Source organism: Vitis vinifera, chromosome 5, assembly GCF_030704535.1.
Source record: "Vitis vinifera cultivar Pinot Noir 40024 chromosome 5, ASM3070453v1".
NCBI lineage: Eukaryota > Viridiplantae > Streptophyta > Magnoliopsida > Vitales > Vitaceae > Vitis > Vitis vinifera.
In genome coordinates, this window is record NC_081809.1 from 21,429,552 (window position 1) to 21,573,730 (window position 144,179).

The 144,179-nt window shown below is 34.4% G+C and overlaps 10 protein-coding genes across 20 annotated transcripts; 7 read left to right on the forward strand and 3 right to left on the reverse strand.

Moving 5' to 3' along the window:
* Nucleotides 1-14,588: 14,588 nt before the first annotated feature.
* On the forward strand, nucleotides 14,589-18,086 carry LOC100251509 (probably inactive leucine-rich repeat receptor-like protein kinase At3g28040). Its single transcript, XM_002265810.5, has 2 exons — nucleotides 14,589-16,322; nucleotides 16,418-18,086. The coding sequence occupies exons 1-2, from the start codon at nucleotides 14,764-14,766 to the stop codon at nucleotides 17,895-17,897; spliced, it is 3,039 nt and encodes a 1,012-aa protein (XP_002265846.1). The 5' UTR covers nucleotides 14,589-14,763; the 3' UTR covers nucleotides 17,898-18,086.
* Nucleotides 18,087-19,088: 1,002 nt separating this feature from the next.
* On the reverse strand, nucleotides 19,089-34,146 carry LOC100248036 (eukaryotic translation initiation factor 3 subunit H). Its single transcript, XM_002266873.4, has 12 exons — nucleotides 33,965-34,146; nucleotides 33,802-33,881; nucleotides 27,439-27,555; nucleotides 27,198-27,301; nucleotides 22,458-22,524; nucleotides 22,006-22,139; nucleotides 21,874-21,922; nucleotides 21,249-21,320; nucleotides 21,057-21,158; nucleotides 20,903-20,970; nucleotides 20,143-20,295; nucleotides 19,089-19,502 (listed from the first exon to the last, which is right to left on the reverse strand). The coding sequence occupies exons 1-12, from the start codon at nucleotides 33,972-33,974 to the stop codon at nucleotides 19,445-19,447; spliced, it is 1,014 nt and encodes a 337-aa protein (XP_002266909.1). The 5' UTR covers nucleotides 33,975-34,146; the 3' UTR covers nucleotides 19,089-19,444.
* A 5,717-nt stretch (nucleotides 34,147-39,863) lies between these two features.
* Nucleotides 39,864-43,575, reverse strand: LOC100242907 (CRIB domain-containing protein RIC4). Its single transcript, XM_002267065.4, has 4 exons — nucleotides 43,486-43,575; nucleotides 40,578-40,716; nucleotides 40,360-40,476; nucleotides 39,864-40,201 (listed from the first exon to the last, which is right to left on the reverse strand). Exons 2-4 carry the CDS (start codon nucleotides 40,705-40,707, stop codon nucleotides 39,969-39,971), a joined length of 480 nt encoding a protein of 159 aa, XP_002267101.1. The 5' UTR covers nucleotides 40,708-40,716; nucleotides 43,486-43,575; the 3' UTR covers nucleotides 39,864-39,968.
* LOC100246369 (leucine-rich repeat receptor protein kinase MSP1-like) lies at nucleotides 43,291-50,236 on the reverse strand. Of its 11 annotated transcripts, none has more exons than XM_059737032.1 (4): nucleotides 50,053-50,236; nucleotides 48,768-48,827; nucleotides 48,408-48,457; nucleotides 43,291-47,457 (listed from the first exon to the last, which is right to left on the reverse strand). In XM_059737032.1, the coding sequence occupies exon 4, from the start codon at nucleotides 47,363-47,365 to the stop codon at nucleotides 43,490-43,492; it is 3,876 nt and encodes a 1,291-aa protein (XP_059593015.1). In that variant the 5' UTR covers nucleotides 47,366-47,457; nucleotides 48,408-48,457; nucleotides 48,768-48,827; nucleotides 50,053-50,236; the 3' UTR covers nucleotides 43,291-43,489. The 11 variants fall into 11 exon arrangements, with proteins under 11 accessions (XP_059593015.1, XP_059593011.1, XP_059593012.1 ...); XM_059737028.1 differs by having other exon boundaries at nucleotides 43,291-47,494; XM_059737029.1 differs by lacking the exon at nucleotides 50,053-50,236 and adding an exon at nucleotides 49,777-50,027 and having other exon boundaries at nucleotides 43,291-47,494.
* Nucleotides 50,237-57,755: 7,519 nt separating this feature from the next.
* Nucleotides 57,756-60,095, forward strand: LOC132253846 (uncharacterized). The gene is made up of 4 exons (XM_059737101.1): nucleotides 57,756-57,915; nucleotides 58,413-58,825; nucleotides 59,285-59,521; nucleotides 59,622-60,095. Exons 1-4 carry the CDS (start codon nucleotides 57,756-57,758, stop codon nucleotides 60,093-60,095), a joined length of 1,284 nt encoding a protein of 427 aa, XP_059593084.1.
* A 7,798-nt stretch (nucleotides 60,096-67,893) lies between these two features.
* On the forward strand, nucleotides 67,894-72,368 carry LOC100258367 (15-cis-zeta-carotene isomerase, chloroplastic). The gene is given in 5 exon segments (XM_002267355.4): nucleotides 67,894-68,509; nucleotides 70,778-70,924; nucleotides 71,084-71,293; nucleotides 71,934-72,173; nucleotides 72,175-72,368. Coding segments are annotated over 5 exon segments (1,035 nt in total). The 5' UTR covers nucleotides 67,894-68,104; the 3' UTR covers nucleotides 72,208-72,368.
* Nucleotides 72,369-81,109: 8,741 nt separating this feature from the next.
* On the forward strand, nucleotides 81,110-83,402 carry LOC100253234 (auxin efflux carrier component 3). Its single transcript, XM_010652115.3, has 5 exons — nucleotides 81,110-82,035; nucleotides 82,137-82,365; nucleotides 82,444-82,529; nucleotides 82,618-82,852; nucleotides 82,952-83,402. Exons 1-5 carry the CDS (start codon nucleotides 81,261-81,263, stop codon nucleotides 83,016-83,018), a joined length of 1,392 nt encoding a protein of 463 aa, XP_010650417.1. The 5' UTR covers nucleotides 81,110-81,260; the 3' UTR covers nucleotides 83,019-83,402.
* Nucleotides 83,403-106,967: 23,565 nt separating this feature from the next.
* LOC100265282 (amino acid transporter ANT1) lies at nucleotides 106,968-111,688 on the forward strand. The gene is made up of 3 exons (XM_002266120.4): nucleotides 106,968-107,334; nucleotides 107,431-108,060; nucleotides 111,149-111,688. Exons 1-3 carry the CDS (start codon nucleotides 107,119-107,121, stop codon nucleotides 111,578-111,580), a joined length of 1,278 nt encoding a protein of 425 aa, XP_002266156.1. The 5' UTR covers nucleotides 106,968-107,118; the 3' UTR covers nucleotides 111,581-111,688.
* A 2,818-nt stretch (nucleotides 111,689-114,506) lies between these two features.
* On the forward strand, nucleotides 114,507-116,598 carry LOC100260071 (amino acid transporter AVT1H). Its single transcript, XM_002266168.4, has 3 exons — nucleotides 114,507-115,022; nucleotides 115,108-115,715; nucleotides 115,921-116,598. The coding sequence occupies exons 1-3, from the start codon at nucleotides 114,752-114,754 to the stop codon at nucleotides 116,452-116,454; spliced, it is 1,413 nt and encodes a 470-aa protein (XP_002266204.2). The 5' UTR covers nucleotides 114,507-114,751; the 3' UTR covers nucleotides 116,455-116,598.
* Nucleotides 116,599-135,396: 18,798 nt separating this feature from the next.
* On the forward strand, nucleotides 135,397-135,843 carry LOC100254977 (transcription factor IBH1). Its single transcript, XM_003632002.4, has one exon. It carries the CDS (start codon nucleotides 135,397-135,399, stop codon nucleotides 135,841-135,843), a length of 447 nt encoding a protein of 148 aa, XP_003632050.1.
* Nucleotides 135,844-144,179: the final 8,336 nt, after the last annotated feature.

A 144,179-nucleotide genomic window follows, 5' to 3' on the forward strand; every position in this document is an offset into this window, starting at 1 on the left:
GGAATGTGGGTGGTGGATGAGGGGATTGAATAATTCAGGACAGAGAGGAGGAGATTCATATGGAGGGGGTGAAGGGGACAGAAACAGCCCATTTCTCAAATCAATGATAGGCCAGAAAATAGAAGGAAGAAGAAGAATAGGTAGGAGGAGAATGGGGCCCCTTTCCCATCAGGGTAAGTAGGAGCCAAGATGCCCGTGAACTGGGGTGGTTTTGGATGTAGTGACTTGTGACCACCTCTGCCTTCATCTCCATGTTGCTTTGGCCCTCGGCAACCCCCATTTTTTTAAATATTCCCATCACCACATATCCTCTAAGGGGTCTCCCCAACTATGCCTTATTCTGAGCATCCTAGCATAAGTTTGAAATGGTCCCATTCTATACCTTACATAAAAATGAAAGTCAATAAAAAGAAGAGTCATATGTGGAACATGACTACATTTATGTATATTTTAGACTTGGTTCAATTTTTTATTTTCTTATACTAAAGTCATATATATTTGAAATTATAGACTTCTCCTTATTGTCAAGGATGGATAAATCAAGATTTTCCCTAGTAATACTTTTGGTTTAAGTAGGACCCAATGTCACTGCACATCCTAGCACATTGTTATTTTCCCCCAAGTACTTTTTTCAAAATCAAAATTGTCTCTTGCTCACAATATTCTTCACATGAAATTGTAATTTGAAAAAACTTTTAAGTCAATTTTGTCCGATGGTTTTCAACTTTTACATTAAGAAAATGCTAAAATACCGTAATGATACTAGCAAACCAAAGGATTTGAATGCTTGAATATTACATTAAAATTTAGGTCATCTAATAAGAATACAAATGAATAAAATTAAAATATAATGACACAAATAAATAGAATTATGGTACAAACAGAAACCTAAGTATATATTAGTGATACCACTTAATTGATGATGTCTTTTTAATATATATAAAAAAAAGTACAATTTTGTAACCGAATCTTTTACATTAAATAGTAGAAAAAATAAAATAGTACTTACTGATGTTATATGATAGGATTTATGTTTAGGAAAGATAATTTTACTAAAAGTAATGTTAATTTTGATAATTTTAATTAAATTAAAATTTTGTTTCATACATTGCATTTTAGTAAAAGTTTTAAAATTATTTTTAAATATAAGATATAGATTTTAAAATTATTTAAATAGAATGATAAAATATGAACTCAAATTTTCTAATGGCATTTATCTATATTTTTAAAATATAAATATTTTTTAAAATACATACCCATGTCCTAAATTATTATAAATTGCTCAAAGGATGAAAACGAAGTAGGAAAAAGGGAAGAGTTGCCATCAAGAATTGAAAATAAAAAAAATTGACTTGTCTTTGAAAATATCGGTGTACATATCAAGGAAGATAAGGTGTTTGGGATGGGCCATCATCCAAGAACTTGTAGCTATCATACAAATCATATCTCTTTGATTTTTACAATTTTATTTTCAAAACACAAACTTTATCCTTATCCTTGAAAAGGAAAATTCCGAGATTATATAGAATTTTTCTATTTTTGGAATTTTTAATTATTTTATTTTATTTTTCAAAAATAAAATTTATTAATTTTCCTGAGGTTTCACAATTATATGAACCCTCATTTTGGTTGGTATTATGTTGCCATCTTATCATCCACAGAGGGTGTCCAGTAACTTTGAGCCACATCATCATGCTGATGTGGCAGTGGTACAACCTTCCAATAATATTAGATAACATGCATGGAAAAATTTATCAAAATATATAATAAAGAATATTTGAAAATAATATTTGACAATTAACATGTCATTTAAAGAGTACAAATAGTTAATAGTTAAATTTATATATAAAAAAATGTAAATTATTGGGAAAAGATTTTTTTTAAAGATTTAATTAATAACAAATTATTAAAATAAGAAATAGAAAAATGTTATAAAATAAAGGAATTAAAAGAAAAGGTTGAAAGAGGAAGAAATGGAATGCCTATAAAGAAGCGTACTCTAATTTTGATAGTAGACCTTCCTTTTATAGAAGCCATGAGGAGATTTAATGCGATATTTGAATCAATTATCTACATTGGAAACTAAATATCATTTATGATAATCCATAAGTTCTCATATCTTAACCAATTCTCATAGCAAATCCCCTTAGATAATCATTAGAATATATTTAATTAAAACCTTATTAGAAACACCCAATAAAAACAACTCCTATGAAAGAAAAAATAGTATAATACTCCTTGAATGATTTAACTACGTGGATATTTTTATTAAAATCTTTGCTAGTAATTCCAATGGGACAAAACTTAGACAAAGGAAAAAGAAAATGGAAAAAAAGAAAAGAAAAAAAAAGCGAATCATATCCATATGAGTATTCTTCCTCTCATGTGGACGTGATTATACCTTCTTTCATGTTTCAACTTGTACATCTCTCAATTTCTACATCCCAATATTGTATCTTCACTTGCTCAATATAGTATATGAAAATGTTTTTATAAATAAATCCTTTAAATGATCATATGATTAAATTTGTTGAACATTAATTTTACTATTATCTTGGAACTCACGAGAATAGAAAATTTTGAAAGAGATATGCTTAGTTTGATCACATTTTATAAAATCATCCTTTAATTTGTGCAATATGAGCAGTATTATGTTCTTATAACTTGGTTAGATTACCTTTGATAGAGGATGACCTACATGATTCCTAAATATATTAGATCATTGACCTTAACTGTTAGTCCAAGGGTTCTCCTAATCAGGTTTTGATGATAACAAACCATGGTTAAGTGATTAATTGTTTTAAATTGTTAAGAATCTCATGCATAATCTCAAAAATTCATCAAGGACCAAACGAATACGGGATCGAGATCATTTGGAAGACTTGTGATCATAGGAAATGAATGTAAGATGATAGCATGAGTGCACTTAGGATGTTCATACCTTTTCATGCATCTTAGAAAATTCGGTTTATTATTTAAAACTTGATTTTATTTAAAAACTGAGTTTTATCAAATATATCTTAGGCAAATTGATTCAAAATTGGCATACTAACTCACCTAAAGACCTTGCCTAAGTATTGGAAAAGAAAGAAATAAAAAAGGATAGGTTTTTAGGGCCAAAAGGCTCATCCGGTCGAGGCTATGGCCAACCGGCTCAACCGGTTGGGAAACTGGTCGACCGGTTTCCCTTGTCTGGTCGAGGGAGGCACAAAAACCTTCTCTCTCTCCCAGTAGCTTTCTCTTCCCGGTCGAGCCTCACCCTTGTCTGGTCGAGGTCCAGTCGAGGCAACGGTAACCTAGCATGCATTAAATGCTCCAACGGCTAGTGATCCGATCGACCCTTTGCTCGTCTGGTCGAGGCTACTTTCTGCTATTTTTGTCTCCCGAGCTTAGAAACTTATAAATTGAGAGCTCCTCTTCATTTATGACTAAGAGAACAATTGCATTCAAAGCCTACCTACCTGTTCTTGATCTAAAAAACTCTCATTTTCTTCCTTAGTGCATTAAACCATCACTTGCATATTCTTAGTGCACTCTTGTAATTCATCCTAGTTTTCTCTTGTACTTGAGCCTTCCTTAAGCTAGGTTGAGAGTTTCATCCTTGTGTAAACTGAGTGTGAAAGCCTTTAAGTGGTTCAAATCTTGAAGAGATTGTGTAAGAGCCTATTAGAGCCGGAATCTAAGTGTAAGACGATTGAAAGCTTGATTGAAGCTTCAAGTTAGTGGAACCCTCACTCGGTTAGGAGATTGAGGAGAGTGGATGTAGGCAAGGGAGTGCCGAACCACTATAAACCCGAGTTTGAATTCTCTAACTTTATCTCTTTCCTTTATTTATTTTGTGCATATATTATTGTGTGGAAAAAGATTTTGAAAAACCCAATTCACCCCCCCTTTTGGGTATTTTCCTTAATTATTCATAGCCTTTGTTTTATCATTAACCATACACATTTAGGACTTGTTTAATGAATTGTGAGTATTTTTGAATGATTTCAAGAGATGATTATCATTATTTGCTTAATTGGTCTCCAAGATATTATTGTACTATCATAAGTAAATACACACCTTGTTTGAGATTAAGTTTTGTGGCGATCTAAAAGATGACTAGCATGTGTATATACAAGCAACTAAGATTCTCATAATTTCAAATAAAGTAAATTCATGTTGGCTATTTCAAAAGGATATAATAGTACATGTTTGACCATATTCTAAATCTTCAAGTTGGGACACAATTGCATCTTGCTTTCAAATTGATAGAAAATGCTATGTCTAGTCATGTATAATTTACAAGATGCATTAATGTATCAATCATATTGAAATATGATAATTCAGACCAAGTAATTATGCATTTTTTTAGGACAAAATAGATTTTTATTCACTTCAAGTCAACAAACATTCATGGGGAACTAAGTGGGTATAATTTATTCATATGAAAGCACTTCAAGACTTTCTATATATGCAAATTGATGAACTAACGTTCACTTGGAAAATACTTAATTTGTAGGTTGAAACAAAATTTTGATTTTCTTAGATATTTTATTTCAATTTCTTTCTTTAGATAATTAATCGTTCTTATGAACTCTTCAAGAGTTCACGATTGCAACAATTACAAACCCCCTACTTTAATTCATATAGTGACATAATTTTAATCAAGCATATTATCATTATAATTTGATTTAAAATGTGATGTAGGATTCTCAATTATTGCTTCATACATTTAATCCTTTAAGGAATTATTTGCTTTAGGCATTTATAATCTTATAGAAATTTTAGCATATATATGGATAAATATATTATATTTATATCATAAAATATATATCAAATCCTCAAGGAATTATCAATCATATGATTAAGTCATATCGGGAGTTAATATAAGGTACCTATACCTATAGGGAAACTTTAGGCTATTACTTTTGCTTTATTTTAATTACAATTCCATACCATGACCTATTTGTATCCAACAATTTTTGCATCTTCAAGTAGCAAACTTCAAGTTATTTATGTCCATTAAACTTTATATCTTCATATATTGAACTTCGACTACATGTGTATCCAATCAAACTTACGTTTTTAAGCATCAAACTTCGAGTCTTAATACTTTTATAGACAAGTTAGTTTTGTCTCAATCGTTTCTTTTTTAATTTGTTTAATTATTTCTACGTTAACATTCTTATATAATTCATAATTTGGAATCTTCATTATTTCTTATGATGTTAAGGTCACCTACAAAGAAGGAATATTGTCAATAACAACATTATTTGAGAGTATTTTTTTTTTTCTCAACATTTATATAACCAATGAGATACTTTTATTTTCAGGTATCTATGCTTCAAGGGTTATTGTTGAAGTTATTCTTTTTCTAAAGCTATTTGTCCATTTTGTACATTTTCAAGGGCATCTTGTGCCTTTTCATGGGTTATATATTTAATCAATTCTAGATTGATTGGTCATTCTTATCATTTTTTGAATGAATATGACTTCTTTGAGAGTGTTAATCTTTTTGTACGTGTGTATTCCTTTGTATCATATCCTTTACTAAGGAATATGTATTTTTAAGTCAAGATGTTTACAATCTTATCCTATTGAAAGATTAATTTATCACACTTATGGTATATATTAGATTTATTTGTAGTGTTAGTTAATTTTCCTTCAAGAATATTAACTTATATTTACTTGTAAAATAATAAAAATATTCAAGAAATTTCATTTTTTTTTCTAGAATCTAAAAAATTTCACATTGTTCTTTTGGATTTGAATTTTCTCCCTTAACAATAGAAAAATTGTCTCGTCAAAATGAAAATTTGTATACCATCTCATATTGCCTTTCAAGGGTATAGATAAACTAACTACTAGGTAAAAAAATTTAGTTTTATAATTTATGTCTACATAATTTTGCAATGAATTGATGCATCATTATTTACCCTAAGGGACCAAGTTGGTCATGCCAATTTCTTTAAGATCTGATAAGAATGAATGGTATTATAGAATCATGTTACTACTAACATAATGTTGGCTCTTTTGATGCCTTTAACGATGTTTTCATTATTTGACATGATATTAACATTAATTGTAACTCATGTAATACAATTGATGAATCAAGTTAAAAAAATTGGAGAAATCATGATCTTGGGTCCATATTAATGTAATGAGTAGTATCTATGTGGGGACATCACTCGATCCACAAACAAAGCCTTGATCAAATTTTAGGATCTAATCATTATGAATATGTCAATATTACCAATAAGATCCATTTAGTTTAAAAAGAACGCATTAACATACTTTACTATGAGTTATTTGTGGAAATCCATGAGGTCAAATATCTTGTAACCCCTCAAATAGGAATTGAGAGAATGTAGAGACTTAGAATATAATGAAAATCAAAGATCTCAAAATATTCCATAATCTAATTAATTACTCAAAATATTTATTGAAAGTTATCGTAATCTAAATATTCATACATATCATCTAAGATCATAATTATATATATATATATATCATGCTTGATAGCATACGATATCTTTCTAAAAAACAAAATACTAAAATAAATATATTGATCTTAAAATAATGTGTGATAATTATGCAACTATCTCATAAATATATAAAATATAATAATTATACAAATATGATTTCAAAAAAATGCTTTTATTAATGAGACGTATAAAAATCATATAGAGGAGTTAAAAATTGTTATATTTCACATTTTCCAATAACCTTACAAATCGTCGAGGGACATTCCAAGCTAGTTACTTAAGTTTTATGCTTTATTTGCTTATAATTAAAATTTAATGAGATGCTTTTATCAAGAAAAAAACTTATAATTTAGATTGCTAATTTCTATAACAAATAAAAATGTTTTATTTGGAGTCATTATAATGTAATGTTAGAACAAAAAAATTATCATCTTGAATAATAGAAGAAACATAACTCTACCTAAATTAAACGAAAACTAAGATATGTGTAACAATAAAATAATACATGTGAGAATAACAACAAAATATATCATATGAACAGAACTTTAATGACAAAACAAGATATCACTTCATTAAATTTCACAAGTTTAAATTAGCTTAAGATAAATATCATCTCAAGTTTATAACATCAATTTAATAATTCTTGTCATAAATATATCGTTGTAAGATGAAAATCATTGTGTTATGAAATAGCTAGGACTTGTGAAGTATTATTCTTTGATATTTGACATAAAAAAAAATTGAAATTGACAAGATGAGTTTCCTTGAATAATATTACTCTTAAAATCGATAAGATAATCATCTTTGATTTTTCCTATGTTATGAAACATTGACAAGATTATATTAGAAAATAATATTTCCTATTATTTATTATTCTTTCATTGTTGATGATAGAAGAATGTAGAAGAATCAAAATATTATTCAAACTCATAATTAATAAAAAAATATTATTATCTCATTTTATATTAATATTGATATTATTAGAGGAGACTCTTCCAGTCCTTATTGGTTTAGAAAGAATAAAAAAATCAATAAGTTTTTAAATATTTTTTTATTATATTTCATTCTCTTTCAATGAATTGTTTCCAAGTAACATACCTAGAAATCATATATCTTATGCTTAAGCAAAAGAAGTCGGACTATAATAGTTTCAACAGAGTTAAAATCCTTTTAGAAAATGGAAATATGATGAAGTTTAAAAACTAAATCTGAATCCCATTAAAGTTCTCTTTAATTTATAAAATAATTTATTCTCTCGTGATTTTATTCACATATAAGATCCATTTTTTCAAATGGAAAGAAGTAAATTAAATAGTAAATAATATAGATAATATGCAAAATTACAAAACAGTCTCGGATGGTACATAATAGTTAAGATAAAACAATATTTTTTTAGAATAATATATCATATTTTGTCCACAATTCAATGAAATTAAGATAAATCAACATTTTTTTTAGAATAGTGTATCATTTTTTTTTTCTTTTTTAATTTTTTCCCTCAAACAATCTTGTTTTCTAGGGTTCCAACTTACCAAACAACCACACTTAAATGTCAGTGTCTTTTTTATTCTCACATTTTGTCAATAACCAAGAAAAACACTATTAAAATCTAGTCATTGTTGATAAAGATCTGAGATAGAGAATCACAATTTGAGCAAATCTTCAATGAAAGATATATAAATTGTAAATTCTTTAAAATAAAGATATTTCACGATACAATTCAAAAACTTTAATGATCCGACTATAATAAAGTTTCTTGGCATTATGGAACTCCAATCCTTTAAGCTTCATGAATGGATACTCCCAAAGCAAACTAACAAAAGCTTTTGCCTTTTTTTTTTAATTAAAAAAAAAATTAAATCACAAACATCATATAATATGAATAATTTAACATTTTTTAACAAAAAAAATAAATTGACATAGTCTCTAACTGGTAACAAAAATATTAATATTATTATATTCACACCTTTTGGTTATAAATAATATTTACATTTTCATATCTTATTATTATTAATAATAATTACATTGTTTTTTACTATGAGTAATTTTAATTTATAACATAATATTTTTCACATGGTTTTTCACTATATAAGTTTTTAATATTAGTTTATTAATTTACTAGCCTTTTTTCTTTCTTTATTTATTTTTACATAACTTCAAACTATGAATAATTAAAAATTAAGTAATATTATGATAACATAAAAGAATAAACAATTATAATAAATCTAGGAAAATAAAGAAGACTATATCATGATGTACCTTATCATGAAATTTGATATAGGAGTCTTGATGTTTCAAACTCTTGTTTTAGCCTTGTGCTTCTTATGAAATTTGATGTTAAAATCTAAAACTTACAAAATATTGTTTTAGCCTCATACTAATAACATGTTACAAAATCAAGAAATTTTAAAAACAAAAGCTAAAAGAAGAAAAACTAGAATGCTTAATAGAATAATAGTCTTATTTCATTAATATGCCTTTCTTTTATAAAACGTTAGAAGGAGATTTACTTCGATGCTAGAATTAATTATTTACACAATAAGATATTTATAATCACTCACAAGTTCTCATGTCCCAAAAAAATTTCTTAATAAACTTATTATTTCATAACAAAAATTATAGTTTGAAAATTTTATTTTCAATTAAGTTTGAGTATTTTATGATCTTTAGCCATCCAACTAATTAAATATGTCTATGTGGCATAAGTCCATATGACATGATTTTAGTGATCAATGTATCATATTACCATATGGACATAAGATGCTATAATTGAGGCATTGGATACTTGCTCATTATCCCCTATGCATGTTCTTACTACTTGAGATCCTACTAATGCAAGTTGGACTCCATATCATAGGACTTAGGAATCCCTTGCTACCCTTGATATGTAGTTTGTGTCACTCCACTAATTGGAAGCAAACAAAGGAAGAGATATAGTATATCATGTAGCTATACCAATAGTGAGTACTCATGAAGTACAATCACGTCTCATCTGTGTATAACTACTACCAAACAATTTGCATTGAAAGGATAAATCAAATATTGATTAGTTTATCAAATTAAAAATGAAAACAATAACAATTTGACATAAAAATTAATTCAATCTTGTTTCACCTAATTCGAAATCAGTAGATCCAACTAATGCCCATATTAGAACAAGACATGAGTGGATGTTGATGAGGTGTAAAACTTATTTCTCTTATGGTTATGATAAAAGAATTATATTTAAATTGTCTTTTATTCATTGTAATTGTTAATGTGATTAATGTTGTAGGTGCCACATACAAATTTCATGATATGATAAACAAGTTGTAGTTATTAAATCACTTAATTATGATAAGTTTTCTAATGGACAATGTTTAAATAAGAAAACCACTTGTAAACATTCTATTGATACATTTTAGGGATTATGGTACTTTACTCAAATTGATTAACATATTTTCATTTGTAATTAAAGTACTTGAGATTATTGTGGAAGATGAGTCAAATTTTAAAATAAAGATATGAAACAACTAATTTGTTTGAGTCAATGCAATTATTTAATTTTGTGTTCAGTTTATATTTGATGAAAGCTATATTGAGAATCATAAATGAATTTTCACAAGTATTATAAAGGAAAAATTAGGATATTGTCAATGTCATAACCATAATTAAAGTATATAAGCAACAATTACAAATGATGAGAGAGTGATTGAGATTCTTTATTTGATGAGGAATGTTTTTAGGGAACTTCTTCTAATTGTTTTTAATTGTTTTTCTGAAAAGTGTTTTAAAGAATAATTATACAAACATATATATAAATTAAAAATAAAGCTATGGATATAAAAATTATTTTTAAAACATATTTAAAAATATTAAAAATAATTTTAGATTTCTAAACAGATATTTGTTTTACAAAACGTCATAAAACAGTTTTCCAAAACTGTTCTTAAAAACTATTTTTTCAGAATTGTTTTTAAAAACAATTGTCAAACAAATCCTAAATCACTTCTTGAAGTGGTTTGTGTAAATCTTAATCATTCAATTATTTCTTTTGGTAAGATTGTTTAATTTTATCTACAAGATTTTTTTACAATAGAGCTCATGATATATTTAATGATTAACTTGAAATTTATATTATTGATATGCACTCTAGCAAAAATGGTCTTGCACAAAAAAAGATAGAAATAAAGAAATACATTGTGCACACATTCATTAGTTTACTTGTGTGATTGGTTTAATCCTATCTTTATACCTGTTACCTTGGAAAGACCATTTTCCAACATGAATATTATGAAGAATTGACAATTGAATAAGAGAATAATGGATGAACGCTAACTTCCTTTTGTTTATAGAAAAAGATATATTTGAGTATTGATAATAGAACTACCATGGAATACTTTCAAAATATGAAAGTTTATTGAGGATAATTGTAAATGTATTGGATATAAATATTATCAATCAATATAAAAAAATTTAATATTATTATTTGTTGAATATTATTTTTATTTTCTATTAATGGTTACACCATCCTCTAAAGGTAAAATGTATTCAAAAGAAATATTATGAATCAATATAAAATTTCTTATATTTATAATTTATTATTTGTTGAATGTTAGTTTTATTTGCTATTAAAGTTTACCCCATCCTCCTAAACCAAAATATTGGCTTTGTCACTGGAGTAGGACGTTTGGCTAGCATGAAGGGGTCACTTGGATCCATCATAGTTGGAGACATATCATCGATGACAACAAAAAAGAGGAAACATTTTTCATGAGTGACACATTGACAACTTTATATACATGGGCATGCATTATTGCAGCTACAGTTAGTTGATGTATATTTTCTAATTATCAAATTTTGGGTGCTTTGTTGGTTGATGCACATTGATTTCTAGGTGATTATTGCTACTTTTGTTTGGTTTCTATTGAATGATTGTTGTAATTAAAAATATGTTGATTTTAATTATGTCACTTCTGTCACGGGGTTCATTCTCTCTCTTTCATCACTATATGATATAACATAGATTTTCTCCTATGTTTATAAGGCTCAATTTTATTGGCTCTTTTGTTTTGTTTTTTTTGTTTTTGTTTTTTTTAAACTTTTTTAATTTTTTATTGTAGCTGAAAATTAAAATTGAAGTGAAAATGAATTCTTGAGAGAGTAATATAAATATTTTAAAAAAATTATTAAATGTGACATTACTTTTAATATAAATTAAATAGAGTTTTAGTGACATTTTCGTTAATTTTGTATCGTGGATTTTTATTTAAGATAGTATTTATTTTTTCACTTAATTCTAAATAGAACTGAAAAAACTAAATAGTACTTAATACTATTAAAAGTATTAGATTGTTTTTTTTTTTTGTAATATTTTATTTTTATTAAATATGAAAAAGTAAAAAAAAAAAATCAACATGTTACTTTTTTTTATTTAGAAAAACCTAAATATTTTGATTTTTTCTATTGAGACAAAAAATTTTAATAAGTCATAAAAAATAAATAAATAATCTAAAGTTTGATCAGTAAAAAACTAAAAAAACAAACGTCCTCTAAGTTAGAAACTTTTTTAATATAGAAAAATTATACTAATATCGAATTTAGAAAGAGTTTTTAAGAGCATCAATTTAAAGTAGTTTATTCATATTTTTCTCTTTTAAGAAATAATTAATTGATTTTATCAAACTCCACTAATTACAATAAGCTAACTAACTCAATAATTTAAATGTCCAAGTAAAGGAAAAGATAAATTTTTGTCCCTAAATTTCATACCGAAACCTCCCACAAACCCTCTCATCCCTGTACCACTTGAATCAGGCCTCGAAATCATTCAAAAATCAATTATCAATTTTTAACTTTCACTTCTGTCCACATATTCTAGAAAGATGTTTCCTTATCAATTTATAGACTTATTGCCATCCGTATTTTAGATAAAATTAAAATATTTATATTGTATATTTGTTGAAAAAAAAGAAGTAATCTAATAAAAATGCTCAAATTACATAATAGTGATAGTAAAATAAATAAAATTTGATTTATTTGGTTACACTTTTTTTTTTTTTGGAAATAGAACAAAATAGTAACTTTTTTTTATATAAAATGTAAAAACTCTTTCAAACTCATGTTTTAAAAAATAATGATTTCTAAAAACTATTTTAAAAAATTAAGGTAGTCAAAATCTTTTACTATTCCATATTTTAAAATTTTAAAAATATTTTTCAATTTTTAAAAACATAAAATTACTCTAAATTTATAATGACTCGTAGTGTCTTATATAATGGTAAAGACTTCTTCTATTCTATTCAATGTGAAATGATATAATACTTTTTATACGAAGGGAAATATATGAAATGTCAATTATTTTTTAAAATATAAAATGCAATTGGCCTAGGAATTTGGAATTCGATTTTCAACAAGTTGGTCCTTTCACACCTTCACCTTACCCCCAAAAGTTCTTAGGAATTCTATACCTTAATCTATTTTTGTACAAATTTGAAAATTTTCATTCAAATTTTGTTTGTTGTGACCTTGGTTTTTTTAATAGTTTTAAGTATATTTGACTGACAAGTGCTTTCACATGACAATATTCTAATGCCATAAAAAATTTCACTCGGATTAAGAGAGAATTAAATATTGAGCAATATCTCTCTCCTATTTGACATTAAACATTTTCTTAAAATAGAGAATTTTAAAAAACATTAAAAAATTATTATTATTATTATTATTTTTTTAATCCTAATTATACTCTAACACATCAAATGGAATTAGAAATATTTTTACTTTTCAAAAATAGAACCAAAAAAAAAAAACTTCAATGACCCCTTTAGTAAATGTTTACATAAATAATTTCTGAAATTTCCCCCTATTTTTTCAAAAAAGAAAAAATTAAGAAGAAATTATTGCTTCTATCAACTGTTTTTATTCTTTAAAATTAAGAAAAAAATCATTTTCTTTCATGTAATATCATTTAAACATAAATACTCTTTATATTTTTTTAATTTGAATATTCCCTTTTTCCTTTTTGGACTATTCTCCATTTTGCTTTCATCATTTTATTAACATTATTCTATTCATAATAATATTCAAACTATTCCATTATTTTTTTTCCATTTATTTCCATGTCTCAAAATGAATTTGGATCTACAGTTTTCACGTGTGTCCCGGCTCAAACAATGAGACTCAAAAAATGTGGATCCATATAATCATATTTAATATTATTAAAAAATAAATTTTACCCTTCAAATTTAGAAATTATCTTATCTTGTCTAGTCTAATTAAGCATCCCTTCTTTCAAAATTAATCAACATGAAATGAAAACCTTTTAAAATCTTGAAACCTAGGTGGCATATAATTACATAAACAAGAGGTGTGAAAATGAATAAATATTCCAAAGGAAGAATCATTATTTTAAATTCAAAATCAAAAGACTGGAGACCCAAAGCTGAAAGTGAAGGAAGAATGGAAGAATAGGCCAAGAAGCCAAAGACAAAGACAAGAAAAAGCACGCATTGAAATGCGTCTGGAATATGCCAGTTGCCAGTTGTTGATTGTCTCATACACCATACATGACCCTTCCCAATAACTATTACTTCACATTCTCCTCCATTTTTCCTTTCTTCCAAACAGCCCCATCATTTCTCATCCCATCCAACCTCTCAAAACCAACCTACTTTTGCCTAGGTAGGTGCCCATGTAAATATATAAAAGATGATAGATTTCTACTTCATCTATGTTTTGCCCTAAGTTTTTAAATTAGGGGGATCCATATTTATTATTTTTATTATAATTATTTTTGTCTGATTCAGACTCTATTTGATAGTGATTTTAGAAAACATTTTTAATATCTTTAATCCTTAAAAAATTTTATTATCTAAGTGTTCAAAATATTAGAAATACTTTTTTAAATCACTTTTAAACGAGTGTTCAGTACCTAAAACGTGATTAATTTGATTATAATCTAAATACATATATGATAGTTATTGATTGTGTTTATCGATGTGTATTGAATGGTAAACCCTAATATAATAATTGCTCATAAATAATCTAAAAGCAACAATACAACTAGGGTTTTGTGAAGAAGAAAAAAAAAGACGAAAAGGTTTCAGACCAAATTTATGTAAAAGATAGGGCTATTTTTGTAAAGAATGCATCAACACTCTCCCGTGAGCACAGCAACGAACTTCATTTTTCTTCTGTCTTGTAGTACTCTACTATCTAGAGGTCCCCAGCAAAAGATTTCTTGACTTGCAGTTCTCTGGAGCTATGTTTGAGTGCATACAACACGGCGAGAAAGTGTGAGAGAGGGAAAACGAGGACGATGATGAAGATGAAGAAGATGGGGTTGATTCCGCTGCTTCTTTCCTTGATGATGTACACAGCTCTTTTTCATGGTTGCATGGCCAACGAGGACGTCCCAATTCAAATCAACGACGATGTTTTAGGCCTCATCGTCTTCAAGTCAGGCCTCCATGACCCCTCTTCACGCCTGGACTCATGGAGCGAAGACGATGACTCCCCGTGTTCCTGGGAATTTGTACAGTGCAATCCTAGCACAGGCAGGGTCTCAGAGGTGTCCGTTGATGGTTTGGGGTTGTCAGGGAAGATTGGAAGAGGGCTTGAGAAGTTGCAGAACTTGAAGGTACTGTCCTTGTCGTTTAACAATTTTTCTGGTAGTATAAGTCCAGAGTTGGCCCTCATCACTGGCCTTGAAAGGCTTAATCTTAGTCACAACAGCCTTTCAGGCCGCATACCTTCTTCTCTATCAAACATGACTTCTATAAGGTTTCTCGATCTCTCCCATAATTCACTTGCAGGACCTATCCCTGATGAAATGTTTGAAAACTATTCATCGCTAAGATCCCTTTCTCTATCAATGAATTTCCTGGAAGGGCCAATTCCTAGTGCACTGCTGAGGTGCACAACTTTGAGTAACCTCAACCTCTCCAGCAACCAGTTTTCGGGTAACTTGGATTTTTCTTCTGGGATTTGGACATTGAATAGGCTCCGAACGTTGGATCTTTCACACAACGTATTTTCTGGGTCTGTGCCGGATGGGGTTGCGGCGATACATAACTTGAAAGAGCTGCAATTACAGGGAAATCGCTTCTCTGGACCGCTACCTGTTGACATTGGACTGTGCCCCCACCTGAGGAGGTTGGATTTCTGCCATAATTTATTCACGGGATCGCTTCCAGACTCGCTCCAGAGGCTGAACTCTCTGGTTTTTTTTGGTGTATCAAACAACTTGTTAGCTGGGGACTTCCCTCAGTGGATTGGTAGTATGAGCAGTGTGGAGTACGTTGATTTCTCGGGGAATGGCTTCACGGGAAGCCTCCCAGCATCAATGGGTAACCTGAAATCACTGCAGTTTCTGAGCTTATCTGATAACAGACTAACTGGAAGTATTCCAGGGTCACTGTTTTACTGTCCCAAGCTATCAGTGATCCGGTTGAGAGGTAATGGCTTCAGTGGAAGCATACCTGAGGGCCTGTTTGATCTAGGTCTGGATGAAGTAGACTTGTCGGGGAACGAGCTAGAAGGCCCGATCCCACCAGGTTCAAGCAGGCTCTTTGAATCTCTTCACTCCTTGGACTTGTCGAGGAACAAGCTTACAGGAAGCATCCCTGCAGAAATCGGTCTTTTCTCAAGCTTAAGATACTTGAATTTATCATGGAACAGTCTCCGTTCCAGGATGCCACCAGAACTGGGGTACTTTCAGAACCTGACTGTGCTAGATCTTCGGAACACTTTTTTATTCGGGTCGATCCCGGGTGACATATGCGACTCAGGGAGTCTGGGCATTCTGCAGCTGGATGGAAATTCCTTGACTGGACCCATCCCGGATGAGTTTGGAAACTGTTCATCTCTATACTTGCTGTAAGTCCACTGTTTTTTACAGTAATCCATACACATTAATCCACTGATTTTTTGATGATCTATACTGATTGCGAATTTGTGATTCTTTGTTCCAGGAGCATGTCCCATAATGAATTAAATGGTTCCATTCCCAAGTCCTTTGCAATGTTGAAGAAGCTGGAGATTCTGAGGCTAGAGTTCAATGAACTGAGCGGGGAGATACCAAGGGAGCTTGGCAGTTTGGAGAATCTTCTTGCTGTTAATGTTTCTTACAACAGACTGATTGGGAGGCTTCCAGTTGGGGGCATATTTCAAAGCTTGGATCAAAGTGCATTGCAGGGAAATTTGGGAATTTGTTCACCCTTGCTGAAGGGACCATGTAAGCTGAATGTATCAAAGCCGTTGGTCCTTGACCCTTACGACTTTGGCAAGCCCATTAATGGTCAGAACCGAAGAAATGAATCTACTACAACTCCTATGCGATTCAGGCATCACATGTTCCTCAGTGTTTCAGCAATTATAGCCATCACTGCTGCTGCCTTTATTCTGATCGGGGTGGTAGTTATCAGTCTGCTAAATGTATCCGCCCGGAGGAGGCTTGCCTTCATCGATACTGCGTTGGAGAGCATGTGCTCAAGCTCATCGCGGTCTGGGAGTCCTCCGACCGGGAAGCTCATTCTTTTCGATTCAAGGGCATCCCAGGATTGGATCGCCAATCCTGAAAACCTTCTCAACAAAGCCGCTGAGATCGGCGGTGGAGTTTTTGGAACTGTATACAAGGTTTCTTTAGGAGGGGGGGCGAGAATGGTAGCCATAAAAAAGCTTGTAACTTCGAATATAATCCAGTATCCAGAAGACTTCGACAGGGAAGTTCGGATCCTTGGGAAAGCTAGGCACCAGAACCTGATATCCCTGAAAGGATACTACTGGACTCCTCAGCTGCAGCTCCTGGTTACAGATTATGCGCCTAATGGGAGCTTACAGGCGAGACTCCATGAAAGGCCTCCAACTACACCACCTCTTTCCTGGCCAAATCGGTTCAGAATAATCCTAGGGACTGCGAAGGGGCTTGCCCACTTGCACCATTCTTTCCGGCCACCCATCATCCACTACAATCTGAAACCAAGCAACATTTTACTTGATGAGAACTGCAATCCGATGATATCGGATTATGGACTAGCAAGGCTATTGACAAAGCTGGACAAGCATGTAATAAGCAGCAGGTTTCAGAGTGCATTAGGGTATGTGGCACCAGAACTAGCATGCCAGAGCTTGAGGGTGAACGAGAAATGTGATATCTATGGCTTTGGAGTGATGATCCTTGAGATAGTTACTGGTAGGAGGCCAGTGGAATATGGAGAAGACAATGTGGTGATACTGAACGATCATGTCCGGGTACTGCTTGAGCAAGGGAACGTGTTGGAGTGTGTGGACCCGAGCATGAACGAGTACCCAGAAGAGGAGGTGTTGCCAGTTCTGAAGTTGGCCCTGGTATGCACTTCTCAGATACCTTCAAGCAGGCCTACCATGGCGGAAGTGGTGCAGATACTTCAGGTCATCAAGACCCCAATTCCACAACGGATGGAAGCCTTCTAAATGAAAATCCATGCATTGTAACTTTGTTTTTGGCTTGAACAACAAAAAATTCATTTCAACATCTGATGAAACCATTTCATTTTTCTTCCTTTCTTTTCACTGATGAGGAGTGTACTACTTTGTTTTCATATCTATATGTACGCAGTTAATTTCCTGGTCTCTACTCAATCACATAGTTCTTTTTCTTTCTCTTTGATTGCTAGGTCAAGGGTCTGTTCATATGTTGTTAATAAAGAAACATGACCATTTGGAGCAATGGAGCATTAGGAGAAGAAAAGGAATAGCATGTGTATCAGTTTTTCTTATTTGGTTATGAAGGAAACTAGAATATAATTTTAAGTTTGAAGCTATTATTATATGCATGTTCCATAGAGAGGTGTATAAAAGACATATTTTTGGGGGTTATGTCTGCTTTTCCCCTATTAATCTGTATTAAGGAATAAGTTCATTCAAACAACAACCATATGCAGCAGTTCCAACACAGTATAAGACAAACTCCACCTCAAATTGAACCTAAAACCCTCCACAGAAACTACACATAATAGAACAGAAGACAATCTGGCCAACTGGCCAACCAACCTCCGGTCCACCACCATGTATATATATATACATAAAAACTTTTTGACTTTGCACAGGAACAAAAGTTGTGACTCTAATCCTGGTAGAAGAAGCAATGGATCTCAACACTCTGGTTAAGACTCTGAATTCATAAATCTTCCCAGTTTCAGATTAAAAGCTGTCTTTGAACTCAGGACCTCGGTTTCAGGGCAAAAGCAAAAGCAAAATACCGTGTCATCTCCTGGGCATCCAAATGGTGTCCTTGAATGCCAAGGAGATGAGACAGCAACTCCCAGGTCCCAACAACATATTAGGATTGTCAGCAGCACCACTTTCCATTTTTAGTAGCCTTTTCTTGCACCTAAGTCGTTTTTAGCATGTGACAAACTGGTTGGGTCATTTCCACCAAAGTGATAAATGAACCCTTGACAGATTTGCTTGGGCTTTTCATAGTAACAAACTGGTAGGGTCATTACCATAGGTACATTTTCCAAAGCAGCCTCATTTTTATTGTATCATCAAATTTTACCAATAAACGTTGAACCAGCTGTCCTCGGGTTCGCCTGCAGGCTGCAGCTCAGTAGATGCACAGAGCTGAACCCAATTTTTAATTCACAATTCTTCCGAGCAAGATTTCAGAGGAAAAAACAAACAAAAAAGTAAAATTAAAACTTCAAAAGATAATTCAAACAGGGCAAGGCCCAGTGCAATTCACAGTTACTTGGCATTCATATGAAAAACACTACTTCATATAAAAGCTTCTTAACTTTTATATCCAAAATTGCTTCTCAAGCAGGCTGTGTGAAATCTAGAACAAAAATAATGGAAATATAGAGAATAATGAAACAAGACCACAAAGCTCTGGATTGAATCTTCGTCTCTCAATCTGGGGGACCAGTCTATGCAGGATAATCTGTTTAAGATTCAAGTGAAATATTCCTACTGATGAGTGGCGATGAATAATTAACTATCTTTACAGAACTTCCCGATCAATTCTCATGTAATGCCTTCATCAAGTACAATCTGCTGAAGCTCTGTCCAGCAACCCTGAACATTAAACAAAATCCACCCATGTCAGACCAGAGAAGCAACCAAAAAATTGAAATCCTTGTATAATCTGCATTATAGAGAGTTTTGTCTTCTTGATGAATACTTTTGTTATTTGTCACGGGGAAAGGTCATACCACATACATGACAAGACCAACCCAGCCTCATCTTACAATACTTAAACTGCACCTATATTGAACAATTTTTAGTATATTATTGGTCCTTTAAGTTGGTTTGATATATACTATCGGCCCATTAACTAATAGCTTAGGCCTTGGGGTCAAATTGATAACTTAACAGTAACTAACTCTAAACAGTACTTCAAGAATTTCAATTAAATTGAGATTTTGAAGACAAAAATGTATTTTTATACACATCCACAGAATAAACAATTAGCACATGCAGAGAGCAAAAGAGAGATTTGGATACATGTGTATGCTTATGCATAGGTTTTTTAAATATAGAGATTATGTGTTTATCCATCAAATGTTTAAGGAGCCCCAACACTAAAATCTGTAGATTTTGAGAATTTATGCTGATAAAAAATCCACCTTTATTTACTGGAACAGAATTTAGAATTCCTTGCTACAGGAAATGACAGGACATGATATCTGAGTGCCTTCTAAGTTCAGTAGCATACCCATTAATCTGGTTGCAGTAGTTGGAAATTTGATTTGTTATAAGAAAGCTATCCAACCGTGATGGCTCAGGGATTGGCTTAAAGATGGGGTTTGCAGGATCCTCCTCGGGCAAGGGGTCTTCTCCTGCAGTTTTACGAGCCATGTTCTCTGCCCTATAAAAGGAAATCAAAATAAGTAGACAAATAATGAAACAACAAACAAAAACTAAGGTTTCCAACCCCTGATTCAATATCAAGCCTATCCATGCTTCATTGATCTACTAGATGAAACCAAAAAGAATAGGAACCAGGCGTAACAGTATACAGGCTATAGTCTCTCCCTCTCTCTTTTTTTTTTTCCAGAATTGCAAATTGCCACTTTAAGCTACTACAGCCGGGTTTGAATTGGCCTTTCTGAATCCAAAAATCTCTTCGTTAAGCCCAGTAAGAACTTTTCTCTAGGAACTTTTATTAAAAACAGCTTCTTGCTTCAAAAACAATTTAACAAAGAAAGAACAATGTTGCTTCTCCTCGACTCATTAGAGGATTGTAATTTTCCCTAACCTTTCCCAGAAGCTAAGTTAAAACTTTGGCAATAAATTCTTCTATGTGGGTATCATGCCAATATAATAATAATGTATCTAAGTGAACATCAGTGTTAGAAAAACATTTAGATTTATAACAAAAAGAAACTCAAGGCAACTCAAGATCAAACAATACATCAAATATATACCATGGCAGCATAACAACTTTGTATTAAAAAACTATGCTAATGAACTACCTTCTCTTCTGAAGCCATGCCTGCTGCTGTCCTTGTTGACGTGACAGGTTGCGATAGTAGAATTGGAACTGACCCCAAAAAGAAAAAAAAAAAAATTCTTTTAGTCTATATGAATGATCAATAGTAATTTAACCCTAAGAAAAGAAACACTAACCTTTTGTTGTTCCATTGACAAGTCATCCATGCATTCAATCAAAAATTCTAGATTCCTCTCCATATATGGATTGGTTGACAATTGTAGCCGATCATAATCACACTACCACAGAAAAACCAGAGAAGAACCAAAATTAATACCTCACTTAACAAAATATGATGTCACTGAAAACTGTTACAAAACAAAGCTTACCTGGGTCACCGGTGTATCTGCTTCCAGCTCTGTCATAAAGGCGCTGATAAGGGCAGAGTTTGACACTTTGATCTGGTAGTACAGAAAATAGCATAAACATCTAACCGAAATGTAAAACCATGTTGCTTTCCTAATGATAATCTTAAGGAAAAACATTTATATATTTATTTTCCAAGCATCTATTGTAATGCTATTGAAAACTATGAGCAAAAGTTATATTCAGTAAGGACAAAATTCCATATCCAACAGCATTGAACTGCACATATGCCTTGCCAACCAATTGATATATTGTCCAGGGCAAATTAAATGCAAATTTTTATATCGTGAACTCAGTAACCTACTAAAACTGAAAATGCATAAAAGACATTAAACTGCATGTCTTCTTATCTCTTTTCAAGCCATTAAAATCATTCTTCTAAAATCATTTAAAGTTTCCCTTCATTTATTGGCAGGACTTATGACCAACAGCAGTCAACTGAAATTTCATATAAAAGATAAATTCTGAAAATGTCTGGAGATAAAATTCAACACAGTAAAGGCCAATGTATGAAAACATTTCTCTTCCCAAATTATAATGCCAACAAACAACTATATTCAAAGGAAAATTGAAGTATCTGGAGCGTACAGGTATTTCCTCAAAGATATCCACCCATGACAAATTTTTCTCCCTCAACCTATCAGAGCAAAAGACCTTAAAGAATTAGATCCCAATACTTCATTTTCATATATCAACTTTGCAGCAAGAAAAAACTCATACTTCTCTCCAGTAAAATTGTTGTTGCGATAAAGTTCCATAAAAGAATCAGAAAGCTTCAAGGCCTTGAGAGCTAAGACACCTTGATTGGACCTTGAGGGATCATAGATAATGCACACACATCGTCTTATGTTCTCCTGCAACAACAAATATTAAATAAATGAATAACAGGTGGCAGTTCAAACAAATTTGGGGGTTCTAATGTTTTCAGTTTTAATGGAGTGAAATTCCAAATTCTAAGTCAAACCAAAATATTGAACCATATCATTAGCATCTAAAGTTTGGTATTTCTCTTCATTAAAGAAGCGAACTGTTCTTTTAAGTTCTGAATGGTTATTAGAATGCCAGAACTATTATAATGGTAAGTTATCTATCAAAAAAAAAAAACTATTACAATGATAAGCATGTGTTGCATAAAAACAAAATGCAACAAGAGGGATTGAAAAAACCTTTACCTGGTAATTCATAAACGTCTCAATCAGTTCTACTGTCTGAAAAGAACCCAACAAAGTTGATTGGTACCTGATAATTTCATTACAGCATATTGCAAAGGAATAAGGACCATATCTTTTTTTTTCGATAAGCAAACACATATATTATCAAAAGGCAAGCGCCGCATAGCATACAGGGAGTATACGAGGCAACGAAGGCCTCACAACAAAAAGCCAAAAAAAAAAAACAAAAGTCCACCAACCCTTAACTGGAGGCTATCCACTCCAGGAAACCTATAAGGGAACGAGGCTCCGCCCCATTATACAATTTTGCCCACCCCCACATATTACAAACAAAAGAATTCTTAACTTTCTGTATAGCTAACTCACCCCCCCCCCCCCCCCCCCCCCCCCCGAATGCTAATCTATTCCTCTCCTTCCAAACCGTCCAGAAAATAAATAACGGTATGGATCTCCAAATTTTCTTCCTCTTTTTACCCACAAAAGAACCCTTCCAGCTGATAACCGCCTCCTTTACAGTTTCTGGAAAGACCCACTGGGCTCCAAACAGACTAAGAACAATCCCCCACAATACACTAGCCATTGTATAATGAATAAGAAGATGATTAACGTTTTCCTCATCACTACCACATAACTAACACCGATTATTGCATCATACAAAATTTTCCCATCAGTGTGATAAGTTCCTTTCCCATATAGAAGACAAGCCTATGAAATTTTCACAAGATCGGTGTGTGTCACTTCACAAAAAGTTATTTTCATGCAACTTCAAAGTTTTCCATAGTTCCTATATTAAACTTCTCAAAATGCATTATTACAGTTTTGCCATGCCTCATGTTCCAGGCAGGAATAAATAATTAAATAAACAAACAATAGTGGCCCACCAGTGGAATCCAATGATTTAAGAAAGTAATATTCTGAAAATTATTTTCATCATTCTAACTTGAACTCAGAGTTCAACTAAAAATATAACACATAATTTACAAGAAAATAAATACATTCCAATAAATTTGGCTATATATATTTAAAAAAGAAAAAAGAATAGAAGTTTGGGCTTCACAAATTCATCCATAAATCCAGCAATTCATCTAAAGTTGAAGTTTGGGGAAGACTATATTATGTTAATAAAATTTTTATGGAATGTACTAGACATCTTTCATGTGGGCAAATAGGTATAAATCAATACAACAAACTAATCAGCAAGTTTGTTGAAGCATCCAAAGTACTAAGTAAACCCACATACCCAATGGGAATATACAAAAAATAACTCAGAGCTCTAGTATTAGAATAATTTCCTTCCAAGCAACCTCTCCTTGCTAACCCACACCTTTCAAACCACACACCGAAAACCAATCAAGCTAGACCGCATTAAGGGGAATGCCCTTGGATGTTGTGGTGCAAGAAGCCCAAAAGGAGGCAAATAAATCAATAATATCCCAAAGAGCCTCTGAAAAGTCATCACCTTATCCTAAAAAATCCTAGCATTTCTTTCTTGCCAAAAGAACCCAAATCAAAGTGAGACAAGCAATTTGCCAAAGAACCTTACCTTTAGTGGAGCTTTCTAATCCCTTATATGAGATGGTCATCATATCACAAATACTCCTAGGAGGAACCAAGTCCAACTCAACTGATCTAAAAAGTTTATCCACCATTTCTCCACTCTCCATGCACAATAAGCAAACATCAGGACCAAGGGTTTTGTAGGATCTTTTCAACTATAGCATGTCATTGTTGTCTACCTTCTTGTGTGTCACTAGCCAAGCAAAGGTGCGTGAAGCCAAGAATTGATGAGATAAGATGGTTTTTAATTGTGATAATTCTGAATAGACTTAGGAATTGAGAACACAAAAGTTGATCTCCTAACCACAAATCTTCCCAAAAACGAATTCTCGCCCCATCACCTACCACAACAAGTGCAACTGGTAAAATCCTAAAAGACATGTGCAATGGCCTTCCAAGGACAATGATGTGATCATAATTGCATCCAACCCATTAGAATGAATACATAGATACAAAATAACCTGATGCCAAAGAGCAAAGCTTTCCCTAGGAAACCTTCATAGTCATTTCCCTAATAGAGCATGATTCCTTAGAGAAATCTTCCCAAACCCCCCTTCAACCTTATATTTGCACATGAGGTCTCAAATAATGAGATGGTCTCTCTTGTGCTCCCCAGCACCTACCTAAAGGAAATCCCTTTGCAATGATCTTTAATGCCACTAAAGAAGGCATCTTAAAAAGGGAGAGGAAATAGCAAGGGATATGAGACAGGCACAACTAGATAAGAGTTATCCTTTTACCTAATGACAAAAAGGTTTTTCTCCCCCCATCTAATCTTTGTGAAATTCTCCCAATCACCAGATCCCAAAAACACATGTCTTTGGGTTCCCCCTAGTAGGAGACCAAGATAGGTGAGAGGCTAATCAAAGGCCTTGCAATCAAGCAATAAGCCCAACCTAGTGATCTAATCTTAACCCATGTTAATGACAAAGAGAGTACTCCTAACAAGATTGATCTTAAGTCCATATATGTGCCAAAAACTAACAAAATTACCTTAAGATTTTGCAAATCTTTTGAATAGGCTCTAGAAAAAAATGATGTCATTTGTAAATTACAGATCGAACACTCTAGTCCTATTCCTACCCACAATGAAGCCTTCCAATAACCTACTCACCTCAACTCTCAACAACACCCTTCTTAGCACATCAGCTACAATGGTGAAGAGAAAAGGGGACAATGGATCTCCTAGCTAGAAGAGGAAGTAGTATAAATCCCTTTGCTAGAAGTTGTTTGAACTTCTTTAGAAATATTCTTGATGAACTAATGGGTTCATCCTTTGAAGATTTTGATAGATCTTATTGGCTTCTTTCACAGGGAATGGTGAGAATTGTTTGTAAGTTCAGCCTGTACACAAAATAAAATATGCAAGACAAACATGTAAAGTTTTCCTTAAAAGAAAAAAAAAAATCAGTTAGAAAGAAAAGAGTGGGAACCAGGTTTTTTTGGACAATATATAAGGCCTATTTAGGAAGTACTTTTGAAAATAGTTCTAAAAAACAGTTTTTGAGACTCATTTTGGAGAATACTTCTTGAAAACTGGTTTTTGATGTTTTCTAAAACAAAAATCTGCTTGACAACTTAAAATGTTTTTAACTTGTTTTCTATGGTTTTAAAAATAATTTTTATTCGTAGTTTTTTATTTTTAATTATTCTTCATATTTTTATAATTATTTTTTAAAACAATCCACATAAAAAAAGTGAAAACAACTAAAAGATGTTTTCCCAAAATACCTTATTTTCTATTTTTTAAGAATAAAAAATTATTTTTTGTTTTCGGTTACCAAAGATAAATTCTCTCTTTTTTTTTTTTTTTTGGAGAATAAAAAACCATTTTCAGAAACGATTGTCAAACAAGGCCTAAGGTTTTTATCAAAAAACAGAAGCAGCAGAGACTAAGGCACTGCCATGTGATAGCCCAAAAAATAATCGTATTTTTTCATCTTCTTAAAACAAAGAAGTAACAAACTTAGAGAAGATGATACATGATGTATGAATAGAACTAATACAAGCAGCCAGAAGAAATTAAAATAATTCTACACCTCCTTCGAAATTGCTTATGTTAAATGCATAGTTATTGCTAATGAAGATTCCTTTCTGGCAAGGAGATTAGTCCAGGAACATTGAGCTCAAAAATGCTTGAGAGGAGCAGAGCAGAAGGACAGGAGAAAGCTGCAGAAGGGATTGACACTGGCCACATGGTGGCCTGTTACAGGCAGCCAACATGGCTAACATGGCATGAGAGGATAGATCCATATGAAGTGCGTGAAATTGGGCATTGACATTTGGTCCTTTGCGTGAGTGCAGATGAATTGATCAGAGAGGCAAAATTAGTTTAGATTCATCATATATCATGCTAACTTTCACATGACAACCTCCAAATGCAAAGCACAAGAAAGAAAATTTTCATTCTTTTATTTATTCTTAACAAAACTCAGGAACTTGCATAACTCTTGGAAAACATTATGAAATAGATCCGAAACCTATTTTAGAAATAGATCCTCAATGTTCCAAACCAAAACACCACCACCCTCAAGGATCCCACTGCCAACTCTCTTCACTGTCACTTCTCTCTGGCAGCTCTGCTCCACACTCCTCTCAAATCTTGACCCTCCATCAACCAAATTGCTAACCTCCTCTACCACATAGAACTACCATCAACTACTATAAAATCAGAAAGTTGTAAGAATAATCATCACATGAATTAAATTTATTCTAAATATAGGCATATTTTCACTCTAGGATATCAATATATTCATTATTTTTTATAAGATCTCGGCATTGATGTATGCAATACCATAAACTAATTTAATAAGATCAATGAAATGGACTAGGGTAGATGATCTATAAATATGCACCAAACAAAGCTCCTTAAATCAAAGAGATTGATCTCAGAACATCCACTTATGCCATGCCATAGAATTACTATAAATATCAGCTTGCACAGAAGTACCAAAAGAACAAGAAATGAGAACCCCTCCAAAAATCAGAAATTTTTTGTGCTACTTAGAGAAATATGATTCTCCGGTGCACAAAGGAAGAGGTATGGTAAATTTATGACAAACCCAAGCCTTATAATTATTATGGTAATCAGAGGATAAATAAAACTTCAAGAGATAAACTGAGTGAGCATAACGTTGCTGTAAGCACTATCATGGAAGCATCATTTTGATAAACCAGACTTACCATCCAACAGTGTTATTATCAACATTAACCTCTCTCAAGCATCTCATCATTTCGAGCTGATAATTAGCGCCATCTGCTTCAATCTCCTCATCCTCTTCTCGGATCTGAAGTTGCATATGGTGAATGTACATAGGCATTAGTATAACTAACAAAACAAAGCGGCTCTTTATAATTCTCAAAATCAAAGTTGTTATGGCCATTCCTAACAAGACACAAAGTTTGAACACAATGCTTCACATACCGGGAATGGGAAACAATTAGTGACTTCAAGAACACTGCCAACATCTAACCCAAGGAGTTGGCCTGTGACCAAAGCAGGTGAAAACTCCTTGCAGTGTTTGATTATCTTTAATATAACCTGTTCAGCATAAGTTTTACAACAGAAATATGAGAGCTATGAAAGCATGGTTCTACATGCTACTAAATTTATAATGTTCAAAACAAAAATATGAAAGCCAATATGACAGACAAAAATCCAGTTATTTATAAAATCAATTTACTCATCATATTACAAACAAGACAAGCATTTTCTGTTAAGTAATTTTCTATTTTGATAAGAAACAAGTTGAAATTCTCACCTGAATTTAGAAATTCCACAATGTACCATACAATAAGAATTCCAATCCCATGTTCATTGCATGGTACACTGTTGAATTTCTAAATTCAGGTGAGAATTTCTTGGACATGCCACCCAACATCACAGCCTCAGCCAACTCGACCTCAGTGATGCTGCAGCAACCACCACTGTGACAATGCCATCACTTAAATCTCCAATGCAGTATCAAAACATCACATCCAGTTTAATATTAATTAATAATTTATTTTCATAATTTCATATGCATTTTTTTTTTTTTGATAGATAAACGATCAGAATATATTAGAAAAGGCTAAAAAGCCGCATGTATACAGGGGGTATACACAAATGCCCAAAAAGGGGAACTGAACAAAAAAGAGGGAGAACCTCACCCACCCTCAAGTGGCCGCAAGCCACTCCAAAAAGCCTAAAAGAGAATAGGTATCCTCACCAATGTACACCCTAGCCCAACTCCACAAATTACATACAAAAAAATTCTTGAATTTTTGTATATCTAAAGACCCCCCCCCTAAACGCTAACCTATTCCTTTCCTTCCAAACCGTCCAAAAAATGCACAACGGAATGGAATTCTAGGTGTCTTTTCTTTTTTTCCCCACAAAAGATCCCCTCCAACTAAGTAACACTTCTATAACTGATTCTGGGAACACCCATTGGACTCCAAAAATGGCGAGAGCGATCTCCCATAGAGTCTTAACCACTGTACAATGTAACATAATATGATTCGCACTTTCCTCTTCACATCCACACAGAAAACACCGGTTAGGGAGCTGCCACCCCCTTCTTTGAAGCTTATCCAAGGTGAGGATCTTCCCCCACGAAGCTTCCCAAGCAAAAAAAGATACTTTTGTTGGCACCTTATCCATCCAAATGCGTCTGTTCGGGAAGACACAAGCTGAGGACCCAACCAGAATTTTGTAAGCACCCTTAACCCCGAAAACACCATTGCTTTCCCTTTTCCATCTCACAGCATCCTCCTCAGTCGAAGTCCTTAAATCCTTCAGCAGATTCAGCATATCTCCTATCTGTTCCAGCTCCCAATCATTGAAATCTCTAGTTCATAATTTCATATGCATGATTTGACCAACATGTGAGTTGATAATTAAATTGCCCATTAGTTTTACAAATGGAAGAACATTGGAGAACATCAATTTTGTAATTTTCCCCACAATCTCTTTGTCATCCCATCTTTTTGGATAGACAAGAGAAAGTGGGAATTGAGAAAAAATATACCACAGTGCACAGAAGGAAAAAAAAAAGCTCTCATCATCTTCGACCTTTGAGGCTATTAGAGATTTTTATTTTTTTTTTTAAAGGGACTTTTGTCAAAATTATTCACAGAAGAACAACAATAATCTACTGAACCAAATAAATGTCAATCAGAATAAGAAAGTCTATAACAGCTTTTTGAACTGATTCTTTTATGATTTAGGTTAAGATTAGTAATAATAACAATAGGCCAAAGATACACACACACACACACACTAGAAAAAAGAGGTTTTAGAAGAGCAAGTAATGTCCAAGTCACACTATGATACACAGCCTTTTTAAGAGAAAAATGCCAACTATAGTTGATTCAATAGGCTCAAGTTCCCAATTATTTTTGCACTCACAATCATACGTGTGTATTCCCATTTTCAAATTGTAGCAAGCTCATTACTACAATCATATAGGTGATTTTTCCAAGGGTGATCAATAACCAACACCATGTTGAAGTCATGTTTTGGACTCATATGGAGCTATGTTCCTTTTTTTCCATCAAAAACAAACATTTTACTATCATGAATGAAATAAGTAGTTACAAAAAAGGATGAAAAATCCTTCCCCCAAACACAACCACAACATAACTCTAACCAAAAGAGAGAAAAACTAACTACTCTAAATATTGATGAAAATGCATAATTAAAAATAGTTACAAATACGAACTCAAAACTGAAGGGATAGAAAATCCTCCACAAAAGAGATCAACTGATTGGTTCCTTGTTTTGCTAACATACCCGCCACATGGTTAACTATCCCAGGAATCTAGTAGAAAGAACACCCCAACTCTAGAGTGAAATAAAAAATTTGACAAAGTCATTCATCAAACCTCCAAGCACTTCTCTCCTTAATTTACTCAAGATAAGATTGCTGCAAAATCCCTCTCTACTAGAAGGTTGGATAAAGCCCTCAACTTTAGCAAGCTTTAGGCCTTCACAAGACTAATATATCCACCTCAATGGCAAGGCCCACTCTAATATTCTAAGAGAATGTTCTCGCTAATGTTCCATGATAATCCATGAGCATTCCTTTAATTCCCAACCATCCTGAGATACTCAAGGAGCATCCATCAAAATTCACTTCGACACGGCCTAGTGGAGGCATCCATGTAGGGAGTATCTTCTCCACCAACTCAGAAAATCTTCATGCTAGATCCTAGTCTAGCAGTATAGTGCTCAAAGGTGTGCCCACAAATGTAGCACTGGCTAATATTTAGAAAGAATAGGAGATAAATTAAATCTCACATTTCCTCCAAAGTACTCTATTTGTCCTAAAATGATCCTCTCATTCTTTTCCCAAATTAATATGAGAGTAGCAATACCCACACTGATTCCTATCATAGATATGAGCACTATCACCATGGTGATGGGACAATGAAATACCCCAAAAAATTAATCATTGTTCCTCCCAAACACCCTGCAGCTTAGTTCTCAAACTGTTGAACCTCCTTTGCAACCCTCCAGTCATTGAGATACATCCAGTATAGAAATTACATCCCACCCCCCTAGATAATTACAAATACGATCTACATGCTAACCCTAAGGTAACTACTGAGAGAGTTATTTTTCTTTTACCTCTCTTCTCTCACATTTTATGCACAACCCTTACATTTTTTTTTTTTGATAAGTAAAAGCAATTGTATTAAGAAAGCCTATTAATGTACACCTGAAAGTATACACGAAGTATACAAGGCAACAAGGCCAAATGGAGAAGAAAAAAGCAAAAAAATCCCTTACTTACAACCCAACCAATCAATGAAATCGAAAATGGACCATGAAGTACAATTTACATGCACCCTAACCCAGTCCGAAAACGTGTACAAAAAAAACCGTAAAATAGTTTGATCCATTAATTTAGTATCTTCAAAGATTCTTCTATTTCTTTCCTTCCATAAAGTCCAAAATAAACATAAAGGGGTTGCATTCCACGCCTTTTTTCTTTTCTTTCCAACAAAGGTGTCGTTCCAACCAAGAATGGTTTCCTTGATAAAATTGGGCAAAACCCAATGAACACCAAAAAGAGCAAAAATAAGGTGCCAAATCATAGCTGCCTTGGGACAATGAATAAGCACATGATTTGCTGATTCTTCATCCGCTTTACACAAATAGCACCTACTTGGTAAGACTCAACCCCTCCTTTTTAGTTGATCCATAGTTAGAATTCTTCCCCAAATAGCCTCCCAAGCAAAAAAGTTGACTCTCTTTGGAACCCAAGGATTCCAAACTAAGCTTGAAGGAAACTCTCTACCGATGCATGGAACTAGGGATGAGAAGAAATACTTAACTGTAAAGAAACCTTTCTTTGAAACCCTCCAAAACATGACATCCTCATCACCCCTTCTAAGCGCATGACCATGTAACCTACTAAAAAAAGTTTCCACCTCTTCCATCTCCCAATCATTGTTAAGTCTTGTGAATACAAGGTTCCAATGAACCAAATTCCCGGACTGATCCCATAACTGAGCTACCCAAGCATCCCTGAAGGAGGCAAGAGAGCACAAACTTGGAAAAGCCTCTTCCAAAGAATCCTCTCCACACCCCCTATCCTTCCAAAACCGCACTCTTCTACCATCCCCCACCTTAAAAGCCACCCTTTTGCTAAACTCCATCCACCCGTTCCTAATCGCCTTCCAAAGCCCCATTCCATGACTCTCCCTTGAAGCACCAGAACACCAACATCCTTCTTCCTCTCCAAATTTCCTTACAATCACTTGTTTCCATAAAGAATCTTGCTCGGAAGCAAATCTCCAACACCATTTTCCAAGAAGAGCCTTATTCAGCCTAGAAAGGTTTCTGATACCTAAGCCCCCATTATTTTTCTCCATGTAAACAATAGACCAATTCACCAAATGCGGCTTACTTTGAGAAGCTCCTCCCCCCCAGGGGAAGTCTCTTTAAATCTTTTCCAACCTTAGGCTCACCTTGCGAGGAATGACAAATAACGACATAAAGTAAATTGGGAGGCTAGAAAGAGTGCTCTTTACCAAAGTCAACCTTCCTCCTTTGCACAACCCTTACATTTTACATGACTTCTAAGTCTTACTGATACACCATGATTGTGCTATATGTTCATGCATGGTAAGAACAATGTTGACATTATTTTCCAAAATAATACTTCCAAGCACTATTTCAATTTATACAAAGCATTAAAGCTTTAATTAATATGAGGTATTTAAGATATTATGTACTAATTCATATTTTAGTTGCAATAGGATTTACAAAGCACCCAAAGGATTAAATTTTATGTTTTTCTTTTCATTTTACACCTCTCAATAAACATCAGAGCATGAGAAACCATAATCCCATAAACCCCATAGGAAAGCATTTATTCTTCATGCAGGATTACAAAAATTATCACATAATCTAAAAGTATTCAATATATTAAAAACATAAATGCAATTTCCAGCATAAAGTTTCCAACCTCAAAGTTTCCAAATGGATTTTTAGTTGTCATCCTATCTTTGGGCTTATATGTCCTTTTGGATTTTTCCACCTACTCCAACTCTCTTTCTTCATTTTGACTACTTTGTTTTGCTATTCCTTTCTTTGATGGGTAACCTTTTCTTTAGTCCCACATCCATGTTAGGACTCAGAACCTGGAACCTCCCACATTCCTACTCCAACCCCTTATCACTTTAGTAAGACCTCTAGGACTACTCACTTTCCTTATCCATTTTTTTCTTGCAACTTTTTTTCTCTCCTTAAAACAAAATTTGAGTTTTTACCCCTTAAAAAAGTGTGAGTGTGAGGGGGAGAGAGAGAAAAATTGCCAAAGAAAATTTAAAAACCTAGAAGTTTGTTCAACTGTGGTCTTATTGATCTTGAACATAACAGAGGTGTGCTACAGAAAGTTATTAAAAACACAAATTGCAAATACATTAATGAAACGGACCAAGAATAGTTAAAATAACATAACAATCAAACAATGTGGCCACTACAAAACCATTGCACCAGAGATCACCTTAACAAAAAGGAGGCAGCAAATTTTAGAAATCCTAATAATTGAACATCAGCAAATTAGAAAGAAGAAATAATTGGAATTCATTATAGATAATCTAACACTATTTCGTTTGCACAAATTTTTTTAACCTTAGAATTTTCCATTACATGGAACCTAAGTAAAGAAACCCTCAATTAAATAAAGTACAATACAGCTCTTTTATCTTAGTTTTGGTGAAATTTTCATATTTTCTGCAAACCAAAAGAAAACACACAGAGACATGATTCAAAACTATGCTTCCTTTTTATCTTTGCTCCAATGTTTTCAACAACTGCCAAACAAATAATCATGAATTTCAAAACTATGCTTCGTTCTCTTTTTGCTTTAATGTTTTTAACAACTGTTAAAAGAATAACCATGAATTTCCAGAACAATATCAGAATTAAGTAATATAGCCATCAAACAAAAAAAGAAATAAAGAAAGAAATTTAGTCATCAAAATCATGTAGACAGAAAAATAATTTGCATAAGTTGAGAGAAAACACTTCCAAAAACAACCCTAATTTAGCAACAGCTCCAAACTAAACAAATTGAAGCTGATAAAAATAATCAAACTTCTGGATATGCGAATATAGTTATATAAATTTAAAAATAAATAAATAAATAAATAAAAACCCCACCCAGCGAATCCCAGTACAAGTTTTTTTTATTGGAAACCAAGCAACCCAGGAGCACAAAGATCCAAATTAGGACCGTTTTCCTCATTATTTTCCCAGCAACCAAACAGAGCGAAAGAGACAAAAGAATCCTACCAGTCCCTCGATCTGAACTACTCGGAGCGGCGAAGCAACCTCCTCCGTAGCCGCCACTTGAAGAAACGACCGAGCCATTGCTGCAATCAGATAACAAACCAATTATAAATATTTAAAATTAAAAATTAAAAACAAAGAAGAGAGAAAGAGTTCTTTCACTGACTGTTCGCCATGGATTCTAGAGATTTTGGGAGACGGGAGGAAGAGAATAATGCTTTCGAAACAAAACCCTAGCTTCTTTCATCCCAGAAGTGAAAGAAAATATAGTTCTTATTGGGCCAAATCCCAACTCCGACCCGACAGTCCGCCCGTATTTTCGGTTGGGTCGAAAATAATTTTTACACAGAGTGTTTCATATTTAATCTTTTTTCATGTTTATATAATTATTTTTTAAATTAATTTTTAAAAAGTAATAAAAAATAATTGAAAAGTGTTATTTAAAAAAATTATATTTTATATTTTAAAAAATATAAAATAGTTTTTGGTTGTCAAACAGATTTTTTATATTTTTTATTTTAGATAATAAAAACTAATCTAAAAAACAATTGTAAGACGGATCTTATATACTTTTAAAAAATATATTTTAATAATTTTTATAAATTTTTTATAAGTATTTTAAAAATAATCATATAAATATAAAAAAGGATTACATTGTTGTGTAAAAATTATTTTTAAAATATATTTAAAAAATAGAAAATATTTTAAAATTTAAACAAAATTTTATTTTATTAAAATATTATAAAATAATTTTTAAATAAATTTATTATAAAAAACTGTTTTCAAAAATAATTTTCAAATAAGCTTTTAAAATTTATATGTAAATAATTAAAATATTTTGGAGTATTCATATCGAAAAAAGGTTATTTTTTAAGTTGGATTATGGAATGGTTAGATTTAAAAAATTGGAAATAATTTCACCTTAGAAATTTACTAGTCCAAAAAAAACACACGAACAATGTCTACAAACACAAACCCTGGTTGGGAATGACCAATAAATAGGAGTTTGATGAGGAGAAAAACCCTAGGTCCTCAAAACGCAAAATAGTCGCTAGGTCTCAGCTTAGAAGTGATCTCCGGCGGCCGTGTCTGAGGATCTCATACTGAAATAGCATCTCAGAAAGCCAATTGCATCTCTCAATACGCTCTCGGCTCGCTATGATGCTCACATCTACACCTTCTTTCCATCTAATTCATCAACATTTGATTTGATTTGGAAAACAACAGATCTATACTCGCATTCTTTTCAACTTAATTTACTGGTATTTTTTATTTCATTTTAGGTTACTTCAGGTTTTGTTCCCGCTGCCCTTCTGTTTGGTTTGGAAGAAAAACGGGAGAAAAATGCCTCGCCGAATGTAAGATTCGGTGGTGGGTAGCTTGTTTCGAGTCCTGTTCAATTGAAAATTTTAATATTGCAAATTATAACTTTTGGGGGGCATTTTCTGGGTTGTGTTTGGGGAAAAAGAAAAGAGAGGAGATGTTCTTGTTTGGACCTTTGTTTCCATTGGCTAACAGTTTTGCATCATCTTTAACTTCCGGGGATTTTAGAGCAATTTATTATTATTCTTAGAGCAATTTCTTCAATTTTTCTGCTTTTAACTTTTAAAAATCTAAAAATCATTTAAAATAATTTTTATATGAATTTATTTTTTGTTTATTAAAATAAAATTGATTTATATTACCATTCTTCTTATTTGATATTTTTACTCATCTCCTCTCTAATAAAAAATAAGGGGTATTAAACAAATTTTAAAACCTCGAGGCCCATAAACAGAATTATCCATTTATTTAAATTATAGTGAGTTATAATGAGTCAATAGATTGTTAATACAATGTAGTTGTTGTTGAATTTATTTATTAAAAGTTGGACCAAACTTTGATTTTACGCAAGGAAGGTGTAATAAAATATTTATAAAAATATGATATTTCAAAATTATCTTTTCAAAAAAATGATTTTATATATCAAAATTGTATTTGATTAATGGATATTTTGGTTTTCATCCCTTAAATTTTCTTATTTCAAGTGAAATCATCTTTTTTGCGTGAGCATGATTTACAAATTTATACTAAAATCAACTTTTGACAAGTGGTTTTAGTACGAATAAAAAATATTGTATAAAATATTATATTTCTAAAAATAAACTAATAACTACCTTTCATACACTTTGACAATACACAAATTTTGAAATTAGGTTGATAGATGGGCAAGCCTAACAATTGCTCACTTGTTTAGTTGACGATCGTGCAAATAACATTGCTTCTTTCTATAAAACTTCTACACTTTAAAGGTAGGTGGGTGAAACCTATCTACAACTCGATATTTAAGTCAATAATGGCTTAACACACACACAAACACAAAAAGGATGACTAGAAAAATGAATGGCACTATATCAAGCTACGTAATCTCTTTTTCTCAAGAGATGAAATAGATGAGGTTCAAGGTAACTCTTCAAGTGGGAATGAATAGGTTTGCCCTTCTTTTAGAGTCATAATGCATTTTATAGGTGATCCCAGCCTTGGTTCGATTGATGGTTACTATCTCAACATTTAGCATCCTTTGGAGGGGCCAATTGCTAAACAACTACAATTTTTCAACCCCCCATTGGGTGGTTAGAGCTATCATGGTTAGTGATTAGGAACAACCATCGTGCCCTTTAGTGAGCAAAACAAGTTGGCTCGTACTCAGTAACTATTGATAGATTTTTCTTTTTCTTTTTCTTTTGGTCCTCTTTTGCTCCCCCAATGCTACTTTGCTTCTTGAAGTGACCACTATAGTCAAGTAATTATTTCTGAGCATGAGGGTTTGGCTATGCTTTACAGTTCTCCATTTGCCAACATATCCCCGAATTACTTTGCTCTAGGCTCATTGTCATCTACCCAACCATAGAGGATTGTCTAGCTTTTGTACCCTTGTGAGGGTGGGCTCCGATTATGGAGTCTAATACCTACCTAATATCATATGCCCCATTCTTATGTGCCTGCAGATGAGTGACACCATGAGTATTTGGCTAAGTAGAAGTATGCAAGTAGAGGGCTCTAAGCTACTTAGTTTGGAGTAAGGGTGCACTAATTGGATTTTTTATTTTTTATTTTAGATTTTTTAGTGTGCAACGTGGCACCACAAGATGTGACATAGTCGATTGATGAATTAAACCGTTGCATCATATGGGCACATGCCTAGGTGGTTTGGTAGTGTTCCCAATAGTTGTATGGCTAGTCAAGGGTTATAACACCACTATATGAGCCTAGGAGGTCATGCTAACTTGATCGGCAAAGGCTTCATTTTCATGACTAAGTTTCTTGGTCATTTTACACATCTCCTCCATTTAACCCCTACCAATTATTTCTTAGATAGCAACCAAGTGTTCCTCCACAACTAAGGTTGGAACCCATACCTCCTCCATAGTGCTTGTGGCTTGAGTGGTCTCCATCAAATTTTTCATAGCCTTTTATTCATTCCTAAAGATGGCGTCAATTATTGGTACATGAATTCTTAGATCAGATTGATAGGTAATTGAGCCCAACAGCTACTTACCCAATTGGTTGATGACCATGTGAAAAACACTACTTTAAGGCTGCACACAAAGGGTAGAAGGGTGGTGCACAACCATGGAAGAAAATATCGTGTATCGAAGGGTTTCGACACGATATTTCATGGAGAAATATCGGTCCCACGATATTTCGGGATTTATCACGAGAAATCTCCGATTTCTCGGAATATATAGGTGATTTGGCGATAAATCGCCGATTTTTCGACGATATATCGCGTGGTCAACGCGGGTCAACAAAGTCAGACCCGCTACAGTGATGCTACAGTCGCGTGCTACAGTGCCTCACCTTTATTTGTTGCTGAGAGGATTTAAACCCCAAACCAAAAGGTTTGGGGTTCACCCGCTTACCACCTGGGCTAAGTTGCCCTTTGATACATCATATGCAACAACTATATATATACTTAAATTCATTATATAAAGAAAATATAAGAATATTTTTAAGCACAAATTAATTATAATTATTTTATAATTAAATGCAAAGTCTTTTAATTAATTACCAAAAATATAAAAATTATATAATTTTCTTCATAATGTTTTTAATATCATTAATAATTAATTAAATATTAAAAAATTATATATATATATATATATCATTATTTATTTTATATTATTTAATACAATTGAATTAAATGGATCATATTTTAATACTAATATATATTTTAAAATTAGACATATTATAATCAAATATCATAATATTAGGTGTAATTTAATAATAAATGTATACTTATAAAATTCATATTTTTATCGATGCATACGATATTATTATCAAATATGATAAATCATGTTATACATATATCAAAATTTTCAATAAAATAACTTTAAAATGTCTATTATATTTCTAATTATATTATTATGAGGTTTTCCTTACATTTTCACGAGTTTTTAACAATTTTAAACTTACCGATATTTTTTTCCAAAATATCCACCGATATATCTTCGATATATCCGTAAAATCGAAATACCGATATATCCGTGATTACCGATATTTTCTTCCATGTGCACAACTACGCCCCTTCGATATTCAAGTTAGTAGAAGCATGATGAAAAAAAAAGGGATTGGTAGTAGGCTAGTTACACAATCTCTTCTCTCAAGAATGAAGTAGTGATCTCAAAGTAGCTTTTCAAGTGAGAATAAATAGGACTTCTAGGACTTGAATGTCTTTTATAGGTGACTTGGACACTATTTGTGTAACCTTGGTTGAGCTAATGCTTATTGTGTTGGCATAAGAATTTCCCTTGGGCACCATTGACTAAAACAATTATAGTTTTTTAGGTGGAATGAGAACATGTCAAGGTTATCTCTATTAATGATCAAGAATGGTCAAGTGTGCCCCTTATGAGTAGGATAAGTTGGCTCCTACTCATTGTAACTATCACCAACTTTTTAGGTTGTACCTTTTTTTTTTTTTTTTTACATTAACAGGATTGAGTAACTTTAGAAGGACAACCATCTTGGTTGGTCATTGAGTTTGACTAGTCCTCCTTCGCTCCTATAACACTACTACTTCGCTCTATGAGAGTGGCCACTCTAGTTGGGTAACTATGTTCAGGCTCAAGGGCCCAAATATACTTTGCAATTCTTTTGTGCCCTCCTCAAGTTAGGGCTTCAATTATGGGTTCAACCCAACTAATAGTAGGGTTTGTCACATATCAAAAGAAAAGCTTGAGCTAACTAGATCAACACATTTACACCTCAATTCCGGTTGTTGGACTAAATTAATAAATTAAAGACATGTTATCTACCTTTGACATCATAATATTTAATATTATCTTTTAAAAATTATTGTTCCAATTTCAACACAAACCTCTCATTAAACCTAAAAAAAATATTATTTCAAGCAAAATCCAATGCTTCTTCTTCATCAAGTAGCTTCGAACTGTCCATATCTTCCTATCAATATTTAAAACTCCAACATTTTATGTAAAAACGAGTATAATTATTTTAAATTTTAAAATAATGATTAAAACTTGATTCACTATAATACATTAGTCTCATACTATAATTAAATCGGAAAAATATATATATATATATATAGATAGATGTAGACACACGCATGCACACACACTTGCTAACATTGTTTTGGTTGTTAATATTTCTATATTCTTGTTGGGAAATTGAAGTGTATAAATGATAATGACTGACCTCAAATCACATAGCCAGGGACAAAAAAAAAGGGGGTCTTTTCTAGCTGGTCCATACATGAGTAATGCGGGTGGACCTTTAAACAATTATTATGTTCCCATACTTGCTTCAAGCATACATAAATTAACGTACACCCCTCCAAATTAAGTGTTTAATCACCTTCATAAACTCATATATTAATGCATTTTATAAGGCCACCCTCCCCCCTAAAAAAATCATTACCATTATCACATCACTACATGTGAATTGGGATTAATTTTACAAAAAATAAATAAATAAAATTTCAATCTCATGTGAGTTTTTTAGCTTCTATACATACCGCTAACTCAAATACGCATAATCATCACCATCATCATTTTCCACATAAAAGAATAACACCCATTATCATATGATCATCACTCTCATTATCAAACCATCATTTCAACATATAATATCCATCATCATCATCATCATCATGGTGGCCATTGTTTAAATTAAATAAGCTTGGAGGAGGTGACAAGAAGAGGGTCATGAGCTTGGGCAGCCATGGCAAGCTCAAATTGCCTTAGAGAAATGGTAGGAAAATTAGCAAGCAACTCAGGAGTTCTGAGGTTTTCCCACCCTTTAATGGGGTTGGTAGAAGACCCATCCCATCCTATGTGTGTCACATGCTTCACATCTGTTGGAAACCCTATCTCCATCTCCATCTCCATCACTTCTTTGTAAACTACAATTTTTCCATCAGACAATGAAAAAAAAAAAAAAAAAGTTAAGTTGTAAGGAAGAATTGAATTCTATAATCACAAATTAAACAAAAGAACCTCACTATTCCATTCAGTATATTGAAATTATATAGAAATTCACTCAATATCATCAAGGACTTACCAAACAAGTGAGAGAAACTTTTGAGAGTAGTTCTGATCAATTTCTGTAGCCTACTGGAGAACCTAAAAGAGGCCTTCAATCTCAACCCAGATGGTCTTTCTTCTCCCTCTTTTCTTCCTTAGAAAACCAAAAGAGAAAAAACCAGTCACATACACAAAGAAGAAGAGAAAGAGAGAGAGAATGACAAGAAAGAGAGGGATAGATAGACAGATAGAGACTTGTTACAGGTGGGTTTGGCTCAGATTTTGGTTTCTTCAACTGGAGTGCACCACCCACAGAGACACTTGACTCAGACACACAGCCCATGGTGAAAGGAAGAACCACTAGTCTCTCCATACGATCCCTCATATCCCTAGCCTAAGTCATAGAAAAAAGGAGGAAGAGATAGGGTGTGTTATATCGGGCAACTGTTGTCTTTACTAGCAAGGCATAATGATTTTACATATGGAAGTGTATGATGGAAAAAGGATCCACCCAAAGAGTTTGGTAGTGACAATATTACTATATATTTGTACATAGCATGGAGTGGGTTGGGGTTGTTAATTAGTTAGTTAAAACTCTGCAGTTCAACCTACTTTTTTTCCTTCTAATCTCTAGAATTATGTCTACTAGTATTATTAGCCCACTAACCAATTTTTGTGTCCTTGGACAATGTGGGCTCCTCCACAATTTCACTTTGCCTCTCTTGTAGATCAAGCCAACCATTTTTGCACATTTGTTTTTCCTTAATCTCAACTCCTCCATAACATACATAATATCAGTCTTTGAGTGAGTCTTAAGGGATTTGACTTGGTTTCTAAGAAGTGAAGATGTGAGAATTTCCCCTTTTTTGAGATTTTTTTTTTTTTTGGAATTGTTTAATTTTATATGATCATTTAGTAGTAATTAAAACCGATCTTTTTTCATTCAATTTTAAATTTATCATCACATTAAGTACTCATTTGCCCATTTCAATTTCTTTCATGTCAATGGGTGGGCTCCTTTAATGGGATTAAGCTCTTGTAGTTGATGTTGAAGGTGGAAATTTAAGTGTATGGATGATAATACCTCACTTCAAAATCACATAACAATTGATGCAACTTTGTTAACATGTATTGTATGATTAAATCATTATACAAAGACCTACTACACAATGATTGATCCAACTCATCATTAGAAGCAAATATGTGAAATCATAAGGAAAAAAAAAAAAAAAAGTCCTTTTCTTACTTAACATCAACCACCTGGTCCAACTCTTCAACATTTTCACAATATTTGATGTATCCATCTATCCAAATTAATGTTGAAGACAATTTTCAACACCCGAATCCAAAGTTCCAATAAATACCAAAAAAAAAGAGACTAAAATAAGGGAAATATTTTAATGCTAATTCTATATCATATTAAATTTATATAAAATAAAATATTAAAATATTAAAATAAAATTTAATGGAATTAATCAATCTTATTTTCAATATTGGATATATTGATGGCCAGTTGCCAATCAAGTACTGCAGCTTCAAGGGTGGCGAGCTCGTTAGCTGGGAAAGTTAAGATAAATAAATAAATAAATAGATAAAAAGGAAAAAATGGCGTTAAAGCAAAAGCTCCCACCATTTGAGATAGAGTGGTAAATAATCTTTTGATATTACGTGTTTGTGCATCCCACCTTTCCATCCAGGGTCCCAACTGATACCCAAGCCTCCACGGTATGATAAGGTTATATCATTTTTTAAGCTTTTAATTTTTATGAGTTTTCATCAATTTTTACATCAATAATATTTTGTGATAAAATTTTCACCAATATGTCTCAATACATTCATAACTGATATACACTATTGAAATAAATATTTATCAATAAATAATCCCGATAAATAACCGTCTGATCAAGATTTGTTAACAAAAGTCTAGCGATAATACCAAATGGGAAACCTACACTAAACAACTAGCTCACTCATATGGTGTTAGTTTTGTTTTTTTTTACTTAATTCTTAAAAGAACTTAAAGACTAAATACTTCTTAATAATATTAAGTATATTAAATTGTTTATTTTTTTAATACTTTATTTTTATTTAATATAAAGAAATAAAGAAAAATCAATAAATTATTTTTAGCATTCTATTTATTCTATCAAAAAATTTAATAAATAAGTAATAAATTAATAAAAAATTTAAAAATAAATTATCTAAAATTTAAAAACAAATTGTTTTTTATACTAAGATGGTGTTTGTTTTTTTTGACTTTTTACTGAAAATGATTTGTTTTTAGAATTTAGGTTGTTTGTTTTTTTACTTTTTTTATAACTTATTATAAACTTTTTACTAAATAGAAAAAACCAAAATATGTAATTTTTTCTAAATAGAAAAAATAACATATTGATTTTTTTTTTACTTTTTAATACTTACTAGAAATAAAATACTACAAAAACAAATAACATAATATTTAACACTATTAAGGATTCAGATTCTATTTAGAATTAAGTAAAAAAACAAATACCACCTAAGTTTAAAAACAAAAATATCACTTAGTCTCGGAACGTCAACAAATGCAAGTGAAGAGAAGTGCCTTGAGTATCACAGCATAAATCTTCTGACCTATTTGACAACGATTTTTTGTTTTCAAAAAATCTTTTTCTAGACTCTCTCACACATTTGATGCTTTTTTTAATAGAAAATAGTTTTAAAGAACTTGTCATATATTCACCTAATATATTTGAATTATTTTCAATTATTTTTCTTAAGACTATTTAAGAAAATAATTATAAAAATATGAAAAATATTTGAAAACACAAAAAACAGGTTGAGTTCATACCACAAAATCTATTTTCTAGAATGGTTTTTGAAAACATTCTCACACAGGCACTTGGTTTCCCTCCCTTGGTTGTCTAGGAACCAGTCTCTAGTCTCAATGGATGCTTATGGTTTATAAACACAACTAAAAACATACAGCCAATTCTCAAACTTAGCATCCTCCTCCTCTTGACATAAGAAGAGAAGCTGCAGTCCCATTTCCATGGTGGTCTGCAGAGTTCAGAGGATGTTATATTGAATTTCATAGCACAGTTCTACTCCAAATCACTTATTTACATACTTGTGTAGATTCTCAATTATAGGTCAACTACATATATATGTAATTATAGTCACTTACAGTTTCAGTTAGTCGCGGGATTAATCTCCATTAACAGCTTCACCACCTCCACCATGGTAGGCCGCCTCCATGGATCGTCCAAAGTGCACCATCGAGCTGTTGAAAGCACATGCAACATCTCATCCTTCCACATTGTCATAGCTGAAAGGTAAGGATCCAGCACCTCATCTTCCCTCCCATTTGCCACCATCCACTTCACCCACCCCACCAGATTCCCACCCTCCACATCCGCCTGACCTGTTGGTGCCCTCCCTGTCACCAGCTCTAGAATCACTACCCCAAAGCTGTAGACATCACCCTTGGTTGTTGCCACCATGGTCTGCCCGTACTCAGGAGGAATATATCCAAAGGTCCCAGCAAGAACAGTACTAACATGGCTCTCACATGCACTGATGATTCTTGCTAGGCCGAAATCTGAAACCCGTGGCTCGAATTTGCTGTCTAACAAGATATTGCTTGACTTGATGTCTCTGTGAATGATGTGGGGAACAAAGCCATGATGCAGAAAGGCCAACCCTCTGGCTGAGCCCAGACAGATCTTGAATCGGGTTGGCCAGTCAAGTGCCTCAACTGCATCTGCCCGGTTCCTCAACCACACATCAAGACTCCCATTCTCCATATACTCGTATATTAAAAACCTCTCATCGTCAAAGACGCAGTAGCCAAGGAGTGGGACCAGGTTTTCATGCTTAACCTTTCCAATTGTCTCCATTTCAGCCAGGAATTCCCGGTCACCATGCAGACGTCCTCCATTGAGCCTTTTGACAGCAATTGTTCGGCCCTCTGGTAGTGAGGCTCTATAAACTGTACCAAACCCACCATCACCAATAATGTAAGTCTTGCTGAAGTTTTCAGTTGCTGATAAGATGTCTGAAGGCTTCATCCTCCGCAAAGAGTGCTCAAATGTTGCAATATTGATGCTAGGTGTCTCCTTTGGCTTCTTGCCCAGCAGCTCATCAGTGGATTCTGGCTCAACTGCTGTCACTAGCTTGTCCTTTCCCTTGTCAAGAACTACAGTATCTTGCCTCAGCATCCTCCATCTGAGAAAAAATATGAGCAGGACTAGGAAGATGAAAGTGGCACTCAGTGCAATAGCCCAGATAGAGGCTTGGGTCAGAGCTCTCACAGCTGGGTATCCCTGAGAAGAAGGGAAAACAGGTAGGAGTGCTGAGCACTGTTTGTCCTTCAAGCAAATCTCTGGTGCATAGCCAGTGAATCTGTTGCCAGAGAAATTGGCAAAGGCAAGGCCTACTATGTCACAAATATTGCATGGGATAGACTCTTGGAAATTGTTATTGGAGAAATCAAGGTATGTCAAGGCAACAAGTTTTGACAGTGAAGAAGGCAAGCTGCCTGTGAGTGTGTTGTTGTGAAGATCTAGGATAGAAAGGGATGTTAGATTTGATACCGAGTCACAAAGGGTACCAGACAAATGGTTGTTGCTGGCATTTAGAACCAACAAAGAACTGCTGGTTCTAGAATCAAGAGAAATGGGACCCAAGAAAGAATTCATGCTAATGTCTAGATAGGTCAGGCTCTTCATGCTGAATATGGATGAAGGCAGTGAGCCAGTTAGCCAGTTGTTTGACAAATCAAGCTTGGCTAAGTTTGGCATCAACAAGCCCAGATCAACAGGGATGGCTCCTGTTAGCTGGTTATGGGAAAGGATAAGCCCCTGAAGGTTTCTCAAAGCAAAGAACTTTGGTACAGCTAGCCCTGTCAAAGCATTGAAAGACAGATCAAGCAAGGTTAAGTTTGCCAGACCTGAAATATCATGAGGAATGACACCAGTAAGCTTGTTTCCCTGCAACAGTAGCTCTGTCACAACAATGCACTGCTTAATTGTTGCTGGTATGGAGCCCACAAACTCATTATAAGATAAATCAAGCATGCCATAGTGCTGGGTGAACTCAGAGTCCGGTAAGGGCACCTTTTGAAACCCAGAGCAGATCTCTTCAGGAATTGGACCAGAGAATCGGTTATTGGATAGTACCAGATTGTCAAGCAGTTTCAACTGTGATATAGATTTTGGAATTGAACCCATAAGCCTGTTTTCACCCAGATCCAGGGATACTAACTTCTTACAATTGAAAAGTTCCAAAGGGATCTCTCCAGCCAATTGGTTTCCATGCAGTGACAAATTAGTGAGATTTTTTAGTTCTCCGATGTTACTTGGAATGGTCCCTTCAAAGAAATTATTATCCAACTGCAGCCTCTGCAATGTCAAAACTTTAGCAAGAGCAGCTGGAAGCTGACCTGCAAGCAAATTGTTGCTGAGCAATATCTCCATAAGGGTTTTAGACTCCCACAGTTGATCAGGAATTTTTCCGGAGAACTTGTTTTTTGACAGTTCCAACGTAACCAGCTGAAGCTCTCCCAGATAACCAGGTAATCCACCAGAGAGATTGTTGCCATACAATAACAGATCTGTGAGACTCAAACATCCCCTGAAGGTGTTCTCAATAGTACCAGTGAAATAGTTATCTGATAGCACTAAAATGGTCAATGATTTGGCTTTGCATATTTCTGCAGGCAGCTCACCAGAAAGCATGTTGGTATTAACATCAAGTAAGGTCAGGGTCTGCATATTAAGGGGAGGAAGTGACCCATTAAACAGGTTTTTAGCTAACATAATGGACTCAACTTGCTTCCAGTCGGAAATCCAATTGGGAATTGGACCTGACAGGCGGTTTGAATCAAGTACTAGTGAATCAATAGATTCCAGCCCCCTGAGACCTTCAGGTAATGGACCAGACAGTGAGTTGAAGGATAAATTTAGAATCCTGAGCTTTTTGCAGTTACCCAATTCCCCTGGAATCCTTCCACTAAGTCCCGCATTGGCAGCAAGAAGGTAAATTAGATTTGTCAACCTGCCAAAGCTTGAGGGCAATTCACCCTCAAAACTGTTCTGCGCTATATTTAGGTAAGTCAAGTGGGTCAGCTTAGAGATTTCTTCTGGAACTTTCCCAGTCAGTCTGCAACTTTGGACATTAAGTACCTTAAGTTCTCTCAGATTGCCAATTGTTTCTGGTATTTCCCCATTAAAGTTGTTGTTTCCCACACTAATTGAATTCATGCTGATCAATCTGCCCACTTCCATCGGTATAGGTCCAGTCATTGAGTTCCATGAGAGATCAAGTGATAGAAGCCTCTGTAAATTTCCAATCTCTGAAAAAATGGGACCAGTGAATCTGTTCTGACTGGCATCAAAATAAAAGAGCCTCGTAAGATTTCCTAAACTGGAAGGTAGGTTTCCAGAGAAGGAATTTAGGCTAAGATCAAGGGACTGCAAATTCTGAAGATTTCCAAGTTCTGATGGAAGATTCCCAGAGAATGAGTTTGCATGGACTGAGAGCTCAGTAAGTTCTCCGAGCATACCAATGGTGGAGGGTAAGCTGCCAGAAAAGTTATTGTCATCAAGCACAAATTCTCTGAGCATTTTCAGGTTAGACACCATCGATGGCAGTACGCCAAACAACCTATTGCCACTCAGGTCCAAAGTCTCCAAATTTTCTAGACTCCAAAAATTTGGAGGAATCTCACCAGTGAGTGCACACCAGCTGAAATTAAGGTGCTTTAGATTTCTCAATTCCCCAGTAAGATTTGGAAATGGAAGATCCAAAGGCAACAAAGAACAGGATAAATCTATTCGACGGACCATAGAACCCTCACATCTTATACCAGTCCAGTTGCATGGTGGAATCTCTGGGTCAAACCAACTTGGAATAACATTTCTTCTTTGGACAAGAGAGTTTCTGAGAGTGATTAATAACTCAATGTCACCAGAATGGGTTGCACTTGAGAAGGATGTACGGAAGAAGCATAATATGAAAATGATAAGGGCATAAGAAGCTTTCAGAGTTGGAGCTGACTTCGACATTCTGCACCACTTTCTGCTGATGGGACCCCAACTCAAGAAGTGGAAACTTCTCAATTCAAGAGACGTTTCCCTCTGGGACTACAGGAAAATTTCTGCAGCAGTGAAAAGTTGAAATGACCAATGTTGTTCCTATCACAGTAATGGAAATAAATTTCAAATTTAAATCAAATATATTGTTTTTAATATATATGAAAGTGGACAACATTTATGCAAAGAGGACTAACAGTTCCTTTCTAGTAAATTTGGCTGAAGGATTTACGTTCTTCCTTTTCTGAACCTAAGGAAAAATGAAAGACCATCCTAAAACACCAATATAACAGAAAAAGATGCCAGGCATCAAGTCATGAAGATGACAAAACAAAAAATGTTAAATAAATGGACAAATCAGGGTCAAATAGCAGGCAAATTCAACTCCATCTGATAATGAACAGAACTGGAATATGGACATCACAATTTTTTACCAGTTAAATCAGCCAAGAACAGAAGGATAAGCAAAATATTGCTGACCCCTGGTTGCAGATCACCAGACCTAGGATTGGCATCTAGATACAAGTCTTGGAACAAACAGGGCTCCTGATGATGCCCCCTGCAACAGTGATTGGTTCAATGGTGTTGCCCATCCACTGATAACAAAATTACAATATAAATCTGGACAGAGAACCTGAGTTCTTCTCAAATCCATGTTTTGCATGAAGTATATGGAAAAGACCAAAAAAAGGGGAATAATCTTGTTATAACTTACACAACCAACAAGTCTCTTTTCCTTTAAAACACCTTCCTTTTTTTCTTCTTTTCACTTAAATTTCTTTATAAAAGTTAAAGTTATCCCCATCACCAAGTGCATCAGTTTATGGAATAAAAATTTTTATGCCACAAAAGGAATAAGGTTTGGGCCCCATATATACTAGTAGCTGCCAAGCTTTTCACATCAACAGTCAAGGTTTACAAAAGCAATTTCAAAATCAACTGAGCTCCTTTTTTCACAGCAAGCAGAATTGCATCTAAATTCTTTTCACAATTTAGGGAAGTTTATGAATTCTACCTGAAATTAGAGACCCAATAAAAGCTTCACTCCAAACAGCAACAATTCTCCTGCATGAAAACAAACAAAGAGAGAACATTAGCAATTCTGTAAAATTGAGAGTTTACACAGCCATACTTCTGAAACCCTTGAAAAAAACAATGGTACAATTATAGATACCAGACATTGAGTTCCTTACAGGTTTCAGCATTTGGGCATAATCAAATTATAATTATATTACAGACTTATTATTGAATCCACTACAATAATAAGAAAGTTTACAAGAAAAATTGGAAACAAAATTGTGAGAAAGAAAACAAAATAAGAAGGTAAGTACCCTGTTTGATTGATGAGAAAATATAGGAAAGGAATAGGAATTACAATTTGTTGACAATATTAGATTCAAACCCAGATAAAACAAAAAGCTTCCCTCCAGTGCACCTAATTCAATCATATGTCTTGAGTTAGAAGCAAGCTTTTGCCCTGTCTTTACAAATAAATGCATAAATAAATCACCTAACAAACATTAAGAAAAAAAATCCTTAAAAATAATATTTCAGCTGCTGCCATTATATGTACTTTTAAACTAAACAAGATAAGGAAAAGAGACAACATATTAAATCAGAATTTAAAATTTTCTTACAGTTTCTCATAAACTAGGATAAAATAGAATTTTTTTATTTAAAATAAATAAATAAATAAAAGTGAGAAACCCTATCATTTTTTGGAAGGCAAACTGGAGATGATGACAAATGGCAGTTAATGCAACATTAAACAAACTGTACCATGGGCCAGTTCCCCTTGATAAAAGCTGAAAATAAAGAAGAAAAACACCCTAACAAAGTCAATAACCCATGCCCATCTTCAATAGCTGAAAAAGAAGACACCCACAACAAACAAAACAAAGCTCAAAAACTGAACAGCCCCTGACGCACAAACAACAAGCTGCATTGGAGGAAAACCCAGAAATGCTATGAGAAAAAGGGAGAAAACCCAGAAATGTTATGAGTGGTGGAGTGCAGAGAACGAGAAAAGCCCTGAAAAGCTGGATACTTTATACAAAGGCATTGGGCTCGAGAAAGATTCAAACAAGGGGGAGAATGTGAAGTTTAAATAAACAAAAAATGAAATAAAAATAAAAATTAAAGGCCCACTATGCACAGTAGCATGAGAGAATCTCTTCATTCCTATCTCTCCATTCCTCTCTCCACTGAACTCCATTTTGTTGGTTTTATTCATAAAATAAGAGAGAAAAGAACGGCTTCAGATAAAAGTTGCTGGGACTAACCTAAAACCTAAAACGCACGAACCCATCAATGTATATAATAATAAAAAAAGGAAGAAACATAGATAGTTCATAAAGTGTAGACCAGTACAGTGATGCCATTACTTGTGCTTTCTCGGCAGCCAAACGACGTCTTAGTGGAGAAAATGCCCGAGAAGAGTCGAGAAACCAAAACACTAAAAAATGACCAGGAAATAAAGCAGCTGATACGAAGATTTTCCAAGCAAACAAACAAGAAAAGAAAACCCGAAACAGTCTTACTGAACTTTACAAAAAAGAGGTGGTGGGTTGTGGAAGCATGGAAGAAAGAAGAAAGAAGAAAAAGAAGGAAGACGAGAGCGAGAGAGAGAGAGAGAGAGAGAGGGAGGGAGAGCATCTTACCCAAACGGCAGAGGGTGGTCAGATGATGCCGTACGATTCAGCCATGAAATGATGAAATGAAAGGCTTTTACGCGGAATCTCTTGAGTGCAAGTATTAAGGGTGAAAGCTACCAACTGAGAGTCTCTGAGCGATATTTTTTTCCTTCTTCCTCTCTCTCTCTCTGGGAGTGGGTGTCAACGTCTCAAGAGTCTAGAGGCGTGGGGGCCTAGAGTAGACGGCGTCGTTTTGCATGTGAGGGCGAGGAAGGCGTGACACTGTCTGTCCACATGCGTCCAAACTAGAGACGGTTACATTTGCAGACACCTCTCAAATCCCACTTTCTTCTTACTCTCTCGCCTCCCATCAACTCCTGTACTCGCTCTCACTACGTACTCATTCTATTTCAATGCTTCACCCCTAACTCTCACCTAATCTTTTTCGAACTTTATTATAAATCGAAGTAAATTAGAAAATGGACAAATATAAAAACATTTATCAAATTTAATTGGAGTGGACCTATATTAGGTAACGTAAGGGGTCCACCCGATACAACGGCATAAGATAATATCCAAACCTATCCCGAACCCAACTTTAATCACTTCAAATCCATTTATACATTTCTTAAATACATTTATAAACGAACTTGTTTTTTTTTTAATTTATTATTTTTTTAAGATAATTTTATTTTAATAGAGTTTTTCTTTTTTAATTTTATCTTAATGGAAAAAGTCACAATCTCTCCTTTTATCTTTCCAATGTTAATTTTGTAGTAACACTCAAATCCAATTTTTCACATAAAATTAAACTAATTCAATTTTGAAAACTTTTAGATAACTATCATTCTAAAAACTAGTTAAACTACCTTGATTTTATATCATTTGAATGAGAAATAAATTTATTATAAATTAATAAAATTGTCACAAATAAATTGAATATGATTGAAATAGGTTATTTTTTACTCTTTTTTTAAAAAAAGAAAATTTAGATTTGAAATTATCTCATGAATGAATCACTCAAAAATGAATCTAACAACATAAAAATGAAATTAAAATAAATTATACTTAAAAATCATAGGATTACTTAAATTTTAAAAGTTCAACTTCTTACCAAACAAAAAACCAAAAAAAAAAGCTAATAATCATCGATTCCAATGTTTTTTTTTTAAATTAGAACTTCAAAGTATAATTCATATTCATCTAAAGATCCAATATCTAAATATATCTTTCCAACATTCTTAAAGTAGTTTGGATATGAAGGCATTCTTCATTCACACCAAATTCAGAACATAACAAATTGATCCTTTTAGTGAGACCTTTTTCAAAAGAAGACAAGAAAAGGTCACCATAGATGTTGTGAACCCTTGACACATTCTAACTCAACCAAACCAAAAGGTGATTCTAAAAATTTGCTTGCATGAGAGAGTGGTAATAAACAAATTCATCATGCGATTTTGAATACTTTGTCAAATGAATTATTGATATGTGTTGTCCTATCAAGCATGCTAAAGAAATATGAGATAATATGGACAAGAAATATATCTTGGAAGATATTGAGACTAAACAATATGTTATAGGAAATTTTAGAAATTTCCAAATGATCGAGGATAGAGATGTATCATCTGACATCCATGTCTATCATGTGCTAATCAATGACCTAGCTAATGAAGATATTTAGCTTTTGAAATTGCTTGTGGTTGGGTACCTTATAGAAACCCTTTCAACTCTTGGAAAGATTATGAGAATAATATGAAGCATAAGAGGAAGAAAATGTACCTTGAAGATGTCATCATCCATATCCAAATTGATGAACATGACAAAATAAGGGACAAGGTCGAGAAAGCCAATGAACTACTCTCCAAGGCAAAATTGGTAGATGAAAAGGCAAAATCAAACAAGAACAATAGGTTAAAAAAAAACAAAACTCTAAGCCTAGCTTAGTGAACAAGGTCCAAAACCTTATAAGAAAGAAAGAGAAAAACTACTTTGTCTCTGGGAAGCTTGGGCACCATGTTACACAATGTTGCCACAAAAGAAAGAGTGAGAGATCTATCTTTAAGGTTAATTTAGCCGAGACAGAGGTCAATGATAATTGTTGTAGTCTCCTTTGAAATAAACATGGTCATTAATGTGAAAATAAGGTGGGAGCCTTTGGGGCTACTAGACACATAATATGGTAATAAAAGTACATTTACCTCCTACACTATGGTAAGGGAAGTCAAGGAACAGATATTCATGGGTGATTGGAGGCCCTCACTTATGATTAGCAAAAAGAAAGTTCTTCTCAAGTTGACCTCAAGTAAAGTACTCGTCTTTAATGATGTCCTCCACATTTCAAACATTTGTTCGAATTTGGTATTAGTTTCTTTAATTGGGAAAGTAGGATATTGTTTGAGTCAAACAAGATAATTCGCACCAAAAATAATATTTTTGTTAGGAAAAGATATGGTAATCAAGGTCTCTTTAAACTAAATGTTCTTGAAATTATAAATATTAATAATAATATTTCTACTGCAACTTGGTTGATTTTTATGATGTATGACACATACACACACACACATATATATAGCAGCACAATACATACATATATGCATATACTACAACAAATATGACGTTTTTCCATAATTATTATGTAGTAAAAAGTTGGGTTTTTTTTTGTAGCAAAAACATATTTGCCACGAAAAATATTTTGTAGTGCAATTGTAGCAACAAGTCCATGACTAATTAAGTTTAACCTTGAATAAAATTTTTCATTACTAAAAGTAACTTTTATCAATAACTAGCATTTGTAGTGAAAAGTAAACTATTAGTAACAAAAAAATACTTCTATCTTAGAATGAATATTGTTTCATAACAATATAACATCTTTAGCGACGAGTCCAATTCATGGCAAAATATTATAATACCACACTTATCCCAAGTTTAGCGTGTCATGAACCCTATGAACCAATATTGTTTTGTGGCAATATAAATTCACACTTTTTAAAGAGACTTCCACCATATTTTATATGAACCGATTGATGTTCAAGGAGTTATAACAAACTTTCAATTGAGTTCAACATTATTCCTATCTTTATACTCATCTTGAACTACAATTCTTTTCCATACTCTTATTAGTAAAAGAGTAAAAACTTGGAAAAAGAAAAGAAAGAGTACAAAAAAGAAGACAAAATTAAGTGAGAAATCAAATTTTAATGAAAATATTATAAAGTTAATATTGTTATAATTTGTTGAGTATGTTCTATTATAAAAAGAATGAAGAATTTGATAGATTTATAATTGGTTCAACTTGTTGATAGTTTAGAGGATTCTAACAAGTACCTATGGTGGAGAATTTTCTATAAAAGAATTTTTTTTTTTTGAGTTACAAAAGGTTTTAGACAAAAGAGTATCAAAACATGTGGAGAAGAAAAAAGAAAAAGGCAATGCAACCTATGAAGCATATGCATTAGTTTGATTTCCATGTGCTTTTCAAATTTGATTATATGAAGTTATTCTACTCATTGGAATGAAATGTGCAAGTCGTATCGGCAAAATCTTCCCTATAATTTTAAATTGGAGAGGGATTACAAGTACATTAAATTTCAATCCTTATTTTTAGAGCCAAATGTGAATATTATCTTAATATTTTTTATAGTTATTTTTTTTATTTACGTTCCCATGTTCTTATCATCAACTGGTTTCATTCCATTTTGATTTAATAGTTATCTTTGCACTTCATACTCCTACCCACTTTTGAAGAGCATGATAAGAGTTTGTAACTATTTTGAATTGCAGCTTGAATTAGGTGATACTTTTAAATATGATGTAAATTATTAGGGCAAAGTTAAATATCACGAAGAATTTGTAGCATATGTTGTTGATGTTGGGAACCTTGAATTAATCTGTTCTCACGCCCTAAATCTCGTAGGATGCATGCATCTATCCATAGGGCTCTCTAAATGTAATGTAATGAAAAATAATGGCTTCAAAAAAGCACAATTGTCATTAACAATGCTTGTTGTTTACGATTCACAAACCATTTTTGAAGTAAATTTCTTAACTTTTCAACTAGCTACAAAATAGCAAGATCTCTAACATCCTTTAACACAACATCAAGTTTTTCAGCTATCTCTATTATCATGACGCTATATATATATTGGAGTGTGAATTAGCCTATCATTCAACACCTACATTCATTACATATGTTGTTAGTTTACAAGAAATCATTTGTAGTTGTCTAAATAACATTAAACTCTAACAAATGATGTGTATAAGCAATATCATGAAACAACTTATGAATTACAACATTCTTAAACTTTGTTTTGAGGTTTTGCCTTAGGTGATAAATGCACACACCATGACTTGCATTAGGAAACACTTTTTATATAACTTTTCCAATGTTGTTGTCATGATGATTTGAAACTACCATGAGATAATCAACATGTCTAATCACTTCATGCAATTTTGTGATGAACCAATCCCAAGAAGTGTAATTTTCATAATCACCAATTTTGAAACATGAGGTATATTTGATTATTGTTATCCTTATATGCTGTAACAAACAAAGTTCCCAAGTACTTTGCTTTTAGAAATATTTTATCAATTGTAATTATAGGTCTTATTGGTGTATGAAACTTAAAAAAGCATGCACCAAGAGTGATAAAAAATACTTAAATTAATTGTCATCATCAATAACTATATCAACAATGGTATTATAATTTTTATTTTTATTTTTATTTTGCTCTAAGACATAACACTATGATAACAAAAACACTATAGGACTCTTGATGATCTTCTAATATAACTTATAACAAATTCTCTTGCTCTTTATGCCTTACCATAACTTATCCACCACCATATTTGTTCTGAATATCAGCTATAATGTCTTTTGGTCAATATTAATGATCAATCCCTTGATATATTTTTCTTATGTTTTTGCTAATCAACCAACTACTTGCATGATAATGATCATGAGATATCATGTCCAAGCTACATGTGTGTCTTGAATGATATTTCTTTATTTCAAATATATTATAATTTCCCAACTTAATTGATTGTGCGAAGTTGCTTGCATTCTTTATTGACACATCCAACAGGCAATAACTTAGTCAAAGATTTTAATGTTTTGACGTGAAACTTCTTTTTAAAGCTATTATGCATAACTTCTTTTGCAATTCTTTCTTATTAAAATATATTAGGTGCCCTTTTATATGGTCCTTACAAGTTTCAATAGCACCAACTATAGATGGTTTTCCTTGTGCTTAATTTGTTCTACATTAATTTTATATTCTATTGTTGCATCTTCTATTAAATCATTTTACATCAATTAGCTATCAATGGTAGGATTGACATTTATCCCACCATTTTCATCATCTTTGTTCATATTTAAGTCATGATAATCAAAACAATTAAGTGGATAATAGCTCATATTCAATTTATTAAGATCAGTTAAAAGGTTTACTACTGTTTATGAATATTGAGTCTCCATTGATTTCTTTCTCAACCCGAAATAATGTATAACATACAAAATTAGTGTTGACGATTGATTCATACCCATGGTTGTCACTTCTCTTGTCTATTATGATACATAATGAAACTAGTAAATTACCATCAATGCAATTTGAACAAATGAAAGATTTCATATCCATTATATCTTAGTTATATAGGAGTTGTTGGCAATGATGAAAATATCGTTGATATTTTGTTTATTAGAGCACCTTGACACGATAAGTAGGGGTGGATTGTTGATGGGGAGAAATTTCAAAACTTTTTTTCCTATTTATCATTGTTTTATCAATGAAATACCAATATTTTACCGATTCTTTGACATTATCACCAAATTTTCAGGTGCCATGATAGTATCGCTACCATTTTCCCATTTTTAAATGTCAAAATTGTTTACCTTTTTGTGGGCTTGGCCATATATATATATATATTCATTTGGCCTATTTATTGTTTCTTCTATCATATTTTTTTTTTTAGTTTTCCTTGACATTCCATGAGTTTTGATCCATTTTTATCTCATCAACATTTTTTATTAAATTTTTCATTGATATTTCTCGATATATTCGTAAAATCAATATGTCCTTAAAAACTGATATTTTCATCTTTGGTTAATGGTATATTGGCATTGGATACATACTTCATAAAAAGATGATGTTCTGTTTAATCTATTTTTAAAATGTGACAAATGATCCTCAATAATTTTTCATACATTGTAGTCTTCTTAATCTTGATACCCTTACCTTTGTTGTCACCTCGCGTATCAGGTGGTCCAAGTTACTGCTAGATGGATGAACACGCGATTCTCAACACACAAAGGGTTCTTGATTCAGTGGTCATACCTACAAAAAGGCATCCGGACAGGGTGTCCGGACGCACCCTCCGATGGTTTTGTTAGCCATGGTGAGAAAGAGGAATGTAAATCAGTTGGCTTTTTACTAGGTATCAAGAGGTTACCAGGAGATCCCCTTCTTCTTCGTGCGAAGGCATATATATACAGCTGCAGGGGTACTGTTTCTCTCATTAATGGTGAGGAGATATTTTATGTTGTGATGATGACAATAGGTGTCAGTAGGAGCATTATCACCCTACGAACGACTGTTAGAAACCATGGTAGGTGATGCGGCTGTCAGAGATCGTGGGAAGGTGATCATGTAGAATGATCGTGGGAAATGACTTGCTATCACTTCATCTTGTCTTCTCATTCTGCAGGTGACAAGATGTGGGCCATGGCTGCCTGTTGTGATTGCGTGTAAGACTCGCTTTACTTTGATTGACCATCCAGACGATTTATATCCGGATGGCTCATGCTGATTATCCGGATGTGTTGTGGAGACTATCCGGATGTCTATGCTCTGCCAGCGTCGTTTGCTCTTCCTTGGATAGGAGAAGATGAAACGTCGTTTGCCTTTCCTTGAGGCGGTCCGGATAGGATAACTGTACCATGCATATCCTTAGGGGAATCCGGACGATAATGGTCCGGCTGATAACACGTGCCACACGTCACTATGAGCTGCGTGCCACGTGTTTCCCAAGGGGAGGGGTCCCTACATTGCCCCCCTTTTTAACTTGCCTATTTTGCCCAAAAAATGGGCGGGTTAAAAATAACTGGCTTTTGAAAATTGAAGAGGTCCCTTCGTCTGACTGGGCCACGTGGCGAGTGGGGGTGCGGAAGCCAAAAAGACATTTATGACGAGCCGCCGACCCTGTGTATCCCCAGGCAATATGTCGTTTCAATGATAACACGGCTGTCCTGCTATAAATAGGGCACTGTACCTCTTTGTGCATCTTTTCCTACTGCATTTTCTTGAGAGCCTTTCTTCTTCTTGCTTTTTCCTGTGCCCTTTGCTTTTCTGAGAAAAACTTCGAACGACTTCGTTTGTTTGCTGCTGGTGATTTTGTACCGGGACAGTAACCGTTCTTTTTCTTCAGAGCTTTATTTGGTACGTACCTCTTTGCTACTGTCATTCCTTTGGTTGCGTTTGCTGGTTCTTTAAACTTGGTTTCTGGCTTGCTTGGGCATTGTTTTGGACAAGTCGCTTGCAATTGTTGTTGAATGTTGGTATTTTGTTGGTGCTCGGGGGGGGGGGGGGGGGGTTTGAGGGGTTTTTCTGACTGCTTTGGGTTAGGGTTTGTGTATTTTCTGACTGCTTTGGGTTAGGGTTTGTGTATTTTCTGACTGCTTGGTTTGAACCGTTGCATTGCTTTTGTATGTAGATTTTGGTTTGGCTTTGTGGTAAGAAATGGCTCCAAAAAAGACTGTTTCATCTGCCGGGGTTAGCGAGGCTGGCGAAAAGGCGATAGACAAATTAGATGTGAAGGAATTCCGGGAGCGATTCTGCATCCCAAATGGCGTATCTATAGACTTGGTGAACGAGGAGGCGGCTATGCCTACTGAGAAAGGTGAAGAAAACGTTATGCTCTTCACAAAGGAACAATTCAACGCAGGGCTCCGGTTCCCTCTGCCGGCGTTGTTCAAGGAATTCCTCCACTTCTTCCAGATTCCACCCATCTTTATTCATCCCAACCTTGTCCGGGTGCTGATGGGATGCAGCATCATCAACATGCTGTATAGCCTCGACCTTACGCTACTGGAAGTGTTCTTTGTCTATTCCTTGAAGAAAGCAAAGAATGATATCTTCAGTGTGTCCGCGCACCTGCCCTCCCTTCAAATGGTGACAGAGCTGCCAGATTCGACAAAGGGAGGGGCGAAGGGGCTGGTGGCGGTTCGGGGTGTATGGGCGGGGCTATCGCAGCGTGCGTCGAGGCATTTTTCTCCAAATTATACCTTAAAAATTCCGGGTAATCTTGTTTTGCGATTCTTTATCCGGATTTTACTTTGCTAACTTTTTGCTGATTTTTCCGGACGGGATTCTTACCTTTTGTTGCTGTTAATGCAGGTCTGGAATTGAGGGGCCACATTGTGGATTGGGTGGGAAAGGCGTCCTTCGCCTGTGTCTGCAAATTATTCGAGATAGATCCCAAGGAGAGGGCCTACAAGACATTGCTTTCCGCGCGAAATTTGATAGCGGTCGTCCGGGAGTCCCAGGAATATGTTATCAATATTCTCCCCAGGAAACTGGCAAAGGATGAAATAGTGCCTGGGGAGCATTATACTGTGAAGGAGCTCCCCCTCTATCAGGAAGCTAAAGAGGCTGATGCTGAGAGACGACGAAAGCTCCTGGAGGATCGAGATCAGAGGAAAAATGAAGGTAATATCCGGAAGGCTCCTGGACAGAAGCGGGGTCCGGATTCTCCTCCAAAGAAAGCTCCAGTAAAAAGGAGGAAGTTGGTGAAGAAGCATGGGAAGGATGTGAAGGAACCCACTCCTCCCAAGGAGTTTCCTCCTCCGCAAATTACCTATGAGGGGGAAGTAATGATAGAGGAGCCAGTAAACGCTGCTCCGCATTCTATCTCAAGCGGCCCCGGACGCATGTCGGGGTTGAATCATTCGGGCCCTTCCTTAGCCGCGGTTGCGCGCCTGGCTAACGTGGCTGAGGAAGCTGCATCTATCAACCGTCCGGGCAACCTTAATCCGGATGCTGATGCAGCTGAAACGGCCCCGTTGGAGGAAGCAGGGGCAGAAAGCCAAAGTCAGCCTTCCGACGACCCGGATCGTTTGGCCATAGTCCTGGTGAAAGGGTCTCCTCCAAAGAAGCCGCGTTCGACGCGCGATCTACGGTCCGGACTCCTTGGGCGGCTTCAGGAGCGGCAGCAAGAGATTGAAGTTAGCTGCGCTTCTGCCCATGACGCTCATCCGGATGGAGGCGAGGTGGAGATGGCAACTGAGACCTCAGCCGCCCCGGTAATAATTCCGGACGAAGATGTGGAGGTCCCGAATCCGGGACAAGAGTTAGCTTCTGTTTCCTCATCTGAGGAGGAACCTGCTGACGATGCAGCTCCTGCTAGCCCTTTCAGTTATGCGGAGTTGGAAGTTAAGTTAAAACAGATTACACCCGACTGGAAAGCCATCAAGCCCTTTGCTAAGATGTTTGATATGATAGAAACGGTATACCGTTGTCTTGTGCTTTTGCTTTTTGACTCTTTGTTGGACTGATGTGTTTGTTGTAGTACGATTTATGTCTTTACTTTTCTTGTTTGCGTGTCAGCTGGTGAGGGGCCTCCGCGGCATGGCTCAACAACACGATCTTTTTACTCAGCTGCTGCAGACTGCAGACTATATGAGGACCTTCTCCTCTCGGCGCCAAGAGATTGAAAATCAGCTGCGTCTGAGAATGGAGGAGGCTGAGGCCAATTTATCCACCATGCGGGAGGAAAATGAAGCCCTCCGAGTGGAGTTGGCTAAGGCGAAGAGTCGAGAAGAATCAACTGCGGGTCGCCTACATGAGGCGGAAGGTGAGGCAGCCCGGCTAAGGGATGAAGTGAGTCAACTCCGGACAGAAGTTTCGAATGAAAAGAAACAGAAGGAAGACTTGCAGCTGCGCCTGGATGTGCAAAAAGAAGAACTTGAACGGGAATTTGCTGTGGAAAGGGAGGAACTTGCAGCGGATTACCAGCAACAAGTTGATGATACGTTTATCTTTGGGTATCGCTGCTGTATGAAGAAGAACGGTATCAAGTGAGATACCCCTTCGATTCCTCACGGTGAAGAAAAGAAGCTCTACGAGAAGCCCGCTCCCTGATAGTTTATCTCTTTTTGCAATTTTTCTGTTGTAATTTTTCCTTCTGTATTTTTGTGGTCCGGATGACTCTTTGTAATTACATTTATCCATATCAATAAAAACATACTTCTTTCTCATTTGTACTTGTGTCTACTTTTTATTGATAGTACTGCTTTAAATTGGACACATTCCATGGTCTGAGTAACGGAGTGTCATCTAGCTTTTGTAAATGATAGGCTCCATTTTCGTTTGCCTTAGACACTATGTAGGGTCCTTCCCAATTGGCTTGGAACTTTCTTGCGCCTACTTCAGCGGTATTTTCAAAAACTTTTCTGAGTACTAGCGTACCATTTTTTAAGTTTCTGGGCTTGACTTTTCGATTGTAATGCGCTGATACCCTTTGTTGATAATCTGCCATCCGGATGGCCGCGCTTTCTCTGACTTCGTCTACCCAGTCCAAATTTCTTCCTAGTTCCCTGTTGGCATCTTCTTGTTTTGCTGCATCGGTCCGGATAGTAGGAAGACCTATTTCAGTGGGAATGACTGCGTCCATTCCATATGTGAGGGCGAAAGGAGTGTTTCCTGTCGGCCGTCCGGGTGTGGTTCGATAGGCCCACAGGACGCCGGGTAGCTCCTCCACCCACTTCCCTTTGGCTTGTTCAAGCCTTTTCTTTAAGGCATTGATTAGAATTTTGTTTGTGGCTTCCGCCTGCCCATTGCTTTGAGGATAACGCGGCGTGGAGTATGAATTCTGGATGTTCAGTTCCGAACAGAAATTCCTGAATGCAATGCTGTCAAATTGTGGACCATTGTCAGCTATGATGATTTGGGGAATTCCAAAGCGGCAAACAATGTTCTTCCATACGAATTTGGTGACATCTTTATCTTTGATGCTTGCATATGCTTCAGCTTCTACCCATTTACCGAAGTAATCAGTGGCGACAAGGAGGAATTTCTTCTGGGCAGGTGCTGCTGGGAGGGGTCCCACTATGTCCATGCCCCACTGCGCGAAAGGCCATGGGCCTGAGACCGATTTCAATGCTGCCGATGGCATATGTGGAATGGGAGCGTATCTTTGACATTTATCACATTTTTGGACATATGCCGCCGCGTTTTTCTTCATTGTTGGCCAATAGTATCCTTGTGAATGAGCTCTATGTGCTAGGGATCGTCCTCCCGTATGATTTCCGCATATTCCTTCATGTAATTCAGCTAGCACATACTGGGCCTCTGAATGCCTAAGACAGCGAAGATAAGGCCCTGTGAAGGATCGCTTGTACAGGTGCCCCCCAATCAGGGTGAAACGGGCAGCTTGCACCCGGATTTTGTGCGCTTGTTTAGGATCTTCAGGTAAAGTGCATGTCCGGAGATATTCTGCAATATCATGCGTCCATTCTTGATGATCCGTTTGGTTTGCCTCAATGGTGTTGCAAGTGAAATTTTCTGCGACAGAGGGATTGGCTTGCACATGTATGGGTAGTAAAATGGCTTCTTTGATAGGGAGAGAGGCAGCTATGCCGGCCAAAGCGTCAGCGTGCCTGTTGTCAGCTCGCTTAATTTTTTCGATTGTCCACTCGGTGAATTGCTGTAAGGTGCTTCTTACTTTGGCCAAGTATCGCGTCATGCGTGAGTCCTTAGCCTCATATTCTTTCTGGACATGTCTTACCACTAGCTGTGAGTCGTTGTAGATCCGGAGTTTGGAAACGGATAGAGCAAGGGCGAGGTCCAATCCGGACAGGATGGCCTCGTATTCTGCTTCATTGTTAGACGCGGAGAATCCCAGCCGGATGGCTTGCTCCAGATGTTCCCCAGTTGGGGATTGTAGTAAGAGCCCAACTCCAGAGCCTGATGAGCGTGAGGCTCCGTCAACTCGTAGTGTCCACCACTCCTGTTCACTTGATTCGTGGTGCTGGTTGGGTCTTCGTGAATATTCGAGCACGAAGTCGGCCATTACTTGGCCTTTTTTGGACAATCTGGGTTGGAATTCGATTCCAAATTCGCTCAATTCGATGGCCCATTGTAGCATTCGCCCAGTTAAATCTGGTTTGTGCAGAATGCTACGAAGGGGTTGGTCGGTTAGTACAATCACTGGGTGGGCTTGAAAATAGGGGCGGAGCTTTTGGGCAGCGCTTCGAAGGGCTAAGGTTGTTAGCTCCATTTTTGAATATCTGGTTTCTACGTCTGCCAATGCCCTACTGACATAGTAGATGGGCTTCTGCTCCTTGGGTGATGGACAGCGGAATAGCACGGCACTGATTGCCCATTCTGACACGGCCAGATACATGTATAATTTCTCTTTCGGGATGGGACTGCTCAAGATGGGCGGTTGCATAAGACAATGTTTAATTCTCTCCAAGGCGTTTTGGCAATTGTCCGTCCACCCGTGCGTTCCAGCTTCTCGTATTGCTAAGAAGAAGGGTCGCAACTCATCAGTAAAGCGGGCTATGAAACGTCCTAACGCAACGAGCTTGCCTGTGAGGCGTTGTAACTCCTTTTTGCTCCTAGGAGGAGGTGTCTCCATGACTGCTTTGACTTGATCCGGGCTGACTTCTATGCCTCTTTGGATGACCATAAATCTCAGAAATTTGCCAGCACTCACGCCAAAGGCACATTTGGAAGGATTTAGCTTCATGCCATACTTTCGTAAGAGATAAAAAACTTCTTGTAAATGGAAGATATGCTGCTCTCGAGTTTTGCTTTTAACCACGATATCGTCAATGTATACCTCGACCGAGCGGCCTATCAGAGGTTTGAAGATTTTAGTCATCAATCTTTGATACGTGGCCCCAGCGTTTTTGAGTCCGAATGGCATGACTTTGTAGCAATAGAGGCCGTGTGGCGTTATGAATGCTGTTTTTTCTTCGTCCTCCGGGGACATGGGGATTTGATGATATCCGGAGAAGGCATCCAAGAAAGAGAGCATCCCCTGCCCGGAAGTGGAATCCACAATCTGATCTATTCGTGGCAAGGGGAAACTGTCTTTTGGACACGCATTGTTGAGATTGGTATAATCTACACAAACTCGCCATTTTCCTTCTTTTTTGGGTACCACGACTACGTTTGCCAGCCAATCCGGATAAGAAACTTCTCTGATGAATCCGGCTTCGAGCAATTTATCGATCTCGTTCCGGATGATTCTTTGTCTATCCGGGTGGAAGCGCCTAATCCTCTGCCGGACGGGTCTGGCAGTTAAAAAGACGTTAAGCCTGTGAGATGCAATGGAGGGGTGAATTCCCTTCATGTCAGAATGTGCCCACGCGAAGATGTCATGGTTCTGTCTGAGGACTTTTTGCATGCCCTGAGTTTCTTCTTCTGTCATGAGGGAACTGATGTTTGTGAGGTGATCGCTTTCCTCCAAAATTTGGACTGTTTGTAAGGGATCTGCTACAGGGGGATCCTTGTCCGCCGGACCCAATAATTGCTATTGGTCGTGCGCAATGCTAGGTTCAGGGGAAGATGCATCCTCCTAGTTAGCGACTGCTTCACGTGCTATTTGATAGCACTGGCGAGCGGCTAATTGGCTGCCATACAAGTCAGTTTGCCCTTCGTCGGTGAGGAAACTCACCATTTGATGATATGTGGAAGGGATGACTTTCATGTAGTGAAGCCATGTGCGTCCCAAGATGACATTGAAGGGTGACAACTCTTGTACCACCGAGAATTGCACGTTGAGAGTGACTGGGCCAGCTCGAACCGGCAGTATAATGTCTCCTAAGGATGTTGTTGATGATCCGTTGAATCCGGATAAGATTCATCCGGGGTTTTCGAGACCCGCGAGACTATGTCCCATGTGGCCCACGACTGATGCTTGCACCAGATTGGCTGAACTGCCTGGGTCGACCAAGATACGTCTTACATCAAAATCTCCTATTTCTAGGGAGAGGATGAGGGCGTCGCGATGTGGTTGTAGCGTTCGGGTGGGATCTACTGGTGGGAAAATGATTGTCCCATCTATGGGGCGAAGGCCCTCTCCAGTGAGACCCGGCCGGATGGAATTAATGCGTTCGCGTATTGACGCGGCTCGCAGCAATTTCTGTCTTTTTCGCCTGGAATCGTATTCCTCGTCCGATGGACCCCCATTGATATAGTTTATGACAGCCTTGGGGGCGACTGGGGCCCTCGGGGCCCCAGAGTTATGATGCTGTGATGCATCCCTTCCTCCAGTATCTGAGCGGAGGTACTGTTTTAAATGTCCTGCTTTGATGAGCCTTTCAACTAGATATTGGAGGGACCGACATGTCTCTGTTGTATGACCATGGTCTTTGTGGAAGGTGCATTTCTTGCTACGGTCTCTCATGGATGGGTCCTTTTCGAGGGGTCTAGGCCACCTGAAGTCGGACAACCCTTGGATCATTGGGAGAAGTTTTTCGTATGATACGGATAGGGGTGTGATGGGCGGCCTATCCGGACGACTCGGCCCGTCCTGCCTCCGGTCAACTGGTTTTGGCCGGTCCAGAGGTTTGGCATGTCTGTCCGCGTTATCTCTAGAAGCCCGTCCGGCAACCAAAACTTGCTGAGTGGCTGCACGCACGTCATATTCAAGCATTGAATATTTGTTAGCACGTCTGAACAAATCGTCCATCGTTGTAGGAGGCTTTTTGGCCAGCGATTCGAAAAATGGAGTGCCTGGACAAATGCTTCTCTTGAAGATCTGTAGGACAGCATCCATGCTGCAAACCTCTATTTGAAGTATGGCTTGGCCAAATCGTTTCACAAATTCCCTCAAGGATTCATTGTCTCTCATTTTTATATTCTGGAGGGTGCTGATATTCTGCTTGTGTCTAGCAGAGCACAAGTACTGTCCCACGAATGCTTCAGAGAGGTCCCTGAAATTGTCAATAGAGTTAGGAGGTAGGCGATGAAACCATGAGAGGGCCTGCCCTTGAAGGCTGGCGGGGAATACTTTGCATAGCAATGCATCGTTGCCAATATCGAGCGTCATAAGCTGTCGATAGTGCATGATGTGATCGAAGGGATCGTTGGTCCCATTGTATGTGGAAAACTTTGGTACGAGGAATCCCCTTGGGGGCTCGTAATGGGTGATATGAGAGCAAAAGGGCGTGGAGAGCATGTCATCCAGCCTTTTGCTGATGGAGCCAATGGGTGGCTCGTTTGGGAGGTTTCTCCCAACTGGTCGTTCCGCTAGGTGTGAGTGAACGTTTCGCATCGCTGGGGTGACCACGGGGTCACGATGCGGAGGTACGTTCTGCACCATGGGAGCGATCATAGGATCGGGGCATGGCGCCCGGGTTGTGGCTACTGGTGGCCTTGATCTTCCAGGCTCTTGTGGGCCTAGTCTTGCGCGCATAGAACTTGACAACTGTGATTTTCTATCACGTTGTCTTTTTGTTGAGAAATGAGTGGAATCTGAGCTTTCCTCACGGGGAGCTCGAGGCATAGGCGTGCGTGGCTCATGGGGCCTTGCGTTGTATGCTCCTGGGACAGCTCCTGTTGACCCAGGATATATTGATTCTGGCTCTGGCCTTGAGTTTGCCACCTGGCCTCTTGAACGCTGACGACGAGGAGGACCTGACGTTGAGGCTTGAATGCGTAACACAGCGTTTTCTTCCCTTAACCTCTCCGTCTCCTGGAGGAGAGCTCTTAGCTGTTTTTCACTCGCCAACTGTCTTTTTTCGATGGCCTGACGCCATTCGAGATTATTTTCCTCCCCTCTACCAGATGATCGACTTTGGGAAGGTGTGGCCATCTTTGCTAGTAACTGAATCAAAATAAAAAGTAAAGTTTCCCACAGAAGGCGCCAATGTTGTCACCTAGCATATCAGGTGGTCCAAGTTACTACTAGATGGATGAACACGCGATTCTCAACACACAAAGGGTTCTTGATTCAGTGGTCGTACCTGCAAAAAGGCATCCGGACAGGGTGTCCGGACGCACCCTCCGATGGTTTTGTTAGCCATGGTGAGAAAGAGGAATGTAAATCAGTTGGCTTTTTACTAGGTATCAAGAGGTTACCAGGAGATCCCCTTCTTCTTCGTGCGAAGGCATATATATACAGCTGCAGGGGTACTGTTCCTCTCATTAATGGTGAGGAGATATTTTATGTTGTGATGATGACAATAGGTGTCAGTAGGAGCATTATCACCCTACGAACGACTGTCAGAAACCATGGTAGGTGATGCGGCTGTCAGAGATCGTGGGAAGGTGATCATGTAGAATGATCGTGGGAAATGACTTGCTATCACTTCATCTTGTCTTCTCATTCTGCAGGTGATAAGATGTGGGCCATGGCTGCCTGTTGTGATTGCGTGTAAGACTCGCTTTACTTTGATTGACCATCCAGACGATTTATATCCGGATGGCTCATGCTGATTATCCGGATGTGTTGTGGAGACTATCCGGATGTCTATGCTCTGCCAGCGTCGTTTGCTCTTCCTTGGATAGGAGAAGATGAAACGTCGTTTGCCTTTCCTTGAGGCGGTCCGGATAGGATAACTGTACCATGCATATCCTTAGGGGAATCCGGACGATGATGGTCCGGCTGATAACACGTGCCACGCGTCACTATGAGCTACGTGCCACATGTTTCCCAAGGGGAGGGGTCCCTACAACCTTGACACTCTTCAAAGTGATATATGTTTCCAATTTTGCACCCAATCCCCTTTATTTCTTCTTCATCAATTATCATAATAGAAAAAGAATTGGAATTATCGATACCAAACAGTATTAAAATAGTAGTTATTTGGATAGGTGACTCAATCTCATTAAGTTGTTGGTTAACATATTGAACTATGCCTAACTACCTTTAAGTTTCATATATAAAGCACGAAACTTGATTTACATTCAATTTTAATATATTAAATATGAACTTCACTTTCTTCATATGCATACTTTTAACAAAAAAATTTACTCAAGTTTACTACAGAATTTCAGTGTTTTCCCCACAACCAAATGGTGCCAAAAATAGCAAAACTGATGTAATTTTTTTTAAATGGGTTTACTTACCTTGTTTGACCTTGTCATTTATCTTTTTTTTTTTTTTTTTTCCCACTTTTCTCACCAGACTTTTAATGGTAAGTTGTAATAATGGTGTACATGGAGTACTTAGGGTAGTGGTGAGAGAGATGCAATACTAATGAGAGAGATTCAGTGCTAAAAGAGAAATTAATAACAAAGTTTGATTATTTTAGCACTTGATATTATTTTTCCAATTCCACCTCTACTTTGTGTCACATGTCTAAATAACCCTATAAAATACAAGTTGTCATTCAATGTAAATTAAAATTGGCATTAGAGGTTGAGTTGGGCTTACAACATTTGCAGGCCAAGTTGGGACCCTGATGGACTCCAGCTGGGCCCAACTGTGCATGACCCATGGGCCTTGGCTCACTAGCAATTTTCATATTTCCTTACTAAATCATAAAAATTGAAAAGATAAATCAGTCTTGATGTTCTCTTTTACAATTCAAGGGTCTAAAAAAGACCCAATTATAATTATTTATAAAATATAATTAATTTAATCTTATTTTTATTTTCCTATTTTAAATTTTAAGTTATGTTTGGTTCCAAAAGTATTAAAAGAAGAAAAAAATTGTTAAGAAAAATGATTTTTTTCATATTTAATTTTATTATAGAAAATATGATTTTTTTTTAAAAATTTAATTAAAAAAATAAATATAATAAAATTATTTAAGGGTTTATTTTTTTTTAAATTATTTAATTATTATGTATAAAAATAAAAGTCAACCATAAGCTGACTAAAAAGGTATCAGATATGGGATATGAATGAAGGCTACCCATTTGAAAATGGAAAAGGTTGTCCAGGTGTTTGTAACTTGGAACTTCCCTTCCCACTCCACACTCCGCACCACCCCCTCTTCCCCATTGGCCACACTCCCCCACTTTGCTCCAAAACCCCCCACCCCATTTCCCAAAAGCATCTACTCCTCCAAGATTCTCCTCCGCCTTCCTCAAATTCCAATTACCTATCTCACCCATCTCACCCATCTCCAATGGCGACTTCTCTCCTCCTCTCCAGCTCCTTCCTTTCCTCCTCTCCCCTTTCCCAATCCAGAAGACTCACCTATGCAAGAACTTCATGTTTTCCCTATGCAAGAACTTCTGCAAAGCTATTTCTGAAATCTACTCATGTTCCTTCATGTTCATTCAGGTTTTGTCACAAAATTATGGCGGGGACTTCAATAGGGGAGACAGAGGAAGAGGGTGTGGAGCCGGTCACTGTGGGTGAGGACTCTGCGGCCTTTGATTTGGGTCAGCAGAAGATTTCTTCCTGGATTTATTTCGGTGGGATTTTGGGGGTGGTCCTGTTTCTTCTTGATGTGGTTTGGATTGATAACTCCACTGGGTTTGGCAAGGATTTTATTGCTGCCGTTGCCGGGGTTTCGGAGAGCCATGAGGTAAATAATATTATAGTGCTGATAATTCATGATAATAGTTAACGTTAATGAATTGAATGTTTGTGGTTGGCATCTGTTTGCTTGCTGAGAAAAGTAGGAAAAATAAAAGAAATTGAATTTGAAGTTTAAAAGAAATTCAATTTTGAGGATCCTCATTCAAATGGGTTGGTTAATTGTATGGCCAATTCCTTTTTTGTACTAATAAATCCAAAGAGGAAAAAAAATTCAGTGAGATTGAAGGGCCCATTGCTTTAGTGGCTTTATACTGGAAAAGAATGAGTGAATAGCTCCAGGATGCAATCTTCCTTTCCTGAGGACTCTGTTAAGGGTAGACAAAGTTTAACTTTTATGTTGTGATAGAAGTATACAATTGAGATGAATGGGTGTGGGGAGAAATTGAAAAAATAGCTAATAGGTTGCATTTGCCATTGTGTTCTTACCATTCTTCTATATGAAAAGGCCAATGATTGGTTAGAAATAAGGGAAGGTATTAGACAAGATGATAAAGGATTTTTGTTTCTAATTTTAAAATCAGACTCTATGGTAGTGGTTGGGATGTACAGAAGCTGGTTAAGGGATGCTTTGAGAATAAACTAGCATTCATAGGGTTTGTTTTAGTTGGTTGTGGGTAAATTATGATTTTGATAGCAAATCAGGTTCTGGTATCAGAATGGTAATAATTTCAGGGAAAGGAAAGAAGATGGGGAAGAAGAACTAATAGAAAATCAGAAATAAGAAGAAGAGAAATCACACGAAAATAGGCACTAAGGTTTCATGTAAAGCCTAAAGCTGTAAATTCCCAACAAAAAGACCCAAAAAGAAAGAGAAAACCCAACTATCAACACAAAAATTATAATGATTAAATGATAGCAAATGAAAGACTGAAAGTAAAGCATATAAAGGACCTGATGCTGCTAAAGTAGTTTGTTTTTTGTTTTGTTTTGATTTTTTCTTTTTTGTTTTTGACAGAAAAAACCTCTTGATTGGCATGGTGCCATATTTGGAGGTTTCAGCTTCTAAAGGAGATATTTCTTCACTAACCAAGCAATACTTTTCTTACCAATTATCCTCCTAATATGACTCATCTGAGTTTGGAGCTGGGCAAAGAAACCAGTCTTTGTTTTTATGATGTGCTTCAGAAGAAAAGCACCCAGGTTCTTCTTAAGCTGTTATGGTGACAATTCTCTTGTTGCCATTTGTTTCATCTTAAGATAGTATTCATGAATTGTGGAATAAATTTCATTTTCATACCAAAAAACCATTATTTTCCCAATAATGTCTATGCACCTTCACAGGGGTCACATTGCAACATATAGTGTAGACAAAAGAACACATTACAAGAATTTTGAGATTTAGTTGCTAACTCATGCTATTTTGTACAGGTAGGATGTTGTTCTATTGTTGCCTTAAGCTTGTGAACAGTCTATGGGAACTTCCATTTTTTCAAAACATCAAACAAGTTCTTGAAAAATTACCATTCCTATTCTTCTTCTTTATCAGTTTTTTGTATTGTTAAAAGGGGTAATAGAACTAAACATGGACAACGAGTGACAAAAACGTGAAACAAAACATTAGAATAGGATTTCCATAACCAATCCTGTCTCCATATCTTGCCAACCAAACGTTGGCCGCAGTGTCACAAAAAGGTGAACTAAACATTGAAATAGGATTTTTTTATCCTATCCTCTATCCATTGTGTCAAACAAACACAGCCTTAGTGTGGCAATAAGATAATGAGAAGCAGAGTCTCAAAAGCTATATAAAAGAATTTCCTTGCTGTTAACACTATTGAGATGACTGGCTGATACATGAGGTATGTATATGGTTTTCCACTGAACAACAGAAAAGGTTTAGATAGGTCCTAGTGTCAATAAAAAAAAGGCATCCAACTGTATTTTACATCCAGAAAGCTGTAACTAAAATAGGTCCAGGCTGAAACATCAGTACCACCTCATCCTGTACCATCACATGGAAAACTATATAGTTGGGGATAGACTGTAGACACCATTTGGGTGTTATTCTCCCTGATAATAATGGAATATACAACAATTTTTTTAAACACAAATACCAATGTCAGCTGAAAGGGAACTCTGAAATGTCAATTATCCTGGAACCAAGGTTTGGCTGTGAGAATATTCATCTTTATGGTTATCTGTAATTGTAGATCAGTGGTTGTTTATCCACTGTATTTTGTAAGTTTTCCTTAGAAGATGGAGCTTTTGTGGGGTTTGTTTAAGTGAAGCTGAGCCATGAAATGTTCTTCTGCAGGTTGTAATGTTGATCCTTACTCTCATTTTTGCCATTGGCCACAGTGGCTTGGCTAGTCTTCGAGATAGTGGCGAGAAACTCATTGGAGAACGTGCTTTCCGTGTTCTATTTGCAGGGACATCTCTTCCATTGGCTGTTAGTACAGTTGTAAGTTCCCCGACCTCAATTATGAGCTCATAATAGCTGCTTCTTACCAGTCAACATGGTATTTTATTGCCTGCTTATTTTTTGACTTATTGACCATTCTGAGCATTATGGAATCTATCTAAATTAATATGATTGATTATTCAAGGGATTATGATTCAGGTGTACTTCATCAACCACAGATATGATGGACTGCAGTTATGGCAACTCCAGAGTGTTCCAGGAATACATCAACTTGTGTGGTTCTCTTCCTTTGTTTCCTTCTTTTTCCTCTATCCTTCAACCTTTAATCTATTAGAGGTGGCAGCTGTTGACAAGCCTAAGATGCATCTTTGGGAAACTGGGATCATGAGAATCACCAGACACCCCCAGGTATATAATTCATCATCTTGATTATGATGGCCTATTTGCACATATGGAAAACCTATGCTGATTATTGGGAGAAACACAACACAGTTAGATGGACATTGTGATGAAAACTGACCTGCTTCTCTGATAATCTTGATGGCTTAAAGCCAAGTCATCTTGCAAGTCAGACCAACCCTTACCAATCAATCTATGGAATATCACATGGGCAATTTTAGTCATAGTCTTCTGAGGTGCAAAAACAGTGTGAGCTGTTTGGTTTTTCCAAAACCACTGGACTATGCCAGTTTGTGCGCAAAAAATGTATTCCGGTTTTTGGGCCACGAATATGAGGAAACTGTTCCCTTCTGTTTTAGCAGTAGTTGAAGATACAAGTTCCTAATTTAAATGAATTTACTGCCAAATACAATACCATAAAGCTTGAAAATAATTCTGTGAAGCCAGCCATACTAACTCATTCCAAATGTTTACAAAACCACTACTCTAATTTCAGCTCCTACTTGGAACAAAAAATCAAAATCGTTGTACTCTTGCATTTACCCAAACACCTCCTCATGTAGCACCCTGTTTAAGCCTATATGACTCCCATGCATCCCAAACACACCCTTTCCATGGTGTTCAATCAGGGCTTTGTATTCCTTTTCAGATGGTCGGACAAGTGATCTGGTGCATAGCTCACACAGTCTGGATAGGGAACTCTGTAGCAGTTGCAGCCTCTATTGGCTTAATTGGACACCATCTATTTGGGGTTTGGAATGGAGACAGAAGGCTGGCTTCACGATATGGGGAGGCTTTCGACACTGTGCAGAGAAGAACAAGCATTATTCCCTTCGCAGCTATCCTTGATGGACGACAAAAGTTACCCAAAGATTACTACAAAGAATTCCTGCGGTTGCCATATTTATCAATCACCATGCTGACACTAGGTGCGTATCTGGCTCACCCCCTTATGCAGGCAGCTAGTTTTCGGCTTCATTGGTAGAATACAGATCCATCTGATCTGTTTTAAACCAACAGACGGGAATCTGAAATTGTATATACTTTTTATACATTGAAATCATATACTGAGTCTGTTTTGGAAGTCTTGAGAAGCAAAACGAGTTCAGTTCAGGCAAAAATATATGCCATGCATCACAATACATGATAAGGATCTTTCTGGGTTAGTCCTTTGGTCTTGTATCAATTTAGGAATATCGTGGGCTCCTCTTAATTATGTAGATTCGTTTTTGAGACATGTAGGCCTTGGGATTTAAGTAGACAGGAGGCAAAGGTGTGAAAACTACTGGACCAATGTGCATGGAAAATGCCAAAAGAATCATGTTTTGGCATGCAGATATGTGTAAGAAAAAGGTGGATTTAATCGACTAATTAATTAATTAAGCTAAAGATAAGCTTTATAATAAAATAACATGATAAAATAAAGAAAAAAAAATTATTAATACAATATTTAGAAGGGAAAAGTGTATATTTGAAAATTAAATGACTTTGTAAATGTGATATCTTATATCATACATGAGAGAAAGTTCTTGATAATATATAAGTATGATTCCTCTTAACCTTATAGATTCTTTTTTAAAGTCGTAAAGGCCTTTTTGGGCTCAGAGTAAACAATATTTACGTGATTGGGAGTGGATCGTTCTAGTAAACGTGAAAAGATGTTAGGGAAAAAAGAGAGTAAAAGGTACGGTCTCAAACATCCTTTGGTTAATATTATTTTAATAAATGCTAAATACTATAAGATTTCAAATTAATAAAGTCCTTGAATTATTCTTAAATGGTTAGATGATTGCAAAAATGATATCGTAGACGATTAAAATAGGTAAAAATAAAAATAAAAATCAACTCCAACTAATAAGTAATTGGTTTTCCATTCACAAGTTGGACATATTCATTTGTTATGCCATGCTCACATTAACACTATGTTTGGTTTTGAAAAGTAGTAAAAAAAGAAAATTTAAAAAATGATTTTCTTAAGCTTAGTTTTATCATTAAAATATGAAAGAAAATAAAATATAATTAAAATTAGTTAAAAATTTATATATTTGAATTAATTAATTTTTATATAGAATAATTAAAATAATTACAATGAGTTTGAAACATTGGTTTTAAATCTATTTTTATTTTCCCTCACTTGCTTTTTTCTCTAGTTTGAATGAACATTATTAAATGGATCTAAGAATAGGTTGTACAAATTTTAATATAATTTTATGATTTAATTTATGGTATTAAGTACCTTTAAGGAAGTAAACAATAATAAAAACAATTTAAAAGTAAGTTAAAATAATAAGTTATAAAAAAAATATTTTTTCTGATGTAGTCAAATAGTTCAAAAATAGTTTTTTTTTTTTTTTTGGTGATAATCAAGGAATCTTTTATAGCCAAGCCTTTAAGACTCTCTATGAAGACCCAAACCTTAAGGTATTGGCTATTCCGTGATAAATTTAGAGTATCATCAGTGATATGATTTGAATCCAAGCACATGTTTTGGAAATTATGGCTTGAATACAAATGCTCATAGCATTTCAAAGTTAGCAGTCAAATAACAAAAATGTCCAATGTCCAAATTCAATGGAAGGAGAGACAAGGGTGATACTTAAAAACTATATCAATGAAGTTCCAAATATCATACCAATGGTCTACTATGTGAAAGGACTTTATATCGAAACCTAGCAAAAGATTAAGGTTATTTTTCTGTCAAGAAAGTTTGAAAAAAAAAACAAAAAAAGAGAAAAGTAACAAATTATAAAATTTTTCTGTCCATGAAAAATTAAGAAATAAGAAAAAAATCAATGCATAAATCCTTTCCTAATATTTCCCACTTTTTTTTCAAGGAAAATGGAGAGGAATTTTTTTATACCTTCCTTTTTCTTAGTTTTTTATTTTATTTTTAATCAATTTTTCATATATAGTGCCAAAACATGATTAAATCATCTTATTCATGTGACTAACATAAACTCAGGCGTGTTTTGGTCCTGGAAAGTTTGAGGAAAAATGCAAAGAAAAAAAATATAAAGGAAAAGTAGAAGGAAAGAAAAAATTAAAGAAAATAAAAATTAGATTTAAAGTCAAATATATTAAAAAAAGAGTAGATGGAAATAAAAAATGAAAAAAAAATAAAAATTATATTTAAAATCAAATAAATTATTTTTATATCTTACTTCACATTCATCTCACTTATTTAACTCTTCTATATAAACGATAAATAATTTAAAACTATATAAATTTCTTACTAATTATATTTGGCTTTATTTTTTATTTTATTTTTATAATAAAACCAAACATAAAAAAAATCATTTTCTTTAACATTTTTTTTTCTTTACTATTTTTTAGGAACCAAATATAGCCAAAGACTACTAAATATGGAATCCATATATGCAAATGGTAAAAGGATTGACCGTAAAAACATTATAAACAATGCTTATAATTAACCCAATCAAGTTCTATCCTTCAAATTTTTACAAATAGGAGATTCTTTTGGTGGCTTAATCCAAGGTCAAATAGCCCTAAGAATCATCAAAATTCATTAAATTGTTCAAAATTGAACATGTATACAAATTTTTCATGGTCTTAATAGATTCAAATCAAAATCTCAAGAGAATTTTTATTTTCAAATAAAATTTAAATATGAGAAAGAAAATGGTCATCTTTTTCTTCATTCCTACCCTAACTCACCCAAAACTTTAGCCTTATCTCCATGTTTATAAGATTGCTTGTTTATAAGATTACTTGTATGCATATTTTTTTTGAATATTTTATGTTAAACAAATTTGGTCGCTCAAAGTAAGTTAGCATGTTCAGGATTGTCAAAGGCTGCTTGAAAGATCGAAGCTCGAGAAGAAAAGGACTTATCAAAAGCTTCGTAAATTATATCAAGTGTTGCATCAAGTATCCATCAAATGCTAGAGAGCTCGAGCGTTCTAAAAGTTGCTTCAAGCACTTGAATTTTTTTTTTTTAAACTATGAATTCACATTTTTGCCCTTTTTTTGGATGTAGCGTTTTTTCTTGTCTTATTTATTTATTTTTGTTATTTTTGTGATAAAGAGGGAGAAATTCATATGATTGTTTAGATATCTTATTGATAATTTAGGATTGATATTTGTGATGATATCTTATTGTTTTACTAGATGAATTGGATTATTTATATCATTTTTTTTCCAATCAATATGGACTATAATCATATGATGATGTTTTATTTATTTTTTCCACACTTGCTTTTCACAGTTGTTATTGATTATGGGTGTGGAGATCATAAGTTCCAAAGTTTAGGCATTTTCTAGATATGTTGCAATTATTAAATATTGGTGATTAGGATATTTAGTTAAGACATAAGTGATATTGAGTGATTTAGAAACTCCATTTGATAGTATTAGATGATTTATATAATCATTATTTTATCACAAAATTGTCAAATGAGGATATTGTGTGACACCCCAAGCCCAAAGGCCAAGGGCAACCTTGTCAATTTTGCTCATCCAACATAAAGGTAAAATATGCAAAAATGATTAAATAATCAAATGAACACAAGTCATCATGGAGTATCTTCCTAACTTGATCTTGAAGTAAAAACTAGACTACTCCAAACTAAAACCCTCTTTCTTGGTGAAAAGTCTTGTTCTCCTTACAATGTCATTCTCAATCAACCTTTGATATATTCTATAGGCATGGCGACCTCCTCTTACTATAGAAGGACAAAAGCTTGAACTAGGAAATAGGTGGTAGAAATCCTTGGAGATTAGTTAATGGCTTAATAGTGCATTGATTAGTTAGACAAACAACACTAAGGATGTAAGTTGTCAAGAAGACCTCTAGAAAACTCGCAAATAGTAGTTAATGAAAAACCCCTCATTTAAGCAAAAGAGTAAACAATGAATCCTTGATAATCATAATAGACAATCAAGAAGAAAAAACAAACAACTTAGGAATCCTTATCAACATCAAACTACAATAAGGCATCTACTAACGCTTGATGAACAATATTGATATGTTTTCTTAGCAACCCCAATATAAGATAGGGGAAAGCCCTAAGGCATTCTTTCATCAACCTAATGTCTTTGGTTACATCCTCTAGTGCGAGATCATCTACCAAGTATCGACTAATCAAATCCTCAAAATAGATGCCCAAGCAAAATTTAGGAGGACCAAATTTCTCCATTTCTAACTTCAAATGGATATTTGCTTGACCTAGGGCATAGTCCTCATTCTAATCAAGCTTGTCCCAAGATTGAAGGCCAACTATTCACTTCCGACAAACTTTTGCAGAAACCTCATCTCTATCTCTCAATCTCTCATCTTGTAAGGGAAATAGCTTGACTTCACAAAAGTCTTAGACTTTCTGACCTACTTAAGGAGATTGCTTAGGTATTCCTTTTTGTGCTCTACCATTTTTAGCCAAGAATTTCCAGAGATAGCTCATTGGTTAAGTGAGACACTTAAAAAGATGAGCTCTTTACTTGACCCTTTACCCTTGCGTAATCAACATACAATGCTATGTACCACTAGTAAACTATGAACAATACTAAATAGGCATGTTGGCAATCTTGACCTGATAGCAGCAAAGTACTCAAACCTTAGAATAGTGGTTCATCTAAAAATGTATTATACTTAATGAGAAAGCAATTCAAACACAACTCTTACTTGCATAAGTGTAGGGACTAAACCTCCATCTTTTGTTTAAGAAATAAGGCAAGTCTATGTAAGGACCTCAATTGAGTAAGCCTTGGGAAAAGAGCAGTCTTAAAGTCTCCTATAAAGGAGAAAGATTGGCCTTGGTTTATCAACCTTGAAATTGTAATCAATTGCAATGCAAGGACCCTCTACTGCAATGCTACCATTCACCCTCCTTATGAGGGCTTAATTAAAATTTTTACCTCTTTCTCTAGCCAAGGAGAGGCACCAACCACCCACTCCCAAACTCAACAAATAACCAATAGTTTAAAGGCATTAAAATGCCATCAAAAGCTCTACAAAGGAAACAAACAAAAGCCTTGTAAAGGAAACAAGTAAAAACCCTATAAAGGTAAATAATAAAAAAAGTCCAACAAAGATAATAACTATTCAAGCTACTCCAGAGATATAAGGGAAGAACCAAATGAAGATAGGTCAAGTATCCTCTCTAACAAGGAGACTCGCAAGAGGAACCACTTTAGGTTCATACAACACATTATGATCCTCCAAAGGTGTAAAGTCTAAACCTCCGCTCTTGGTCTTGTTTCCTAAAATTTGACTAAGTTTATGCTTGTTGTCGAGAAAGTATATGTCAATCTCCAAATGGATCTACTAACACACAAAAGGCTCAACTCCTTCACAAGCAAATGGTATAAAAAAAAAGCTACCTCTAAGGCCTTTAATAGTTATATTGGGTATTTCCAAGCAATTTTGACTACAATAGCACAACTTAACTCTTGGACATCTCCATTAAATCAATACTTAGGACCTAAGTGAAGTAGAAAACAACCAAGTATAAATCAGTAAGCTAAAGAAGGCCAATTACAAGAAAAGAAACTACTTCAAGATCAAATCTGCACAAGTCGACATCCTCAACTTGAGATAAATCCACCAAAAACTATCCAAAAGAACTCGTCACATGACTACTAGAACCAAACTCAAGCAAAGGTCTCCATGCCAACTTTCAATCAAGCCCAAACAAATTTCTCACTCCAATATGACTCCTTAGACTAAAGCTTAACATCTTTAGAGAACTACTTGGCCAAAGATAGTTCTTTAAAGACAAACAACATAGCCTTTCAAGTCTACTCCTTCAAAGGGAGGAGTAACATAAAAAGCAATCACTTAGACCACCACCATTTCTTAACACTATATGAGCACTGAAGGGTAAAAAAAATTAACCAACCCAAGACACCATCCTCTAATTACCAAACCATGCCACCAACTTGGGGGAATATGCGTACTTAGTAACTCAACTTGACAGAAAGTACCTAACCTTTGACTAAATGGCCTAAATCTGACTTAAAGCTAGAAATGTCTATATAAAGCCATTGCAAAAAGCTAGTTAACTTTGAAAAGCATGTGCAGCTAGGAGGCATTAGACCAATGAGGCCAAAAGACCATAAAAAGGCCTTAAAACTCCTCCATAGGAAAGTCCTCAACCTCTTCCAAATCTTACTTTGTATCGAACAAATGGAGAAATAAAAATTTAGTTGCTCACCGAAGATTTTCAACATTTTCAATATGCATCTATTATTTTTAACTTAAATTTATGAATACTTATTGAAGGCCTATTCACAATTGGTTAGCATTTAATATCTTTAGTTAACATTTTTATGTTTATATCAGTGTTTTCAGAATTGGACTGATCATTGAACTGGTAAAATTACCTATTCATGATTCAATGGTTGAACCAGTGGTCGAACCATGGTCTAATCACGGTCAAATTAGTGATGTAATAAATATATAATTTATATATTATTAAAATTAAAATTAATTATAAAAAATTAAATATATGTATAAATAAATTTAAAATCAATAATATTATTTTTTACCTTGATATTATCAAATTAATATTTTAAATTTTATTAAATGATACATGTATAATATTTAAATGTGAATATATTCCAAATGAAAGAAAATTCAATTATTTTATTTAATATAATAATTTTTTTTTTAGGAAAGAATATATTTTCTTTGTTTGTCACATTAGGCATAGAATGGTGTTTAGGTGAGTGGTGCGTCTTTTCCTTCACTTGAGGTCCAAGGTTCAAGTCCTGCTAGGTGGGCTTGATAAGAACAAAGAGGCCTATTAAAAAACAACACTCATCCAGGTGAAGTCATGTCCTCCTTGTGGGCTCAGGATACAGCAGCCCATTAAGTGGCTAAAGGTAAGGTGGGCTTAACAAATATGGGCTGCAGGTGTGGGTTCTGCAAAAATTAAATGTGGAAGGAGGCCTGCTATTGAATCGTTCGGTTTGTCAAGAACCGCCCGGTTCGTCCCGTGATTGGGTGGTTCATTATAGTGGACCGGACGGGAAATGCTACTGGTCGACGGTTGAACCAGTCCGGTCCGATCCGTGGTCGACGTTTTAAATTAATAATTTGATAAATTTATAAAATAATAAATGATAAAAATATATATATAGTTTTGTATAAAATCCACTTACAGTCTAAATTAATAATTTTTTAATATGCAACCAAATCCATATAAATTACATGAAAAATAGTTAATTTGTAAAATAAATTATTTAACTCGTTCAATTACAATTAAACAATATGAGACACAATATTTTATAAAAATAAAAAATATCTTGATAAATTAATAATTTATTAATTATTCAAGTATTTAATATTTACTTAATTAATAGATTTTCCTTAGTCGTTATTAATTCGCGGAGGTTTCACTGTATTTTTACTTAGAGAGAGATGGGCAACCAACTTGTTCATATCCAGGCGATGACTAGCCAATTGCTCCTAGGATATAGCTTAGGAGACTTTGTAGTTGCGGTCACTAGAGGCTGCTACAGATACAGCATGTTCCCATGCCAGCTTGGTCACACTCGGTAGAGGTTGGCCCGATTACGCAACCATATGATATGGATGGTGCCTCCCCTCTAACCTCTAAATTGATTGCGGTTACTGACCACTGCTTAAAAGTGGTTTCTTGTAGTACGTGTCTAACCTGGGCGTAAATAAGTTCAATGTATCCATTCCCCTCCTACTTTTTTTCTACCGAATGACTTAAGACTTGAAAATATCTATCTTTGTCATCAGAAGTGAGGAAAGGAAGGAAGCAACTTCTCAGATTTTTCTTACGAAACACAACAAATATTGATATCGTTTGTGAAAAATGTACACGTTTTAAATTTATTGTCAAATCCATTGACAATTTGTGTCATATATATATATATATTTCAAGACATATTGTTTAGCTCTTAAGATTTATGATATGTTTTAAAGTTTAAAAAGCGTTTTTAATCTTTTTAATATTTGAAAATTTTTATCTTTCAAATATTAGAAAAATTGAAAACAGTTTAAAATTATAACCACTAGTACTTTTATTCTAACTTATAAGATAACTCGTCAAATTCAACATGAATTGTTAAAAATGCCTTAGTAAAGGACATATGGTGGTTACTACTTAGTAGAAAGAGATCTAGATATATGGCAACCTAGTAAAAACGTGAGATGCTAAATGAGGTAATGTTAAAATAAAAATATGATAATTTCTTTTGATTATAAATATAAATAGATTAAAAATACGTTTGGAAGTGATTTTAGAAAACATTTCCAGTATTTCTAACACTTGAATCATAAAAAAAATTTAACTATTAAAAATATTAAAAACATTTCCATAAATCACTACCAAACGAACTCTAATTGATGCTAACATATAAAAATATTATTGAGAAACCCTTATTAATAATAACTCACATAAAAGTGGGATATTGCGAAGAGGAAAAAAAAATTAGAAAAAATTTAGTGTACATGGTCCTAAAAAATCAACTGTTGATTTGATAAGCAATATTTTCTTCTATTTAAGGTATGCCACCTTAGGCCTCGGCTTAATTAAATGATTGCAACCATCCATATCTCTTCCTTTTGGTATGGTTGTGCCCACAATTCCACGGGTTCATAAAGACAACCCACGTGTGATGCTCCACACGATAAATTTACCATTTTCGAATCTTTATTTGATATCATATTAAACTATCAGTTTTTACGAGTAATATTTATTTAATAAATTCAATGAGATTGAAGGAGTATTTGAAAAAAAAATTGAAGTAAAAAATGAAGGTATGTTCTACCACACTATCGCAATCAATTTACCGTAGTGAAGCTGCTAGGTGACAATATATATGTCACCAACATAGTAGAAGTAATAAGAACTCCTGGTAAGCAGTCTAAGTTCTTGAGGCTCTTGCCATCCTTTGGAGCCCACTGGTCATACTTCCCTTTTGAATCACTGCAAGCCAAGGTAGCAGAGAGGAAAAGGGATAGGCAAAAACCAAGAAAAAGTGAGCAATGATTAGCATCAAGGATCTGTATGGTGTTCTAAGTGCGGTGGTTCCTCTCTATGTGACTATGTTTTTGGCTTATGCTTCTGTAAAATGGTGGAACGTGTTCTCTCCGGATCAATGCGCAGGCATCAACAGATTCGTGGCCATTTTCGCCATCCCACTTCTCTCCTTTGAGGTTATTTCAAGGATAAATCCTTACAAGATGGACTTCCTCTTCATTGCTGCTGATGGAGTCTCCAAAGTTCTAATCCTAATCATCTTGTTTTCTTGGGCTAAGTTCTCAAAGCGAGGCAGCCTTGACTGGACAATCACGCTTTTCTCCATTTCCACCCTCCCAAACACCCTTGTGATGGGGATCCCACTTCTGAAATCCATGTACGGAGACGATAAGGAGTACCTCATTATCCAAGCCGTGGTTCTACAGTGCATAATTTGGTACACTTTGTTACTCTTTCTGTTTGAGTATAGAGAAGCAAGGATTTTCATACTGAACAAGTTCAAGGACAGTAGTGTGAGTAACAGTGAGAGGAGCGGGGAGAATTTCGGAGGAATCCAGGAGATGATCGGGAGAAACTGCGGCGGCACCGGCGCCGGCGAAGACGAAGTAGTTGATGTGGTGGTTAGAACGCCTTCCAATCCTCAGACCACGCAGAATGTAAACAAGGTGGCTCCAGATTCTCGGTCATGTTTGAAACCAACGCCGGCAGGAGGCGCCGCGCAGGAAGACGGTAAAGAGGTCCATCTGTTCATTTGGCGATGCGGGTGTTGCAGTTCTCAAGGCAAGATTGAATTAGTATTCTTCTTCTTCTTCTTCTTTCCATTCCTTTTTTGTCTGAATAGTAGTAGTACCAGTATTAAACATATGTGCTTTATGAAATAGGTGTTTGTGGGCAGTCAGTGCAAGTCTGCAGAAGAGAAGAGGAAATCAAAGTCCAAGGGAAGACAGGAGAAGATGAGAAGCCCAATTTCCTTAAAGATCAGAATATGGATTCCTCCACATCCTCAGCCATGTTGAAGCAAATCATGAAAAGGGTGTGGTTTAAGCTTGTGAGGAACCCCAACTCTTATGCCAGCGTACTGGGTTTAGCCTGGGCTTTGGCTTCCTGCAGGTAATTATTCACACTTGGAGCTTACCATCTGTGTTATATTCATCATTCCATTCTAATTTCTTTTCCTTGTTGGGGCAGATGGGACATAAAGAAGCCCCAAATCTTGGAGAACTCGGTCACAATACTGTCAAATGCAGGCCTTGGGATGGCCATGTTTAGCCTTGGTAAGAACTAAGAAGAAAGGTCCCAAATTAACCAAGACTTTCATTCTCATGTGCTTCATGTCCTTACTTCAAATCCCTGGACTTGCAGGTCTGTTCATGGCTCTCCAATCAAGGATCATAGCATGTGGGAATAGACTAGCCGCGTATGGCATGCTTGTCAGGTTCTTGGCTGGCCCTGCTGTGATGGCAGTTGCTTCTGTTGCAGTAGGTCTTAGGGGCACCGTGTTGCGGGTCTCCATTGTACAAGCCGCTCTGCCGCAAGGCATAGTTCCCTTTGTGTTTTCCAGGGAATACAACCTGCATCCAGAAATGCTAAGCACAGCGTAAGTACTCACAGCATCAAACTCCAAATACAGTAGAATACAACAATACCCACCATGGCTATTAATTATTATCACATGCTCCTCTTATCAAACTTTCAGGGTAATTTTTGGAATGATTGTCGCCCTTCCCATCACAATTCTGTACTATGTTCTCCTGGGACTGTAATACGACTGAGTACGTACTCCTGCACCAAACCTGGAAAAGGATCAAGCATGGGAAACTTAGCCATCCTGGTGATTGATCAATCCACAATATGCATCTTATGTATCATTGTCAAGTGTGTTCATCACAGCTTTTGGACAGCTAATTAACCAGTAATGCACACCACAGACATCACAATTATTGATGGTCTCAATTCAATGCTTGCTAGGAGAGAAACCCCACTTCTTAATATGATCAGCAGATTGGTTTTTAGTTTGTACTACTTTTCCTTTTCCCCCTATTTTCAAAGGGGATTATATTGTTCTAGTGTGTGTGAGAGAGGGAAAGGAGCATATGTATTTTATTTTATTTTTTGCTGTGATTTGAAATAGAATTAGTTAAAACCCAGATTGTTCTGACCATGTATTGTTTGGTTGCCATGAAAATTGGAAAGAAAAGAAAAAAATTAGAGTTATATTATAAGCTGTAACAACACTTCCATCATATAACAAATTCAAAGATTTGATTAATGACTCAATCATTTTTCCAATTATCCAACTTGCAGAAGTAGGGTTACAAATTTTGGCACATATTGGGATTGGATTCTGAGCATTAAAGTGTGGACTCTCTTGTCCCAAAAAGCAAGTCAGCAACACGTACCACATGTCACTCCACCATTGTATTCATATCACCATGATTTAACATACTACATATACTACAAAATAAGACCCTGACCCACCACCTAGTTATCGGTTTCTCCTTTGACATCTTGGCTTATAAATCATACTATATAGTTTTTATTTTGTTAAATATTTGTAACCCATATTCCTTTTTTGTTTTTTTAAGCCAACAAAATTGAAATTGCAAAACTAGATCGGAATCATTGTTAAATTTTTGGAATTTATGAGCCACTCCTTTTTTTCTTGCGTATATTGATAAAGTGGTAGATCTACACCAATAATATTTTTGCCCCTACCAGATTTGGTTTGCCTCTCATATGTTGGAACTATAGCCATCAATCACATTTTCATGTGTGCATAAAGTGAATCTTGACTTCTCATTTTGTGTGTCTATTTCATGATTTCATTAATCCAAATTTACTTTAATTTCATACATCTTGTAAAAAAAAAAATTATGGATTTTTCATATATATAAATTATGCAAATGAATGACATGCATTTAGAGATATAATTGTAGGGACCCCTCCCCTTGGGAAACACGTGGCACGCAGCTCATAGTGACGCGTGGCACGTGTTATCAGCCGGACCATCATCATCCGGATTCCCCTAAGGATATGCATGGTACAGTTATCCTATCCGGACTGCCTCAAGGAAAGGCAAACGACGTTTCATCTTCTCCTATCCAAGGAAGAGCAAACGACGCTGGCAGAGCGTAGACATCCGGATAGTCTCCACAACACATCCGGATAATCAGCATGAGCCATCCGGATATAAATCGTCTGGATGGTCAAATCAAAGTAAAGCGAGTCTTACACGCAATCACAACAAGCAGCCATGGCCCACATCTTGTCACCTGCAGAGTGAGAAGACAGGATGAAGTGATAGCAAGTCACTTCCCACGATCATTCTACATGATCACCTTCCCACGATCTCTGATAGTCGCGTAACCTACCATGGTTTCTGACAGTCGTTCGTAGGGTGATAATGTTCCTACTGACACCTATTGTCATCATCACAACATAAAATATCTCCTCACCATTAATGAGATGAACAGTACCCCTGCAGCTGTATATATATACCTTCGCACGAAGAAGAAAGGGATCTCCTGGTAACCTCTTGATACCTAGTAAAATGTCAACTGATTTACATTCCTCTTTCTCACCATGGCTAACAAAACCATCGGATGGTGCGTCCGGACACCCTGTCCAGATGCCTTTTTGCAGGTACGACCACTGAATCAAGAACCCGTTGTGTGTTGAGAATCGCGTGTTCATCCATCTAGCAGTAACTTGGACCACCTGATACGCGAGGTGACAACATTGGCACCGTCTGTGGGAAAACTGTACTTTTTATTTTGATTCAGTTACTAGCAAAGATGGCTACACCTTCCCAAAGTCGATCATCTGGTGGAGGGGAGGAAAATAATCTCGAATGGCGTCAGGCCATCGAAAAAAGATAGTTGGCGAGTGAAAAACAGCTAAGAGCTCTCCTCCAGGAGACGGAGAGGTTAAGGGAAGAAAATGCTGTGTTACGCATTCAAGCCTCAATGTCAGGTCCTCCTTGTCGTCAGCGTTCAAGAGGCCAGGTGGCAAACTCAAGGCCAGAGCCAGAATCAATATATCCTGGGTCAACAGGAGCTGTCCCATGAGCCACGCACGCCTATGCCTCGAGCTCCACGTGAGGAAAGCTCAGATTCCACTCATTTCTCAGCAAAAAGACAACGTGATAGAAAATCACAGTTGTCAAGTTCTATGCGCGCAAGACTAGGCCCACAAGAGCCTGGAAGATCAAGGCCACTAGTAGCCACAACCCGGGCGCCACGCCCCGATCCTATGATCGCTCCCATGGTGCAGAACGTACCTCCGCATCATGACTCCGTGGTCACCCCAGCGATGCGGAACGTTCACTCACACCTAGCGGAACGACCAGTTGGGAGAAACCTCCCAAACGAGCCACCCATTGGCTCCATCAGCAAAAGGCTGGATGATATGCTCTCCACGCCCTTTTGCTCTCATATCACCCATTACGAGCCCCCAAGGGGATTCCTCGTACCAAAGTTTTCCACATACGATGGGACCAACGATCCCTTCGATCACATCATGCACTATCGACAGCTTATGACGCTCGATATTGGCAACGATGCATTGCTATACAAAGTATTCCCCGCCAGCCTTCAAGGGCAGGCCCTCTCATGGTTTCATCGCCTACCTCCTAACTCTATTGACAATTTCAGGGACCTCTCTGAAGCATTCGTGGGACAGTACTTGTGCTCTGCTCGACACAAGCAGAATATCAGCATCCTCCAGAATATAAAAATGAGAGACAATGAATCCTTGAGGGAATTTGTGAAACGATTTGGCCAAGCCGTACTTCAAATAGAGGTTTGCAGCATGGATGTTGTCCTACAGATCTTCAAGAGAAGCATTTGTCCAGGCACTCCATTTTTCGAATCGTTGGCCAAAAAGCCTCCTACAACGATGGACGATTTGTTCAGACGTGCTAACAAATATTCAATGCTCGAAGATGACGTGCGTGCAGCCACTCAGCAAGTTTTGGTTGCCGGACGGGCTTCTAGAGATAACGCGGACAGACATGCCAAACCTACGGACCGGCCAAAACCAGTTGACCGGAGGCAGGACGGGCCGAGTCGTCCGGATAGGCCGCCCATCACACCCCTATCCGTATCATACGAAAAACTTCTTCCAATGATCCAAGGGTTGTCCGACTTCAGGTGGCCTAGACCCCTCGAAACGGACCCATCCATGAGAGACCGCAGCAAGAAATGCGCCTTCCACAAAGACCATAGTCATACAACAGAGACATGTCGGTCCCTCCAGTATCTGGTTGAAAGGCTCATCAAAGCAGGACATTTAAAACAGTACCTCCGCTCAGATACTGGAGGAAGGGACGCATCTCAACATCATAACTCTGGGGCCCCGAGGGCCCCAGTCGCCCCCAAGGCTGTCATAAACTATATTAACGGGGGCCCATCTGACGAGGAATACGATTCCAGGCGGAAAAGGCAGAGATTGCTGTGAGCCGCGTCAATACGCGAACGCATTAATTCCATCCGGCCGGGTCTCACTGGAGAGGGCCCTCGCCCCATAGATGGGACAATCATTTTCCCACCAGTAGATCCCACCCGGACGCTACAGCCACATCGCGACGCCCTCATCATCTCCCTAGAAATAGGAGATTTTGATGTAAGACGTATCTTGGTCGACCCAGGCAGTTCAGTCGATCTGGTGCAAGCATCAGTCGTGGGCCACATGGGACATAGTCTCGCGGGTCTCGAAAACCCCGGACGAATCTTATCCGGATTCAACGGGTCATCAACAACATCCTTAGGAGACATTATACTGTCGGTTCGAGCTGGCCCAGTCACTCTCAACGTGCAATTCTCCGTGGTACAAGAGTTGTCACCCTTCAATGTCATCTTGGGACGCACATGGCTTCACTACATGAAAGCCATCCCTTCCACATATCATCAAATGGTGAGTTTCCTCACCAACGAAGGGCAAACTGACTTGTATGACAGCCAATTAGCCGCTCGCCAGTGCTATCAAATAGCACGTGAAGCAGTCACTAACCAGGAGGATGCATCTCCCCCTGAACCTAGCATTGCGCACGACCAATAGCAATTATTGGGTCCGGCGGACAAGGATCCCCCGGTAGCAGATCCCTTACAAACAGTCCAAATTTCGGAGGAAAGCGATCACCTCACAAACATCAGTTCCCTCATGACACAAGAAAAAACTCAGGGCATGCAAAAAGTCCTCAGACAGAACCATGACATCTTCACGTGGGCACATTCTGACATGAAGGGAATTCACCCCTCCATTGCATCTCACAGGCTTAACGTCTTTTTAACTGCCAGACCCGTCCGGCAGAAGATTAGGCGCTTCCACCCGGATAGACAAAGAATCATCCGGAACGAGATCGATAAATTGCTCGAAGCCGAATTCATCAGAGAAGTTTCTTATCCGGATTGGCTGGCAAACGTAGTCGTGGTACCCAAAAAAGAAGGAAAATGGCGAGTTTGTGTAGACTATACCAATCTCAACAATGCGTGTCCAAAAGACAGTTTCCCCTTGCCACGAATAGATCAGATTGTGGATTCCACTTCCGGGCAGGGGATGCTCTCTTTATTGGATGCCTTCTCCGGATATCATCAAATCCCTATGTCCCCGGAGGACGAAGAAAAAACAGCGTTCCTAACGCCACACGGCCTCTATTGCTACAAAGTCATGCCATTCGGACTCAAAAACGCTGGCGCCACGTATCAAAGATTGATGACTAAAATCTTCAAACCTCTGATAGGCCGCTCGGTCGAGGTATACATTGACGATATCGTGGTTAAAAGCAAAACTCGAGAACAGCATATCCTCCATTTACAAGAAGTTTTTTATCTCTTGCGAAATTATGGCATGAAGCTAAATCCTTCCAAATGTGCCTTTGGCGTGAGTGCTGGCAAATTTCTGGGATTTATGTTCAGCCAAAGAGGCATAGAAGTCAGCCCGGATCAAGTCAAAGCAGTCATGGAGACACCTCCTCCCAGGAACAAAAAGGAGTTACAACGCCTCACAGGCAAGCTCGTTGCGTTAGGGCGTTTCATAGCCCGCTTCACTGATGAGTTGCGACCCTTCTTCTTGGCGATACGAAAAGCTGGAACGCATGAGTGGACGGACAATTGCCAAAACGCGTTGGAAAGAATTAAACATTGTCTTATGCACCCACCCATCTTGAGCAGCCCCATCCCAAAGGAGAAGCTGTACATGTATCTGGCTGTCTCAGAATGGGCAATCAGCGCCGTCCTATTCCGCTGCCCTTCACCAAAGGAGCAGAAACCTGTCTACTATGTCAGCAGGGCATTGGCAGATGTAGAAACCAGGTATTCAAAAATGGAGCTAACAGCCTTAGCTCTTCGAAGTGCTGCCCAAAAGCTCCACCCCTATTTTCAAGCCCACCCAGTGATTGTACTAACCGACCAACCCCTTCGTAGCATTCTGCACAAACCAGATTTAACTGGGCGAATGCTACAATGGGCCATCGAATTGAGCGAATTTGGAATCGAATTCCAACCCAGATTATCCAAAAAAGGCCAAGTAATGGCCGACTTCGTGCTCGAATATTCACGAAGACCCGACCAGCACCACGAGTCAAGTGAACAGGAGTGGTGGACACTACGAGTTGACGGAGCCTCACGCTCATCAGGCTCTGGAGTTGGGCTCTTACTACAGTCCCCAACTGGGGAACATCTGGAGCAAGCCATCCGGCTGGGATTCTCCGCGTCTAACAATGAAGCAGAATACGAGGCCATCCTGTCCGGATTGGACCTCGCCCTTACGCTATCCGTCTCTAAACTTCGGATCTACAGCGACTCGCAGCTAGTGGTAAGGCATGTCCAGAAAGAATATGAGGCTAAGGACTCACGCATGGCGCGATACTTGGCCAAAGTAAGAAGCACCTTACAGCAATTCACCGATTGGACAATCGAAAAAATTAGGCGAGCTGACAATAGGCACGCTGACGCTTTGGCCGGCATAGCTGCCTCCCTCCCTATCAAAGAAGCCATTCTACTGCCTATACATGTGCAAGGCAATCCCTCTGTCACAGACGATTCCACTTGCAACACCATTGAGGCAAACCAAACGGATGATCAAGAATGGACGCATAATATTGCAGAATATCTCCGGGCAGGCACTTTACCCGAAGATCCTAAACGAGCACACAAAATCCGGGTGCAAGCTGCCTGTTTCACCCTGATCGGGGGGCACCTGTACAAGCGATCCTTCACAGGGCCTTATCTTCGCTGTCTTGGGCATTCAGAAGCTCAGTATGTGCTAGCTGAATTACATGAAGGAATATGCGGAAATCATACGGGAGGACGATCCCTGGCACATAGAGCTCATTCACAGGGATACTATTGGCCAACAATGAAGAAAGACGCAGCGGCATATGTCCAAAAGTGTGATAAATGTCAAAGATACGCTCTCATTCCACATACGCCATCGGCAGCATTGAAATCGGTCTCAGGCCCATGGCCTTTCGCGTAGTGGGGCATGGACATAGTGGGACTCCTCCCAGCAGCACCTGCCCAAAAGAAATTCCTTCTTGTCGCCACTGATTACTTCAGTAAATGGGTAGAAGCTGAAGCATATGCAAGCATCAAAGATAAAGATGTCACCAAATTCGTATGGAAGAGCATTGTTTGCCGCTTTGGAATTCCCCAAATCATCATAGCTGACAATGGTCCACAATTTGACAACATTGCATTCAGAAATTTCTGTTCGGAACTGAACATCCGGAATTCATACTCCACGCCGCGTTATCCTCAAAGCAATGGGCAGGCGGAAGCCACAAACAAAACTCTAATCAATGCCCTAAAGAAAAGGCTTGAGCAAGCCAAAGGGAAGTGGGTGGAGGAGCTACCCGGCGTCCTATGGGCCTATCGAACCACACCCGGACGGCCGACAGGAAACACTCCTTTCGCCCTCACATATGGAATGGATGCAGTAATTCCTACTGAAATAGGTCTTCCTACTACCCGGACCGATGCAGCAAAACAAAAAGATACCAACGCGGAACTAGGAAGAAATTTGGACTGGGCAGACGAAGTCAGAGAAAGCGCGGCCATCCGGATGGCAGATTATCAACAAAGGGCATCAGCGCATTACAATCGAAAAGTCAGGCCCAGAAACTTCAAAAATGGTACGCTAGTACTTAGAAAAGTTTTTGAAAATACTACTGAAGTAGGCGTTGGAAAGTTCCAAGCTAATTGGGAAGGACCCTACATAGTGTCTAAGGCAAACGAAAATGGAGCCTATCATTTACAAAAGCTAGATGGCACTCCGTTACTCAGACCATGGAATGTGTCCAATTTAAAGCAGTACTATCAATAAAAAGTATACACAAGTGCAAAATGAGAAAGAAGTATGTTTTTATTGATATGAATAAGTATAATTACAAAGAGATCTCCGGACCACAAAAAGACAGAAGGAAAAATTACAGCAGAAAAATGGCAAAAAGAGATAACTATCAGGGAGCGGGCTTCTCATAGAGCTTCTTTTCTTCACCCGGAGGAATTGAAGGGGTATCTTGCTTGATGCCGTTCTTCTTCATGCAGCAGCGATTCCCAAAGATAAACGTATCATCCACTTGCTGCTGGTAGTCCGCTGCAAGTTCCTCCCTTTCCACAGCAAACTCCCGTTCAAGTTCTTTTTGCACGTCCAGGCGCAGCTGCAAGTCTTCCTTCTGTTTCTTTTCATTCGAAACTTCGGTCCGGAGTTGACTCACTTCATCCCTCAGCCGGGCTGCCTCACCTTCCGCCTCATGTAGGCGACCCGCAATTGATTCTTCGCGACTCTTCGCCTCAGCCAATTCCGCTCGGAGGGCTTCATTTTCCTCCCGCATGGTGGATAAATTAGCCTCAGCCTCCTCCATTCTCAAACGCAGCTGATTTTCAATCTCTAGGCGCCGAGAGGAGAAGGTCCTCATATAGTCTGCAGTCTGCAGCAGCTGAGTAAAAAGATCGTGTTGTTGAGCCATGCCGCGGAGGCTCCTCACCAGCTAACACGCAAACAACAAAAGCAAAGACATAAATCATACTACAACAAACACATCAGTGCAACAAAAAGTCAAAAAGCAAAAACACAAGACAACGATATATCGTTTCTATCATATCAAACATCTTAGCAGAGGGCTTGATGGCTTTCCAGTCGGGTGTAATCTGCTTTAACTTAACTTCCAACTCCGCGTAGCTGAAAGGGCTAGCAGGAGCAGCATCGTCAGCAGGATCTTCCTCAGATGAGGAAGCAGAAGGTACCTCTTGTCCCGGAATCGGAACCCCCACTCGCCACGTGGCTTAGTCAGACGAAGGGACTTCTTCAGTTTTCAAAAGCCAGTTATTTTTAACCCGCCCATTCTTTGGGCAAAATAGGCAAGTTAAAAAGGGGGGCAATGTAGGGACCCCTCCCCTTGGGAAACACGTGGCACGCAGCTCATAGTGACGCGTGGCACGTGTTATCAGCCGGACCATCATCATCCGGATTCCCCTAAGGATATGCATGGTACAGTTATCCTATCCGGACCGCCTCAAGGAAAGGCAAACGACGTTTCATCTTCTCCTATCTAAGGAAGAGCAAACGACGCTGGCAGAGCGTAGACATCCGGATAGTCTCCACAACACATCCGGATAATCAGCATGAGCCATCCGGATATAAATCGTCTGGATGGTCAAATCAAAGTAAAGCGAGTCTTACACGCAATCACAACAAGCAGCCATGGCCCACATCTTGTCACCTGCAGAGTGAGAAGACATGATGAAGTGATAGCAAGTCACTTCCCACGATCATTCTACATGATCACCTTCCCACGATCTCTGACAGTTGCGTAACCTACCATGGTTTCTGACAGTCGTTCGTAGGGTGATAATGTTCCTACTGACACCTATTGTCATCATCACAACATAAAATATCTCCTCACCATTAATGAGAGGAACAGTACCCCTGCAGCTGTATATATATACCTTCGCACGAAGAAGAAAGGGATCTCTTGGTAACCTCTTGATACCTAGTAAAAGGCCAACTGATTTACATTCTTCTTTCTCACCATGGCTAACAAAACCATCGGAGGGTGCGTTCGGACACCCTGTCCGGATGCCTTTTTGCAGGTACGACCACTGAATCAAGAACCCGTTGTGTGTTGAGAATCGCGTGTTCATCCATCTAGCAGTAACTTGGACCACCTGATACGCGAGGTGACAACAATAATAACTTTAGTTACAATTTTGTAATACTTTGATCATATTTTAGTTATACTTGATCTATGATGATTGTGTGGAAAAACATTTATTTGTCTACAGGGACTTCCATACAGACATAACGTACTCGATAGACATTTATATAAGGTCAAACAAACTATTACATTACGATCAAGGATTGATTCTAATATCAGTAAACTCAAAGGACCTTTACTACTTCAAAATACATCTAAGTTAAAAGAAGTTTATATTTATATAGCATCAGAATTTTTTTTTTCTTATCTAATATAAAATATCACAATTTAGATCAAGTTATCTTTCAAATATAATCAAATTACCTTTTAATGTGACTTAATTATCTTTCAATATGACTCAATTAGCTCATAACAACATGATATTTTCAATTAAATATCTAATAAAATTATTTAATTATATGATATATTTCAAGGGTTATTTGATTGAAAGGATAATTGAAAATCCAATTTTGATAATCTAATCCTTCCATTTTTATTTTTTTTTTCTCATATTTTGACGAAACCATCTTCATTATTTTCTTGTAAAAATAATTATTTCTTTTAAAACCTAATATAAATATTTTAAACAATTAAAGGTTTTTATGTCAAAAATGACTTACTCGTCAAGTAAAAACATAGATAAAATTTTTTTCATCTCTTTTAACGAAGTGGGGTGCCGTTTTAGCTAAAAGAGTCAAAATTGAATTATCGACAAAATTTGTGGATGTGAATGACTCGAGAGAAAAAACACTAAAATTGAATAAATTTGGGGGGCAAGAGGTAGTATAATAAATAGGGCAACATAAGACACTATTATTCTACTCATATTGTCAAATGTACTTGGTTTTTCATGGGTGAGATTCATTTCAATTTCACCAATTCTATCATTCCACCTTACATGTCGGTCAAGAGTCGTGTAGAATTTAATTAATAGGCAATTGATGGCCAATCAAATCATACCCATCCTCTAAGTTTTGCCAATCCTATTAGATGCTTTTTTGTCACTTCTTCAATGTTTTGCCTTCCCATACTTCTTTTCCCCAGTACTTGTTTTTTTTACTGGGATATATTTTGAAATCATATTTTAACTTTTGGGTTTATGGTAGCACTATTTTAAAAATATTTATTAGATAAAAATATATTTTTTCTAGTAATTGTATTTTAAAAATATTTTTATTAAAGATAAAAATATTTTTTAGGTAAAAATAATTTATTTTCCATTGTGAATGTAAGATTCATGTTTGAAAGTTTTATCAAAATATTATTAAAATTTTCATTTGACTATTAGATGATTTTTATTTATTTATTTATTTTTAACTTTAAAAACTTTTCATAAGAAGAGTTTTCAATGAGATCAATCTACTAAGAAGAGGTTTTTTCTTCTCTTTTTTTCCCCCTAATTTATTATTATTATTATTATTATTATTATTATTATTACTATATATTTTTCATATATATGTATACTCCCTTTTGAAAATATATAGATTTTTAAATAATTTTTTATTTTATTTATTTATTTATTTTTTCATTTTAAATGAAACAAGAAAGCTTAACATTCCTTTATTATTTTCTCCCTTTTTTTCCCATGTCACCTATATTTCAGTCATGTCATAGTGTATTTTTCAAAGATTTAAAATCTATTCTTAATATTTATAAGAACCTTTCTTACAAAGTATTGGACAATATTTTAAAAATTAGTTTTCAAAACTTAGAGAATTTAAGGCTTGAAAAGTATTTTTGAAAACAGTTTTAAAAATCGTATTTTGATATTATATAGTACAAAAATCTATTTAAGAATCGAAAATATTTTTATCTTTTTTTTTATTATATATTTTAAAAAATAATATCTTATTTTTTAGTCATTCTTCATATTTATATACTTATTTTTTAAAATAATTTTAAAATAATAAATAAAAATAATTAAAAATGTTATCTGAAACATCTTATTTTTTTGTTTTGAAGAACATAAAATTACTTTCTCTTTTCGGGTCTTCGAACATGTCTTTTTTTTTTTTTAGAGAAATTTTAAAAATAATTACCTGAAATAGGAACTAAGTGAATATTTAGGGTAGCATTTGACAGACTTCATTTAAAAATCACTTTTGACACTTTTTTTTTTTTTTTCATAAAAACATTTTTTTTAATTTATAAAAGTAGGATTAATTTAAAAAGTTACAAGGTAACCCATATCACTCCCAAACAAACTAATAGAAATATGCTTTTAAATTAAGAATATTGCATATAAAGTTCCCATAAAAAACTTCGGACTTTAGAAAAGGAGGTGATTGATTGTGCTGTGTTGTGTTGGGGTTATGGAATTCAAAAAAGGCACGTACAGAGAATTACAGAAGGAAGGATAGACATTAAAGGGATCATTTATTGTTGGTTGCTGTGGGGGAAAAGGGGGGGGGGGGGGGGGGGGGGGGGTGTTTTGACTTGTTGGGGGTAGAAGAAGACAAGTAGGGACCCTCATTTGATGGGTGTGGTAGGTTAATGAACAGTCACTGAAAGGATTCTCAAGATGTGAGACACACTGATGGCACAACACAGGCACCTGCATCTGTGGCCCCTGGCTTGGGAATCACCCCCCTTCTTTCTTTCAACACCTGCATGTGATCCATGTTCATCCTAAATTATTTCCTCAACTACTATCTTGGTCTATATTCCTTTCACAATTTTGGTTTTTGGGCTCACTCTGTGTACTCCAATGGAGCACAATGCCATAAAGGCTTGTTGGGGATCTCTTTTTCATGTTCCTACCCTAGAAACTATGTGTACGTTGATTGATGGTGAATTTATCGATTGGTCTTTAGGAAGTTCAAAATTCAATGGGAAAATTGTTTTTTATTTTTTTTAATGACCCTTCTAGAAGATGAGAGAAAAGTGATGAAGATCCTGAATTGACACTGTTTAATGCAATAACTTTATATCTAAAAGTCGCCAAAAAAAGTAGTAGCTTCTATGAAAAGTAATATTATTATTATTGTTACTTCAATGTCAAGTTTGCTCACTTTTTTTTCCCTTTCTTTAAATTATTTCTTTTAACCTATGTTTGATTGTGAAAAGTGTTAAAAAAAAAAATATTAAGAACAATGATTTTTTCATATTTGGTTATTAAGAAATTTATATATTTTAAATTATCTAATATTTATATAAAAAAGTTAAATAAATGAAAAAGTTTGAAGTAGTATATAAAAATAATTTATTAGATTTAAATTTATTTTTTTATTTTCATTTGTTTTTTTTTCCATGTTTTCTTTTTATTTTCTTTTCCTCATATTTTGCTTCAATTTTTTTAAACACAAACATAGTTCCAAAAAATTTAAAGGAAAATGCCGGAGAAAAAAAAAAAGAGAGAAAAAATGAAAGAAAAGAAAAATAAAAAAAAATATTTTTTTATATATATCTCTTCTTTTCCTCCATTATACACATATTAAATAATTTTAAAATCCATAATTTTTTAACTAATTTTAATTATATTTGATTTTTTTTTTCTATACTTTTTATAATAAAACCAAAAAGGAGAAAATTATTTTTCTTAATATCTTTTTTCCTTCATTAGTCTTTTCCACCGACCAAACATACCTTAATAAAATAAGAAACAATGCTTATCCTTTCTTCAACGTGGCCTTGGTGTTTGATATTTGCCTTTTAGTTGGCCAACAATAGGGCAATTCCTAAGATATTGGAGTTTAATAAAGCATAATGATCCCACCTAATCTTGGTCCAATTGCAATTTTCTAATTCTTGAGAATGGGCCAAGTCCTTGAATATTGGAGCATAATAAACTAGAAATGGTGATCACCCTTTGTATTGGCCCCAATTGTATTTTTCTAACACCACCAGATATTATTTTTCCTTTGAAGGAATTGAAAAACCCAATGATAATATAAAGCCTAATTATAGAAATTATTCTAAAACGAGTCCCAATGGGTAAATTTAAGCAACTAAAATAAGTAATAGAGGCAACAAGTATAACAGAAAGATAGGTTGTGTGAAGTCAGATAAGGAAGGTGACTTGTGGACCTTCATGGCCGGCCCAATTATTTTAGGGCTTTTTCTATATATGCAACCTCTTCCTTGCAGGTAGAGAATTCAAAGCTCTTTCAAAATTGAATTCGGCAAACATAGAATACCACCTTAAATCTCTCTCTCTCTCTCTCTCTCTCTCTCTCTCTCTCTCTCTCTCTCTCCCTACATATACCACCTTAATTGTTATATGTATAATTGCTATACGAATAATTGTTATAATATGCCTGTTATAATACGATATTCTCTCTCTCTCTCTCTACATATACAACCTTAATTGTTACATGTATAGTTGTTATACGAATAATTGTTATAATATGGCTGCAGATATTTTTGGATCTTTACACCCCCTTCTTTAAAATGTTTGAAGATGAATTTACCAAAATATCCTTCTATCCCAATTCAATTATGCTAAACCCCAAAATAACAAATTTGAATATTATTACCCATAGTTACCCAAAATAATTAAATCGAATTTTTAATCATATTAATAAAATCCATAATTACATTCAAGGTATTAAAAGTTTGGTTACACTTACATTATTCATATTTTATTGAATAGCTCTTCATCCATTAATATATTAATATATGCCATGGGAATTAATCATATGATATTTTTTCAATAACTTAGGGTAATTCTAATTCCATTTTTTTATTTTAATTAATAATTAATAATTAATATTCAAAATCCCACCCAAATATGCTTGTAAGTGAGATAATTGTCTCTTTTAACACTTGAATAATAATTTTTTTTTAAGTGTTAGAAATATTAGAAATGTTTCTTAGAATCATTGTCAAACAAGTTCTTATGATTTAAATCAGCTCTTAGTGGAAAAAAAAAAAGCTAAAATAATTAATTGAAGAATTAATCAATTTAAAAGGATAATCCTCGTATTTGTGAAATTAACCCTTCCCATGTTTTTGTTTGAAGAGTAACCTATTTTTGACATAAATGTCCTTAACTACTTTAGGTATTTACATGTATGTTTTAAAAGAAGAGTTATTTTTATACAAATAAAATAAAATAAAAATAAGGGTATTTTTATTAAAATGAAACCAAAAAAGGATAGAGGGTTAAATTTCTAAAATTGGGTTTCAATTACCCTTTTAATCGAATAACACTTAATTAAAAGAGTTTTATGAACCGAAAACCAATGAAAACAAATCTTATAAAAACATTGTTTTGGTAAGTTAATTTGGAAGGCTTATCCACCTAAAATACTTCTCACCTACCAAAACAAAACAAAATGAGAAGCCACAGTAAACTCCAAGCTGCAATTTGCAGGTCTTTTAAGCCTAATGCTAAGGTCGATTTCTCCAAGAATCCACACAATTTCTCTAAGACATTTGTAGAATCCTATGCTCTAAGACATTGGAAACTCCAATGCTCATCTTTGGTAATGTCATGCTTTGTTTTGGTCTACATGCTATATAAGACCACAACAGTATCAAGCAACTTCCTTTGGTTCCTCACTACTCTTCAAGATAGTTAGACTTCACAAAATGATTGAGTGTATGTGGGCAGATGATGAGGATAACGAAAGTGGGCAGACTTCTTCGAGCACCAAGGGGCGATTAGAAGAGGTTTTGATACCAAGAGAGTCACCTAGCTTACTCAACAGTGAGAGGAATGTAGTCATTGTTATGGATGCCTTGAAGGACTTCTCTCGCGAGCCTTTACAATGGGCGCTCAACAATGTCATCCGCTCTGGCTGTTCCATCACCCTCCTTGGTGTCATGCCTTGGCTTCCCATGCCATGTGAGAAAATTTTCCTTTTGCTAATTATCTCTTTCTCTATTAGTAGACTTTTGAAGTAGTTTTTTTTTTCCAACAAGGCATGCATTTTAAGGTTTCAGTTCATATTACATTTTGCTTTTACTTTTAACTAAAAGTTGGAGTTGAAGCTAAAATCATATTTTTAAAGAGTAATTTTGGTATTTCATGAATCATGTTACTGTATAAAATCTACAAAAAGTCTTTTATGATTAGCATAAAATAAGGTATGAAATATATGTTCACTTATTATGCTTCTTCCAATAATCATTTTCAAAGACATTATATATATATAGATATTATATATTTTGGAGTTGAGTTTGGGTGCCTAAGTGTGCTAACCCGACCCGATCTAATAAATGAGAAATAAGGGGAATATTTTTTTGGAGGTTTAAAACTACCTAGAAACTATATTATTTGTTTTTAAATCTCTCTATTTCTCTATGAGAAAAAAAAAGAAAAAAAAGAGAAAAGAATACCTTATGGATTGCTATCTTTTCCTATGAGAAAATCAGAAAGAACATGTTTTTGCTTTCTAGAACAAAGTTCTCTCTTGAATCATTCATGTTTCCTTTTTTGAAAACGAGATCAAAGCTCTACTGTGAAAAAAAATGATTATCATAAATTGGTCAATGAAACAGCCAATGAAGATTCTTGGACATCTTAGAAGATAAATATATATATGTATGTGATATTGTCACATGAGCATTTAAAAGATGATTACTTAGTGGATTCAAGAGTATGCATGGTACTTGTAACGTATATCTAAAGAAATAAACCATACAAGATATGTATGCATAGTTTGGCATATGCAAATTAGTAGCTATATTAAGCTTATGGAGTCCAGTAAAATGCAAATGACAACTCTAGATCCCCATAATTAAATTGTTGCATGAGTTTTTTTTTTTTTTTTTTTCTATTTTTTTGCCTCTCTAGATTCATGCAAGACAATGTCAGAATTTTGGACCTACCACACGGGGGATTTGTCGCAACTAAAAGAGAAGTGTGAGTGGATGAACGAGCAAAAGTATCAGAAGATTCGGGGAATAATCGAGCTATGTGAAGAGAAAGAGGTTTGCTGCCTTTTCTTTTTTCATGCTTTAGGTGAAAACTATTCTAACACATTAGACCTAAATACCAACGAGGACATGGAAATAATACTTTGTAGGTGGTCCCTTACATGAAGGTAGCTGTGGGCTATCCGCTAAAGCTTGTGGTTCTTGAGCATACCACCAGTCTTCATGCCACCTTGGTGGTCGTAGATCGGTAAGAACCCATGCAGATAAATGCTATATATATTTTCTTAATTGGTTTTGAACCATAGTTCTAAAGAATTTGTGGGTACATTTTTGGTGGCAGGCGTCTAAGGAAGTATAGTACATTTTTGGGAAAGAGAATGCCGAGCAGTGTGGTAGTAATGAACAGCGATGGAGGAGTAGATCTGCTAAAAGTTCAGTCCACAATTGACCAAGGCGATACAACTCCTGGAGAAACTCCAATGACAATAGCCCCTCCTACTCCTCAAGTTATTCTCTCTGCAGAGTTATCTAAACTTCTAGGGTTCAAGCTCCGTGAGAGCCTTGTCAAGGTGTATAACAGGATCAGATAGCATCACCCATTCTTGCTCTTGGCATTCTGGCAACAATATTCAAGAGCTTATATGATAATATCGATCTAGTGAAAGAAGCCAATGTAACTTGCCATGAGAGTCAAATGTTACAGTGTAAAATACATCACACGAGCCTTTTGAACAGATTCTTCTTGAAGGGCCTTGTTCCCTTGCCGTCATAATGCTCCTCAGAAGCTTTTCTTAGGCTTATTAAGAATCATGTTAATCAGATATATAGATAGTGTATATGAGGGAGATATGATACCGCCGTTTTTATGAAGTACCATTGCTGGTAATAAGAAGCTTGTCCTCTCAGTTTGCTATGAATGATGGGGCAATCCTGGTCGGCCATACCAAAGCTAGACGACATAGTAGTGGAGATAGTTAATGGATACCTCTATGTATGGACCTTTTTTTTTTTTTCTAAATTTTAATTTGATATTGCATGTACGGATCTCCAAAGCCAGCTTAAAAATGTATCTGCATAGTTAAGAGGTCATTTAAAGATATATTCCATATTTAGTTCTAACTATTAAATAATTTAAAATTTTATAATTTTTTTATTAGTTTTAGTTATATTTGATTTTTTCTTTTTTCTTTTTCTTGGGTTTTTATTTTAATATATGCCATCAACTTTTCAAAATTACTTCTATAATTCCTAAGTCTCAACTTCTTCTTCATAAAGGACATATATCAAATTTTGTTTAAAGAATTATTCCCACCACATGTTACATGATGATAAGTCCTTAAAATCATCCAAAGGGATACCATGTCTTAATCTTCTTAGATATCATGGTCTCCAACTTGAAAATACTTGTTACCACCTACCTTAACTAATAGAAACTCAATTCATAAAAAATATAACCATTTTTGAGTCTTGCTCATAGGTCAAAGTCACTACAAACTTTAGCATTAGCGCAATTTTCTCTCAAGGGTGAGAGTTCATATAATATAGCTTAGTGAATCATCACTACTTGATAGATAATGTTATGATTCACCATAGGTTCTACTTAATATATAACCATACATATTAAAGCATTCACCATGAAAAAACCATCCTATAACAAAAAAAAATTATCCCTCCAATTAGAGGTAGTGTATTATAATCTTAGATAAATTGCCTAATTACATTAACCAACTATAATCTTAGATGAATTGCCTAATTACATGATCCAACTATAAATAATTTATCACTTTATAAAGAAGGGACAATTGTGTTTTGGGCCCACTTGGGCCCAAAAATTAAGCTTTCATCCATATAACTTACATAATTAATGGAAAAGATATAAGATATCAAAAGACCAAAATACCCATTGACCTTTCACATAAGTTTTTTTGGTCTTTATTGCAACACTATTCATGCAACCATAATAATTCTATTTTAACCATTTGGATTTTTCATTGTTTTTAAAATTTTTTTATTATAAATAATTGAAAATCAACATTATTTTCTATTTTAAATTATAAATAAAGAAAAATTATGTTCAAAAACTATTTTAAAAAATACTTTCTAAAAAAATGGTAATATGATTTGTATTTTTTATATTTTATTTTTGAAAAAATATTTAATTAAAAAATGAAAACTATTTTTAAAAATAAAAATGGAAAACCTTGTTTAGTACTATTTTTTATATGAAAATAATAAAAAGAATTAAATTTCATTCATTGATTATCCATTAAATTGTATATGAAATTTTTTTATCCTTGCTTATAATAAGAGTAAAAAGATTCAATATCTTTAAAAAAGAAAAAAAAAAGTTACAAATAAGTAATACTTAATTGGGAATAGAAAAGGGAAAAAAAACCAATAAATAAATAAATAAATAAAATTTACACTCACTAATGCCTATATAGGGGTTAAGGGTGTTTTAGGGATTAATGAAGGATAATATCTTTCAATTTAATTTTTACACTTTATTTGGGTCTTGGGCTTAAATGTACATGATATATGGATATTTGGTCAATTTTTGGACCCAGTTAGGTCAAAAACACAATTCTCCTTATAAAGAATCTATGATTTGGATTTTTTTTTATAACTCATAATGCAAGTCATATACAATGTAAATGATACATGTAGGAAGTGTGTGTGTGCACGCATGTGTGTGTGAATGCATATTTTAGAGTGAAAAAAGGGCACAAGGTGCCAATCCCACATGGGAAAAAGGATTGACAACTTATGTAAGTTTATATTGTATTCCATTTTCTCAGCCTCATAGGCTGAGGAAATCACTTTGCTATTAATTGTTGGCACAAATTTGATTGTTCATATCAATGGAAAGATCTTCATCAAGACCTTACTACCTTTATTATCAATGATCAAAATGACTAGTCATTCTATGTTGGCTTTGGACCACTTCACATATGAGAAATGGTGCAGGTAAACTTTCTTTTATAAAAACGTATAACGGAAGTGATGTGATTTATGAGAAATGATGCGGGTAAACCTTCTTCTATAAAAACGTATAACAGAAGTGATGTGATTTATGTTGGAGATGTAAATAGTTTACCTATATCAAATACCGATGATATTTATGTTAATACACATGAAGGATAATTAAATTTAAAGGATGTACTTGTAGTCCCTAATTTGACAAAAAAACCATTTATTAGTTGGAAAGTTTCTTCCAGACAATTTGTGCACCTTTGAATTTACTACTTTTGATTTTGTTATTAAGGATCACAACAAAAAGACGATAGTGACGGGGCGTAAAAAGGGACAACTTTATGCTTTGGATGGTTTTTCTCAAGAGGCTCTTATTGCAACAAGGAAATTAAGGTGAAACTTCTTCAACTCTCTTTGGCATCAATGACTCGAACACCCAAATTCAAAGATTATATCTTTGTTAAAGGAAAGGATTAATGTTACTCACTGGATATCTAAACCTTCCATGTGTGTTTGTTGTTAAACGGGAAAAAGTTGTAAATTTTCTTTCCGGTAATAAAATTTCAAATTTTCCTCTTGAGAAAATCCATTATGATCTTTGGGGACTTGCCCGTATAACTTCAAACCAAGGATTTCAATTTTATGCCATCTTTGTGGATGATTATTCAAGGTTCACATGGTTGTGCCCATTACGAAGAAAATCCAAAATTTTTTATTGCTTTCTAAAGTTCCAAAAATTGGTAGAAAATCAATTTGATCAACAAGTAAAGATTTTTCAATATGAGGGTGGTGGTGAATTCAACTTGAATGATTTTCTTGCTCACTTAAGGAATTCTAAGATTGAAATACACATGTTTTGTCTAGGAACCCTAAGCAAAACAGGGTAGCTGAATGGAAGCACCAACACATTATCGAAACTGGTTTAACCATATGTTGTTTCATGCAAATTTGCCTCTCTCACTTTGGGTTGATATATTTTTCTCAGCCATGTAACACATGGACAACTCATACTTCTTATCCTTTGAAATAATTATGTCCTTGGGATAATTTTCTTTAAAAATAATGATTTTTTTTTAAAAAAAAACTTAAAATGGGTGACTTTTCCTAAAAAGTTTATTTTACTTTTATATCAAAAGCTATTAATATTCTATTTTCAATTCAACTTTTAAACTTAAATCATAATTTATGCACAAGAGATTTGAAACATTTTTTTTCTTTCATGAGGGAGAAGTAAAATAATTATTTTTTTTAATTTTAAATTTTTAGAATTACTCATATTTCTTTTTTTTTTTTTTATATGAAACAAAAAAAAAAGGTTTTATTAATTTATTAAAATTTTCATATAGAACTTGCTTTTACAAGGGCATTCCAATTATGGGAAAAGATCGGTATTTAAAGATTTTCTTTTGAGGAATTGTGTTTTGAGGTGAGATGAACCTGAAAATTGATCTAAGATCCTCATATCACCCAATTGATGGCAAAGATATAATATAGTAATAGACCAAAAAAAAAAAACTCATTTAACATATCATATGTTTATGCTGGTGTTTGTGGAACCCATCATTTATGAAACTATTTTGTCTTTATCGCATCACTCTTCAATCCTTTGGATTTTTTTTTAATTATCTTTTACAAATAATTGAAAATCAATATTATTTTCTATTTTTAAATTATAAATAAACAAAAATTATATCATTAATGATTCAAAAACTATTTTGAAAAATACTTTCTAAAAAATATGTTAATATGATTTTTATTTTCTATATTTTCTCTTTTTGAAAATATGCTTAATTAAAAAATGAAAACTATTTTTAAAAATAAAAATTGAAAACCTTATTTAGCACTATTTTTTACATGAAAATAATAAAAAGAATTAAATTCCATTTACTGACTAACTTTTTTTATATTTTCCATTAGTTATTTTAATTAAAAAATAAAAAATTTGTTTACAATTAGAGGAATTGAACAATTTAGAACAATTGTTTTTTTTTTTTTCTTGTCATCTAATTACACCCACTCTTATGTCATACATTGAGTAGGGGTAGGGGTGTATGAAATTTGTGTTATTGTATAAGGTATTTATATTAAGTATACAAGACAAATATACTAATTGCACAAGGAGTATACAAGACCTTTATTTTGTAAAGGATTTCAAGTGATTATGAAAAAGTCATTTGCTTATTTCCCTTAGCCAAGGGTGGAGTACGTTCCCGCACACATTGGTTAATCATACATTCATCTTATACGCTTTATGTAACTTGTACGTGGTCATTTGAATACTTACCCTACTAATGATGATTGTGAAACAAAATTGTACAACAATTTTTCCTTTACTTTTAAACCAAACCAATGCAAACATATTTAACTGACATATGAGGACATTCACAAGACAATGTATGAAATCTAAGTCATTGTATAAGAGTATTACACTAATTGTACAATACAAATTTATAAACAAGGTGTATAAACTGGTTTTTGTTAAGGATTTTAAATGATTTTGAAAAACTCTTATAATTTTTTTTGTTTTTTTACATCTAAGGACTGCACAATTTCCCCACTCAAATTCCCCTACCAAAGAATTGTTTCTATTCTTATTTTTAAAATTTTATCATCAAAAGTTTGTAATTGCATATTTTGTTTTAATAGTTTTAGCAATGTTCTATATTTAAAAATCCAATTTTAAATTATAATCATATTTAGCAAAATTTTTACTAAGATTATCTTAAATTTTTTTAATACATTTATAGTCATTTATATAAAAAATGTAAAACTAATTTTCTTTAAATATGTTCTATTATCTTTCAGATAAAAAACTAATACATTTGAAAGTCAATAAAAAAATTAAATACCACTTTCAATTATTTTTAAATAAGATTTATATAACATGTTTTATTTTAAATTTAATTTCTTAAGTTTCATTAAAAAAAATTGTGTTAACAATTTTCTTACTATTCGTTAAAATAATTTGCATAAGTTTATTTAGATAATAAAAATTATTAATATAATATTATAACTTATTTTAGTTATTTTTCAATAAATTTATCTTTTTAAAAATTTTAAAATAAAACTTTAAAATTTTAAAAACTAAAAGGATATATATGTTATAAAATATGAGATTCTTTACCACTATGGTAACTTGTGGATGATCATCCATAAATATCTTTTGTAACTCCCTATAAAAGGGAGAGACCCTAATGAAATTTAAGATAGAGTTCCCAGTGCATTCTATTTTCTTTCTACATTTTGATTTCTCTTTCTTGTTCTCCTTTCACTTTAATATTTTACAATAAGAAAGACGTTATCCTTTTTAGAGAAATAGAAAGACTCTTCTCTCTTCTTTCTCACAAAAAGGTATGTGATAAATTTATATCATGATTTTCTATTTTATTACCCTTTGATCTCTATTTTCATTTATTTTATTTAAATACATAAATATGTATAATCCCTATAACCAGAAGTTATGGGGTAAATTCATAACCAGAAGTTATGAAAAAAATGTGCAATTCCTATAACCAGAAGTTATGAGGAAAAATTACAGAATTACAAATACATGACCAGAAGTTATGTATATGATCCCTAATTATTTATTTTTAATTACACGGTATAACTCGAAGTTATACCAAACAATATTATATAGCCAAAAGTTATAAAATAAATAAATAAATAAATATTCATAACTTGAAATTATGTACAAATCTACATAATGAAGTTCATAGCCCAAAGCTATGCACAAATCTACCCAATGAATAGTTCATAACCTGAAGCTATATACAAATTTATATAAAAAATAGTTCATAGCCTAAGTTATGTACAAATTTAAATATTTTCTTGTTCTTGAAAAAATAATCATGGTCTGAAGTTATGAAAGATATTAACTTTTAATTTCTTTAATTTCTTTTAATTATATTGTGCATTTTATTCTCTTCCTATATTCTGATTTTTTTTTTCTTGTTTTCTTCTCCTTTCACTTTATAATTTTACAACAATATATATATAATTAAAATATAAAATTAAGAGTGAAGTGATAGTCAATCTTTTAATTTTTAAAATATGGTTAATGTGAAAAATATAAAAAAAATAATTAAAAAATCAGAAAAAATATAAATAAAAAGGTAATGTAAATTTAAAATAAAAATTAAATATTAAACTAAAAGATAAAAAATATTTGGATAAAAAATCTCAAAATTTTTATCCTTGCTTAACAAAAAAACATTATTAATTTTTATTTAAAGGAGAGTAGAAGGGAAAAACAAGTATCCACCTACAATACTTAATTGGAATCAAAAGAAAATTTCGAATTTAGAACCAAATAATTATAAAAGAAAATATAAAATCTTATGAAATATTTATAGTTTTAGTAAGTTTTTGATAAATATAAAATTAAAAAAATAATAATTATGAGAGATTGGACATAAAATAGAAATATAGATAGGAAGAAAAGAAAAAAAAATAGCAAAAATGGATAATGGAGAATAAAAAAGAAAAGAAAAAATATAAATAAATTGAAATTCATACTCACAGTATGTTAATGTCAAGGTTAAAAGCATTTTATGTTGGTGTTAAAGACATTTCAGAGATAAATAAAGGATAATACCAATCAACTTAATTTTTATATTTGTGAGGATAATTTTTTTTTTTTTAATTACCATCCTCGTGGAAACAAAAATTACACCTGGCATCTGACGTCATTCCTATCCTCTAGATTGCTTACAAAACTAAGCAAAATTCTATGATTTAGCGAGATTCGGGAAAAGCCAGGTCATCATCCTCCTCCTCCACCGTTTCCACGCTATTCCTCCATCCCTATATCCTCGCCAACACTCCACTCACTCTGCAATAGAACCCAGAAATTTTCTTAGATTCCAGTGTCAGCAATGGAAGCGCATGGCAAAAGTGCAGAGACCCCTCTGCTTGGATCCTCGCACAGAGGCACAGCTTCCTCCATTCAGACTCTTGGAAACATCCTTGTCTCCATAGTGGGCACTGGCGTGCTGGGCCTGCCTTTCGCTTTCCGTGTGGCGGGCTGGCTTGCGGGGACAGTCGGTGTCATCGTTACTGGACTGTCCACTTGTTACTGCATGCTCATCCTAGTGAGAGATTCATACCCTTTCTGGTTTTGTGTTCTAGCAGCTTACTTTTAAGTCAATCAACAACTGATTGGTCTTTCTATATCGTTATGCCCACAGGTGCAATGCAGAAAACGGTTGGTGTGCGGGGAAGAGAAGACGTATGGGGATTTGGGGTACGAATGTCTGGGAAAACCAGGCCGTTATCTGACGGAGTTCCTGATTTTCATCTCCTATTGTGGTGGTTCGGTGGCGTATCTGAAGTTTATTGGGCAGACACTGGCATCGGTTTTCAGTGGTATGACGTTTACATCCTTTATATTTTGCTTGGTGCCGATTGAAATTATGCTTTCCTGGATCCGAACCCTGTCTGCGCTATCGCCGTTTACTATCTTTGCGGATGTTTGCAACGTTGCGGCCATTGCCATGGTGGTGAAAGAGGATGTGCAAGTGCTGTGGGGAAGTGGGAGTGATATTGGGGAAAGGAGGGCGCTGTCGCCCACCATTGCAGGGCTGCCGTTTGGGGCTGGGGTGGCGGTGTTTTGCTTTGAAGGGTTCGGTATGACACTGGCATTGGAGGGGTCTATGAGGGAGAGGGATGCGTTTACGAGGGTTTTGATTCAGGCGTTCTGTGGGTTAACCACTGTGTATGTGTTGTTTGGGCTGATTGGTTACTTGGCTTATGGTGATCAAACTCTGGATATTGCAACGCTTAATCTTCCACAAGGCTGGTCATCCATGGTGGTGCAGGTAACATTTTCTTGCTAATTTCTCCATTCACTTTCATGTATGCTTAATCTTGCTTTGTAGAGTTGAATTATGAGTGATGTTACTTGTAGCTTTGTTGTTATAGTATAGGTTTAGAATCTTGTTTAGAGTTGAGCCCGGTTTCTAGAACCAATTCTCTGCTTCTGTGCTAGATGTGGCTATGGCTGCCAGTTGATTTACTTCTATCAAGATATAGTACTTGAAATTGAAACAAGAAAACATTTCCCGATTGCCCACTTAAAATACTTGAGGATATGATATATTGTCTGATTCAGAGTTTCCAAATCCTTTACCTAGAAATTTCGGACTAGCTAGAATCTAATTGTTGCAACTCCTCTCTGTCATCATCCATCATCTCTGTATTGTCAGATAGACGATGAGAGCACTTTCCATATGTTATAATGTCTCTTTGGTAAACAAATTAATTGTTTTACATAGCTTGACTATAACTTTCAAGGCAAGGCTTGGGAGATTGTTTCAATCAAGACATGTCTTCCTTGGTTTGCTCACCTTCCCATCTGCTGAGAGAAAGAGCAAAGTTGGAACATCCATTAGACTTTCATGTTGAGTCTCCATGGAGAAAGACATTCTTTACATCAAAATGATGCAGAGGCCAAACCAAGATTGTAGCCAGAGAGAGGAAAACAATGCTTTGATCATCCTTTCCCACTGGAACAAATGCCTCAGGGTGATTATTCCTTTAAGCTTGTCTAAAACCCTTGATCACTAATCTGGCCTTTCTACAGAATCCACTTTGAATCCCTTAATGTAAATTGGGAATTTTAAGAAATATATAGAATACGATTAGAGTATACAAGGGCATGATCAGATATGAGATATAAGAAATAAAACCAGATACCTTTCAAAAAAGAAAAAGGATATAAAATTAGGGATAGATGTTGAGTGAATGATCTAACTGCTTTGCCTAGTGCAATGGGAATATTAGATGGGCCCAGAGGCAATTACCATTTCAGATCACCATTAACTGGTCCCAGGGAGGATTCTTGATGAGGAGCTACAGAAATGGCGTTCATTCCTTGCTCTTCACTTGTATTCTTTTCTTGGAGGAAAGTCTGGGGGATCTGGAAATAAGAGATGATTTAACATTAGATACATGTGTAGCAAAGAAACATTTCTCCTAAGGGAGGTTGATGGCTATGTAGCTCTTCTAAATCTGAGAGTATTCCTGTGATACAATTTACTTCTGGAAGTGGCTTGAAAATGGGCAAAATAGACAGAACGAGGCCAAGGAGGAACTGAGAAGAGACTGAAAGAAGAATTAGGAACATGCGCAGGGAATATCAATGCCATAGCATTTTCTAAGAAGTTTCATTTCTTTCTCTATGTGATGTGAAAGAGGTAAATGAAGGATCCTAGAATATTTAACAGATGATGCTGCTAAGGAAGCAACTACCTTTCTTGGGTGAGCTAAAAAGAGCTTTGTAGTGCTGTGTCTTGAGCTGAGTGATAATCTCAACTGATAGCCTGAACATTGTCTAGAAAAAATCATAACCTCTCTGGCAGATAAGGAACCTGTAGTGGTAGCAGAGGTCACCATAACTGGTGTATGATGTATCTTAAGGTTGTGATGAACCACCTTAACAATCCCTTTGCCTGAATTTGGAGTACTGTACTTTCATTACTCCAAACTGGTCGGCCTTGGTCAGTCGTGCACCTGTGATTCTGACATTGGTCTTCTGCAAAATGCAACTTGAAGTTTCTTTTTTGTACCCCAGAATTCTTCACAAAACACCCATCTCACTTCTTCTCAATCAACAAGGAGCAAAGGTAAAAGTAATGTTCAAATTTTGCAAAATATTCACCTCTCCAACTTTCTATTAAATCATCCTTAATAGGTATAGGTTTGCTGGAATCTGATCTTACTAATTAGTCTCATCAAACTTCTGTTTCAACTTTCAAGTCATGGATTTGAGCCACATTCCAACAGTTAAAAGTTGGTTTGGGAGGTTTCATCACATCATTTTATCAGTTCTTAAGAACAAACTATTAGTTTCAGATTGCATTGAGTGCATATGCTTGGAGAAAATTGTAGAATTTTCCACATCTCACTTCTTAGAAGAGGGATCCTCTGCCGATGGTTCTTTAAGCTTTCCATTCAAGGAGCCCATTTTCCTCTTCCTTTGATGTATAGAATTGCAGACTGAGTTGATGCAAGCAAGGTAAGCATTGCCATTCAATTTTAAAGCGGTCATATGTAGAGTAAGGTTTTTGTTGAGGTTGGTAATTTTACCCAACACAAAGATGTTCTCTGAGATTTGAGACTGACTTCAAATTTTCTGTCGTCAAGCCCTCTCTCCAATACTCCAACCACACCACATAAGGAAAAGACTCTCAATGTTAACTGCAATATAAACAAAATGAGAACCAGCGGTTAAGAGGCCTAAACATACAATACTGTCCCAAAGGAAGGCTTATTAGAACTGTTTGTGCGCAGAACACTGCTGCAGGCTCCATTTTTTTCTTAGAAGATTGAACAATACTTGAATTTTCATCTCCAGAACCACCATGGTCAAGCTCCTCATCAAATCCTGGTCCTATATACACCAATCATGGTGGAAAAAGTTTTCTAGACGGTGGTGATTTCCACTCAAACATATAATATTTTTCTCTAAAGATGATTATTGTTCTTTTAAGCCAGCACCACCAAATAAAATGATTTTATTTCTCCCCTGAAGTGCTTCTAAGAGGTATAACAGAATGATACTTAACTCAGATCATTTTCAATTGTGCAGTCTTTTAACATTATGCACAACCTCAAAGATGCGAAATAATATAACCTTTAGATCCTTTGTTGAGTTTCTGCTTGTTTGAGATTCGAGAATTGGTCAGTCTTAGGCAAAATGCAACTTGAAATTTTCTTTTTTGTACCCCATAATTCTTCACAAAACAATCATCCCACTTCTTCTCAATCTACAAAACCAAAGGTAAAAGAGTAGCGTCCAAATTTTGCCAACCATCCATTAAATCATCCTTAATAGGTATAGTCTTGCACTAATGATACATGTTGCTCACATTGTAGCTATGCTGACATTTTTCTAACTAATGACAGCTTGGGTTGTGCATGGGGCTAGTGTTTACATTACCAATCATGTTGCACCCACTGCATGAGATTATGGAGGTGAAGTTAAAAGAGAGTAGATGGTTTCAGAAGTACTGCTACGATGGTGGTGATTATTTGACAAGAGCAGGAAAGCTTGGAATGTACGTAATGCGTGCAGTTGTGGTGATGGAGTTGGCTCTCGTGGCCTCATATGTGCCAGCATTTGGTGTGTTCACTTCCCTTGTGGGAAGCACTGTATGTGCACTGATTTCCTTCGTTTTGCCCACCATTTTTCACCTAAAAATATCAGGTTCTTCCCTCCCCACCTGGCAGAAGGCATTGGATGTTTGCATTTTGTCTTGTGGATTTCTTTTTGCTTGCTATGGTACTTACAACACCATCTTTGGAGCTCCAAGGGATCTTGGCTACATTCATACTTGATTGCTGCTTGGATCATAGAACAGGTACAAAGAGGAATAATCTAAACAATAATTGAGTGTATTATTCGAGAACATTACGAGTCAAGCATTTTTCTGCTTTTGCTTCCCAGCTCTGTTTTTCTCTCATGCATTCTCCTTCTGATTTCTGCGAAGGGTGTTGATGCCAACAGGTGGAGGGACCAAATCCTTCCATCCCCTGTCCTATAGCGGATTTCTTGAGCTTCTTCTGAGACCTCTTGTTTACTAATTTCTTTCAAGAAGTTTGTTCTTGAACAAACTTCTTTGTATACCTGCGATACCAATTTGAGGATTCAATGCTTCCAGAAAATTTGAATCATTTTCAAATTTCAAATTAAGAAACTTTTAATTGGGGTTTGGAACCCATCTTGAGTTCAACAACCTTGACAGATGAATTGGCATGTAAGCAAAAAATTGGCATGCATGGCAAACTAGGGAAAAAGGGGAAAGGAGGAGGGCAGGTGTAAAAGAAAATTACTGAAAACAGGACTTGTGACACTAGAAAGAACAGCAGCATTAGTAACCTCAAGTAAGGGCCTAAGTGAGCCACTGTTTCTTTTCCTAGTTGACCTAATCTCTAAAGGCTAAGAAGACATGTGTTTCTTCCTCTTTTACCCTTAAGGTTAAGGTCAAATATATTTTCATAAAAGATAACGGTCAACTAACATCCTTTTATTTGCATCTTAATTCCATAATTTTTTACCCTAATTCAACAATCTAGATCTTACCTTACATTTTTAATAATTGAGATTATAAGTTCGATAGGTACTGAAAATTTTTTTAGTGTCTAATCTCAATATAATGGAACTATCTATAAGGTGTAGTGTTTGAATGAATCCTAAATTAATATTTTATTACCTATTTTAAATTTGTCATTTTATATTAATTCTTTAGAGAAAGTAAAAATCTCATATAATTAACTAAATCACCTTAGTACATCCTATGACAACAATTTGTATATCCTTTTCTAGTGATTTGCATATTTGATATAACGAAACTAGAAATTTGATCACGAGGGAACCATTCATAAAAATAGAAACATTAATAAAATTATAAAACTTAATATTAATCCATAATACTTCTATTCCATAATTTATCATTATTATTCACAAAATTTTATATTTAAATACTCTTTTTAGATTTGAGTAACTTATTTACTCAATGTTGATTTACTCATAATACGTTTGATATTGATTTTAGAAAACGTTTTTAGTTTTTATAACGTTATAAAGATTAAAAACGCTTCTTATGGACTACAATCACTACCAAAGAGGGCTCTTAACTTTTACTTTTTAATATAACCAAATTACCTTCTAAGTGACTGATATATAGTCATGTATTATATAAAACTTCATACTTTAAACAAAACTTAAAATTATTGATTTTTCATAAATAAATAATATGTCAAAAAAAAAGATTTACCTAATTAACAATCAAATGGCACTCCCAACATCTGAAGTCTATTAATACTTCAGATACAGTAACACACGGCCATATTCCCAACATACAGTGAAGCTAAGTTTTATACTAATGGGAGATTTCATCCTGATCAATATTTTGATGTTCGATCAACATTTTTAAGTATCTTAAAATGATGAAGTTTCGTGGAAGTGAAAGTAGGATGATAAGGTGTCATGGAATCAATGGAGACTTCTACAAAATTCCCAGGCATCTGTAGTGATCAAAATTCTCCAAAATGTCAACTCATTTTTGCAGAATTCACTAAATGGACGGAAGCAGTACTGCAAACCCATCAGACAGTAATGAGAAAGAGGCTGAGAAGGAATATCTTTTCCATTACTACAGTATGGGTCCAAGCTTTATATATGCAGCCACAGTTCCAGAGAATTCAATCCAATCTGACTTGCGTGCCACCTTAATATACGCTGAGTTCATGTATCCCAAAACAAAGGCATTTCAGCGACATCAGCCATATCTTTTTCTCCAAGACACTATCTCAGAAGTGGAGGGAGCATGGAATCTATATTCGAATCCCATTACACTTGCAAATGTGAAAGGATCATTCATAGGTACAATGGGGGGGCAATGCCATATCAATTTTCAACTAGGACGTGGCACAATTGTAGCAGTATCTAATATAAGGAAGATGTCATCTCATTATACAATGATATTGTTTGTTCCTTTGGCATCTTTTTCTAATAAATTTTGGTTTCGGGAAATTCTTCGAAAGATACCCATAAGAGTAGAGGGAATTTGTGTCCTAGAAGCCTTCCTTTCCAAATATGGAACCTCTCTTGTTGTTTTGTTTTAAATTTGGATTGGTTCAGAGGCAAATTGTTCAATTTGACAACTTCCTCCCCCAGAAAATATACTACAAGCCAATAGTATGCACTTGGTGGAGACCAGAACAACCGACTCTCTTTTTGTCACTCTTGGTATTTTTGATGCATGAGAATAAACGCTTTTTTTTTACGGTTGGAATCCCACATGGGAATTTCAAGCTATTGGTTTCATTACGCCTAAATCAAAGGAATCTTATATTAACCTTTTGAACTGTTGCTTTGGATGGCGAATAACTAATCCCAATAATTAAATGACAGATATTTGAATGACTTGCTACTATTTGGATGGCTGCAAGACTATAAGGATGATCAAATTCCAACTACAATGGAGGAAGAAAAGGGCTGAAAGACAGAATCTGGATTCTTTTTGTTGTGCATGCACACAGGCAAGTCCTCTAGATGATCTGTTCTAATGAAATCCAATGCATCACGAGGTAAATTTAAGGCGGTTTAGTCAAAACCAATATTTTGGGGAATTAGTACTATCTACAACAGAAGATTTCCCATTGATCTGCCGGTCCTGAAAAGTTAACAAATCATGACGTGGTTCGATTCAAATGAATAAGCATCTAATGGGCGAAATGAAAGTAGGAGGATCTGCACCAAATTTTCTTAGGGTGGCCAGAGTATCCGCTTCGTGGAGACTTCACCTCCTTCCAAACACATCTTACAGTCAGATTCCTGAAATTAGCAGCTAGTATTACATTTGCATTTATTCCCACATGCTATAAATCACCCCACCCTTTCATTATTTTAGTAACCCAAACCAAGTATCTTGTGAAACTTGGGTGGCCAGACCCTAGTTCTTTGTGATTCTATCACCCCAAGCTTTGTGGAACTTGACAAAGAGAATGTGGGGCAAGAATTGGAGATCCATTAGAATGCTATCAGCTTGTCTGCCTAGCAAAAACCAGGTAACAAGTGAGAGTGTGCATGGCGCTAATCTAGCAGCAAAATGGATGAGCTGTGATGTCTGCATTGAGGAAAACAAGGTGTGCGGGTGCCAACACAGTAGTACTGAAGGCTTCAAGGGCACAGTTAATGATACTGATGTCGAACGCCATCAAGAGTCCAACAGCTCTTTTGCTCATGCTGTTATTAACATGATTGGGATGCTTATAGGTAAACTTATTCTTCTTCTTCGTATTCTTATTATATCCAAGTTTGATGCTTAGTTTATCAGTTTCCTTTTTACTCTGTTTTACAGGTCTAGGGCAGTTATCAACTCCATATGCCTTAGAAAATGGGGGTTGGGCTTCTGCATTCCTCCTCATTGGACTAGGGATAACATGTGCATACGGTTCCCATCTACTAGGAAAATGTCTTGACAAAAATCCCAAGTCAAGAAACTACACCGACATCGGACAGCAAGCGTTTGGAACAAAAGGAAGAGTTATAGCCGCAATCTTCATCTACATGGAAATTTTTATGGCTCTTGTGTCCTACACAATCTCATTGCACGATAACTTATCGACAGTGTTTTTGGGGATGCACCTTAAGGTGCCAAGCCTCAACCTATCTACATCTCAGCTGCTAACAGTGATGGCTGTTTTAGTGGCACTTCCTAGCCTGTGGCTGAGAGATCTCTCTTCTATATCTTTCCTGTCATCAGGTGGTATTTTCATGTCACTTCTTATTTTTGCGACAGTGGCATGCACAGCCATTTCTGGAGCTGTGAAAGCAAACCAACCAATACCGGTGCTCAAGCTTGATAACATCCCTGCCATATCTGGGCTTTACATCTTTAGTTATGCTGGTCATATTGTTTTCCCTGATCTATACAAAGCCATGAAAGATCCCTCCAAGTTTACCAAGGTTGGTAGCCAGTGCTTTTTTCCCATTTGATTTCTTACAAATATTGCTTCATTCATAAGCATAGTATTATGTCTTGTAATTACCTTCTAGAAAATCAGTACAAGGAAAATACACTAGTAGTTCAGTACAATATGCATAGAAAAATGAGAAAAATTAAGTTTTCTTTTTCCTTGTCTAAAACATTTGTTCTTACTTCCTTCTGCAGGTATCTATTGTGAGCTTCACTCTAGTCACAATGCTTTATACAACTCTAGCATTCATGGGTGCCAAATTGTTCGGCCCTGATGTCAATTCTCAAATCACTCTCAGCATGCCTCGCCATCTGACTGTTACGAAGATTGCGTTATGGGCGACTGTGTTGACACCAATGACCAAATACGCACTTGAATTTGCGCCGTTTGCGATTCAGCTTGAGCACAAGCTCCCACAGTCCATGAGTTCCAGGATGAAGATGATCATAAGGGGAAGTGTGGGCTCAATTCTGCTTCTATGTATACTAGCCCTGGCTCTTTCTGTGCCATATTTCGAATATGTTCTCAGCCTCACAGGCTCACTAGTCAGTGTCAGTATCTGCATAATTCTCCCTTCCACCTTCTACCTCAAGATTTATTGGGCTCAAGTCACTAAGCCTCTCTTGATTCTCAATGTCATCCTCATTGCGTTGGGCGCTCTTCTTGGAGTGTGTGGAACCATTTCATCTTCAAAGTCGCTCTTAAAAAGCATAGGGAGAGCTCACTGAGCTGCATGCCTGATGATCACATGAGAACCAAGTCCTCGATTGAGTCCTAATATATAGGTGAAGTACTTAAACATCTTCCATGGACTGAGGATCAATATATGTATTTAAGGTGATTGATAAATGAAAGAAAAATACAATTGCTTACTTGATGTCTAAATGTAAGAGCCCACATACCATGCACATGAGCCAAATACTATACACAAATGTAAAATATTTATGCATGAATCTTGTTATAAATGATGAAAAATTCCTTCCTAAGTAATATTTCAGTTTAAAATTATTAAAGATGTAGTAATAAATTTCAAATAAATTTAATTTGTTGATAGAATAATAAACTATGGGATGCAATAGTTGTTGGGAAAACAATCCCTGGATTTAGATTAATGGGGTTATGCAATTAAGATCCTAGGTGTAATGGAAGATACCCAATTTTCAAAATATTACTCCAGGGTGGTTTTTCTGAAAACATACCTTTGGATTTAAATGTTTCCAACCCCTTTTTCAAATTTGTGAAACTCTTGAATGTAGACAATGTGCTTGAAGACCTCAGGATCTTTCACCTAATGACTATCTTTTGGATCTTGGAAATGGAGAAGTGTGGGCTTCTCTCTAGAGAGAGTGGTGTCTAAGGTTTTTTTCTAAAACCAAGTTAAAGACAATAGTATGTTTAACCCAAAACACTAAGAGAGTTTATATGGACTCATAATTGGGCTTATGTGACAAGGGCTCATTTCATTAATTTAGATCACTTCCCAATGGGTCCTATTTAATTCATTAGCCCAAGGTGTTTTAGTTAATTAAACAGCCCAATAAGCTTTATTTATTTAATTAGTCTAATTGGCTCTAATGAATTAAATAACAAAAAATAAAAATAAATAAACCATTTAATTATAAGTCATCGTGCAACCTTGTGCTTATGCAAAAGAAGCTTTATGTACACTTATAATTAAACATTGAAAAATCCTCAAACAATTGGCGTCAAGGAGTGTGAGCTCAAGCAAAGACTACTACGACCCATAAGAAATACATCATCTCCCTCAAAATTTAATTCTAAATATAATTTTGAAATTGACACAACAATCAACTAAAAAGAGTTAATTGATGTTTAGTATCCTATGACATTAGATTAAGATAGAAAACATGGGCTCCCCACCAACTATCAATTGCATACAAGTTCCCCATTACCTAATGTTCATAATCTAACAATAGCTAACTTTTAAGGTTACCTGGTCCTTGAGTTTCAAATCCTCTTATATTATGATAAATTGGCATACTCTTGTTCACAAAAGAGATATGTTAAATTCCACTAATTGAATTGCTACAACCTTAAACAACATAATCATGAAATTCTTAGGATTACATAAGGAAACATAATGTCCCAAACCCTTGAGATATCATAATGCCTCTGTTGAGAATATTTGTTACCTCTTGTCTAAACCATTAATAACTCAATTCAAAGGGAATATATGTTGATTTTAGGATCTCACCTATAGGTCAAAGTCACTAATGACCTCAGTACTAGCATAATATTCTGTCAAGATTGAGAATTCATACAACATAGTAGCATAGAGAAGTCATGAAAACCCAATAACTATAAGTCATGACTCTCCAAAAGTCTTATTTAATGTGTAACCATATACACTAATGCAATCACCATAATAAATTCATCCTCATGACCAAGATAAGTTATTCCACCAATTAGGAGGTAGAGTAGTATAACCTCTAATAGATTTCCTAAGCCTATGGATTAATCATGAACTAACTTATCAACTTGTAAGGAATTCATGACTTGAATTTATTAGAATAGAGCCCTTAAAAGAATAACATGATATAATAATAATGGATTTACCATTTATTAATAATATTCCAATTTCCCAATTTTATTTATCCTATTCATGTATTACATTTTCTGAGCATTATAATATGACATCTGTTGCATTGTACGTGACTAGGTGCATTAGGAATTGTATGAAAGATCTAAGTTATGGGTTCTTTGCAAGTAGGTGTTTTCTTCACAATTGATTCATGGACTTAAGGCAATCCATTGAAGTTGTAATGCACTACCTGATCCTAATTAGAGAAATGACTAATCTTGATCATCGAAATAAGATTCCCATAGTGAGTGCATAAAGTGTATGGTGACACATTAGACAAGATTTATGATAAGCCATGACATTGACTGTCAGATAGTCGTGATTTCACTAAGCTGCTATATAGCATGAGCTCTCAATTTTAAAAGAATAATAAGCTTATGTTAAAGTCTTTAATAGCATTGACTTACGGGTAAGACCTTAAGGTGATCATATATTCTCTATGGATTAGGTCACTGTCAATGAAGGTTGGTGACAACAGGTATAATCAAGATAAACACTATGATATCATATGGATTTGAGATAGTGTGTCCAGTGAAGGTTGGTGGCAACAAGTATAATCAAGATAAACACTATGATATCATATGGATTTGAGATAGAATGTCCCCTTGAATGATCCTAAAGACATGTCATTAAGAAATCTATTATCGTAGTAATTCCTTAATTGAAATTTGAAATATGCTCTTTATGTGCAAAATTATTTTAGTTGATCATATAATAAAAAGTTTGAGACTCAAGGATTTTAAAGGTAATATTGATACATAGATAACATTCACCTCGTTAGATTATGAACACTAATTCATGGGAAGCTTGCATATAATGGATGGTAAGTTATGGACTCGAGTTCTTGTATTTTGTTGTAATATCATAGGATGTTGGAATTTGGCTTACTCTCTATAGTGGAACGTTGATCCAATTTCATAATTAGATTATAAGGCAACTAGTATTTTCTTATTGCAAGGAACTCTAGATTACTTTATTCTTAAGTTCTAAATTAATTAGGTGCATGCAAATTTTCTTAGGTTTTTTTTTTACCTTAGCAATAGAAGAGAAAAATAGCATTTAAAACAAAAATTGATCTACATTACGAGTTTGAATAGATAACCAAGATCTAGATGTTCCCAAATTGATTCCTTGCGTTAAGATTGTCATTGAATACCCCAGAAGTTAAAGACGGTCTCACAGACCCCTAATCTTTTGCCCGATGCCTATTCCTTAAAGCTTAGCACTAAGATAGTGGAGATCTCTAAAGATGGAGGTCAAGGCTTTCTCTTTGGAATGTAAGGGAGAATGGTATAAGATTGAAACCCTAACCCTATAAGGGATATTTATAGGGTTCCTATTGGGCTTAAGTGACTTGAGATCAACTTAGGTTTGGGTCACTTAATCTACCAAAAAGAGTCATAATTGATTAACCAACTTAATTGGATTCTGATTAATCAATTAGTCTCGTACAAAAATTTTGTTCACTAATTCCTATATGACCTTATGTAATTACCAAAATTCTCTTATGCACATAAAATTTTATTCCCTTATGTAAGAACCAATTTAACCTACATAAATCATGCCATCAAGGTATGTGAATTCAAATGGGAACCAATAGGTCCTATAGGACAATACTTGCTCTCTTAGAATCTAATTTTGAAGTTGACTTAACATCCCCCTGTAGAAAGTCAACTACACTTCAGTATCTTATGTATATTACAATAAAACACTAAGTGCTTGGGTCCATGACTTGCTATCTATTGTATATAGACTCTTCATGAATTGGTGTCTATAATTTAACAAGATGAAAGTTATTACGCTCTCAAGATTACCTCTACTATTCTTAAGTAATAAATCTTCCTATTATGATCAACTAATATGTTCTATCTCTCAAAAAACTTATGTCAAGGTCAACTTAAAGAACTATTATGTCCATAGATTACCTTAACACATGTCCATAGGATCACCCAATGAGACACACTATCTTAATTCCATGAGATATCATGTACCTCTATTGAGAATACCTATTGCTATTGGTTTCCATCGACAATGACCTAATCCATAGGGAATATTTGATCAATTTAGAATATCACCCATAAGTGAAAGTCACTATTAACTTTGGCACAAACTTAGTATTCTTTAAAAGTTGAGAGAAAATATAGCATAACAACTTGGTGAAGTCATGACTACTTGACAACCTTACATCATGACACACCATAAGTCATATCCAATGTGTAACCATACACATTAGTGCACTCACCATGAGAACCTCATCCTGATGGTCAAGACTAGTCATCCCTCTAATTAAAAGTTAGTGCACTACAATTTCAAATGGATTGCCTAAATTCATGAACCAATTGTGAACAAATAATCTACTTGCAAAAAACCTAAGACGTAGATTTTTTTGTGCAATTTATAATGCACCAAAGTCATGTACAATGCAAGAGATGCATGCTAGAATGCTCATAAAATATCATTCATGGAACAAGGATAAATAAAAGTGCAATTAAAATTTGTTATATCATGTCATACTTTTAAGGGCTCTATTTTAACACTTAAGGGTCCTAGTGGACCTCATTCGAGCCTATGCTCTATGTGACTCAATTGTTTAGGATTAGTTTTGTTCTTTATTCACATATTTGCATAAAAGCATTTTGATAAATATGTAAGATTGCATAAAAGCTTATGAATATCTCTTTAGATTGGGCTAATTGATTAATTGAAACTTAATAAGACTAATTAATCAATTAAGATCTAAGTGGACTGGATTAAGTAACCTAAGCCCAAGATGAGTTTAAGTCACTTAAACCCACTGAAAGCCTATATAAACCCCATTTAAAGGTTAGGGCTTCACTCTTGTCTTCCTATTTACTCCAAAGAGAGGAGAACCTTAGCCGCTACCTCTTTGCAAGATTTCCACCATAAAAAAGACATTGTGATGAAAAATTAATGGGTTTATGAGATCTTTGATGCATACAACACATCTTCACTGTTAGGATTTGATCTAAAAACATTCAAATCTCAAGTAAAGCATATTAAACCCCTTAAATCTAAGTTTTAATACTTATTTGTTTTAGTTAGTTAGATTTAGAAAGCCTTAAGAACAAATTGCATGCATCCTAAGTGATCTAAGATTGAGAATGAAGTAATCTAGGGATTCCTAACAAATCCTTAGTTTAGTTTTTTTATCAAGTTTATCATACTTGGGTTATAGTATTTTGGAATAATAAAGAACTATGGTAAAGAAAGTGGTGCCATCTTTGGGGAGTGGCAGTCGCCAATACTAGGATAGAATGATTCATTTTACTTTAATATTTTTGTTGTTTTACATGTTTTATTTATTTGTTTTTTAATAATGGTAAAACCAAGGGTATATGTTAAATCCCAAAAACCAATCAAATCGATCCCAACCAATCCAAACCGACCTAATTGGTTCGATTTTGAATTTAAAAATGCTTAGTCCAATTTTAAAAGTAATAAAATTGATTAAGTCAACTCGGTGTTCAGTTTAGAAAAAAAATATTATAAATGGACTGAATTGAACTAACATATATATATAGACACACACACACTTGAAGCCCTAGCTAGATTCTACCCTTACAATCTTGTGAAAGTTCTTTTTCAGCAAAACATTTCTTCGATGATTGTTTCTTTAGAACAAATCAATACCGTTGTGTAAGTTTGAATCTACATGTAAAATCATCTATGGTTGTTTTTTTTTTTTTAACATTATGAATTGGTCTTTGACTATTCATTTACTCTCCAATTATGTTATTGTGATTGAGATTGGAAACTGAGGTAGAGAGTAAAATACTTCGGAAATCTGTTGAAGTAGTATCTAAAAACTAAGAGGGTTTTCTTTGATAAGGAAGGTTTTGTTGGCAACTTAGCACATTTGGTGAGAGCATTGGGACTGTGGTTGCTTTTTTCACATGCTAGCCAAATCGAGATATTTGGTTTTCAATTCCTATCACCCTAACCTAAAAAAAATCTTTGACAAAAGAATAGAATCAATAGGCTAGTAACTCCATGTGCTTTTATTTTGTTTAATTAAATAAATATATTGTAAGGACATTAAGGCATTGATTGAGGGATGTTCTCTTATGGGAAAATGTCTCAAAGCCATTTTTTTCCATGGGTAATGCTTCAAAGTCAACACTTGAGTATGTACTTTTTAAGGACTTTTTTTTCTCTAAAAAACAAAGAGTTAAAAAAAAAAAAACAATTAACAAAATAGATTCATCTCAAAGCTAATAAGAACGAAATACACTAATTAATCTCTTCTACTTCTTGGAATGACATGGAATGATAAATTTTATATATACTAATTAATTAATTTCTTCAATGATTCTATGGACAATGCACAACATCAATTTTTTTTTCATTATGGTATAAAATTAAATCTACATACTAAGTTTTGAATACATCATAAAACATTCACCAAATATTACAAATGAAGTAATGAATTCCAAATTATCCATGCATCTTTCAAATTTGCTCATGGTAATTTGGAGTTACAAACATTGCATCAATTAACAAAAAAATTGTAAAGAATGGTAAAAGAAATGTCATCTTTTATTTATATTGTTTTTTAAAATTATATTTTTAGTTTTTTCTATTTGGTACACATTAGCTAATTTAATTGTTATTTTGTTGACTTTTATTTTTTTAATAGAAGTCTAAAACTAAAGAAAACTCATTTGATAGCATGCCTACTCCTATAAGTAGCACACCAATAAATTCTCCATGGTTCCTCATTACCACCAAAGGATACAAGTAAGAGAAAGCCTACTAAGCCACTTTTAGAGGTTTGAGATCACTTTAATAAAGTAAAAAAATGTGATCCTAATTATCTGAGGGTGACATGTAATTATTGTGGTATTGATTATGCATGTCATAATAAAAGAAATGGAACTAACATGAAAACCCATTTAGCTAGTGAATGTAAGAAATACCCATTTATGTGTGAAGATCTAAAACAAAAGATGTCATCATTCCAAATCAAGAATAAGGAAGGAAAGAGAGAAAGGGATAGTAGTTATACATTGTAGGCCAATAGTTTTAATACAGAACATTATATAAAAATGCTTATTAGGATGATGATTGTAGATGAATTGGATTTCAATTTTGTTGAAGGAGAAAGGTTTCATGCATTTTGTAATACGCTTCAACCTAAAATTTTTATCCCATCTCATGTTACAATGACTAAAGATTGTTATCAATTGTATTCAAGTGAAAAAAAAATTGAAAAGTGTTTTAACAAAAGTGTTTCAGAAGGTTTACTTTGACCATCAATACATGGACATAATTGCAAAACCTTAATTGTGTGGTCCTCATTGCACATTTTACTGATAACGAATAGAAATTGTACAAAAAGATTTTGAATTTTTATCAAATACCTAATCATAACTGAGACATAATAGAAAAAACAATTAAGAAATGTTTGCTTGAGTGGAGGACTAAAAAGGTGTTTACTATAACAATTTATAATGCAAATTCTAATAATATTGTTATTTCCTATTTAGTGAAAAAGGTTGGTAATTGGAATGGGTTGGTTTTGAATGGTAAGTGCATGCATGTTTAATGTTGTGCACACATACTTAAACCTTATTGTAACCAATGCTTTGAGAGATCTTCATGACTTTATTATTAAGATTTGTGATGTGAAACGGTATGTAAAGTCTTTTCCTACACAACTCTTAAGGTTTAAAACTTGTGTGGAAGAAGAAAAAATTTCAAGCAAGAGTCTTATATGTTTGGATGTCTTGACTAGATGGAATTCAACCTATTTGATGTTGGAAACAATTGGAAATTTTCAAAAGACGTTTGAACGTTTAGAAGAACAAGATACACAATATGCTTTAGAGTTTGTTGGTGATGATAGAAAAAATATTCCTCTTTGGTTGAAGGTTGGGATAATGCCCGTGTGTTTGTTAAGTCCTTGAAAGTGTTCTTTGATGTTATTAAGCATTTCAAGATCTTTATTTACTACATCAAATGTATATTTTCATGAGTTATGTTTGATTCAAAATTTGATTTAGAAATACTTGAAAAGCAATGATCCGCTAGCATCGAAGTGGCATGACACATAATCTATGGGCTAAGTATGATAAATATTGGGTGAACCTTGAAAGAAGCAATTTGTTGTTATATGTTGTAGTTGTTCTTGACACATGATACAAGTTGAAGTTTGTGCAATTTTGTTTTTGATCAATAATATAATAAAGATGTTGCTAAAGACATGTCAATTAGGATGGTTGATATTTTGAGGAAATTGGATGATGAGCATAGACTTCTTTACTTTGATAATGAAGTGTGATTTGGAATAATGCTCACAACTTAAGGAAAATGAGTTAGGGGAGCAAGATGATCTTAACTTTATCTCCACTTTTATAAGACACTTATACAAGGAAGACAAGGTAGAAAGTAAGACAAAGTTGAATCAGTACTTATCAGAAAGTAATGAGAGAATTAATGATGGTTTTGATATTTTGCATTGGTGGAAGGTCAATTATTTTAAATTTAATATCCTTGCCCAAATTGTTAGGGATGTTTTGGCAATTGACATCTCCGCCATTGCTTTCGAGTCTACATTTAGTATTAGTGGATGAATATTTATCCATTTTGTAGCTCATTGTCTCCAAAAACAGTTATAGATGCTTATTTGTGGACAATTGGCTTGATCTTCACTGATACCCATTAACCTTCGTGAAACAATGGAAGAAATTGAAAATCTTGAGCAATGTATCTAAATTTAAAATCCATATTGTTTTTTGTGAATTTTTTTTTTCAGTTTTTGTATAGTTTATGTGCCTTTATTTATATGTATACTTTTTTCTTACTTAGATTTGTCATCTGCATTGAAGGAGCCTATGGTTATTGATTAAGTGTGATGTAAGTTATTTTTATACACTTGTTCATGATTGTTAACTTTAATTTATTATTATATTAAATTTAATTCATTGTTATTATTTTTATTATATTTGTTTATGGTTGTTACTTTTACTATAGTTTATTGTTATTTTAAATTTAATTCATTGTAATTATTTTTATCACATTTGTTCATGGTTATTAATTTTGCTCTAATTGATTATTAATCTAAATTTAATCCATTGTTATTTGATCTACTTTATAATGATGAAGTATGAACATTTTGAACCTTACTCTTTGAAGTACTTGCTATGGGATGATAATAGATAAGATTTTGCTATGAAGTTTGTATAACATTTGTTGTCATGAGATGGAGATTGGAATATAAGTTTTTCTTTTTTCCTTTTATAATTATGCATGTTCAATAGATCATGGACTATATTCGTTTGTTATTTTTTTTTAATGTTGGCTTATTGTTTGTGTATTATGGATAATGGATTGAGAAAATGAAGTTGAAAACATGAGTTAAAAGTGGACAATCTTTACTGAAACCAAACATATAATCATAGGTTTGATGATTTCATTATTTATTTATTTTATCTTTTATTATTGGGCTTTGAGCTTAAAATAAAAATAGGTTTTGGGTAGCTTACTATAATGAGATATAACATCTCACATGAAAATTTCCTTTAATGTAAAACCAAATTGATAGACATTTGATCTTAAAATGAAATAAATTCACTTTAAAACTCAAATGGGCCTAGGCCCAAAATGATCTTCATTGTTGGGCCAAAATCAATTAAGAAAATTTGAACTAAACTTACTTTAAATGGTTTGGTTTGATTTGATTTTTCAATAAAATGACTTTAAATGATTTACATTTGGTTTTTCATTGTTGGTGACTAAAATGTCTTTAAATGATTTTTTTTTTTTTTATTTAACTCCATGTAAACTGATTTGGTTGATTTTTTGTTTAAAAGCCATCCAAATCGACCTTATTTACACTCCAAATTAAGTAAACATATGTAGGTGCCTTGGCATGCAAGGTATGATGGTCACCATTTTCACATGAGAAGACCACACTTTTCCACTAGACTAATAAAAAATGACCGGAAGGTTTGAAAAATAATTCGGCCAAGGATTGTAAAACTTTATTAAAGATGTGACATGTAAGGACACTAGGTACACACTTGTCCTTTACTACAATATTTTGTTGACTTTTACCAAACTCCTTTACAAGTAAAAAAGATAAAGAGATTGTAGATATGAATTTTATTGATAGAGAGAGTCATTGACATAATTAATCTAGATGATTTCAATTTTCTTTGAAACTTTAATGGTAAAATTAATCAATTAATTGGAATAAAATTGTTTATTCATATTACAAATGGAATACTTGTTTTCTTATGTTATATCGTATTTCCTAATAAATGGTTATGTTTTAATTATTTTATTAGTTTATACGTGACATTAATTGCTTAATAGATTAATCTTAGTATGTTTATCTTATTAATTATACAACATTGGTGATAATTGATGTTATTACCGTGTCAAATATAATAGAAACTTGATTAAAGGCTCTATGAAAGCTCAAATTATGTCACTAGCAGCACTTGATTTTATATGAGTAACATTGTGTATTATGTTAGACCCAGAAGAATTTTGCATTATCAACTTGGTCTCCTAGAGTAAACAATAATATATCAACTTATTACAAAGAGAAATATATAGTTTTTATGTAGTAAGTAATCTATCTACACCCCTCAAAGATATTATGACGTATTGTGCAAATTAGACAATTTTCTTGTTGTTAAAGAGAGGAAAACTGATTTCAAAGAATGGTATGAAAATCCTTGAAAAAAAATGTATATAAGAGAATACAATATTTAATGTCCCTAAAAGATAATTAATTAACACAGATATATACACTTGACACATGATAAAACAATTAAAGCAAAAGATAATGTTTTGGTAAAACAAATAACTATTATAATGACAAATGAATCCAAGCTATGTTTGAAGAATGGTGAACTTATCGATTCAAATGATGTAATTCCTCAAAAAATGAGTACACAAAGAAAAAAAACATAAAAAAATAAAATAGAACTCACAAAGGCATTGTCAACCACATTATTGAAGAAATTCATATATAACATTAGAATGTATTTACTCAAATATCCTCTTCTTAAACTATTCAAGAAAATATAATTATATTGCGAGGCAATAGACAAATAAGAATGTTATTGCAGTGTAATTTTGTTCCTTTACCTGTCTAGGTTTTGTCCCAAATAATTTATTAAGAAGCATTTTTAATAACACAATTATTGTAATCCATAAAAATATTAAAAGAATATTATATTATTTTTCATTTAATAAACTTTTTTCATAAGATTTTTCCTAATAATGTTTTAATAAGCATATTCTAGAATGGTTATCATCCAAGATTAGTTATAAATTTGTATAGAAATCTGTGGATGACAATATAATTATCATGTTCTATTAAGATCATGTTTATGTTACCCTTAAGCCTATAAATAAGAGTTTTGGGGTTAATAAAAGGTGATCAATTAATTAACATTTTTTCTCTTTGTCTTTCCTTTTATTTTATTTTTTTCATCTTAATTCTCTTTTTATCTCTACATCTATTTTACGACAATCTCAATCTAGTAAAAATTTCTCCTTATTACTTCGAATGTTTATAAAAATAATTTTAAAGAAACCTATTTTCTCAAATTAATATATATATATATCAAGATATGAAATATTCTTTCTTGATATCAATAATATTTTAGATATAATTTTAAAATATTAGGTGTAATTTATAAATAAAAAAAAACTTGGAAAATATTGTTTAATCTCGTAATGTCTTCATTTATATACTCACATTATTTATTTATTTATTGATTTATTAATGATAATGCACCGACAAAATGAGATCTGAACTAATTAATTTCTGAATAACTTTCAGATTCCTAATTGAATCAGTCAATCATTCCCATAGTTTTACAGACATAGTGATGAAACCCCCATCAAAACTCATTGGAGGATACCACCCATAGGTTATCACACCATACCTGGCATCATAAAATATAAATAACATCACCCCATGGCCCTGGGTTATCCTAATTTAAACAAGAGACATAATGGGCATTGAATGATTTGGCCCTTTATACCTTTCTTAAGCATCAAGGCAAAACAACTATAAGGTGGAAGCCATTAATAAAAGCTTGAATGCACATCAGTTTCTAGGCTAAACCGATGGATAATCTCAAAAACTAATGTGGTATGACGTGGATCCAGGTAATATAATACCAACATGAAGCATATGATAGTGAGTTGGTTAACAAGTCTAATCTCCAAAAACTTTCAGGTGTGTGAGAACCTGTGGGCACAGGCAGAGATGGGCCACCAACCCTTTCATTATCTTTTGGCTTTCATCAACTCCAGCTACCAATGGAGAAGGAGAATCATCACCTCGCGTGCACTTTGATTTGCTCTCCTCTCTCTCTCTCTCTTTCTCTCTCTCTCTCTCTCTCCCTCCCTATAAATTTAATTGAAAAATCTCTTTCTCTCTCTACCTATAAATTTAATTGGAAGACGAGGTACAATAGTCTTCAAACTCAAACTCTTCAAACCCAAACTTTGTAATACTTTTGAAAATTCACCACCAAATGAACAATTCTATATTAACTTTTTTAACTAAACAATCTGATATTCAATTTGTTTCCCCATATATGTGACAACACTCGTAAATATTTAGATCCTCAAATAGCCTTCAAATATTTGACCAACAATTGAATGGAACCAGGAATGTTTTGTTTTCTCTTTTCTTCTACTTTTCTTCTTTCCATTTTTAACTTCAAAGGAATGGTTAACAGTAGAGTTAAGTAATTGTTATCTTGGAACTTAACAAGATTACTCAACTAAAAAGCCCACTAACCCATCAACTTGTAATTTTTAATATTTAAAAATATCTATTGAAAAGACTATTAGGGTGGGTCCTAAAATAGTTTATTGCATTGATATTAATCAAATCAAATATCAATAAATCATTTTACCCATACCTATTAAAAAAATAAAATCCTTAGACTGTTAGGTCATAGGTGATTGATCAGACAATTAATTCAGTCAAAATTGAATTATAGCCTCAATTTAATATTATAAATAATGACATTAAATAATAGAAGATTTAATTTTTTTACCATGTAAATAAGTGAAATTTTTTTTCTAATATCTCCTTTATCTGGATAGGAGGAGATGGGAGATCTTTTAGAAAGCCAGCACTTTTGCTGAAGGTTAACTTTCTGTACTTTCAAAGTAATTAAACGCCTGGATTGGAAGAATCATCCATGCTGTGTTTGGTAGTAGGCTAATAGCTATGCACTTTGCCCTTTTTGTAATCCACTTCATGATTTATCATATCAAATACTGTTGGGCTGTCACATTGATGGGCTATAATCTAGATTTGCTAGAAACAAATATTTGATTAAACACACATGAAAACAATTTATCAACACAATTCACTTTGAGATGTAGATACATAAATCACCATAGAATTGGAAAATATGAATATAAATATATTGTTTTCTTAAGGTAATATCTATTTACATTCGAGCAATGATTCAAACTTATACCTAACAAAGTTTAGGAAAAAAAAAAAATTATTCTATTTGAGGTATAAATATAAAGATCATTCTAAAAAAATATTTTGATGAAATGGACATAGAATTTTGTGGCACATTACCATCATTTCTTTAGGGTTGGAATAACATTAAACTTTATTAATTTAAAATTAAGATTTCGTTTTATAGTGATTTTAGAAAGTGTTTTTAGGATAAAAATTATTTTTCAAAAAAAAAATTGAATAAATTTTGGAAAAAATTTAAAAAATTACTTATAGTATTGAAAAATTACTTATAACGTTTTAAACAAAAATACTTGATAGATGATTTTTTTTTAAAAAATTATTAAAAATATTTTGAATAAAAACATTATCAAATGTACTTTAAGAGTACGTTTAATAATAATTTAAAAAAATACTTTTAATATTTTTAATTGTTAAAATATACAAAAAAAATTAATATTGAAAATTTTAGAAATACACCATAAAATCACTATCAAACACACTTTAAATCAATAAGAGAATAATCTAAACCTAAAAACAAAATAAACATAAAATCTTTTGTTTGAAAAAGGAAGAAAGAGGGTTACAACATTAAATTAAATAATCATTTTGTTGATTATAGAGGAAGCTTCCTCTGGGTAATGCTGGAATTGTTTTTTTATAATGTTCCTATTATTAGCATATATATAGGTTAGCCAAACCTAACAACAACTACTTCATTGGAAGATGCCCAATAAGTTTTAGCAGTTAGTCTACAAATTCTCAAGTCTAAAGTTCTAAGGTCTTTCTCATGCATTATTAGATGTGTCAAAATATAAGAAAAATCAAAACCAAGGCTCAAAAAATGCAAGTTTTTAGACTTAGCTTAATAAATAAATATTAGCTTTTGGAAATCTAGAATAGTAACTTAACAAAACTATCACTTACACAAATGCTTGATTAATAATATTTTTATTCGAAACATTTTAAATAAAAATGTTTTTTTTAAAGTGTTTTTTGAAAAAAATCACATATCAAATATTTTTTTAGAAAATACTATAAATGATTTTCCAATAATACAAATGATTTTTTAGATTTTTAAAAGTGTTTTTTAAATTTTTGCTAAACACTTAATTTTTTTAAAAATAATTTTTAAATCAAAATTTTTTTTTTAGAATCACTATCAAATGAATTCTAAATCTTTACATATAAATATATACAACTTTTTAAAATCATTAGCAAAGAGATTATAAATCCTTACGTGTGTGTATATATATAATTTGAAAAGTTATAATTTCACGTCTTGTCACTAAATTTCAAAACATTATTAATTTATTTAAATATTTTAATTTGAAAAGCTAATTTTAGGATGCTAAGTATATGTTTAATTTGTATTCAATATAAGATGATTTGATTAAAATTTGGACCATCTATAGTTCTATTTGAATATATTTTCACCTGTTTATTTATTTTTTATTTATAAGAATTGGTGTTATAATTTGATTTGGACTATATAATGATTGCTCATGTATATGTTGATTTGTTTATTTTGTTTTATTTAAATTTACTCACTTGAAAACTTACAAAAGGTTCAAATTGCATGAATAATGATTTGATTTTTAGTCACTCTTAATTTATTTTATTTTATTTTTTGTCTTTATAGAGCCAATTGTAAAAAATTAAACCTCAAATTTACAAATAAATAAATAAATAAAAATTATGATAATGTGGTATAATTTTGATAGATATTTATATTTAGGAAAAATCTTAGTTTATAGCAATTCTAGATCTTCATAAGGTACCTATGGACCCACGTTTTTAACATGCATCCCGAGACTCATTTTTTAGTGATGAAAAATTGATTCTTTTTCCAAAATTTGGGCTCTATAGTATCATACATATAGTTGGTTTCTAAATTATTTTTTTCCTCAGTTTTCTTCTTTCCCTTTCTCTTATATTAAATTATTTTAAATTTTTTTATTTGATATCTAAAAAAATATTGTTTACGATATTTTATTAAATTAAAAATAAATAAATAAAAACTATGAAGAGAAAAGGCATAAATTTTCATTTCATGAAAATAGAAGGAAAATAAATAAATGAAAACTTAAGTATCATTTTTAGATATTTCCTGTTTTATTTTTTTAAAATTATTTATATAATATATAAGAATTCTTAAAAAAATTATATATATTTTTAAAAAAGTAATAATTTTAAAAATATGTGATATCAAAAAAAATATATATTACCTTAAATTTTGAAATTGAAAAAAAAATTCAAGATATAAATCTATATTTTTTAATAAAATGTTCTACTTTTATTCTAATTTTAACTTATTTGGATACACTTCATATTTTATATTTTTATAATAAAAAAATAGTAATGATTTTATACAAAATATTAGAATTCTTAGAACCATACATAAAAAAGTAATAATTTAAAAAATTATTTTAAAAATTAGGGTATCAAAAAAATATTATTATTTTATATAAAAAGTATACAAACCGATACTAATTAAGTATTGGTAGTGGCGTTGCCTGGTGGGGGCTGGAACCACGTGGAATGAAGCTTGTGGGGTGTCTTGGAATCTAGAGAGGAAAAGTATTCCAAGCTTGGCCACATATATTTTGCTTTCAAAAGTCAATTCTACATATTTTAAAACATTTGGGGTGATAAATCATAAATGAGGCGAATAAACTTTTGTAGGACCCTCCAATAATTTGAACAACATGTCTAATAATTTCCCATACACCTCATTTTCCATGGGTTTATTTTCATTCATTTCCATGGAAAAGTCGCAAATTTTAGGTCACCCCACTTCCCCATCTTATCCACCCACGTTCAACCTTATAGTTTGGTCTTTTTCTTCGAAGAAACAAGAAATGGTTAAAACCCACGACCTTCCGTTAAATTAAGCTTTGATATTTGACCAATTTTATCAAAAACTTAAAATCATAAAATTTGAATTTAATATGAATATCATGCTCAAACCCGTGACCATCCCTCAAATTAAACTTTGATATCATATTAAACAACCAATTTTTGTAGTATTTTTTTTAAATAAAATACATATTTTAATAATATATTTGAGGTGGGTTGTAAAGGGTATGGGCCTCTAAAATTCCAATGTTCCCTATGAATGAATTAAAATAACATTTATTGTCTCTCCTCTTTTAAATAATATGACCATTTAATGGGGGAATAAATGAGCAATGTATGGCTCACCTATCAATTGTGATGAATTGTATATTTAGGAGAATCTCAAGGCAAATAGACATGGAAATCTTTTCCTAGATTGCATGAAGAATCCATGGGTGTTGTGCAGATGAAATGTCTAGCAGAATAATTAGGGCTTTGCTTTGGTGATAATAAAGCAAAAGTAAGAGCCCATGTGATTTAATCCTCCCCTTATAACTTCCTCTTTTTCCCCATTGGTTTCCCCTTTGTCCAAGAATTACCCTTGTGGATACTACCCCCCACCCCCAAGCTCTAATCCCATGAACAACCCTAAATAATATTAAATTTGATTTAATTTAATCCTAAATTCACCATTTAGAGAAAAAAGAAATACTAAATCTACATTAATACATAAAAATATAAAAAAAAATAACAGAAAATCTTAATATACTTTATTAAAAAAAAATGAAAGCTATGATAAAAATGAGTTCTGATTTTTGCTCTGATTTTAATGTACGACACGAATATATAACTTTTATTTTTATTTTGAAGTATTTTTTTCTTTATATAATGATAAATCTAACATCCGATATAAAATTTCAAATTTGAATGAAAAAAAAAAATTTCAATTAATTCTCCAAACCCATTTCCCTTTTGCAATTTGTGAGAACACTAGTGATGACTGAATGTGAATGATAATAAGGTGATGAGAGAAGGGCTGAAGAAGTCATTTAGGAGAAGGGGAGGAGATAGGAATGGGAAGAGAGAGAAATAATTAAAGACTAAAATGGAGAGAAAGCATGGTGTGATAAGGAAGTAATGAAGGGGATTAGAAAAGAGAAAAGTGGGAAGGGACAAGTGGGTAACTGGAACCATGTGCCTTCATGTGGTGGTTGCCCCTTTCTGGGTCCACCAACCCACTTCTCCAACCCTATACCCCTTCACAATCAAACTTAAAAGCCACTCACACATTTCTCTCCTCCTCCTAGCGCGTCCTTCCACCTCCCTCTAGGTCGGCAACTATTGCATCAAGGCTTACCCTCATCCTAGTCAATTTCTTTCTTCGTATATGTAGAATAAGTTATATTTAAACATATATAAAATAAAAATAATGACCAACATAGAAAACTTTAATATTATAAAAAAATTTCTTATACTAAAGTTATATCTTATTTGCCAGCATATTTATAAAAAATCTCTATGAAGTAATTTTTACGATTATTAAACAACATAATATACATGTTAAATTTAAATCATTTAAATTTAAACTTTTAAGAAAACTTGTAATTTAATATGTTATTAGAATTTTGTCTAACAAAAGGTTATGGGTTTAAGTCATTTCTCCGCAATTTGCATGTTTATTTCTCTATTTGATGTTTTTTTTTCTTAATTTATAATTCATCACCTTTCAACAATTTGCATATTTATTTCATATATGATATATTTCTCCTCCAATTTACAATTCTTTGGTATTTCTCTCCATCAACTATGTCTTTCAATATGAATCTAAATTCTGTATGTCTCTATATCTATAGATATGAAATCACACGTGAAGGAGGTATCGAACTGCATATTGAGTACTTACATAAAAATCTTTAAATTCAATCGATATTTGATAGGTATTACAATTGTTTAATATTTTTAATAATTTAATATGGAATTTTTTTGATAAAATCATATATGTAGAGCATGAGCCAAGTTAGATAAATCCTTTAAAAAAGAATTTGAATGAAAATTGCATATCAACCAAAATGGAGCAATAAATCTACATAAATTTTTTTCTTTCAAATTTGAAATAGTTTATATTTAAAGCTTTTTAAAAGCAACATTGTTCTCTAATAAGTAAAGACAAATCGTGTGTTCCACGCTCTTGGACGGCAAATGGGAGAGGGACACATCAACACAACCTTTGTGAAAAAGGAAAAATCAAAACCTAAAAGAAATGCATAAAATAAACATCAAATACAAATAAAACCTTGATTCCCACAAGTCTAACTTCTCTGGCCGTCCAATTTCAATCCCTTGAAACCCATCTTCTTTCATATAATATCCTGCCACATTTCCTTTCTCCATGGCCATCATCCTTCGCAGCCCAACAACACAAATGCCTCTCTTCCTTATTACACCTTACTGTTAGAAGCCCTCAAGTTTTTTTTTTTCCTTTTCTTTCTTTTTCCCTTTTTTTTTCCTCTTTTTTTTTTTTTTTTTTTTTGCCTTTTCTCCTGGGAAGCAGGAGGACCCTCTTGGTGTCAGAACCAAATCCCAACCTCCAATCCAATATTTTCATCCCAAAAGGTCAGTCCTGTCAGAGTTTGTTGCATGTAGTACTAGGATCTTCATCAATTTTTCATAATCCTTCACTACAAAACCCTAAAAAATTCTTCTAGCATCTCCACCACCTCCTTTGCACCCACAAAATCTGTATTGTTTCTCACCATGACTTCCAATAGGGTTTTCTTCAATACTAGTTCTAGAAAAGCCAGGTGTGCCCGTAGATTCCTTCAATCCCTTCTGCGAATAAGGCAGCGTAGGCCTGGTTCGTTATCGTCTGAAGAAGTAAGGCAGCGGAGTAGGAGAATCAAGATGGCTGCATACTCATCCATGGCGTGTACAGTCGGGTCTAGGAGGGCGTGGAGCCGGGCGATTATCTTCAGGCTTCAAAGCCGCGCTGGGCGCCATGGTCGCATGAGGAGAAGGTGTTTAGGTGTAAAGAAGAAGCCCTCTAGAGAGATGAGCCAAGCAGACAGGCTTCGGGATCTTGTCCCAGGTGGGGAAGCCCTGGATTTCTGCAACCTGTTGGAGGAAACTGCCCATTATATTAAATGTCTGAGTTCCCAGGTTGAAATCATGAAAAGTATAGCTGATATCTATTGTAGATCTTGAAGGTGGCACACTGTTCTACATACAGAAACATGAAAGAGCAAAAAAAAAAAAAAAGGAAGAAGAAGAAGAAGAAGGAGGAGGTATATGGACACAGAATTGATGGACTGCTGGAGTGGTGGTGGTATGTTTCTAAACTATGGTAAACAACTTATATACAAGTAGTTGTTACATGCACACACATATAGATATAAACACTTTATTATTAGTATCTTTCTTTGAAGAGGATTGTATGTCAGAGCTTTCATGCCTCCAAGACAGATGAATTTCCTTGGTTGTACAGAGATGATATCTGATGAAAAGTTACGATTAAAGCCCTTTATATTATATGCACTGTCTCTTCTTGTGTGAATTCTTGCAAATTTACAACTATGATGGATGGGGTTGACTGTTAAGATTGTTCAATGTTGCAGGTCCTGTGAATATATGAGAGGGGATTTGTCCTATAAACCTAGGCTTAATGGTGTCTGAAGATCAGATAACAAAGCTCATGATAGTTATCAATGGGTAAATCTAAGAATTAGCCTTTGGTAATAATAGTAATTCAAAGGGCAGACCATGGTATGATGATGGCCCCAAACAATTAATTAATCTTTCCTCCTATAGTGGATTTTCTATAGAATTATTAAGTAAAGGGTTTTCCTCCTTAGGGTTAGTATATATGACATATCCATTTTATGCAGGTGATTTCAGTGGTTTTCTATATCTTGACCGGCTTTTTCATGAAAAATATTATGACAATGCAAGGTTGCAGCAGGGCAATCGAGAGTTGTATAAGCAATCATATTGGTTTTATATGATCAGACTATTCTAGGCTGAGACATGGTCTCTTGATCAACAGACTCTCATTCTAGGTGTGTATCTGTCTTGATCTCAAAAAGGAGGGAAACCCATTTGTCAATTGGACAAGGAGGCATTTTCCTTCAACAAAAAAAAAAGGAAAAAAAAAAGGTAAATAAATAAATAAAAATTTCCCAACCGAAGACAATTCTTAAAGAAAAAGAAGAAGAAATGAGGAAGTTATTCCCTATAATTGTCCACTTTGTGAGCATGCAAAGGAATGTTTGCTTTGGACAAGCATAAAAATGGCAACTTGCACATGGTGGGCCTGCCATTTCTCTAATATAGATAAGGAAGTCGGTAACCTTGGTCATTTCCTATGCTTTAATATATATATTAATATTACTAACCTTGGACAAGTAATATTGAATTGATATTAATATTTCAAACAACAGGCAACTGAAATTTGGAACACTCAATTCCAAATTTCAGCCATCATATGTTCTTCTTCTTCTTCTTCTTCTTCTTCTTCTTCTTCTTCTGTAAGCTTCTCATTTACATATCAGTGGCTTTCCTGCTAGATTGTACCCAGATCATATGATAAAATGAGACCAGGTTGATCTGTTACCATTGGTTGAGCTAATGGAAGACTCGTAAAAGTGCTTTAGATTAATGTAAATATTAGAATTAGATGATCAACATGTGTGAAATGGATCTGCAGAAGTTGTGATACATGTTTAAAGGTTTTCTCTGCAGTACTTGAAATGTTGGGGCTTGGGAGTTCTACTTTTGGCTTAGTTAAAATTGATATCTTCGGTTTGTTTGTCCAAATGCCTTGTTTAGTAAGCCATGAAAGAGGACATTGTTGTAAGTTAGAATGAGAGATACACTGTACTTACCAAGAAAAATGTGTTGTGCTTGGGGCTTGACTCAATTATCATAGTTATCTCTTACAGCTAGCCTTTTGTTTTTGGTTGCTTTTCACAGTTAACTGCCAAAGGCACCCTGGGTATATACGAATTTCCATCTTCAGCATAGTCTAAGACTGGGTATTTTATTAGATCAACTAAATCTCACTATCCTAAAGGTTATAATAGTATAGATTTTATTCCCTTTGTTGCCATATTTCTCAATCCATTTGTGTTCTCTGGTGCTTTTATAGCTTAGGAAATTACTCTTATTTGAGAGAGGATGACCATTAATCTCTTCATGGTTTAGGTCTACTTCAACAAATGGCCTCATTCCTATCTTGATATATAAGGGTTTACACATCGTGTTTAGTCGTCAAGGTGATCGTTTCCGTTTATACAAGGATAAAAAGTCTTGAGAAACAAGCAAATTCCTTTCCTTGATCACAAATCCATAGATTTCCATGTGCGACTATTGTGGTTTCTTGTATTGATCAAACATCTAGAAACAAACACAGCGAACATATTCTCAGTCTGCAATCTTTTTCATCAGTGAATTACTCGTTCGTCGTCTCTCCATTTCTACTTTTATTTTGCTTCTCAGTGTGCATGGGACATTCATCCATTGATTCTTGATATTGCATCAATTATTAAGGCTCGTCTTGCTCTGCAATTTCATTTGATTTCATAAATAAAAAAACCTCCATTGAAATAGAGATGATGATGGTTAAAGATGTGCTTAATATTAACATGTTGCAGAGACAAAGATGTGTGAGGGCTCAAATGAGGCGTCAAGTTCTGGCTATAGTTGTCTCGGGCCCCTAAGTGCTAGGCACATTCCAAACTAGTGGGATAATGTTCGTTTGGATTCAGCTCCCCATAGACCCCAAAATAGTTTTGCAGGTAGGCTGTATCCATCATGAGATTGATTGTTGTGGCATTTAGGACAATATGGACACTCACAAAATGTTAAAATTGCTTCTGCGTGGGCTATAAGAGCATGAATACAAAAATTAGCTCTAAATTAGTAAACCCTTCAAATCATAAATTTGCTTTTGCTTTATGGTACTCTTACTCATTATTGAGCATCCGTCCACTAGAAGAAAATTACTTTCTAGGAACAAAATATTTTGTTACTTAAAATAAGTATTTGGTTGCTAATTAATATATTTCTAGATGCAGAAAAATGGCAAGAAGACCATCGATTAAATTAGTGTGTGGTAACCATCTTTAATGGTAATAATTTTCTTCGAGGAACAAATATACCATTGGTACAACTTTTTTATGATTGATAATTAGATTACTAAATGTCAAATTTTTTATTGCTAATAAGCAAGCAAGATAAAAAAAAATAGAAATAAAAAAATTGTCATTTGTTTTCGACGAGGATCCATGTTATCACTAAAAGCGTCCTTTTTGGCAAGAAAGAAAAAAAAAAAAGTGAATGAAAATTAATATTTGTTGAAATTTAAGGTATTTAATATTCTCCTTTATGGCTCAATATGAACCATCTCAACCTAATGCTTTACCAATAATCTTTGGCTCTAATATGCTTGTTGGATCAAGTTTTTGCTATTTGGGCCGAAAGTTAATAAAGTAAAATCTTTTATAACATTTGATATCACAAACATCATGAGCTTTATTTCTAAAGTTTGTTGGATGAAGTTTTGATTATTTAATCCCAAAGCCAATTAGTGAAGGAAGTAAAATCTTTTACAACATTTGACTTCACAATCATCTTGGGCTTTATTTCTAGAGTCATCATTGATATAGAGCGATATCTTGTAACCCTTATAAAGTTAAGTTAAAAAATAAAAACAAAAGAGAAAAAACAAAAAAACTTATCCTTATAAATTTAGAAAAAAAAAATTACACAATGTTGAGAAGCCCACAAAAGAATAATTTTGAGATATAACTTTTTGAAACAATAAGTCTATATGATGATCACATATATATTACAATTAAGATTTTGATCTAACATTAGATTGATTATTTATATAAAAAGACACATGATATTTAACAAAATAAAAATATTATAGCACATATAAATATAAGTCATATTACTTAATGCATGATTGAATGGATTGTGATCAATTTATTAATAAGAGTTCACCAAAAGCCTTGTAAAAATTCATTAGAGGGCACTCACCCAAAGGTTGAAGCATATCAATATAATTACTTAAAATAAAAAATTTACTAAAAAAAATTATAAAAATAGTTGCACATTATATATCTTTCCAAGATTGATAAATTTATTTATTTAAATAATAAATTGAAAAATTAATTGAGGTTGATATTTTTTTTAATATTTTTGTTAATATTTTATAATTAATTGAGACAAAATATCCTTAGAGGTTCCTCAACCAATACTCGCTTTCTAGATCAACCCAAATTTAGACCCAAAATTAGGGTCTAGCTCCTTTCCTTTCTCACTACCCTAAAGATAGTTTCTTCCCTAGATAATTCAAACCATTCCTCTTCTAAAACCAAGGAACTTTGTAGAAATCCCATAACTCTAAAGCATTCCTCAAACCTTTAGGACAAAAAAAAAAAAAAAACCACTCCCCTAACAAGAATAAAAGGTGTTTTGCTAGTAAGAACAATGACCAAAGGTTCTCTCTCACATTAGCTCCATAGCATACCTATCTTCCATCAAGTGTCCTTCCCTCCATTTCTTTGTTTTAGGCTACTTTGATCACAAGCAACTTTGCAGGTAAGCTTTTCAAATGGTGCCAAATGTCCTTCAATCCAGAAGCATATATAGATTAAGATTCCTTTAAGTCATTATATATAAGTTGAAGAAGGCCAAACTTTCATATAAATGACTAATCATTTTTGGTAATCACTAGGAGATCACTTCAATCAATTATAAAGATGATTAAGAGCTTGGTAGAAGATGTGATTGTCATTGTGATGCTCTTAGGTTGTTTTCCAACTCAAGGTAGGACAATTACGCATGATGCATGAAAACGCTTGATCATTGCTTACTTTTCCATGGACGTTAAGCTAATATGTAAGACGATTGCGTATAATCATGATCATTTTCTTCTTCTTTTTTTCTTTTTCTTTATCATTTTTTTGATTGTATGAAATGCTCAAGTGTTCTTCCTCATATTGCTTGATCAATTTAGCCTAGACTATAGAAAACTTGAGCGTTAAACTCCATTTTGGCTAATCATTTGCTCTAAAATGCTTAAGTGTCCTTTTATGCTTTAGTCAATCTACATCATCTCCTCATCCTTGGAAAACCCTAGCTTCCTCAACCTTTTGCACACTATTTCATATTCCAAAGGTTGATTTTATATGTGGAATTACCTCTTTTAATGTTTGAAAATACTAGTATATCCTATAATGATATACTATCAACAAAACTCAAAGCATGGGATCAATCTTAAGAACTCAACCTAATTCAAAGAGACTCCTTAAGAAGGTTGTGCTTAAGTTTTTACCACTACTCCTTACACATTTGATGCTAGTCCCTTAGCAATGACAAATAAAATAACATAAGTTAAGGTGAAATTCTAATAATGAAGAAAAGTTAAGTGTTAATTGTATACATCCAGAATGACAACATTAATACTCACAAAATTCAAAGTACAAGGGTGCATATGAGTGAGTATGTGTCTATAAAGAATCCCATTTGGGCTAATTAAGAAATTATTCTAGTGATTGATTCTAAGTACACATATAAGAATACATTATATAGGCAAATTACAAAAGAATAGATAAGGAAAGAATACATAAGGAACTAAACCTATACAAATATTTACGACTAGAAATTATTTCTACAGTTGTACAAATATTTATAGCTAACACCTAGGATAACAACTCTTAAGATCTCTCGAGATTTCCAACACTCCCCCTCAAGCTAACTTGAAAATGTTTTCCATGGCCAGCTTGCTCACTAACTTATCAAATTGCTTTTTTGGTAGTCCCTTAATGAGTATATCAACTACTTGTTAATCAGTAGGAATGTAGGGAATACAAATGAGTCATTCCTTCAATTTCTCCTTAAAATATTTGTCAATCTCAACATGCTTTATCCTATCATGTAGGACAAGATTGTGAGCAATTGCAATTGCTACCTTATTATCGCAAAACACCTTCATAAGAAGACTACTAGTTACCCTGAGTTCTTCAAGTAGTCTTTTGATCTAAAGGATCTCACATACACCGTGAGCAACTACTCTAAACTTCACTTCTACACACTCCTAGCAACTACATTCTGCTTGTTACTCCACCATGTAACTAAGTTTCCTCTCACAAAGGTGCAATACCCAAAAGTAGATCTTCTATCTATTACATTCCCAGCTCAATCGGCATCTATGTAAACTTTTCAACTCTAAAATGACTCTTGTCTTCAAATAAGAGACCCTTTCCTAGAGTTCTTTTTAGGTGTCTAAGGATCCTATATATAAACAACATCGAAGTGTTCCTATCCTAATGAGTGATGAGTTGACTAACCATGCTCACTGCAAATGCTATACTGGATGTGTGTGGGAGAGATAAATTAATATGCCCATAGACATTGAAACCTATCTCTATCAACAACATCCTCGACCTTAACTGGTTGCAATTTTAATAGGAGTCTCGATAGTTTTACAACCCAATAAGCTTGTCTCCTTAAGTAAATTCAATATGTACTTTTTCTAGGAAACAAAATCCCTAGAAAGCAACCCTTTCAATCTCTCAATTTCCAAGCTATCATCACCAATCAATATAATATCGTCCATATAATAATCTTACTTCATAAGAATTTTTTTAAAGAACATATGATCTGCTTAGCTCTAAATATAATCGTGACTTTTTACTGCTTTCCCAAAGCGCTTGAACCAAGCTTTAGGTGTCTGCTTAAGTCCATAAAGGGATTTTTTTCAGCTTACAAACTTTCTATATACTTTTTTTTTCTCTTCAAACTCAAGTGGTTGGTCCATAAAAACCTCTTCTTCTAGATCCCTATTCAAAAATATGTTTTTCACATCTAGTTGATATAAAGGCCAATCTGACTTGACTGCAAGAGAAAGTAGAATTTGAATTGAGTTGATTTTTACCACTAGTATGAAAGTTTCTTGGTAATCTATCCCATACGTCTGAGTAAAGCCCTTTGCTACTAAACATGCCTTGTATTTTTCCTCGCTACCATCAGCTTTGCATTTGATTGTAAACACCCACTTACAACCCACAGTCCTCTTTCCCCTAAGCAATTCTACAATATCCCACATTCCATTTATTTTAAGGGCATTAATTTCTTCTAAAATTGTTGTCATCTAATCTGAATGAATAAGAGCTTCCTAAACATTCCTTAGCACAAACAAATTAGTGATTTTAGAAGTAAAGGCCCTATAGTTTTCAGACAAATATGGTAAGATAAAAATATTAAAAATAAGGTGTTTGGTAAAAGTTCTAATTCATTTCTTAAGAGCAATAAGAACATCGAGATTAGTTAATTGAATAGGATTAGAAAAGGAATCTAATATACTTGGATCTTGAGGAATCAGTGGAGCTGATGATTGGCCTTTCAAGATATTTGGATTATCTTTAGTAGTTTGATGAAATTTTCTTGTATAAACACGTAATTTAGTATGATTATTATTATTTGGAGTGTTTCTCCCCCTACTTGCAACTCATTATCCTTTGACATAGGTAGACTAGGCTCTTTAATTTTTTTTTCTATATTAAACAATTCGATCCCAATTATAAAAAGGGTATCATTAAAGAAAAAATATTTGGTGTTGAAGAAGAAACATATCAAAATTGATCTTCATTTTTTCTCTTCCCCTTAAGAGAAGTTTGGTTAAAAAAAAAGTGTGTATATATATATATATATATATCCTTGGTTTTAGAGGAAAGAATGGGAAATGGTCATAGATCATGTGAGACTTTGAGGCCAAAGACTTGGGCAAATAAGTTTAGTTATGGTTTTTCTGTTCTACTTCTAGTGGTAATGTGTCCTTCTAGCAATGTGCCTCTTCCTTTTCAATTAGTTTTCTATTGAAATAAAAAATTATTAAAATCAATTAGCGATATAAAGCCACTAACAATTGACACATGAATCTACTAATGGAAATTGTATCAATTGATTTAATACAAGACTCCTATACTTTACTCCTACCTTTATCCATTCAAACTAATGACATGTTTTATTCTCTATTAGTTTCCAATGTTGATTGATCATTTTTTTCATGTTATGCCTAATGTCAGTTTTATATTGCCTCAATCTTTTACTTCTTGTACAAAATGCCATCTTGGACATATCCCACTCTAATTGGAATTCTTCTATAAACCAAAGTCTTATTTAAAGTATGCATAAAATTGAATTTTGCATCTTTATATCGAAGTCTACAACTACTTTCAATTTCTTATATATTTACTCTGATAGATGCCTAATAGCTACTACCAAATTTCTCTTATGTCAGTTTGCAAATTGATATTGGACTATGTTGTCAGATTGTTCTAACAAGGCAAACCAAAAGCTAACATCATTGAGTATGCCATCAAAATTTCCAATATTGGTTCCTCTAATATAGGTTCATTTTAACATGTTATCAATGGCAATCATTGTTTTCCATGTTACTTTTAATCGAGAAATTGTTTCAATTCCATGAGAGAAACTTGGCTTTAATACCATAATGTTGTTTCTATGAAAAAGAA

What these genes read in the sequence shown, in the direction of transcription:
- LOC100246369 (XM_019219754.2), bottom strand. Translation starts at nt 47,365, where the DNA reads ATGTCGAAGTCAGCTCCAACTCTGAAAGCTTCTTATGCCCTTATCATT.
- LOC100253234 (XM_010652115.3), top strand. Translation starts at nt 81,261, where the DNA reads ATGATTAGCATCAAGGATCTGTATGGTGTTCTAAGTGCGGTGGTTCCT. An exon ending in GATGGCCATGTTTAGCCTTG is followed by an intron (nt 82,530 to 82,617) that starts GTAAGAACTAAG and finishes CTGGACTTGCAG; the next exon opens with GTCTGTTCATGGCTCTCCAA. An exon ending in CCAGAAATGCTAAGCACAGC is followed by an intron (nt 82,853 to 82,951) that starts GTAAGTACTCAC and finishes TCAAACTTTCAG; the next exon opens with GGTAATTTTTGGAATGATTG.
- LOC100254977 (XM_003632002.4), top strand. Translation starts at nt 135,397, where the DNA reads ATGACTTCCAATAGGGTTTTCTTCAATACTAGTTCTAGAAAAGCCAGG.
- LOC100242907 (XM_002267065.4), bottom strand. Translation starts at nt 40,707, where the DNA reads ATGAGGGATCGTATGGAGAGACTAGTGGTTCTTCCTTTCACCATGGGC. An exon ending in GCCAAACCCACCTGTAACAA is followed by an intron (nt 40,477 to 40,577) that starts GTCTCTATCTGT and finishes TGGTTTTCTAAG; the next exon opens with GAAGAAAAGAGGGAGAAGAA. An exon ending in AAGTTTCTCTCACTTGTTTG is followed by an intron (nt 40,202 to 40,359) that starts GTAAGTCCTTGA and finishes GAAAAATTGTAG; the next exon opens with TTTACAAAGAAGTGATGGAG.
- LOC100251509 (XM_002265810.5), top strand. Translation starts at nt 14,764, where the DNA reads ATGATGAAGATGAAGAAGATGGGGTTGATTCCGCTGCTTCTTTCCTTG. An exon ending in TGTTCATCTCTATACTTGCT is followed by an intron (nt 16,323 to 16,417) that starts GTAAGTCCACTG and finishes TCTTTGTTCCAG; the next exon opens with GAGCATGTCCCATAATGAAT.
- LOC132253846 (XM_059737101.1), top strand. Translation starts at nt 57,756, where the DNA reads ATGGCTCCAAAAAAGACTGTTTCATCTGCCGGGGTTAGCGAGGCTGGC. An exon ending in TGAAGAAGCATGGGAAGGAT is followed by an intron (nt 58,826 to 59,284) that starts GTGAAGGAACCC and finishes GATGGAGGCGAG; the next exon opens with GTGGAGATGGCAACTGAGAC. An exon ending in TGTTTGATATGATAGAAACG is followed by an intron (nt 59,522 to 59,621) that starts GTATACCGTTGT and finishes TTTGCGTGTCAG; the next exon opens with CTGGTGAGGGGCCTCCGCGG.
- LOC100260071 (XM_002266168.4), top strand. Translation starts at nt 114,752, where the DNA reads ATGTGGGGCAAGAATTGGAGATCCATTAGAATGCTATCAGCTTGTCTG. An exon ending in CATGATTGGGATGCTTATAG is followed by an intron (nt 115,023 to 115,107) that starts GTAAACTTATTC and finishes TCTGTTTTACAG; the next exon opens with GTCTAGGGCAGTTATCAACT. An exon ending in ATCCCTCCAAGTTTACCAAG is followed by an intron (nt 115,716 to 115,920) that starts GTTGGTAGCCAG and finishes TTCCTTCTGCAG; the next exon opens with GTATCTATTGTGAGCTTCAC.
- LOC100265282 (XM_002266120.4), top strand. Translation starts at nt 107,119, where the DNA reads ATGGAAGCGCATGGCAAAAGTGCAGAGACCCCTCTGCTTGGATCCTCG. An exon ending in GTTACTGCATGCTCATCCTA is followed by an intron (nt 107,335 to 107,430) that starts GTGAGAGATTCA and finishes TTATGCCCACAG; the next exon opens with GTGCAATGCAGAAAACGGTT. An exon ending in GGTCATCCATGGTGGTGCAG is followed by an intron (nt 108,061 to 111,148) that starts GTAACATTTTCT and finishes AACTAATGACAG; the next exon opens with CTTGGGTTGTGCATGGGGCT.
- LOC100248036 (XM_002266873.4), bottom strand. An exon ending in ATATCTTTGAGGAAATACCT is followed by an intron (nt 21,321 to 21,873) that starts GTACGCTCCAGA and finishes CTGTACTACCAG; the next exon opens with ATCAAAGTGTCAAACTCTGC. An exon ending in TACTGCAACCAGATTAATGG is followed by an intron (nt 19,503 to 20,142) that starts GTATGCTACTGA and finishes TTTAATGTTCAG; the next exon opens with GGTTGCTGGACAGAGCTTCA.